Below are 144,179 nucleotides of genomic sequence, written 5' to 3'. Positions count from 1 at the left end.
AGCTCCCTGTGTGTACTCATGTGGCCACTTTATTCTATAATAAAAGTCACTTTATTACAGTAACTCCTCACTTACCATCCTCCTGCTTAACATTGTTTCAAAGTTATGTTGCTGCTCCATTAGGGAACATATTCATTTAAAGTTGTGCAATGCTCCTTTTTAACATCTTTTGGCTGACTTTACAAGGGAGCCTTGCATTAGTTCCTATTCTCTGCCTCCTCCCCATCCCTTCCTCCCTCCTTCCCAGTGCTTCCCCTGCTGCCAAACAGCTGTTTGGTGGTGCTTAGGACTTTCTGGGAGGAAGGGAGGGAGCGAACGGAGAAGCTTGCCCTCCTGCTCCCCTCCCCCCGGCAGGCAGGGCCACCTGGAGTGCAGGGGCTTTAGGAGCTGCAGAACCCTGGGCTAAGGAGGTCCTGGGGCCCTGTCCTGCAGCTCTAATGCCCCTTTCGGAATGTGGCCCTGTGAGCATGGGCTGGAGGACTCAGAAAGAGCAGGGGCAGCCGCGTAGCCGGAGAGAAGCATCGCTTTCCCCTTCAAAACTGGCAGAGAGAAGTGGTGCCCGAAAGGGGCCCTGCATCCCCTAAAGCCCCTGTGTTCTGGGTGGCCCTGCCTGCCGGGGCGGGGGACAGCTTCCCCACTTGCTTGCTCACTGACACCCAGACCCCACTCCCCACCCTGAGTGCCCTCTCACACCCTAACTTCCCCCCAGACTCTGCACCCCTGCCCTGAGCCCCAGGGGTAAGCCAGGGGCACCTCCCCACCACAGTACAGTACTGTACAGTATATAATGCCTTTTGTCTGCCCCAAAAAAATTTCCTTGGAACCTAATGCCCCGCATTTACATTAAAGCTTTTGGGAAAACTGGATTAGTTTAACATTGTTTCACTTAAAGTTGCATATTTCAGGAATATAACTGCAATGTTAAGTGAGAAGTTACAGTTCAGAATTACTACTATATTCACAAAACACACTAATTAATAAATACATTGTGGCTTTTATTCCAGAGTAGAGTGTCCAGATAGGGAGCTATTCTGAAATAGCTAGAGAAGAGCAGTTCATTCTACGATAGTTATTCTGGTCAATTTCCCCATGTAGATAAGCCCACAGAGTAAAAGGTCTCCACAAACTATTTGGCACTGGGCTAGTTGCAGTGAGTTTCTGAGTGAGAGCCAAAACATGTTCTTACAAAGGTACTTTCCAAGTTGATACCATTAAGACAGAAGCAGTTTGGCTAGCAATAGTGGTATACATAACTGCATAACTACTGTCTAGATTGTCGGGCTCAACGGGCAGTGATCAACGGCTCGATATCTAGTTGGCAGCCGGTATCAAGCGGAGTACCCCAGGGATCTGTCCTGTGGCCAGTTTTGTTCAACATCTTTATTAATGATCTAGATGATGGAATGGATTGCACCCTCAGAAAGTTCACAGATGACACTAAGCTGGGTGGAGATTTAGATACACTGGAGGGTAGGGATAGAGTCCAGAGTGACCTTGACAAATTGGAGGATTGGGCCAAAAGAAATCTGATGAGGTTCAACAAGGACAAGTGCAGAGTCCTGCACTTAGGATGAAAGAATCCAATGCACTGCTACAGGCTGGGGATTGACTGACTAAGCAGCAGTTCTGCAGAAAAGGATCTGGAGATTATAGTGGATGAGAAGCTGGATATGAGTCAGCAGTGTGCCCTTGTTGCCAAGAAGGCTAACGGCATATTGGGCTGCATTAATAGGAGTATTGCCAGCAGATTGAGGGAAGTGATTATTCCCCTGTATTCAGCACTGGGGAGGCCACATCTGGAGTACTACATCCAGTTTTGGCCCCCCCACCCACTACAGAAAGGATGTGGACAAATTGGAGAGAGTCCAGCAGAGGGCAACGAAAATGATCAGGGGGCTGGGGCACATGACTTATGAGGAGAGGTTGAGGGAACTGGGCTTGTTTAGTCTGCAGAAGAGAAGAATGAGGGGGGATTTGATAGCAGCTTTCAACTACCCGAAGGGGGTTGCAAAGAGGATGGAGCTTGGCTGTTCTCAGTGGTGGCAGATGACAGACCAAGGAGTAATGGTCTCAAGTTGCAGTGGGTGAGGTCTAGGTTGGATATTAGGAAACACTATTTCACTAGAAGGGTGGTGAAGCACTGGAATGGGTTACCTAGGCAGGTGGTGGAATCTCCATCCTTAGCGGTTTTTAAAGCCTGGCTTGACAAAGCCCTGGGTGGGATGATTTAGTTGGTGTTGATCCTGCTTTGAGCAGGGGGTTGGATTAGATGACCTCCTGAGGTCTCTTCCAACCCTAATCTTCTATGATTCTATGATTTAGCCAGAATCCTGAACTCAGCAAAGCTTACACGTGTATAGCCTGCCATTTTTGCTGTTTTATCCATTTTTGCTCAAGGCAGCAATAGCAGCATTTGGCAAATAAAAATAGCCATAGTAAAAGTATTCTAGATCTGTGCCCTCTCATTCCTTTCTTACCCAAGAATATTCCCTCTCGGAATTATGCTTGACAGCTCAAAAGCTGGAACAGTCTGTACACAGTAGAAAGACCAATATAGTCTTAGTTGTTGGAAAGGCAATTAATTATTCAACATTAAAAGATGTTAGGCGGAATGGGATGAAGGAGATAAAACCTCTGAAAATTCCATTCTTACAATCTTGCTGTAGCAAGTGGTTAGAGAAAGGTAATGCAGAAAGCACGGCAGTGGAGTTAGCTCCCTTTTTCAACTGTGGCCAAAGGAGGTTTCAAATGACTTATGCAGAATAAGGTTTCAAAGTAGCGCATGCCTGGAAGGACATTCTATTCTACCTAGCTAATTCCTAAAATATGATTTGAAGCCAATGGTTGATTAAAGGGAGTCTCACACATGTACAGTGCTTTGCTCAGTGGGTTGACCTAATTGTTCACACAGAAATGCAGACACAACAAGATGGTTAATTAACTGCAGATTTCTTTCAACAGATTTTTCTTTAAAAAACAAAACTGAGAAATCTTTAGACACGTTGTAAATGTAATAGGAGTTCACTGTTTTTGTTTGTTTTTCTTTTTGATGTTTCTTGTTCTTTCTTTGCCCCAGTTAGAATGAGAAGCTGTAGTAAATTTCAGTCCCCTGCACTAGAGATTGAAAGCTAACTGTCATTTAATTTGCAAAGATCTTGTGTTATGAGATACCCTGTGCAAGGGCCTTAGATTGCAATGCCAAGAAGTGGCCCTCAAGGGTTCCATGCTGCCTTTCAGCAACTTTCACATGGCATCTGCTCAATTTACAAGAAAAAGAGATTGGCCAAGGTTTCCAGAATTGAGTAGTGATTTTGAATGCCTCTATTTTTGGGTGCCCTTGCTAAGAAGAAGGCTGAAATATTTAATGCCTATTTTAAGTCAAATCTTCACTAAAAAAGTTAATAGTGGGCAGATACTTAACACAATATTAACAACAAGGGAAGGAATAGAAGCCAGAATAGAGGAAGAACAGCTTAAAGAATATTTAGGGAAGTTAGCCGTATTCAAGTTGGCAAAGCCTGATGAAATTTACCCTCAGATATTTAAGGAACTAGCTGAAGGAATTCTGAAACCCTTAATGATTATCTTTGAGAACTTCTAGAGGGCTGTCAAGGCTGATTCCCCACTCTGGCACTCCAAGTTCAGAAGGTAGGGGTCTGCAAGAATTGTAAAAATTAATACTGGCCACTCCAGGCTGGTATTAATCTCCCAAGGTCACAGCTTCTCTCTGACCTTGGATGGGTAGATGCTGCCACCACCCAAATGCAAAACCCTTGGAATCCAGGAAGGCGCACTTGGGAATTCCTTCCTGTGGGGCATCCTCAAGTCCTTTCCACCCCCCCTTCCGGGGAAGAGCTGAGAAAGAAAACAAAGGAAATTAGCTGTTGCCCCCAGCTAATTAAACAACATATGTACAAACTTCTTAGGATACCAAATAACCAATCTTGTTCTTAAAATAGGTAAATTTTATTAAAAACAAAAAGAAATAAAATACATCTGAACTTAGGCATTTGCTAGATTTAGAAAACCCACTTACAAAAGTTAAATATCAAGAATAACCTTCTTGAGGTCCAGCTTAAAGGTTAAAAGCAAAATAAAAAGCATTTGGTGTTAGCACAGAAGAGTCCACAAGCCAATAAGAAATAAACAGAAATAAACTTAATTGCATCTTTCTAAACATTCCTGATCTGCTTACATATCTGGGTTGTTAAATAAGTAGTTCTAGATATGATCTGTGATTTTCATATCTGGCCTTCAGCTTCCAACGGCATAACTGCTCTCTGTTCCCCTCTTTCCTGGAGAACAACAGCACACAAAGGGAAGCCTTTTCCCTCAATTTTAAAAAGTTCTAGCCTTCCCGCTGGCGCTTTTGGTCAGGTGCCAACTCCCTTCCTTTTACCTGGACCTTTTTAACCCTTTACATGTTAAGCAATTAGAGAACAGCTACCAAAAGGGACTTCATAACTAACTGACTGGCTGGGTGTCCATAAAAGGAATTGTCCCTTACCCCCTTCATCACAAGGACAGATGGAGTCCCAAAGGACTGGAGAAGGGCAAACTTAGTACCTGTCTTTAAAAAGGGAAACAGAGGATTTACTGGAGGATTCTCTGCACCTTGAAGTCTTTAAACCATGATCTGAGGACTTCAACAGCTCAGACATAGTTTAGGGGTTTATTACAGGAGTGGGTGGGTGAGATTCTGTGGTTTGCATTGTGCAGGAGGTCAGACTAGATGATCAGAATGGTCTCTTCTGACCTTAAAGTCTATGACTCTAGGACCTGGGAAATTATAGACCAGTCAGCCTAAATTCAATACCTAGAAAAATACTGGAACAAATTAAACAATCCATTTGTAAGCACCTAGAGGTCAATATAAAAACAGCCAACATGGATATGTCAAGAACAAATCATGCCAAAGCAACTCAGTTTCCTTCTTTGACAGAGTTACTGGCCTAGTGGATGGGGGGAAGCAGTAGATGTGATTTATCTGGATTTTTATTAAGGCTTTTGACATAGTCCGACATGACAGTCTGATAAGTAAACTAGGGAAGTATGGTCTAAATGAAATTACCATAAGGTGAGTGCATAAATGGTTGCAAGACCATATTCAGAGAGTTGTTGTCAATGGTTTACTGTCAAACTCAGAGGATATATCTAGTGGGGCTCTGCAGCAGTCTGTCCTGGGCCTGGTTTTCTTCAACATTTTCATTGATGTCTTGGATAACAGAGTGGAGAGGATGCATATAAAATTTGCAGGTGACACCAAGCTGGAAAGGGTTGCAAGCACTTGGAGGACAGAATTAAAATTCAAAATGATCTTGACAAATTGGAGAACTGATTTGAAATCAACAAAATGACATTAAATAAAGACAAGTGCAAAGTACTTCACTTAGGAAAGCCACATTTTAATACAATATAGAGCAATGCTTCTCAAAGCTGGTCCACCTCTCGTTCGGGGAAGGCCCCTGGTGGTCTGGGCCAGTTTGTTTACCTGCCGCATCAGCAAGTTTGGCCAATTGCAGCTCCCACTGGCCACAGTTCGCCGCTCCAGGCCAGTGGGAGCTGCGGGAAGGGCGGACAGCACATGCCTCAGCCCACACCACCTCCCGCAGTCCCCATTGGCCTCAAGTGGTGAACCGCGGCCAGCGGGTGCCGCGATCAGCCGAACCTGCAGACGCAGCAGGTAAACAAACCGACCTGGACCACCAGGGGCTTTCCCTGAACAATCGGCGGCCCGACTTTGAGAAGCACTGATGTAGAGCACCAAAATTACTCTCACAGCACTGGTTGCTGGAACCCACAAAATAATTTTTATCAACTTCACCACTGTGCAAAAGAGCTGATGTTCAGGCTAGCTTAATGAATGGAGATATTTCAATACTGACTTCAGTAATCTTTCTGTAAACTGGTTTGCAACAGGTGAAGCTAAGTAATCAGTCAATCGTAGTTGAATTTAGAACTATGCACTTGAAGCACATCTTGAACATGTGTTTGTTAGGTTTGGAGTTATGATGAGAGTTTCAAGATTTTGAATAATTTTGTAGCCTGTGAAAATTTCACTGAATACTGGAGATTTTCAAATCAATTACTTCATAGTAGATATATTTATAAAATTCTTTTATTGAATTTGGGTAGCTGGGTTTAGCTGTCCCTATTAGCATTTTCCTGGGACTTTCTCTCTTTCTTGGAAGCTCAGGCCAGTCAACTATCTCCAATGCTGTAGCATTCATCTAATTGGATGGACTGAAGTGAATTAAATGAGTTAGACTGAAGAATTTGGAACAGATTGTCTCGCATGCTTAACACTTTTTTAATGAGTTCAGTACCAAAAAGGAAGTGAAACTTTTCTGTTCAAGCTGCTACATCACTAATTTGAGCTCTCATTTCAGAATCTTTCACTGCGTCTTTCACAGCCTCCCAAGATGCACACAGTTCAAGGTAGTTCTTCAAAATTGAAGCCAGTGCCTCTGCACGGAGAATACATCTTGTTGGACAGAAGACACAGATGCCAGCTTATTTTATGTTCTGAAATATAGCATCTGATCTGGGTGATTTTTCAAATTATTTTTGTGATTTTTGTAAACAGCTTCAAGAATATATTTTAGGATAGTGAGTATAAGAACATAAGAATGGCCATACTGGGTCAGACCAAAGGTCCATCTAGCCCAGTATCCTGTCTACCGACAGTGGCCAATGCCAGGTGCCCCAGAAGGAGTGAACCTAACAGGTAATGATCAAGTGATCTCTCTTCTGACATCCATCTCCACTCTTTGTTCCCTGTCTTTTAACCAGTACTCAGTCCATGAAAGGACCTTCCCTCTTATCCCATGACAACTTAATTTACTTAAGAGCCTTAGGTGAGGGACCTCGTCAAAGGCTTTCTGGAAATCTATGTACACTATGTCCACTGGATCCCCCTTGTCCACATGTTTGTTGATCCCTTCAAAGAATACTAATAGATTAGTAAGACGTGATTTCCCTTTACAGAAACCATGTTGACTTTTGCCCAACAATTTATGTTCTTCTATGTGTCTGACTATTTTATTCTTTAATATTGTATCAACTAATTTGCCCAGTAACTGACATTAGACATATCGGTCTGTAATTGCCAGGATCATCTCTAGAGCCCTTTTTAAATATTGACGTTACATTAGCTATCTTCTAGTCATTGGGTACAGAAGCCAATTTAAAGGACAGGTTACAAATCATGGTTAATAGTTCCAAAACTTCACATTTGAGTTCTTTCAGAACTCTTGGGTGAATACCATCTGGTCCCTGTGACTTGTTACTGTTAAGTTTATCAGTTAATTCCAAAATCTCATCTAGTGACACCTCAATCTGTGACAATTCCTCATATTTGTCACCTACAAAAGCCGGCTCAGGTTTGAGAATCTCCCGAACATCCTCAGCTGTGAAGACTGAAGCAAAGAATCCATTTAGTTTCTCCACAATTACTTTATCTTCTTTAAGTGCTCCTTTTGTATCTCGATCATCCAGGGGCCCCATTGGTTGTTTAGCAATCTTCCTGCTTCTGATGTACTTAAAAATAACATTTTGTTATTACCTTTGGAGTTTTTGGCTAGCCATTCTTCAAACTCCTCTTTGGCTTTTCTTATTACATTTTTACACTTAATTTGGCAGTGTTTATGCTCCTTTCTATTTACCTCACTAGGATTTGACTTCCACTTTTTAAAAGATGCCTTTTTATCTCTCACTGCTTCTTTTACATGGTTGTTAAGCCACAGTGGCTCTTTTATAGTTCTTTTACTGTGTTTTTTAATTTGGGGTGTACATTTAAGTTGGGCCTCTATTATGGTGTCTTTGAAAAGCGTCCATGCAGCTTGCAGGGATTTCATTTTAGTTTTAGTTAGTCCTTTTAATTTCTCAAGTATCAGAGGGGTAGCCGTGTTAGTCTGGATCTGTAAAAGCAGCAAAGAGTCCTATGGCACCTTATAGACTAACAGACGTATTGGAGTATGAGCTTTCGTGAGTGTATACCCACTTCATCTTGCACCCACGAAAGCTCATGCTCCAATATGTCTGATAGTCTATAAGGTGCCACAGGATTCTTTGCTGCTTTTACAGATCCAGACTAACACGGGTACCACTCTGATACTTGACAGCTTAATAAAAGTTTTGAACACATTTGTCATAAAGAAATGTAAAGGTCTAACATTTTTAAACTTGCTTGTGCATGAGATCACTTGGACAGCTGATCAAGTTCACAGAGATGTTTTAAATTTTGTTGAACAAAATCTACCGCAAAATACAAACTTTGTAACCCAATTTGAAACAATTATAAATTTTTCTTGGCTTATGATACATTAGACTAAAGACTAAAAATAACTAAAAAGATTAAATATAACTGTTAGCTTTGTACAATGAATGGCCCTGTTGTGGGAAATAAATTAGCATGTTATACAAGTAAATAGTAGAACTAATCATGTTTAATTTACCCGTGGCCATGTCTAACCCAATGTGGTATTTAAAAAAGTAATGAAAATTCAATAGAAGTCACTGAAGCTGATGAATAAAAGATACTGTGCACACATGGTGATATCTCAGAAACTGATACAATCTGGGAATGATTACATGCCATTTTACGAGTACAGGGTTTTCCTAAGGATACTGAATGCTTTCTACAGAAACATCTGTTACACTTTGAAGTCTTCACACAGTCCTGATGCTGCTCCCACTTGAGTGGAGCTAGACTGGGCCCAAAATAATGTGTCTAATCAGTGGTATGGAGTGGGAGATTCAGGGCAAAGGAGAGGAAGATTGCAGGGGGGAAAATGCATGACCCCAGATTTACCCCACCTGGTACTTCCCATTCCAGTGATAGATGGCTCCTTGACAGTAACTCACCTTCCCTATCTGTTCCAGTGGTACTACAGATGAAGCTAGATATGGTATCAGCTCCTGTACAGAGGAACAGATTCAGACAGCAGCTCATCCAGTCTTCTCTTCCCCTCTGGCACTCAGTTCAGCTACAAGAAAATGTACCCAGTCCTACAGACCCAGCAATGGATCACCTCCGTGAGTAGCATGTAACCTTCTGGGGAGTGGGCTAATGAAGAGGAATGAGAAATAATTTTAAAATATAAGGAAAAAATACATAGTGAGGAAGAAAAAAGCACGCAGAGAGAAAGTGGATACAAAAAAGGAGAGATGCTGGCAACTTGGCCCAAGGCAACATGAGGGAGATATAGGGAAACAGCAGGGGCTATCTACTAAACAAGATGGAGGGTGAAATTTTCCAAAACACTTAGGTGGCCTAGGGCTTGTTTACACTTAACTTAGGCAGTCATGCAAGACTGATAGTAGCTGAATGATCCTGGCTATGTGTCTTGCATCAGCACAGGCCATCTTGCAATTGCAGGGCAGCCTGTACAGGGGGGAACTTTTGCAACACTCTTATTGGCACTGTTTACTGTTCCTTGAGCAAGAACACGCTGCACCTCTGCTAGTGCTTGCTGCTAACAGATACACTTTGGCTGGTTGGGAGAGTGGATGTGTCTTCACTGATTGTATTTCCTTGTGTGCCTGTGGTGTGTGTGCTGGTGTGTTAGTGGGGTGTATTTCTCAGTACATTCTCGACCTCTGTGAAGGCACACTATCTTGCTGCTTACAATAGGTGGAAAAAGAAGAGGATCAGCTCCCAAGCATTATCACCTCAGCCTTGTCTAGTTAAGACTCAGCCCCTTGGCTCTTCTCTGTACCCCCAAACTCACTCAGAAGTTGAGGTCATTGACCATTTTGGCTGGGTCTGATGAAAAGGAGCATACTGAAAACACCACAGCCCATGTTCATCTACTGACCATCCTAATACAAATTGAACAGGAGCCTTTGACATTAGTGACTGCTGGTAGTGAGACATAGTGGTAACAGTTGAACTTGCAGTTTTTCATTTAAATTGATTTTGTTTTTTAGTATGGAACACCCTTACAATGTTTTCTTTTTTTTTAAGCAAAACTAGCTATCTAGTTCTATTTTACTTGTTTATATCTTAACATAGTATCTTTAGTTTGTGACATTTATATTTAATGTTTCATTTTCCTCTTATTTTTCTTATTTGATCAACAATGTTGATTCACGCAATCTTGGATAAACTGGAACTAAAGTAACTAATCAAGATCTGCTTGGATGGCTCTCTGGGCTCAGAGAATTAAGTAATAGGAATTTCCTTTGACACTCATCTCCGAGGACCACTAACGCAATTAATCTATGAAAAGAAAATATGAACTATATATCATAGGACTATGGGCGTGATCCTGGAAAGTGCTCAGTGCATGGGAGAGGAGGGTGCTCATTCCCTTGAAGAGGCACTCTGGCCAAAATTTTCAAATGGTGATTAAAATTAGGCACCAAAGCCTATATTTAGGCACCTAAAAATAAGCGGCCTGTGGTTTGATATTCAAAGGTGCTGAGAATAAGTAGTTTCCATTGGGAGCTGCAGGCGCTCAGCACTTTTGAAAATAAAGCCACTTACATGCATAAATACAGGCTTAGGTGCCTGTTTTTAGGCACTCAAGTTTGAAAATGTTGGCATCATCACCTTGCAAGGTTAGACTCTAACTTGCCATGCAATTCAGCTGGCTCTAATATCCTAAAGAGTAATTGTACAGTTATCTCAGCAAAATGCAGACCTACAGAATCTCCACAATTATGTATGATGTTGAATATGTGACATAGGTGCCAGTTCTGTAAACCCTTATATGTATGCTTAATTTTACTCAAGCAAATATTATTTACTATCAGGCCCAAGTGCTGGCCTATCATCATTTTTATATTTTATTTGTGAAAATGTGTTAGAAAACCCACAAAGGTTATATAATGTTTCTTGATCTTTTTCAGATGTTCTGTCATCAATGGTTTCAGGAAAAAAATGCTTGCAATGAAGGAATTTCAAATATAGAGAAAATATTTTCAAATATATTACATAACTGTGTCTAATTATTATGCATATCCATATGGTTTTTATATGGTTGTGAGAATCCTGCTCACCTAACATTAGTGAGTCTACTCATGCAAGTAGAGAAAATAGGTCTTGTTGTCTTAAACAGGTTCAACTATTTCTACAAATGTGCAATGTATTTTTAAAAATTGAAACAGTTTGGTTTTTTTGGTCTGTCTAAAGAGTCCTGCCCTTTTCATCCTTGTGGAACAGACTTCAGCCTTGATTTGTGGTTCTTTCACCTCAAAAATGCATGAGGCAATGCTGTTGATCAAGCAAAATGCAGCTGCATGTCCATTGACATCTAAGGATGTACTGATGTGGAACCACAAGAGAGAGCACTTTCTTTATCCTATTCTATCTCTCACCTTCCAGTCACAAGAGGGAAATCACTGCTACCTATCAGAGGTGGAAAAACAAGAAGAGAGAAATTGACAGGCGTAAAGCACTCCTGCAAAATTCAGTTGGAAAACTTCCTCTTTTAAGATGGTGAACTAATAAGTTTGATGCCATATTAACACCCTCTCTTAGCTGGAGGAAGCTCAACTGAAACCATCATGGACTCTGGAAGATTCTGTAAGTGTAGTCTTAGGCCAGGTCCAGACTAGAGCTTTAAATCGATTTAAACAGCTTTAAATCGATTTAAAGCTGTAACTGTCCACACTACAGAGTACAGAAAATCGATTTTAAGGGGCCCTAAAATCGATTTCTGTACTCCAGCTCAACGACAGGAGTAACCCTAAAATCGATTTTGTAAAATTGATTTTATGCTAGTGTGGACGGAAACCGAAGTTAATGGCCTCCTGGAGGTATCCCACAGTGCACCAGTGGCCGCTCTGCACAGGTAAAGGAACTCTACTGCTGGCCAGGTACACAGGAAAAGCCCCGGGAACTTTTAAATTTCAGTTCCTGTCTGCCCAGCGTGGAGCTCTCAGCAGCAGAGATAACAATGCAATCTCCTGAGAACAGGAAAAGAGCTCCAGCATGGAACACATAGGAGTTATTGGATCTGATATCTGTATGGGGAGAAGAGTCAGTACTTTCAGAACTGCGGTCCAGTAGACGAAATGAGAAAACCTTTGAAAAGATTTCTAATGCCATGCGGCAGAGAGGACATAGCAGAGACTCGTTGCAGTGCAGAGTTAAAGTGAAGGAGCTCAGACAGGCGTACCAGAAGACCAAAGCAGCAAAGGGCAGGTCAGGATCTGGCCCCAAAACATGCCGCTTCTAGGAGGAGCTTAACGCAATATTAGGGAACTGCGCAACGACAAACCCCCCCTTGTCTGTGGATTCAGAGGTGGGGGTAGTGATCTCTGCCACTGCTGAAGACTTTTTAGAGGACGTCGAAGATGTGGATGAGGAAAAGGAGGAGGACGAGACAGCAGAGAGCACAGAGCATTCAATTCCCCCTAACAGCCAGGATCTTTTCCTAACCCTGACAGAAGTACCCTGGCAGCCCTCTCAAGCCAGTAGCCCAGAAAATGAAGCTGTGGAACCGTCCTCTGGTGAGTGCACTTTTTTTAATTAAAAGCATAGCTGGAAAGCAAGCGTTTTTTACTGAGTGATTTGCCATGAGTGCTTGCATGCAGTAGCTGGAATTAGAGTTACTGGAACAGTCTGTTAACATGTCTGGGGATGGAGCGAAAATCCTCCAGGGACATCTCTATGAAGCACTCCTGGAGGTACCCCAAAAGCCTTTGCAGAAGGTTTCTGGGCAGGGCTGCCTTGTTCCGTCCGCCATGAAACGAAACTTTACCACGCCATGCCTGGATCACGTAAACAGGTATCATTGCATGACACAGCCTAGCAGCAAATGGACCTGGGGACTGCTGGCATTCAAGAAGCATAATTTCTTTTTCTCTGTCTGTTATCCTTAGGAGACTGATATCGTTCATGGTCACCTGTCAGAGATTAATGTAGTTTAGTAAGGGAACAGAGATGACCATCCATTCGTTTATGCTGTATTGCCCCAGTAAATGCAAAACCTTAACATGTAGCCCTGTGGGGGATGGTAGGTAGAATGCTAAACAGTCCTACTGGGCGGTGTCTCCAAGCACTTTGGGCAGCATGAATCATCGCTAGTAATTGCCATGGCAGAGGGGGGAAGGGGTGAGGTCGATGGCATTAAAGCAACCTCCCAGCACAGCAGAGATGCAGATAGTGGGTGGTGGGGCATTCACTATTGCCCTCTGCTGAACTTTTTCCATGGCTTAAGAAAAGAATCCAGTGTTTTTCCTTAAAGCACTTTTCCCCCAAAGCGTGAATGATACCTGGTTATAGCAGGGGGTGCAGGGAATTAAAAGCCATGGAACGGTTCACTACCAAATTACTTACCATTTTCTCCAGACATGGTTTCTGTACTCTCTTGACCTGCGTCTGAGCTGATATCTCAGTCCACAGCCGCAAGCAATAACTATTAAAAGAATCCTAAGGTGACCTTGTAGTCCAGTTACATGTGAAAGGTACAGTGAATAGTGCAGTTCACTGAGAAAGAATGTAACCATTGTTCTGTGAAATGTGTCTCTTATGATTCTTCTATCACTCTTTCCCCCCCTCACCCCCCACACAGCTGCACATTTCTCCAGCCTCCCTTCTCCTGTCCGATGAGGAGGTCAGATAAGAAGGCTAAGGAAAAAGAGGACGCGTGAGGATATGTTCTCCGAAATAATGACAGTAACCCGTACTGAGAGAGCTAATCAGGGCGACTGGAAACATTTGGTCGCAAAGTACAGGGAGGCTGCCAGTCAACGTAAAGACAGGAGGGACCAACGTGAAGACAGGAGGGACGCTAAAAATGATTTGTGGCGGCAGGAAGATCAGCGTTGGTGGGAAGCAACGCTGGAGCTTCTTCGTGATCAGACTGACATCCTCCGCAGTATGCTGGAAGAGCTTTGGGGTCACAGGGTGCCACTGCAGCCCGTGTATAACCTCCCTCAGTACTCACCCTGTCCCACACCTTCCAGAACCAGGCGTGTAAGAACGCGTGGGGGAAGGCTTTCTGCCCCTGCCCACTCCACCCCCCTGGGCAGTCCGACCGGAAGGCTGTCATTAGATTGAAATGCCATTTATGTCATGTTTCTTCTCTCCTGTACTCCTCCCAAACCTCTCCCTTGGTATTTTTTCTTTTTTTTTTAATCTCAGGACATGGTATTCGAAGGCAGTGTGAGGGTGAGTTGTTAATGATAGTAAGCAAGCAGTTCTGGAAGGCTGCAGGGAAGCTAGCTTGCAGCATCAGGAGACAACACATGGGTGGGTGGGTAAGAAAGGGGAAACAAGCACAGCAGTCACACCTTACCATGGACCATGATAAATCCTGTTCTCAGGGCTTCTCTGATGCGCCTTTTTCTTACCTTCCTCCCTCCCTCCCTCCCTTTCCCAGATAACCCAGAGGTATGAAATTTCATTCACAGGCTTGTAAAGTCAAGCATGAGGGTTGGTTGCTGAAAGGGACTGATTTTTAATAAAAAAACACAATTTCTTAAACATATCAGAGTAACTTTATTTATTTTCAATAAGCAAGCAGTTAAGGAAGGTTGCATGGAAGCTCGCTTGCAGCAGCTGGAGTCAAGACATGGGGAGGTGGGTAATAAAAGGGACATAAACATAGCAGTCACACCTGGTGCATGATGCCACTTCAGGGCTCCCTTAACTGCCTTTGTCTTCCCTTCCTCCCTCCCTTACCCTAACCCTTCATTATTCTCCCCCCCAAAAAAACCCTACTTATGTAATTCTATTCCAAGGCTTGTAAATGCAAGAGGGAGGGTGCGTTGCTTACAGGGACTGTCTTTTAATAAAAAATTCAATGTTTTCTACATACAGCAACTTTACTTTCCATAAGCAAGCAGTTCTTGAAGGGTGCAGGGAAGCTATCTTGCATCAGCAGGACTGAATACATGGGGAGGGTGGTAATAAATGGAAAAGAAACTCAGCATTCAAACTGTACCCTGGCCCATGAGGAAGCTACTTTTCAGGGCTTCTCTGATGCGCACAGCATCCTGGTGTGATCTTCTAATCGCCCTGGTGTCTGGCTGCGCATAATCAGCGGCCAGGTGGTTTGCCTCAGCTTCCCACCCCGCTATAAAGGTCTCCCCCTTACTCTCACAGAGATTGTGGAGCACACAGCAAGCAGTAATAACATAGGGGATATTGGTTTGGCTGAGATCTGAGCGAGTAAGTAGCGTTCTCCAGCGCCCCTTAAGACGGCCAAATGCATATTCTACAACCATTCTGCACTTGCTTAGCCTGTAATTAAACAACTCCTGACCCCTGTCCAGGCTGCCTATGTATGGCTTCATCAGCCAGGGCATCAAGGGGTAGGCTGGGTCCCCCAGGATAACTATAGGCATTTCAACATTTCCAACTGTTATTCTCTGGTCCGGGAAGTAAGTCCCTTGTTGCAGCCGTTTAAACAGAGTAGTGCTTCTGAAGACACGAGCGTCATGAACCCTTCCTGGCCATCCCACGTGGATGTTGGTGAAACGTCCCTTGTGATCCACCAGGGCTTGCAGCACCATCGAAAAGTACCCCTTGCGGTTTATGTACTGGGTGCCCTGGTGCTCCGGTGCCAAGATAGGGTTATGGGTTCCATCTATGGCCCCCCCACAGTTAGGGAATCCCATTGCAGAAAAGCCATCCACTATGACCTGCACGTTTCCCAGAGTCACAACTTTTTGTAGCAGCAGCTTAATGATTGCCTTGGCTACTTCCAGCACAGCAGCCCCCACAGTGGATTTGCCCACTCCAAATTGATTACCAACTGACCGGTAGCTGTCTGGCGTTGCAAGCTTCCAGATGGCTATTGCAACTCGCTTCTCCACTGTGAGTACTGGTCTCATCCTGGTATTATGGCGTTTCAGGACAGGGGAAAGCAAGTCACAAAGTTCAAGGAAAGTGCTCTTACGCATGTGAAAGTTCCGCAGCCACTGCGAATCGTCCCACAGTTGCAGGACTATGCGGTCCCACCAGTCAGTGCTTGTTTTCCGTGCCCAAAATCGGCGAGGAACGGGTAGAACCTCCCCCATAACCGTCAGGAGCTCCAAAGCGCAGGGGCCCGCAGTGTCGGAAAACTCGCTCTCCAAGTCCTCATCACTGTTGTCCCCGCACTGAAGCATTCTCTCTTGCATTTCTGTCTCATGGTGCAGCATAGATAGCACGAGAATGCGTGAACTGTTCACAGCATCCGCGATCAAAGAAAAGAGCTGACCAGGATCCATGCTTGATGCAAAATGGCGTTTTCTAAACGCAGCCAGTAAAAAACGCGCGAAGTGACTGTCTGCCGCTTTCAGGAAGGGAGGGGGTGAGGCTGTACCCAGAACCACCCACGACGGGAGTTTTGGCTCCATCATGCACTGGGGCAGTAACCCATAATTCCAATGGGCAGGGACCCCTGCAGGAACTGTGGGATAGGTACCCAGAGTGCAACGCTCCGGGTTAAGATGGACGCCAGGGAACATGGACGCTCAAGATCGATGTAAGTAGCCGTAGTGTGGACGCACAAAATCAATTTTATAAACCCTGCTTTATAAAATCGATTTTAAAACCACCGATTTTAACCTGTAGTGTGGACGTGGGCTTAGAAAGCACAAGTTGTACGTGTCTCTGTGTGGATGGGAGGCAGGAGGGAAGGTAACCTATGAAGATTATTAGGCAGCAAAGCAGCTTGAAAACACTTTTAATCAAAGTCTGGAACTAGTCCCAAGTAGTCATAGGACCAAATTCCAGGTGGACTTTCTACAGAAAAACTATAGAACTATTAAAGAAGATCTGGGCTATGTAACAAAAATAAAATAATCATAACTGATTATTCATGAAAAGAGTGTTGATATTACCAAGATACTTTGTAATAAAATACTATTGCATTATTCTTCAGTAAGCACTAATAACAGTAAATAATTTGCATGTGCTGTCTTTTAATTTTTAAAAACATTTATCATGAGTCCTGATTTAGCTCTTAAAGATAAACCAATTTATCTAATTTTAGTATTTTTTTAAATAGTGAATTTAGTGGTTATTAGTGGTGCTCAGCTGACTGCTCTGGAAACTGATTTCTTCAAGTTGCCCATAAAAGGTGCTCCGCACATCACCAGAATATTATGTCTCTTCTCTGATCTGGGGGTACTACTTGTAGTGGGAAAGGATAAACTTCACAACAACAATTTCTAGCCTCTTGGCTGATGCTCCTGATTTTGGTGTTTTGTGTTACTTGCCTACTAGGAACTGGAATGAGACCATCAACTATTTCCCCATAGGCCACTGGGCAACAATCAAATAGTAATGGCTTTAGGTCATTTCTGACCTGGGCTGAATTTATGCCTGTAACTTAGCAGCAAGCAGCTCCGTGGTGGATTATAGAAACCCTAAGGCCATGGCTACACTGGCGCTTTACAGCGCTGCAACTTTCGCGCTCAGGGGTATGAAAAAAACACACCCCGAATGCTGCAAGATACAGTGCTGTAAAGCCTCAATGTAAACAGTGCCGCAGCGCTGGGAGCGCGGCTCCCAGCGCTGCAAGCTACACCCGTTGAGGATGTGGAGTACGTGCAGCGCTGGGAGAGCTCTCTCCCAGTGCTGGCGCTGCGACCACACTCGAAACTTCAAAGCGCTGCAGCGCTTTGAAGTGCAAGTATAGCCACAAGCCATTCAGTCCTCCAGTTCTTACTGGTTAATATCCGTGTTGTTGAGTGTATAACTTGACTCTGGCCAAAGAAAATACTGTATATTTGAATACATTCATCATTTGTCCTTTCTCTGCAGGCCAAATCCTCATTTCAGACTGATTTACCTTTAGTCCATGTGTCTCAAGTTCCAACTTTTATTGTAATGTAACTGATAGATAGTGCACCTGCATGCAGTATCTTTGGGAAAACATATTGTATTATGGTTATGAATTATTTAGGTATCACTGTAGGCCAGGGGTTATATTGTAGAAAGGAAAAAGGGTTGCTTTTAGCTCCCCCAGGAACTAAAAAGAGTGCAGGATGATTAAGGTGAATCACTCAGGTTGTAAACATCTCCAGAGAAATACCTCCCATGGGGAAGCTCACATATACTAGTTCAAACTGGGTTTTCCAGAGGCCAACAGACAAAGAAAAGGCTTCTGGCATAAAAATCCTGCTTTTAAACTGACTTGGAGTCGGGGGTCTTCTTTCTGATACAGCAAATGGATACGACCTCCTGTTCAAGGAGTGTGGGTGTGGGTGTGTGGATGTACACGCAACCCCTACCGTAGGGTTGAAAATACTTTGACCTACTTGGCCCCCATAAGACTAATGGTTGGCTTCTGGTGTGTTTAATATGAGTTTAAATCTGTTTATGGTTTTTATTATGTTTTCTCTGTAATGCTTTTACCTTGAATAAATGCACTTGCCTCGGAGGAACTTGTAGCTGCTGGCAATGCATTGTTCATAGGATTTGGAGAGAAAGCAAAGCATGGTTGCCAGACTTTCAGCAGACCAGTTTGCTGGGCATATCACAGTGGAAGACAGGGAGCTATGCAGCTTTAAAACCCCTGATTAGAAGAGAGTGGGACTAGGTTCCCTGTCCAGAGACAGATGACAGATGGAGATCTGAGATCTGACTGGGAACTCCTGGAGTGGAGAGTGGGCATGGGTGGATACAGATGCAGTTACCCTGAAATTGTGACAGTAACAATCTAGTATCAGTCTGGGGGAGTGTTGCAGTTGGAAAAAGCAGAATTTGGATTGTTAATGTATTGCTGGATACCTTCAAAATCGGATTACATTTCCCATTATACCTCCTATGTGTCTATGATTTTGTGAATCAACCATAATTTGTTTAGTTGTGGCATCTTGATACAGTGCCATGTGGTCCTATGTTCCATTAAGCCTCCATGTGTGACTTCATGGAATTGTACACCTGTAGAAGCTCAGTTAGTCAAAACACTGCCACTAGTATTCATTTTCCTTTCCCCCTTCCTGTGTGTAAGTGCCTCAGTCTGTATGCGGGAAGTTCAGCACTGTACTCAATGTACTGACTTATTCTGGATCTAGGATGGAGATGATCCAAGATAGCAATAGGAAGTCATGGCACTTGTTTGTGCTCCAGTTAATTTTGATCCAAATAGCAATTCAGAAAAAACAGACAAAAGTTTAGTGCTGTGTATATGCTCAGTAGAAGACATCCTCCTTCCCGACCATGACTGTGCTTTTAATAGTTGTGCATCATCCCCCAGCTTCTATCATAACGATGCTGGTTCTGGTGGGATCCAACTGAGAGTGCCAGTTGAGGACAAATTGCTTAACGCAGGGCAGTTACAGCCCAAGGCTGGGGTTACTTTGCACAACAAGGCAAACCAAACCAGCCAAACAGAAAAGACTTCAGTTTTACCCCACTGGCTAACCACAAGTCACACAAGCAATTTCCTTAGACACTCCACTTTCCCAGTATCACCACCAGTGCCACTCTTTATGGGTGCAAATGGTTATGAAGACCAATACCCCAGTAAAAGAAAAAAAAGGTTCTCTCAATCCCAAAGGACCAAGCACCAGACCCAGGTCAATATAGAAATCAGATCTTACCCACAAATCACGCTGTTGCCAATCCTTTAGAATCTAAAATCGAAAGGTTTATTCATAAAAGAAAAAAGATATAGATGAGAGCTAGAATTGGTTAAATGGAATCAATTACATACAGTAATGGCAAAGTTCTTGGTCCAGGCTTTTAGCAATGATGGAATAAGCTGCAGGTTCAAATCAAGTCTCTGGAGTACATCCACAGCTGGGATGGGTCATCAGTCCTTTGTGTAAAACAGGGGTCGGCAACCTATGGTACATGTGCCAAAGACGGCATGTGAACTGATTTTTAATGGCACACTGCTGCCTGCCGGAGTCTCGGCAGGCAGCAGCGTGCCATTAAAAATCCTGCCCAGCCCGGCCCGGTCTGCTCTTCTCTGCCCTCCACTCCCCCTACCCCCGTGGGGGCAGGGGCTGAAGCATAGGCATGTACACTGGATGTGCCCAGGTCAGGGGCAGCTCCAGGCCCCAGCATGCCAAGCGTGTGCTTGGAGTGGCATGCAGCAGGGGGTGCTCTGCTGGTTACCGGGAGGGTGGCAGGCGGCTCCAGTGGACCTTCCGCAGGCACCTCCACGCCTGCGGGAGGTCCACCGGAGTCGCGGGACCAGCGGACCCTCCGCCGGCACGTCTGCGGGAGGTCCACTGGAGCCGCGGGACCGGCGACCAGCAGAGCGCCCGCCCCCGTGGCGTGCCGCCGTGCTTGGGGTGGTGAAATGGCTAGAGCCGGTCCTGGCCCAGGTACACCCTAATGCAGGCGTGGGAAAATGGTTCCACTCTCCCGGCGCAGCAAGCCATGGGGTCCGCGCTCCTGAGCCGGAGCGCCGGGCCGAGCACAGCAAGCTGCTGGCCCCTCCCCCACCTTCCCTTTTCCCCTGGAGCCATGTCGCCGCGCGTGCAGCGCTCTGAGAGACAGGGCTGCCTGGTCCCACGGGGCAGCATGTCTGGCTCTGCGTGGAGCAGAACATGCTACTAGGAGCCTCATGGTAGGGGGTCTGGTGCTGGGGGGGTTGGATAAGGGGTGGGGGCAGTTGGGACAGGGAGCAGGCTGGGTTGGATGGGGTGGGATCCTGGGTGGAGTAGATAGGGGCAGGGGGTCTCTGGAGGGAGCAGTCAGGGAGCAGGGGGGGTTGGATGGGGCATGGGATTCCCCAGATCTGTCAGGGGGCGGGGGGGGTAGATAGGGGTCAGGGCAGTCAGGGGACAGGGAGCAAGGAGGGTCCTGGGGGGGCAGTTAGGGTGGGCTTTCTGGAGGGCATGGTCTGGAGACAAGAAGCTGGGGGGGGTTGTATGGGTCAGGAGTTCTGGGGGTCCTGTCAGGGGGTGGGGAGCGGTTGGATAGGCATGGGAGTCCCAGGGGTCTGGCTGGGGGCAGGGGTGTGGATAAGGATCGGGACAATCAGGGGACAGGTAGGGGGTAGGGTCCTGGGGGGCAGTCAGGGGACAAGGAGCAAGGAGGCTTAGGTAGGGGGTGGAGTCCTGGGGGGCAGTTGGGGCAGGGGTCTCAGGAGAGGGTAGTCAGGGGACAAGGAGCAGGGGAGTTGGGGGTTCTGATGGGGGCAATCAGGGGGCGGGAAGTAGGAGGGAGTAGATGGTGGCAGGACTAGGACAGGGATCCCTGGGTGCACACCGTAATGAAATGTGCTGTGCACGTCTATGGGCAGAAGCTTGGTCCTGCTGGCTTCCCTGCCTCTTCCTGTGTGCTGGGTTCCTGCCCCTTCTCCGCCTCTCTGTCCCTCCCTCCCTCCTTGCCAGCCGATGAGCTGATGGCCCTTGCGAGGGAGGAGGTCGGGAAGAAGCCGAGTCAGCGTGCTCGCTGCTCCCAGTGGAGGCAGAGAAGAAGTGGGGGAGGGCCTTGGGGAAGGGGGGTGGTGGAATAGGGGCATATCCCCTCCCGCCCCCTGCCCTGCCCCCCCTTCACACACCCTCCAGCCCTCTGCCTGACCCCCCACCCCACACCCAGTCCTCTGCCCTGAGCCCCGCAGCCCCGCACACACCCCAGGCCTGTGCCCTGAGCCTTGTGCCCCCCTCATACACACTCAACCCTCTGCTTGACTCTTTCACTCTGGCACCCACACACATACCCAGCCCCCCCTGCCCTGACACCTGAACCCCCCTCACATGCCCCCAGCCCTCTGCCCTGACTCTTGCACCCCTACACATAACCAGCCCCACCTCCCCATGTACCACCCACATCCTGACTCTTGCAGCCCCTGCTTCCCCACCCCCACCCTGAGCACTGAATGGGAGCTCCTGCATGCCCCTCATTCCCACCTGCACCCCTCGCACCAAATGGGAGCTGCTCAGATAAGTGCCCCATACCCAAACCTCCTGCACCAACCCGGAGCCCCATCCCTCATTCTAGCTCCTGGCCAGACCCTTCACCCCCAGCCCTGTGCTCAGTGCACTCCCACCCTCAGTTCAGTACAGAGAGAGGAAGAGAATGGGCCAAAATCAGGGAGAAGGTAGGTACCCACTGTATGTGGGCAGGGCTGGGACCCCAGACTGGCACTGGGCTGAGCAGGTCCGGCAGCCGGGATCCTGGCTGGCAGGAGCCAGTGGATGGAATCCCTGAGCGGCAGTGGGCTGAGCTGCTCAGCGCACTGCTGGTCTGGGGTCCCGGCCGCTGGCTCCGCACAGCCTGCTGCCGGTCTGGGGTTCTGGCTGCCGGACCTTGCCAGCTGGGGTCCCAGCCGCAGGCCCTGCTCAGCCTGCTGCCAGCCTAGATGAACAGAGCCCCAGACCAGCAATGGGCTGAGTGGGCCGGCAGAGTAAGATCAAGATTTTAATTTAATTTTAAATGAAGCTTAAACATTTTGAAAACCTTGTTTATTTTACAATACAACACTAGTTTAGTTATATAATATAGAGACTTATAGCGAGAGACCTTCTAAAAAACATTAAAATGTATTACTGGCACGCGAAACCTTAAATTAGAGTGAATAAATGAAGACTCGGCACACCACTTCTGAAAGGTTGCCAACCCCTGGTGTAGAGCTTCCATTTGTAGCAAAGTCCTTCCAGAGGTAAGAAGCAGGATTGAAGACAAGATGGAGGAGCTGCAGCATCCTTCTATAGTCTGTTGTCATGTGGCCTCTTCTTTCTTTGTCCCAAAGACAAACTGTCCATCACATGGCATGGAAAAACCTCAGAGTCCTGTCCATAGGCTTGTCCCTGCATACCTTGCTGAGTCACAAGGTGTATCTGCCTTCTCTCAATGGATCAATTGTATGGCTGATAGTCCTTAATGGACCATCAAGCAGGCTAGGCAGAGCTGACACCAACTTGTCTGGGGTGTCACCCAGAAGCATAGCACCAGTTTGAAATACAGACAGTATAGAGCCAATACTTATAACTTTAAATACAAAAATGATACATGCATACAGATAGCATAGTCATAATTAGCAGATCAGAACCTTCCCATAGACATCTTACATGATAACCTTTGAACAATATTTGCTGCAAATATATAACCGTGGTTGCAGGTTATGTCAATAATGTCATAGTGCTCCAGTTTATTTTGATCTAAATATCAATTCAGAAAAAAACAGACAAAAGGTTAGTGCAGTGTATATGCTCAGTAAAAGGCATTCTCCCTCCTGACCAGGACTGTGTTTTTAATAGTTAAGTATCAGAGGGGTAGCCGTGTTAGTCTGGATCTGTAAAAGCAGCAAAGAATCCTGTGGCACCTTATAGACTAACAGACGTTTTGGAGCATGAGCTTTCATGGGTGAATACCCACTTTGTCGGATGCATATAGTGGAGATTTCCAGGGGCAGGTATATATATGCAAGCAAGAAGCAAGCTAGAGATAACGAGGTTAGTTCAATCAGGGAGAATGAGGCCCTGTTCTAGCAGGTGAGGTGTAAAAACCAAGGGAGGAGAAACTGGTTTTGTACCTGGAAAGCCATTCACAGTCTTTGTTTAATCCTGAGCTGATGGTGTCAAATATGCAGATGAACTGAAGCTCAGCAGTTTCTCTTTGAAGTCTGGTCCTGAAGTTTTTTTGCTGCAGGATGGCTACCTTAAGATCTGCTATTGTGTGGCCAGGAAGACTGAAGTGTTTTCCTACAGGTTTTTCTATATTGCCATTCCTAATATCTGATTTGTGTCCATTTATCCTTTTCCTTAGAGACTGTCCAGTTTGGCTGATGTACATAGCAGAGGGGCATTGCTGGCATATGATGGCGTATATTACATTGCTGGACGTGCAGGTGAATGACATGCAGGGGAGTGTATGTGATGGCCAGGGGAGTCCTGTTGGTTTCTTTCTTGGGTTTGTCTTGCAGTAGGAGGCTTCTGGGTACATGTCTGGCTCTGTTGATCTGTTTCCTTATTTCCTCGTGTGGGTATTGTAGTATGCAAGACAAACCCAAGAAAGAAACCAACAGGACTCCACTGGCCGTCACATACAGTCCCCAGCTAAAACCCCTCCAACGCATCATCAGGGATCTACAACCCATCCTGGACAATGATCCCACACTTTCACAGGCCTTGGGTGGCAGGCCAGTCCTCGCCCACAGACAACCTGCCAACCTGAAGCGTATTCTCACCAGTAACTGCACACCGCAGCATAGTAACTCTTGCTTAGGAACCAATCCATGCAACAAACCTCAATGCCAACTCTGCCCACATATCTACACCAGCGACACCATCACAGGACCTAACCAGATCAGCCACACCATCACCGGTTTATTCACCTGCACGTCCACCAATGTAATATACACCATCATATGCCAGCAATGCCCCTCTGCTATGTACATCGGCCAGACTGGTCAGTCTCTATGGAAAAGGATAAATGGACACAAATCAGATATTAGAAATGGCAATATACAAAAACCTGTAGGAGAACACTTCAATCTTCCTGGCCACACAATAGCAGATCTCAAGGTAGCCATACTGCAGCAAAAAAACTTCAGGACTAGACTTCAAAGAGAAATTGCTGAGCTTCAGTTCATCTGCATATTTGACACCATCAGCTCAGGATTAAACAAAGACTGCGAATGGCTTGCCAACTACAAAACCAGTTTCTCCTCCCTTGGTTTTCACACCTCAACTGCTAGAACAGGGCCTCATTCTCCCTGGTTGAACTAACCTCGTTATCTCTAGCTTGCTTCTTGCTTACATATATATATCTGCCCCTGGAAATTTCCACTACATGCATCCGACGAAGTGGGTATTCACTCACGAAAGCTCATGCTCCAAAATGTCTGTTAGTCTATAAGGTGCCACAGGATTCTTTGCTGCTTTTTAATAGTTATGCATCATCCCCCTGGCTTCCATTTAAATTTCATTTAACGTAACAAGGAGAGAAGGATGGTGATTCTTTATCTTAAATATATACAAATATGAAAAGACTAAAGATGGTAAGATTGAATTGCTGTTATTTCCAGAAGGTCCTACTTGTGTCTTTAATCTTAATTAAAAAGATTAAAAGACTTACAGATTCATAACATTTCTATGAAAACCACTGGTTCCCTGTAACACCTTGTGAAAGAAACTCCAGAATCACCACTTCTTTAATTTGTCTCATATAACTGCTCTGTGCACTGGGTTGTTCTGTCCTGGGCCCCTGGGACTGAAATGGAAATTCTAGCTGTAATTCTCTCCCCACCTCCCTCCATTAGGGTGCAGTTGGAGAACAAGAGATTTTAACTGTTTCCAACCCTGATTGAGTCAAATAGTGAGCTACAGCTAAGCAGGAGGGGAATAGTATTGCCATCCCCAAGTGTTAAAAAATCATGTTAGGCTCCCAAAAAGTAATGAGAATGGCTTTAAAATAGTGATATTTTATAAAACATTAATTGTTGGGTTCTTTTTGTTTGCCTTTTGGTGTTTGAACTTTTAGGGCCAAGTTTTCAATTTTTTTGCGCAATCACCTGGACTAGAGATTTACTCATTTTTAATTAAAAGTGAGAAATTCACAGAATCACAGGACTCCAGGGGCTGAGGCTTTAAGAAAAACATCAGCTTTCACAACTCACTAAAGTTGGCAACACTGGAACAGGGGGAGAAGAGGAAATAGAGCATACAGATAGGGGAATGAGACTTAAACCTGGTGCCACTGCTGAGGTCGGGAGCATAAGTGGGGAGAGAGGAAGGAAGAGGTAGCAGAGGGGAGAAGAGAAAAAGTAACCCCTGGGTAGACACATAGGAGGAAGAGAGAAGGAAATAACTTGGTTTGGTGGCAGAGGTCAAAAAGCCTGATGGGGAGCCTCTGTAAATCAAAGAAGTATTTTCAGGATGTCTACCCAAATCAATTCTTAACTACAAACCACTGAATTTTCTCATCGCTGATTTGAATATATATTTTTTGCAATTCAGACAGTGGGGTCTTTCCTGCAGCTGTATGTTTTTGACATGCTGTGTCCTGTGGACAAAACATAATTTACTTTATACCCAGCTCTAAACACTAAAGGAGGAGAATGTGGGGATTTAAAATGTGGTGAGTCTGCAACACTACAGGTATCTGGGAAAATCTTGAGGCTATGCACGTATTTTGTCCTCTAGTGACCTTTTATCCCATGTGAACAAAGGTTGAGTTGCTTACTTACATCACAAGAGCCTATGAAATATACACACGAACACATGGATTGGGTCATCTGTTGACTTGTTAACCCATGTGAACAAAGACTGAATTGTTTGCTTATGTCACAGCCACCTATGAAATATACATATACAGAACCTTACAACGTACATGTTGGGAGGTATTTAGTTTTGATATCAGGAGAGATTAAAATGAGTAAGGAGAGAAGTCTCAGAGTTTTAGCTGTCTTGTATCACAGCTTGCCATGGAGAAAGTAACATCATTGTTCTGCACAATAACCTTAAAAATATTAATATTTGAGTTGTGACATCAGTTTTATATCACTGCTCAAGGGAATACTGGTAATATCATTAATGATAGAAAAATTGTATAAATTGATGGAAATGATTGAAATTTGGCTATTTTTTTCTCAAATACACGCACAACACCTGAAAATTTCATAGACATAGAAATGTAAGGCTGGAAGGGACCTCAAGAAATCAGCAAGTCTGGTCTCCTGCACTGAGGCAGAACTGAGTAAAATTAGACCATCACTAACAGGTATTTGTTCAACCTGTTCTTAAAAACCTCCAATTCCACAACCTCCCTTGGAAGCCTAATCCAGATTTTAACTAACTGATAGTTAGAAACTTCTTCCTGTTGTAAGCAAGCTCTGAATGAACTCTCCCCTGACAGCTAGCTGGGAAGAAGCAAGACTTCAGGAGCAAACTGTATTTACATGAACACACCTAATCTACTTAGATATCCAGCAGATAGAGTGTATGGTGTTGCTCAAAGTGATCAACTTTGGCACTTGTTGGGTTACAAATAATTTCAATACTGAATGCAGGGGTAGTGAAATGCTGTTATCAATGTTGTCTTTATTGTATGAATAAAGGGGAGCAGAACTGTGCTTAACTTGTTCCAAATGAGGGGGTCACCCTCAGCTGAAAGGGCCTCATTAAGTCAGGAGCTCAAATGCAAGACCCCAGTGAAAGTGAGAGGGGTGGGAGCAGATGTTTTAGCCAGGAGATGTGATGTCTCCCTAAGGGTTGTTCCCTAGGTCTGGTTTAATCTATTTCTCCCCACTATTGAAAGATAGAGCTAAATAGGCTTAATTATGAGCTGTTTGTTACATTAAGTACTCAGTGATGTACTCTGTACTTGTGGTGGGGTAGTGTTTCTGCCCAGCCTGCTGAGAGCTAAAAATCACTAAGGGTATGGCATTTCAAAGCACTGCCGCGGCAGCGCTTTGAAGTTTCAAGTGTGGTCGCAGCACCAGCGCTGGGAGAGAGCTCTCCCAGCGCTGCACGTACTCCACATCCTCTATGGGTGTAGCTTGCTGCGCTGGGAGTGCGCTCCCAGCACTGCGGCACTGTTTACGCTGAGGCTTTACAGCGCTGTATCTTGCAGCGCTCAGGGGGGTGTTTTTTTCATACCCGAGTGCTAAAGTTGCAGCGCTGTAAAGTGCCAGTGTAGCCATGGCCTAAGAGACTGAGGTACAGAGGTCACAGCAGAGAGGCAGGTGACAGAAAAAGTGGCAAGGAGGCAGTGAGGAACAGAGGATGGCAGGGCAGCCAGGCAGTGAGGAACAGCAGCTGGCAGGGTGGCCAGCCAGAGTGGATGCTCACATGGCAATACAAGTCAGGTGTCTTCTTCCCTGGGTGGGAGGTGAACTTACACAGATGCATTTCTGAAGCTTGGGTCCTCACTGGCCAAGGACAACCACTCTGAATGAGGTCTTGTGAAGGAGCAGAGAGAGGCACAGTACAGGAACTTTTGGTTGTAGAACTCAAGGACATGAGGCAGAAAACTCTGCCTCACGCACTCAGGGGTGGATGTCCTGCTCGCAGTTTTATGTTTATGTTATTCTGCTGCTCTCACTCCTTCTCTTCCTTAGACTAATGAAATCTCTCATTCTATGATCACTTTCACACAAATTGCCCTCCACCTTCAAATCCACAACCAATTCCTCCCTGTTGGTCAGAATCAAATCTAAAATGGCCATCCTTGACTTTTTGAAAGAAACAGTTGTTCCCAATACCTTCCAATATTGGAAATTTTGCATTTTGCTATATTACTTTTCCAACGGATGGCTGGGTAGTTAAAGTCCCCCATTACTACTAGGTCTTGTGTTTTGAATATTTCTGTTATTTGTTCTAGAAATGCCTCATTCACCTCCTCTTCCTGATTTGGTTGTCTGTGGTAGACCCCCTACCATATCACCCCTATTTTTCCCCTTTTATTTTTACTCAGAGACTTTCAACTGGCCTGCCTCTCATCACTTTTCACCAGTTGATGTCACAGTTAATAATAAATGTGTATTTGCTTTTCATACAATATATCTCAAAAATTGAATTCTGACTGTGGTTTTCCACAGGGCTTTCGGAATGTAGTATCTACTTGGTTGCTTCCCCCATCTCTCTGGGTTTTTTCTTTCCATCTTCCCTGCTACTTGTACACCCTGGGGATGGAACTCCCAGTAGCAGGTTGTAAGCCTGCCTGGGTGGGTAGAAAATGAGAAGCATGTTCATAGGGGTGTAGCACTACAGGCATTTTAAATTTTTGTGCCCAGATGCAGAATACTTTGCAAAATACCTGCTGACTTTCTGCCTGCTGATCCTGGTACTGTTGACTTATTCACATGGAAGCACCTATGCCTACAGGAGATGAAAAGACACCGTAATCATGAACCCAGAATTACTTGCCAGTTCACCTTGTCCTCACTGAAGTGATTGACAAAAGGGAAAGCTGGACTGGTGGAAGAGTGAGAAGCAAAGATGAAGACACCCAGACCTACCTTGCTTGGATGCTGTATACTTTCACATTTTTTTTCCTGAAAAGTTGACAGGTCTATATCTTGTGCTTAAGACTATCAACTCTCTCTGTATATTATTATAAAAATACCACTATACATAGACTTGCATTGAAGGAAAACAAGTAGTTTCCCTCCACGGTGGTAATTTAATATTTTTCTAGTGTTGGGTGTATTTTCAGTTCAGCCATAGGTTTGGAAAGCCAGAAACACCCATCCTCATGTGGCTTTTTGGTGGGTGTAAGTGAGCTGGACAATTCATTCTATATTTATATGTGTAATAGAATTGTGACAGTTTGAACAAGGTTAGTTTTTTAAATATCCTAAACATGTGTCATTGTGGTTGAACTACTGGATCAGGACTGTGGATCTGGGTTCAGTTCTCAGATCTACTACTTCTTTTGTATCCTTGGCAGGTTAGTTAATCTCTCTGTGCCTCAGTTGTAAAACTAGGATAATACTTCCTTTCCTCAGGGGGTTTTGTGAGGACAAATTGTTTGTGATGTGCAAAGATACTAGTCCTGGAGACCATAAGTGCCCAGATAAACTCTATGGAATATACAGGGCTACCTAAGTGTTTTAGTCCACATATTTGCTTATCCAGTAGTCCTGAGGACCTGAGAAATCCATAAAAAGCCTGCGTTTGCCAGGTATGTGAACATGATTAAAGTCTTCTTCAGTGAGAGTTAATAACATCCTATTAATGCTTAGTGAAGTCAGTCAGTTAATAGGCTGTCATTAGCTCACTGAATGAGGCTGCTGACAGACTTTAAAGACCTAGTTTTTGCCATGACCTCTGCTTCCAAATGGATAGAGCCAGACATTATTTTTGTGGCGGCCTCCAATCAAAAGCAGGGCTCCAAGCTGCCATAAGGAAATGATGCATGGCTGCCCACCTGTTCTGTATTTTGAGAGATGCCTTTTATTTGATGCCTAATAGCCCATAACCCATTTCCAATAAGGAACTACCACAAAACATTGAATCAGATAAAATGTGTTTTCAAGCAATAATTATAGAATCATTATGCCAACTATCAGACCCTTTGACATAAATTATTTTGTACTGTGTAAACTTTTGTTCCATGAATAACAATATTGTGGCCTGGTGTCCTTTAACAATAACTTTTGCCTGACATTTTTCATGGAGCAGTCCTTTATTTTCTTAACATACAGGTACCACCCTACTCCTTGTGAGTGACAATCAGACTTCATGCTTCCTTTCCCCCCTGCTCCTGTTGCGAAGCAGAGGTGAATAGGATGCTCTAGTAATATGCTGCTTCTTCCATTTTCAGTGCCTTTTCTGAAGTGCGTTGGAGGTGCGAAGATACCACAGTAAGTTGTTTCCTTATCATTGGTCCCTTTATGGGGCTACCGTGGGCAGATGCAGTGCTCAGTTGTTTCCTTCTCCTTGGCCCCCTGGATGGTTGGCGGTTGGAGTGGGCAAACACCTAGAAGATAATAAGATGATAAATAACCATCAGCATAGATTTGTCAAGAACAAATCGTGTCAAACCAACCAGATAGCTTTCTTTGACTGTCAACAAGCTTTGTTGATGGTGGGGAAGCGGTAGATGTGGTATATCTTGACGTTAGTAAGGCTTTTGATACTGTCTTGCATGACCTTCTCATAAACAAACTAGGGAAATACAACCTAGATGGAGCTACTATAAGGTGGGTGCATAACTGGTTGGAAAATCGTTCCCAGAGAGTAGTTATCAGTGGTTCACATTCGTGCTGGAAGGGAATAATGAGTGGGGTCCCGCAGGGATCGGTTCTGGGTCCAGTTCTGTTCAATGTCTTCATCAATGATTTAGATAATGGCATAGAGAGTACACTTATAAGGTTTGTGGATGATACTAAGCTGGGAGGGGTTGCAAGTGCTTTGGAGGATAGGATTAAAATTCAAAATTATCTGGACAAACTGGAGAAATGATCTGAAGTAAACAGGGTGAAATTCAATAAGGACAAATACAAAGTACTCCACTTAAGAAGGAACAATCAGTTGCACACATACAAGATGGGAAATGACTGCCTAGGAAGGAGTACTGCAGAAAGGGATCTGGGTGTCATAGTGGATCACAAGCTAAATATGAGTCAATAGTTTTCAAGTACATAAAAGGCTGTTACAAGGAGGAGGGAGAAAAATTGTTCTTAAATGGGCTTAAACTGCAGCAAGGGCGGTTTAGGTTGGACATTAGGAAAAACTTCCTAACTGTCAGGCTGGTTAAGCACTGGAATAAATTGCCTAGGGAGGTTGTGGAATCTCCATCATTGGGGATTTTTAAGAGCAGGTTGGACAAACACCTGTCGGGGTGGTCTAGAGAATACTTAGTTCTGTCTTGAGTGCAGGGGACTGGACTAGAGATTTCTCGAGGTCTCTTCCAGTTCTATGATATCCTAGTGAGTTGTTTCCTCCTTTGCCCCCTCACACGGTGAGTGTGTCGATAGCGAGCCTGTCCTCCCCTGCCCCCTTGGGTACCCTGCTGGTCCAGAGGGTGAGCCCGGGAGTCGCTGAGGCACTGTGAGGCCGCAAGTAGATACTGGCTACGGCCCTATTTTCCTCTACCCCACCCCGTCACACTGTGGTCCTCAGTTTCCTCCACACCTCTAAGGTCTGAGACGCAAGAGGACTGAGACCTCCCCCTGCTGCCTGGGGCCCTGGTTCACGTTATTGCAGCCCCTCAGGGAACGGAGCAAGTCCCTCTCAGCTGCTGGTGGGGGGAGGCTGCCCAGCAAGGATTTCCCTAGACATCCCCTTCCTGAATTTCCCCACCACCCACCCCAGTTACATGCAATGTTACCAATTTAGTCATTGGTTGGAAATTTGAATTGAAATTGAAACATTAGTACACACTTTAAAAGCATATGCAGTATATGAGAAAATACTTGTACCTGAAAAAGCATAATGGGTTTGAAAAGTATGAACAAAGACTAGCTTCCTCATACAGCTGTTATTTATGACAATGTCAGCACATCTGTTTTGGCTATATTAGCCTATCTAATAATTTCAAATTATTATTTATGAGCAAGGTCTGAATGAGCTCTCCCCTGGCAGCTAGTGATGATCCAGTGGTGGGTGGAAAGGCTTCAGGACCAGATTGTATTTACATGAACACACCAGCAGATAGAGCTATGCTGCCCAACTGTCATAAACAGATAGTTAAGGAAGGGTTAATGTCTCTTTTACCTGTAAAGGGTTAAGAAGCTCAGTAAACCTGGCTGACACCTGACCAGAGGACCAATAGGGGGACAAGATACTTTCAGATCTTGGTGGAGGGAAGTCTTTTGTTTGTTCTCTTTGTGGTGTTCTTGTTCTTGTGTTGTTCGTTCTTGGGACTAAGAGGGACCAGACGTACATCCAGGCTCTCCAAATCTTTCTGAATCAGTCTCTCATGTTTCAAACGTGTAAGTAATTAGCCAGGCAAGGTGTGTTAGTCTTATGTTTGTTTTCTCAACTTGTAAATGTTTCTTTTTGCTGGAAGGATTTTACCTCTGTTTGCTGTAACTTTGAACCTAAGGCTGGGGGGGGACCCTCTGGTCTATAGGAATCTGATGACCCTGTAAAGTATTTTCCATCTTGATTTTACAGAGATAGCTTTTAATTAAGGAAAGAAAAGGTAAAAATTTTCTTTTTAAGAACCTGATTGATTTTTCCTTGTTTTAAGATCCAAGGGGATTGGATCTGGACTCACCAGGGATTGGTGGGGGGAGAGAAAGGGGATGGTTAATTTCTCCTTGTTTTAAGATCCAAGGTGTTTGGATCTGTGTTCACCAGGGAACTGGTGAAGTCCCTGAAGGCAACCCAGGGAGGGGAAAGTTTTGGGGGGACAGAAAGTGCCCCAAACACTGAAATTCTGGGTGGTGGCAGTGTTACCAGATCTACGTTAGTAATTAGGCTTAGAAGTGTCCATGCAGGTCCCCACATTTGTACCCTAAAGTTCAAAATGGGGAAAAAACCTTGACATGGTGAGCAGCAGTTTGGGATTTTTTAGGAACCAAAAGCCAGTAGGCTTTTTTTTTCTCTCCTTTCTAGCTGCTTGGAAAGCAGCCTGAGGGCAGAGGTGTTAAGTTTTAACAAGGGTCTTTGTTAAGAGGAGGCTTCAAGCTGTGAGCAAGCAGCCAGCAAAAGGGAATTTACAAGCTGAATTGTTTTCTTTCTTTCTACCTCTCGGGTATAGCTAGTTAGAAAATCTCTGATGCTGAGTGCATCCCAAGTTACAGTGAGCTGCAGAGGGGGTGGCCAGCACAAGAAAGCAGGAAAATGAGTACCAAGGAAGCAATTAAACAGGAATAGGCTGGATGCAGAAGAGAAAGCCAAAGAGACTGATCACAGGAGAGCTATGGAGATGAGAGAAAAAGAGATGGAGATGAGAGAAAAAGAGAGAGAGATGAGAGAAAGAGAAGAGAGAGCCAAAGAGGTTGATCACAAGAGAGCTATGGAGATAAAACAAAAAGAGATGGAAGAGAGAGAAAGCATGAACTGGACTTAGCAAAGGCTAAGCCAGATGTACCAGCCGACCCTAACAACCCTTCTCCAGGTACTGTTTCCCATCCCAGAAAATTTCCCACCTACAAGGCAGGTGATGATACTGAGGCCTTCTTAAAAAATTTTGAAAGGGCCTGCATTGGGTACAACATCTCTGCAGACCAGTACATGATAGAACTGAGGCCACAGCTCAGTGGACCCTTAGCAGAGGTGGCGGCTGAAATGCCTAAGGAACACATGAATGATTATGATCTTTTTCAAACCAAGGCCAGAATCAGAATGGGGCTAACACCTGAGCATGCCCATCGGCGGTTCCGAGCCCTAAGGTGGAAACCAGATGTGTCATTTACCCGACATGCCTACCACATTGGAAAGAATTGGGATGCCTGGATATCAGGAGCAAATGCTAAATCTCTAGAAGAGCTGTCCTTCCTAATGCTAATGGATTAGTTCTTAGAGGGTGTTCCTGAGGAAATAGAAAGGTACATCCTAAATGGGAAGCCCAAAACTGTAACCGAGGTGGGGGAGATTGGAGCCAGATGGGTGGAAGTGGGAGAAAAGAAAAAAACTACTAGCAAGGGGAGTGAATATCAGAGGGGGCAAACCGAAAATAAACCCTATCACCGAGGACAACCCAAGACCCCACCTACAACCCAAGGAAAGCCCCAGACACCTTATTGTCCCACCTCACCAGTTTCCAGCAACCCACCTCGGCCCAGTGACCAGTCAGCTGGGCGATGTTTTAAATGTAATGAACTGGGACATATAAAGGCCAACTGCCCCAAGAACCCCAACTGAGTACAGTTCATTACACCACCATCACCCCACAGATCCTCAGGCCCAGATGCCTCTCAAATACCCTTGGAACGAAGGGAAACCTTGAGAGTGGGCGGAAAGAAGGTTATTGCGTGGAGAGACACGGGGGCACAAGTGCCAGCTATCCACCAATCCTTAGTAAACCCCAAATTCATCAGCCCAGAGGCCCAAGTGACAATTCACCCATTCATGTCAAAATCTGTAAACTTGCCTACAGCTGAATTGCCTTTCCAGTACAAGGGCTGGTCAGGAATGTGGACTTTTGCCGTCTATGATAATTATCCCATCCCCATGCTACTGGGGGAAGACTTGGCCAACCATGTGAAGCTGGCCAAGAGAGTGGGAATGGTCACCTGCAGCCGGCCAAGCAAGCTTCCAGATCCATCCCTGTTCCTGAGCTGTCCACCAGGTACTGTGTTACCAGAGACCCAGACAGAAGTGGTGGAACCAGATCCCCTACCAACGACTGCAACAGCCATAGTGCATCCCAGAACTGGAACTGGAAAAGCAACCAGCACCAGAACTGTTGCCAGCACTGACGCCAGTGCTTGCAAACCTATCTACAACTCCAATGCCAGAGGGCACCAGCGGGCCTGAACTGGCAGAAGCAGCAGACAACCCTACCCAAGAGGCTCAGCCAGAGCCTGAAATATCACATAGTGCACCAGCAGAAAGCAGTTCACAATCAACTAAAACTACACAAGAAGCTCAGCCAGAGCCTGAAATATCAAATAGTGCACCAATGGAAAGCAGTTCACAATCAATGAAAACAACCCCATCACCTACATCGCTTCCAGAGGGACCAAGCCCAAGTCCACAGTCTAAGGAGGAACTGATGTCTCCAGCCTCAAGGGAACAGTTCCAGGCTGAGCAGGAAGCAGATGACAGCCTTCAGAAAGTTTGGGCGGCGGCACAGAGCACCCCACCACCTCTCAACTCTTCTAACTGATCCCAGTTTGTTGTAGAACAAGGACTTTTATACAAGGAGACTCTTTCTGGTGGACACCAGGAAGACTGGCGTCCTCAAAGACAGTTGGTAGTTCCAACTAAGTACTGGGTAAAGCTCTTAAGCTTAGCCCATGATCATCCCAGTGGCCATTCTGGGGTGAATAGAACCAAGGACCGGCTGAGGAAGTCTTTCCACTGGGAGGGAATGGGCAAGGACGTTGCTAATTATGTCTGGTCTTGTGAGGTGTGCCAACGAGTGGGTAAGCCCCAAGACCAGGTCAAAGTCCCTCTCCAGCCACTTCCCATAATTGAGGTCCCATTTCAGCAAGTAGCTGTGGATATTCTGAGTCCTTTCCCAAAACAGACCCCCAAGGGAAAGCAGTACATACTGACTTTCATGGATTTTGCTACCCAATGGCCGGAAGCAGTAGCTCTAAGCAACACCAGGGCTAAAACTGTGTGCCAGGCCTAAACAGACATTTTTATCAGGGTAGGTTGGCCATCCGACATCCTTACAGATTCGGGAAATAATTTCCTGGCAGGGACCAAGAAAAACCTGTGGAAAGCTCATGGGGTGAATCACTTGGTTGCCACCCCTTACCACAATTAAACCAATGGCCTGGTAGAGAGGTTTAATGGTACTTTGGGGGCCATGATACGTAAATTCGTAAATGAACACTCCATTGATTGGGACCTAGTGTTGCAGCAGTTGCTTTTTGCCTACAGGGCTGTACCACATCCCAGTTTAGGGTTTTCACCATTCGAACTTGTGTATGGCCACGAGGTTAAGAGGCCGTTACAGTGGGTGAAGCAGCAATGGGAGGGGTTTACGCCTTCTCCAGGAACTAACGTTCTAGACTTTGTAAGCAACCTACAAAGCACCCTCCGACACTCTTTAGCCCTTGCTAAAGAAAACCTAAAGGATGCTCAGGAAGAGCAAAAGGCCTGGTATGATAAACATACCAGACAGTGTTCCTATGGTCTTGAAGGCGCAACAGGCCCATAAGATGGAAGCGTCATGGGAAGGGCCAATCACGGTCCAAGAGCGCCTAGGAGCTGTTAACTATCTCATAGAATTCCCCACCTCCACCCTAAAGCCTAAAGTGTACCATGTTAATTCTCTAAAGACCTTTTATTCCAGAGACTTAAAGGTTTGTCAGTTTACAGCCCAGGGAAGAGATGACACTGAGTGGCCTGAAGGTGTCTACTACAACGGAAAAAGTGATGGTGGCGTGGAAGAGGTGAACCTCTCCACAACACTGGAACGTCGGCAGCGACAGCAGATCAAGGAGCTGTGCACTAGCTTCGCTCCAGTGTTCTCAGCCACCCCAGGACGGACTGAACAGGCATACCACTTCATTGACACAGGTAATGCTCACCCAATTAGGACCCCACCCTACTGGGTGTTTCCTCATGCCCAAGCTGCTATAGAACGGGAGATCCAAAGCATGCTACAGATGGGTATAATCCACCCCTAACAGTGCATGGGCATCTCCAGTGGTTCTGGTACCCAAAACAGATGGGGAAATAAGCTTTTGCATCGACTATCATAAGCTAAATGCTGTAACTCATCCCGACAACTATCCAATGCCACGCACCGATGAGCTATTGGAGAAATTGGGATGTGCCCAGTTCATCTCTACATTAGACTTAACCAAGGGGTACTGGCAAGTACCGCTAGATGAACCCGCCAGAGAAAGGTCAGCCTTCATCACACATGCAGGTGTGTATGAATTTAATGTGCTTCCTTTCGGGCTGCAAAATGCACCCATCACCTTCCAAAGACTTGTAGATGGTCTTCTAGTAGGATTGGGAGAATCTGCAGTTGCCTACCTCGATGATGTGGCCATTTTTTCTGATTCATGGGCAGAACACCTGGAACACTTGGAAAAAGTCTTCGAGCGCATCAGGCAGGCAGGACTAACTGTTAAGGCTAAAAAGTATCAAATAGGCCAAAACAGGGTGACTTACCTTAGACACTAGGTGGGTCAAGGAACGATAACTCTCCTACAGGCCAAGGTGGATGCTATTCAAAAGTGGCCTGTCCCAAAGTCAAAGAAACAGGTCCAATCCTTCTTAGGCTTGGCCGGATATTACAGGCGATTTGTACCACATTACAGCCAAATCGCTGCCCCACTAACAGACCTGACCAGAAAGACACAGCCAAATGCAGTTAAGTGGACTGATGAGTGTCAGAGGGCCTTTACCCAGCTTAAGGCAACACTCATGTCTTACCCTGTGCTAAGGGCCCCAGACTTTAACAAACCATTCCTAGTAACCACAGATGGATGGTGTAGAAGCAGTTTTATTGCAGGAAGGACCAGATCACGAATTTCATCCTGTCGTGTTTCTCAGAAAAAAACTGTATGAGAGGGAAAGCCACTGGTCAATCAGTAAAAAAGAATGCTACGCCATTGTGTATGCCCTGGAAAAGCTACGCCCATATGTTTGGGAATGGCAGTTTCAGCTACAAACCGACCATGCTGCGCTAAAATGGTTTCATACTGCCAAGGAAAACAACAAAAAAAACTGCTTCGATGGAGTTTAGCTCTCCAAGATTTTGATTTTGAAATGCAACACATTTCAGGAGCTTCTAACAAAGTAGCTGATGCAGTCTCCCGTGAAAGTTTCCCCGAATCAACTGGTTAAAAATTGTCCTTGAAATGTAGAAAATCTTGTAGTTTTACATAATTAGTAGTATATGTAAAGGTGCATGTGTTTTATTAATCTATTTATTCTAAAGTTCTAGGAAAAAATCACTGCCAGTGTGGTTCCATACTGTCTGAGATTTGGGGGGCGTGTCATAAACAGATAGTTAAGGGCTAATGTCTCTTTTACCTGTAAAGGGTTAAGAAGCTCAGTGAACCTGGCTTACACCTGACCAGAGGACCAACAGGGGGACAAGATACTTTCAAATCTTGATGGAGGGAAGTCTTTTGTTTGTTCTTTTTGTGTTGTTGTTGTTCGCTCTTGGGATTAAGAGGGACCAGACGTACATCCAGGCTCTCCAAATCTTTCTGAATCAGTCTCTCATGTTTCAAACGTGTAAGTAATTAGCCAGGCAAGGCGTGTTAGTCTTATATTTGTTTTCTCAACTTGTAAATGTTTCTTTTTGCTGGAAGGATTTTACCTGTTTGCTGTAAGTTTGAACCTAAGGCTAGTGGGGGGGACCCTCTGGTCTATAGGAATCTGATGACCCTGTAAAGCATTTTCCATCTTGATTTTACAGAGATAATTTTTACCTTTTCTTTCTTTAATTAAAAGCTTTCTTTTTAAGAACCTGATTGATTTTTCCTTGTTTTAAGATCCAAGGGGATTGGATCTGGACTCACCAGGGATTGGTGGGGGGAGAGGAGGGGGATGGTTAATTTCTCTGTGTTTTAAGATCCAAGGTGTTTGGATCTGTGTTCACTAGGGAACTGGTGAAGTCCCTGAAGGCAACCCAGGGAGGGGAAAGTTTTGGGGGGACAGAAAGTGCCCCAGACACTGAAATTCTGGGTGGTGGCAGTGTTACCAGATCTAAGCTAGTAATTAAGCTTAGAAGTGTCCACGCAGGTCCCCACATTTGTACCCTAAAGTTCAAAGTGGGGGAAAAAACCTTGACACCAACTGATCAATTTTGGCTGGGGTTGGGTTACAAATCACTTAAGTATTAAATGTGGGAGTCATGAAATGTTGTTATCAGTATTGTATGAGTAAAGGGCAGTAGAACTGTACTTAGCCTGACTGAATGAGGGGGTCTCCCTCAGTGCTTAATTTGTGCTAGGGCTTGCCAGGGCAGAGCCCCAGCACCCCTCGGCTTGGCAGTTCATAGTTCTGGGACCTCTGGACTTGTCACATCAATTATAAAAGTAACAAACTTGCTTGAGCCCCAGCACCTCTTTCATTACAAATTAAGCACTGGTCAGTCATCCTCAACTGAACTGCACTTGCTGAGCAGTAGAGTTAGAGACCATATCCTAGTTCAGAGAGAGGGTGGGGCACAGGTGTTTTGCTTGGCGTGTGGGCTCTGCCTAAGAGTCACAGGCATTATTTGACCTGTCCCTCTCTTCTGTTTAGAGAGAGAGCTGATTAGGCTCCATAGAGAGTCTTTTGTTAAGTGACCACTAGAGCTGAAATTACTGATAATCAGGTCTAAGTGCTTAGACCTGCTGTGGGACAGTGTTTCTGTGGAAGAGACAGCCCAGCCTGAACTAGCAGTGAGGTTCCCCCAATGAGAGCTGAAAATCACTGAGAGCTGGATGGAACTGCGAGAGACTGACTTGCAGAGGTCACAGTGGCAGGTGGCAGCAGAAGGTGACAGTGCAGGGACATTGGGGACAGAGCGGAAGAGTGAACGGTAGCATGACAAACAACACTGGCCAGAGCATTGGACTATGTTTTAGTGACTTCACTCCAGAATGCTATATTTGTGACTGGGAAACTTATATAAATATACATTTTTTAGTAGGCCAAGATTTTTAAAATGCATTATTTGCCAAGGTCATTATCTCACATCATCGCTATCTCAAGAGGTCATTATCTTGGGGAGTTTTTGTACTAAACTTTTTTATTATAATTATTTTTTATGTAAGAACAGCCATATTGGGTCAGACCAATGGTCCATCTATCCCAGTATCTTGTCCTCCGACAGTGACTATTCCAGGTGCTTCAGAGAGAATGAACAGAACAGGGAATCATTGAGTGATCCATCCCCTACAGGACTGAAGTCTTGGGGTATGTCTACACTACGAGATTATTCCGATTTTACATAAACCAATTTTGTAAAACAGATTGTATAAAGTCGAGTGCACGCAGCCACACAAAGCACAATAATTTGGCGGTGTGCGTCCATGTATCGAGGCTAGCATCGATTTCTGGAGCGTTGCACTGTGGGTAGCTATCCCATAGTTATCCCATAGTTCCCGCAGTCTCCCCCGCCCATTGGAATTCTGGGTTGAGATCCCAGTACATGATGGTGCAAAAACAGTGTCGCGGGTGATTCTGGGTAAATGTCATAACTCAATCCTTCCTCTGTGAAAGCAACGGCAGACAATCATTTTGCGCCTTTTTCCTCTGGATTGCATGGCAACCATGGAGCCTGTTTTGCCTTTTGTCACTGTCACCGTCACTGTATGTGTACTGGATGCTGCTGACAGAGGCGGTACTGCAGTGCTACACAGCAGCATTCATTTACCTTTGCAAGGTAGCAGAGATGGTTACCATCCCTATTGCACTGTCTGCCATTGTAATTTGGTGATGAGATGACGGTTTTCAATCATTTTGTACCGTTTGCAATTAGGAATTGGTGATGACGGTTATCAATCCTTTTGTACCGTCTGCTGCTGTCATGGGTGCTCCTGGCTGGCCTCGCTGAGGTCGGCCAGGAGCGCATGGACAAAAATGGGAATGACTCCCCGGGTCATTCCCTTCTTTATGTTTTGTCTAAAAATAGAGTCAGTCCTGCCTAGAATATTGGGCAAGTCTACTAGAGAGCCAGAGAGCACAACTGCTCCAGGTCAGAGCCCCAGAGATCCCGCAGAAATGATGAGCTGCATGCCATTCTAGGGAGTGCCTCTGCAACAACCCCACCCGTTGCTTCCCTCCTCCCACACTCCTCGTGGGCTACCGTGGCAGTGTCCCCCCATTTGTGTGATGAAGTAATAAAGAATGCAGGAATAACAAACACTGACTTTTTAGCGAGATAAAGTGAGGGAGAGACAGCGTCCAGCTGCTATGATAGTCCTGGCAGGACATTAAAGAGTGGGGAGGGAGAGGAACGCAGCCTCTCGCTGCTATGATAGTCCAGGGAGTACAGAATCTTTTCTTTAGACATGAAAGGCGGGGTGGTGATGGAGCTCAGGCTTCAGCTGCTATGATGAGGACGGTTACCCAGCATTTTGTACCGTTTGCCAGGAATGACAGGGAGTCATTCCCATTTTACCCAGGTGCCCCCAGCCGACCTCACCTGAGGCCAGCCAGGAGCACTCATGGGATGATGACGAGGACGGCTATCAGTCATTTTGTACTACCACTGAGAAAAGGGAGGGAAGAGGATGCTGCTGTTTAGCACAGCAGCACCCCGTCTACCAGCAGCATCCAGTAGACATACGGTGACATTGAAAAGTGGTGAGAAACTATTTTTTTCCCTTTTCTTTGAGGGAGGAGGGGGAGTAAATTGACAACATATTCCCTGAACTACTGGCAACAATGTTTTCGAACCTTCAGGCATTGGGAGGTCAGCCAAGAATGCAAATTCTTTTCAGAGACTGCAGGAACTGTGGGATAGCTCAAGTCCTCAGTCTCCCTTCCCTCCCTCCATGACCGTCCATTTGATTCTTTGGCTTTCCGTTATGCTTGTCACACATCACTGTGCTGTGGACTCTGTATCATAGCCTGGAGATTTTTTCAAATGCTTTGTCATTTCATCTTCTGTAAAGGAGCTCTGATAGAACAGATTTGTCTCCCCATACAGCGATCAGATCCAGTATCTCCCGTACGGTCCATGCTGGAGCTCTTTTTGGATTTGGGACTGCATCGCCACCCATGCTGATCAGAGCTCCACACTGGGCAAACAGGAAATGAAATTCAAAAGTTCGCGAGGCTTTTCCTGTCTACCTGGCCAGTGCATCCGAGTTCAGATTGCTTTCCAGAGCGGTCACAATGGTGCACTGTGGGATACCGCCCAGAAACCAATACCATCGATTTGCGGCCATGCTAAACCTAATCCGACATGGCAATACTGATTTCAGGGCTACTCCTCTCATCGGGGAGGAGTACAGAAACCGGTTTAAAGAGCCCTTTATATTGATATAAAGGGCCTCGTTGTGTGGACGGGTGCAGGGTTAAATCGGTTTAACACTGCTAAATTTGGTTTAAATGCGTAGTGTAGCCCAGGCCTTGGAAACAAATAGAAGATACACTGGGATTGAAGTTCAAACCTGGGAAAACCTGCTGGGTTTCTCATGAGCGATTCTTCACTCTTGTCTTAAAATTAATGCAATCATTATTACTGGCTTTGGAAAGTATCCATCAAGATAGGGCAGATCTAAGTAATGAGACTTGGGGACTACTTTTTTTATTAAGTTCAGAGAAGACTATCGCCATTCTCTCTCTTGTAAGTCTATTGTTGAAATCACTTGGGTAATTAAACAATGTCATCCAGGCATCTGCTACAACAGATCTTTGTCAAGCAATAGAAGCTACCCTTTGATCAAACAGAGATATCCATTGAACATGTACTAGAAGAAGTAAATATTTCAGTCCAGAAGTAAACTAATGAAGGTCCTTAAGGGAACAGGACAAGAAATGTCTGTTAAGCCAGCTAAAAAAGTACACAGACTTCATTCTTACAAATCTACAGTAGCTATTTCTGGATTCTACTCAACCTCTGCATAGCTTTTACAGATGGGTGGAGTGAAGCACTACCAACCATGGGGCTGCTATGTGATCAGGACAGAATAGAAAATTTTGAACACAGAGCGGAATATCATACGACAAAGAAATGAAGATTTAACTTCAACCTCTTTATCATCACTAGTGGTTCAATCTAATTTTTGTGCTATTTTTCCTGGGATGAAAGAAGTAGAAATTCATCTCTTGCTGCTCCCAGTCACAACAGTTCTTTTTTCTCATTGAATAGAACGTTGTCTTCTGAAAGAAGTTGCCTTCTGCCTGATCATGAGCATATCATGAAGGACTGGAAGTAACCGACACACAAGAAGACACCAAAGAGTTGTGCAAAATTACAAGAAGAAACCAAGATGGATGTAGATGCCATGCTTTATAGCCCACTTGAGTATCCAACTTTAATTTTTGTGAAGATTTTAAAACACGAATTAAATCTAATACAATGGTTGTGAAACATTTTTCAGTTTTTGCTATGATGCCATACAGCCCACCTTCACCTTCATGGTCTCAACCCTCCTCGGTCCTCACCATCCCCCATGTCAATTCCTAGGGAAAACACTGCTACCCTCAGCTGCAGGGGCCAGGCCCGGCTGCAGCTCCAGTGGCTCCGGGGCTGGGTTACGTCAAGTTTCCCACCTGTTGGCTGGGCGCTCACCGGACAAAGGGAAGCCCAGCCGGCAGCTGAGGTGCAAAGTGCAGGGGTCGGCTCGCCGCCGCACTCTCGCTCCCTACGGACGCATGCGCCCCAGGCCCGCCTACAGCGCTGTGCCCTGGGGAGCGGAGGCCGGAGGCGGCGGGTTACCGGCTTGGCCCGCTGCAGGCGCCGCCCTCTCCCCCATGCTTGTGACGCGTGGCGCCGCCTCCCCGCTCCTCCTATAAGTGCCGGGCTGCGGCACCGTCTCTTCTTCTTTCCTGCCTGCTCGGCGTTGTTGTGTGTGTCCCTGCCCGGCTGGCCGCCGCCACCCCGCTCTGTCCGGCTCGCTCCCCTCGCGCTCCCGGCCTGCCAGTCTCTCCGCGCCCGTGCCCCGCCGTCCCAGCGCTGCCCTGAGCTCCCCCCGCCGGCCGCCCCCGCAGCCTATGGCCCTGGAGGGCGCCACTGCCGCCGCCTGTATTTCTGCTGTAGGTTCCCACATCCCTCTTTAAAAATTCCGCCTAAAAAGCGAAGACGATTTACCAAATCTTTCGGGCCGTTGTCGCACGTGAGTACCCGGGCTGGGGGTAGGGCGGAGGGAGACCCCCACCCCCGGGGACACTGGGCGTGGGGGGTGGGAAGGCCGACCTCCTTCCCTCCGGCACTGCGCATTGCCGCGTAGGGGCCGGTGGGACATCCCCACAGGCTGGGACATCCCTTTTCAGCATGGCCTCTGGTGTGTGTGGGTGGAAAGCGAGACCCCAAACGCCGGGGGCTGGGGCGAGCAGAGGCCCCCACGCCTCCAACGTTGGCAGCTGCGAAGCAGACGCCCGGCCAAGCCTGGGACTTGTGGGTGGGGGTGGGACAGGCCCAGCCGGGCTCTGCGGGCTTTTGGTCCCAGATCTCTCGGCTGGTGGAGGACAAGTTCCTAGGGCGTCGCAGGCTCCGGCCCTCCAGAAACAGCGGAGGATATTTGTCCCCTTCCCCGCATGAGGAGGGGGCGGGGGATCCAAGCACCGCTTCTGCCCTCGGGAGGGATCCGCGGACCGCTGGGCATCTCCGCCCCGAGCAGCGGCTGTGGGAGGCGTGAGCTGCAGGTCCGTGGCAGCAGTGACGGGCTGGGGGAACCGTGGGCAGTACCCCCTTCCCAACAGCGGTAGCCAGGAAGAAGGGGATGAGTCAGCTTGGGCCCCCCTCCCCCGGTGCGCATTGCTGCGGGTCTCTGCCGCTGAATGCGGGATGGGAGTGAAGTGCTGTTGCACATTTAGCAAGGGAATGTGCGTGTGTGGAGGGTGCTCAGCAACTGCTGCTTGAACATGGCGGATACCCAGCCGTGTGTGTGTGTGTGTGTGTGTGTGTGTGTGTGTGAGACAGCGAGAGAGAGAGCGGGGATCTAGGGGCTGCTGTATCTGTTGGCGGAGGGGAGGGAGGGAAGAGGAGATTAGTCACAGACCCAAATGTGACTATGTAAGGGGGGGCTCAGCAGCTGCTCTAACATGGCGGATTCCTGTGGAGGGGGTTGGGTGGCTGTGTGTGATGTGTCTCAATCTGAAGTGGGTCAGTTAGCAGTAATAGCAGACTCCTCCTCCAGCTGCTTCTGCGTTCCTCGATGCCCTTTTTTTGGGGATGGGGGAGGAGAGGATAGGGGAGTCTCTTGACCTGGCTACTTAAGAACAGTGAAATTCCCTCAATTTCCCCCAGGAATAGTCCTTGTAGCAGGAGCTGTTTCATCATCACTTCCCCTTGTCAGAGCTGCCCTGATTCAGTAGTGTTGTTTCCCTGCCATGTGGGTTTTCACTGATTCTCTTTCTTTCTAGTAAACTGACACTCGGAATGCCATTTTGAGGGGCATAGGGAAATAGGCTTGTAACTAGATCTTTTGATCAGTAAAGAAGGCCTGACTAGACAGGAGAGGGGAGGGCGAGGGAGCAGAAGAGGGTGTTTGTAGCATGGCAAAGACTCTCCTCTCGCTTCTCAGAGGCCATGTTGTATGTCTGTGTAACTGTGACTATCCATCCGGGTTCTGTTGTGGTGTCACATCTCTTTTCCTATCTCCACCACTTTAGCCATGTTGTGGGTGCTGGTAGTTGGTAACCCCCAATGAAATCGTTATGCTCTGCCTTTGTTAATGGGGTTTGTGACAGGGGCATGTGTGAAGCTCGTGTGGCAGCAGTGGGAGGAGTAGGGGTTGAGGATATTGCACAAGTGGCCTACTCTAGCCCTCTCTTGGGGGTCTTAATGTCCTGGGCACATTGACTTAATGCTGATATGCCAGTGGATAAAGAGTGCTCTTCCCTGCCCTCTCTATCCTGATGAGCAGTCATGCTCAACTTCAGACACAATCTCTCCTTCCCTTGTTGCCTCAAGGACACACACTCTCTCTCTTCCCTCCCCTCCACCAGTCTGTTAGGCTAACAGTAACCAGATAGCTGCTGCCCACCAGTTTTTTTGGAAGTGTCTCCGTTAAGCCCATTTCCGCTGTTTTGGCTGCCTTGGGAGTCCTTTTGGTCTGGTCTGATTGGTTATGTCCTTCTCAGTCACAGTGGTGGCCTGTGGAAAGTGTATGAAGGAGGATTTGAGTCACTGCTCAGCGGCTGTTAGAATGTGTACAAAAGGGGTCTGGCTGTCAGTGTATTCTCAGATTGGTGTCACCTGGGTGTGTTTGTCATGGTCCCATCACCTGCTTCATTGGAAGGGGATGCTAGCGGAGAGAAGAGCCAGATACATGGTTGTGAAGTGGGGGGTGAGCATGCAAAGGGGAGATGATGAGGGAACTGTAGGGCTTTTTATACACACGTAGAGGCAACATGGTGGGGACTGTATTGTTTGCAAGTGTGCACACAGGTGTATGAGGTAATTGGGTTTGGAAGACTTAGCACGCTGCCATTCATATAAAATATACTGTAAGCTTGGTTGACTCTGTAGTCAGAACAAATGTGTAACTGCAGTAAGAGTGAATCCAAATTGTGAGTATCAGAGGAAAGCAAGTCTAAACCTCTTTCAATCCTTTTTGGTTTGTATCTTCTGCTGTGCAACATCCTGCACAATCAAGAAGTGACAGTACACAGGAGCAAAAGTCCTGTTACAGCGATTTCCCACTTGCTGCAATTCAGACCCTGTCTACAGCAGTCTCTAGTGGCTCAGCATAGCTTGTTTGGGTAGCCCTCATGGAATACAGCTGCATTGTGTCAGCAGCTGTGGCAAGTGGCTGTATAACAATTATGAAATGGATTAGCTCTGGCTTTCCTTTCTCTGGGCCCCTACTCAGAGCTCTGAGTTTTTCTTTTACACTGCATGCTTATATGTGAGTGAGCTGACGTGTTGCCCCAATTCTTCTCCCCTCCCCTGAGTTTGAGAGAGTTGCCAGCTCTAGAGAGAATGCACTTGCTTGCTGTTCTTCCCTTGATGAATGTGAAAGACAATAGCATTTCAGCCGGTTTTTGTCGTGAATAATGGTGGTAGAAGGGGAGGAGGGGTTTGTTCCAGTCTGGACTGGTCCAGTCTGGTTCTTTCCTTCCTGTCACCATGCGAACAATGCTGCTGCCGCCGTCGCGGCTGCTTGCGACATTGCATCCCCCCACTCCATGTGTCTCAGACTGCAGAGAGTGCAAGAGTGGACCCCGCCTCCCTGCTCTGCCTCATATACACAGAACAGCAATTCTTCCCAAAGCGCTCCAGCAGGCGCGTTCTTCTGCTCGCCTTCTCTTTCTTTCTCAGCGGGGTGTCAGACAGGCAGCACTGAACTCCAAGCCTGTGGGGAGGAGGGGATTGTGGCTGCTTCTGAGGCTAGGACAGGATTTGATAATAACATAGTAATGTAAGTGTTTCTCCTCGGGGGGGAAGAGGGGGGGAATCTTTCTGTATTAGAGAAACTGAGCTACAATGAGCTGTACCTCCCCCAGCCTACTCTGTAAAATTAAAAGGGGACTGCATACTTTGGCTAGTTTTTGAGTCTCAAATATTTTCCTTAGTGGGCTTAGTGCTGATGTGAATATTCTGTATAATAAATTGCACCATTCTTACCATAGAGGGGGATTAGGAGTGTCACTTTCTTGGGGGAGTGGGGAGGGAATTAGGGACAATACATTATAACTATTTATGTAAATAAATGAGCTAATTTACATAAACCATAAGCTTCACTTTAAAAGTAATTGTAGATTTAGTGCTGGTGAAAGGGGTCAGATGGATAACTCTGGCAACAGAAGCCACTGTGATGTGCAGGGCAGCAAGGAAGGCAAGCTCCCATACGCTGTCCTACTAGCATGCCTCAACACTGATCTTGAAGGGACCTAGGGACAACAGGGATAGATAGGTCTGTTTCCATGACCTATGCACTTCATTCTGCCTGTAAGTGTACCAACTAGTGCTGTGAGTCATAGGATTCTGCATTGTAGGGGTTTGGGCCCTGGATATTTTAGTTCAGTGCCTTTAGTTTTTCCTGTTTGTAAGATGGTATGGAAAACAGATGATTTTATAAGGTAAAATACAGCTATTAGGCTTTCAGTTGCAAAAAAAATCCTCGACTGAAAACTTGTTGTTTTGGTAAAGAACAATTTTTTATTGCCACCTTTTGAGACTTTCAGTTAAAATAGGGAAGAATCAAGTACTTCAGTCTGGACATGAGACCATTCTTTTAATTCATCTGTGCTGCCCAGATAAATTAGGGACATGTGGCAACCCTGTTTGAAAAGTTAGCATGTAGTACTTGACATTTTAACACTGTCCTATTTTGATCTGGAAAACTGAACGTTTTCATTAGTTAAATTCTTTATCTCTTAGAAGAAAATTTTTTCAAAAGTCAGACTTCATTAATGCTGTTTGTTCTATTCTTTATGGATATTTGATACAGTTAAATACTCATGCATGAGAAGTGATATTGTACTTTCTATACATTAGTTGAGATCGCTGACAAGGGGTGTGTGTGTGTGTGGAATTCTGAGTTTAGGACTTAAAATGCTAAAGTAAAATTCCAGTGCATTCCTCTAAAACACAATACAACAAAGTTATCACTAGGGAAAACTGTCAGTTTTATTCTAGCTCCAAGGAAACTGGCTCTCCTGCTCTCTCTCTCCCCCTCCTTGCGGCATGTGGCAAAATTAATTTTGACTGTACTGCAGATCATATTTGCTTGTATTGTGCCCTTTTATGTACTGCAGTAAAGATCATCTTTTCTGCTTGCAACACCTGTTTTTAAGAGACTTGTCATGCTGTAAAAGTGTTCTCAGTTTGAAAGGAGCATACAGATGTTCATATTTTTGAACAGCATCCAAAAATAGTGTAGATATTTAAACATTTTGCTTTTGTGATATTAACACTTGATTTTAAAACAAATATTTCTTACGCCAATAGTTTGAGAGCTAATTTTATTGGCTTATCTTTAATTTAAAGAATTGCAATGGAAAAATTAAAGTTAACTGAACATGGAAAGTAACTGTCAGTTAGTCAGATAGAAGTAAGGAATCCCAATTCACTTTTAACAAGTGTAGTTCAGTTTTAATATTCATAATTGTATTAGTAAATGTTCTGTGGTTTGTATTGTAAAAGTAATGGAATTTTATTAATGAGATTCCACTGCAGCACTGCTGTTTTGCTGGGATGGAAAGATGATTGGAGTGCAAATTATGTAATGTGAACTAGCATAATTTTCCCATGCTTGCTCACTTATCCTGGCCCCCCCACACACACACACGGGGGTTGTGTGTGTGTGTGTGTATATAAATAAATATAAAAGCAACTGCTATGGTTGAAAAGATGAACCTTGGTTGATCTTTTTTCTATGGTTGATGAAGGACCTGTAACAGAGTAGTTTAGATTGCTATCAGTCATTTTTATCAGCCCATAGTTTTGTAGATTTCCTTTTATTAAATATCAGTAGTACTCTGTATTTTATACTGTGGATTACCACACACTTTTTAATCTCAGCATGTTCCAGGTTTCCAGATGACCAGTTTGCTTACATTGGTCATGTCAATTATTTTAAAATGTGACAGCCACTCTTAGGGTATGGCTACATTCACACTTCAAAGCGCTGCCACGGGAGCGCTCCGAAGTGTGAGTGTAGTTGCAGCGCCGGCGCTGGGAGAGAGCGCTCTCTCCCAGCGCCGGCGCTGCGGGAGAGAGCGCTCTCTCGCAGCGCTGCTGTACTCCACCTCCCTGTGGGGATTAGCTTGCAGTGCTGGGAACCACACTTCCAGCGCTGGGGCACTGTTTGCATTGACGCTTTGCAGCGCTTGGGGGTGTGTTTTTTTTACACCCCTGAGCGAGAAAGTTGCTGCGCTGTAAAGCGCCAGTGTAGCCATGGCCTCAGTTTTGTACCTGTGAATAATTCAGTTTGTATAAGCAGGGCTGGTTTAAACTCCACTGTGACCTATTACAGTACTTTTTGAAATGTCTTTTGTAATTGAACTCGGGTATATAAACCCCACATTTTAACACCTAAGGGGCTGTCTACATAGGGACAGCTAAGAAAATTAAAGGTGTGAATTTGTAGTGTATTAGTAAAACTGCATTAAATTCCTGTGCGGATGCCATTACTCAGATGGAGGTGGCCTTAGTTTGGCTTATTTCAATTCACTTCAGAAGTGAATTAAACTAAACAGGATTAAATTCATTTTCAAGGTGAATTGAAATAAACCAAACTAAGGCCACTTTTAATTAAGAATGAATGTGTTCATGCAATAGTTTATTGCAGTATAACTATGCCACTTTCACACCTTTAATTAATTATCTGTGCTGTCCCTCTGTAGACAAGACTTTAGTTTGACTTTTGGATCTGTATTTAATAGATTTGCCCTTTAAAGGCCACTTAAATTGCCAGTTTCTTGATGCACAGTCTCTGGCCTCCCCATAGCTCAAGGCCCCCAACTTTGCCCCCAGAATACATCTCCAACCATTCTGTTATGGAGGTGGGTGCGGAGGAAGTGGGAGCACTCTAGGAGGGCCTAGAAGATATGTACCCGCTTGGGTGTGGGGACTGATTAGAGCTGGGTAGGAATTGGGGAGATGTTTTTCACTCTTTCGGGACTTGTGGTGCATTTAATTCATCTAAGTAGACATGCTGAATGTGGTCTTTGAGAGAGGGACTGCAGGCCCATGAACTATGGGAAGCTCTTCAAAGAGGATCTGTTTTAACAAACACGTAGTTCATCATAGGTGGGCCGGCCATCAGAACAGTGGTGCTCTTTGCACCACTTCTGACTCTGCTAATCCCCTCAAAGATGACTATTAAATACCATGTGTACCACCTTATGACCATTACAGTCCCATACCCCCTTATGTCACTCCATACTAAAGCTTAATTCTCCTGTGTACTTCCCACCTTCTCCCTCACCCACCGATTGTTACATTTTGTCCTTGTATCCACTGCCTGTAGTCCCAGTTTCAATCATCGCACATCGCTTTGACCTCTGGTGCTTCTCAGAGCCCCTTTGGGAGGGGATTGAGGCTCTCCTGAGGAATATGGGAGATGACCATTATTGTAGTGAGACTAGGGTGACGGGATATCCCAATTTTATAGGGATAGTCCTGATATTTGCGCCTTTTTCTTTTATAGGCGCCTACTAACCTCACCCACTGTCCTGATTTTTTCGTACTTGCTATCTGGTCACCCTAAGTGAAACAGTAAGGGGAGGAGGCTCTAGGGAGGCGCATATGTCAAGAACCCATCAGGTGGATAATATCTATTGATAGTTAAATATGCCACTGATGACAATTTGACTTCCTTATGCTTATTTGTGTGTGCACTCAGCTTTGAAAAACAGGTTCTGTAAATGGTTGTTGTAGGTTACTATAACAGGAGACAGCTGTCCATATTAAAAGTGCCATTAAGAACAGAAGTTCCATATTTGAAGGTAAAGTGTTTGCTCCTAAGTTACCAATTTTATCTATGTATTTTTCCTACAGGGCAAACTCTCTGATCAGGTTTATAACTATCCAGAAGGCCTAGGAGAAGTGCTTTATAGAGAGCAGTTCGACTTCAACGCCGAGCCACCTTGGGAACCTAGCTGATGATAGTAGGGTTCCATCTCCTAACTTGTCCATGTAAGTCTTTTTTTTTTTTTTTTTTTTTTTTTTTTTTTTTTTTTTACAGCTACGTAAGCAAGGAAACAACTTAGAGAAATGTGTAGGACACATCTATTCTCTTTTATAGATCCAGATACCTTGATAAATATTTAATTTAGTTTGTTACATTTCTCCACCTATTAAAAACTCTTTTATATGGAATCTTGGGCTGTGAGTCAGGAAAGCACTTAAATTTGTGCTGAAGTCTCTCCCTATTCAGGAAGAGTGCTTAAGCATGTGTTTAAGTCCCACTGAAGTCAGATGCTTAAATGCTTTCCTGAATCACTGCTACATGCAATGGAAACTTTTAAAATAAAATGCTATGTTCATTTCCAGTCTCTGACAATTGTAGTTCCATTGTGCTAAGTTGGAGATCATAGCTATTTAGAATATTGAATCATAATGTTTGGCACAGCACTGTTTTTAACGTTTTATATCTAAATAGTTAAATCTGCTATTGTAAACAGTCGGTATGAATACTGCTCTAGAAGGGTGTGCCTTCCCAAAAGCCTGTCTGCATTATTGGTTAATTACCTTGCTACGTCCACAAATAGTTACAGTTCAATTAGAGTAGAATCTTGAATTCTGTGCTGGACAGACATTATGTACAAATTATAAACAGACTTAAAATTACAGTGGCAGACTGAAAGAAGGCAAAGGCTTTGCTCTCTGTTAATGAATGTCCATACCAGATCTTCCAATTCCATTACACTTTAATCTTAAGTCATCAGAAGTGCATTAGTGACTAAATGTTCAGGTTTTAGTTATTGTAATTTTCTTAAAGTTGAAAAACCTAAATTATTGGAAATCCAGAACTTATGCAAGTCATTTTTAATCAATTTGTTTTTTTAACTTGCAAGATCTTGCTCTGTATTTTTCACTTGTGTAGTCCCCTTTTGTATAATATTGTAAAACAATTGCTTAAGACATCTTTCATAAGTCTTACTGTTTGTATAAGTGTAACTCTAAAAGTTAAGATGGTTTGATATTCTATACATGGTACCTTTTTTTTTTTTCTGGTTTTGCTCAAAGCAATATGCTGTATTGGTTTATTCGTTAATTGCTGTATAACTCTTACATAAAACTTCAGGGTGTGATTTCCAAAAGCACCCAAACAAGTTAAGAACACTCAAGTGCTTTTGAAATCACCCCTCAAAGTTGAATGAGATACCAAAGTAACTGGTATTTATAATACAAATGGAATCCTATATTAGAAAACACTTTGGTGGGACAGGCTGGAGAATGACTTGGCTGTTCATGACTGTAGCTTTGTTTTGTTGGGGTTATTTTTCTTCAAGCTTATAAGAAAATTGTTTTATATGAATCTAAATATGCTTAATTTTATGCTCACCATCTGAGAGAATGCTTCTCTAACTGAAAACTGTCTAGAAATGCTCTTGCTTGCTGTCTTGCAGATAACACCTACGATTATTGTAATGAAAGATGTTTCCTTTCAGGTTTTTTTTCCACTTTGAGTTTGACTGCAGTTTGTACATGGTCAGTTCTCCTTGACAGATGGGCCTTTCACAGAAATAGGGGATAAAGGAAGTACATTTAAAATAAGAAAATATCACTGTAGAATCAGAAGAATTGTCAGAGGGACTTGAGAGATGGTGTAGTATACAATTTTGAAAACTGGCTAAATATCCCTTTAAGTTGATCAGTTACAAAAGCTACTAGCCAAAATGTTTTAATGTTTAAGCTTCCTAATTCTTTTTTTTTTTTTTTTTTTTTACTGGTGAATTAGCAGACATAGCATAGGGAATAGTCAAAATTGGTTTATCATATTGCTTAAGAGGAACAAAATAGGTGTGCCCCTGGATGTATTGTTTATAGCTATGTCTGTTTTGTGGTAGGAGCTGTTACCCTTCAAGTAGTATGATTACATGAGTTTAAGGAGATAAAAGCTTAATTTACTAGTGATGCATCAAGCAACAGCACACAAGTGTTAATCAGCCAATATACACACATCCTGGGTGTGCTGAAGCACAGCAGTCCCTCAAACACAGCCAAGGTGTGCTTAAATTAGCTGGTTAATGGGCACCTTGGGAGTTTTTCACTTATAAAATGGTTTATTGAGGAAAAAGTCAATTAAGCATTTAAGGATAATTATTAATCTGTTTCATACAGACACTCATAAAAATCTGCTTATGTCTGAGGGTGTGTTTTTATGTTCCCATTAAACCTGCTTCCCTCCTCGTTTTTCTTCCTTCTCTTCCAGCTGATGGTGGCAAAGGAGGAACTGCTTGAGCTGTTTTCCTTTGAAACTACTATGATCCCATTCTCTTGCTTAGCTGTGCCTTGGTCTTTCAAGCTGTGCTCCTGCTGAACAACATATCTGGGCTAGCAAATGTGGTTTGAGCTACTTTAGAAAATCTGCTTAGTTTGTTGCCAGATCCAGCTGAATGGAGAGATGAAGGGAATTAAATGGCCTCCCCACTGCCTACTAACTTTTAGCCAGACCCACCTCTGTCAGGTGAAAGAAGCAGTGGTTCAAAGCTGTCTGATTTTACAGCTCTTGCCTTCTCTGATTCCATCAACCGCTTTTAATAATATAGTTTAAAATTAAAGATTATTCAATTTAAATCTTACATTTTTGTATGAATAATTTTTATAAGTGCTTGGCTATTACAGCAATCTTGTTGAAGAAACTTTGTAGTCCTGATGTGAATTCACTGGGAGAAAATTACATGTTTGAAGTCTCTTCTCCCACTCTCACTGCAGCTTTCATCCAAGCCATTTTTATAATCTTTTAAAAATGCAACCTTAGAATTGCGTTTTTAACCCTAGACTAAAGGCTTTCAGTGGATACTACTTAAGTTAAATAACACATGTAATAATAATGCATAATAACGGAGTGCACTTGGTTAAATTTATAATGTCTATCTCATATATGTATATGGTCCCCATTACTGTAGTATCTGAGCACCTCGCAATCTTCAGTACATTTTAGTGTCCAAAGAATTATGGGAGAAACTTGGGCAAAATGTAAACAATTGATTTAACCTAAGCTTTGCATATTTGAAAGTCTTCGGTTCTTCAATAACTGTTCAGAAATCCCTATGCAGATATTGATTTTAAATCCTGATTGTAATTTTGCCCTGTGAGCAGAGCTGAAACCACTTAACGAGTTTATTCCTTTAAGTTCTCGCAGTCAGATTTTTTTGTGTAGTGCATAATGGATATAGTCACTTATGATTTATTAGATAGTAGAGTGTAAGTTTTACTATATATATGGTCCATAAGAACTGATCTGTAGTAAGGCTATTTTTTAGCTTCACTCCTCACATGCCCAGTTGTAGAGCTTCAGTTCAACTGCAAAACCAGAAAATGAACTGAGCTAAATATAAACACATCAGCTCAGTGTTCCCACTGATTAGACTGCTGAAGAAAGGGTAATCGGGGAGTAACTTTGCCAGCAGACGTTGTGAGAAGGGGATGGGGGGGAATCAGACTTTTTTATAACTTTACAGAAACCTGTGGGACCAGTGGTTTCTATTAACCTCTGATTTTTTGATATTGATGACATCCCAGAATGATCTATTCCTATAGACTTTAAGGCCAGAAGTGACCATCATGCTTGTCTAACCTGACCTCCTGCTCATTGCAGGCCACAGAACCTCACCCACCCACTCCAGTAACTCAGCCAGAGGTTATGGGGCAAGATGCAAATTATTGCATCTTGATTTAAAGATTTCAAGTTACAGAGAATCAACCATTTAATCTTCTTCAAACGAAGAAGTGACCTGTACCCCATTCTGGAGCAGAAGTTGAACCCCTACAATCACACATACCCAACTCCCAGGTCTCTGGTAGTCTGACTAGGGATGGGGGGATTCCTTCCTATCCTGAATATGGTGATCATAAGACCCTGAGCATGTGCGAGACCCATTAGCCAGATACCTGGGAAAGAATATTCTTTCCCGTAATTCAGAGCCTTTGCCATCTAGTGTCCCATCTCCAGCGAATGGAGAGATTTGCTACTAGCAATCTTGGATGGGCCAAGTGCCACTGTGGACAACTTCATCTTACCATTCCCTTCATAAACTTAGCAAGCTTAGTACTGAAATAAGTTAGGGTTTTTTGCCCCTGCTGCTCCCCTTGGAAAGCTGTTCTAGAACTACACTCCTCTGCTCATTAGACACCTTTGTCTAATTTCAATCCTAAACTTGTTGATGGCCAGTTCATATCTGTTTGTTCTTGTGCCAACATTGGCCCTTAATTTAAATAGCTCCTCTCCCTTGCTGATGTTTATCCCTCAGATGTATTTATAGAAAGCAATCACATCTCCCCATAGCCTTTGTTTTGTTAAGGAACATAGCTTGTTTAGCCTAAGTCTCCTCTTGGTGAAGTAGGTTCTTCATTCCTGTGGTCATCCTAGTAGCCCTTTTCTGCACCTGTTCCAGTTTGAATTAATCTTTCTTAAACATGGGAGACCAGAATTGCACACAGTATTCCAGATTATGTCTTATCCGTGCCTTGTATAATAACACTTTCCTGTCTCCTCTGGAAATACCGCTCCTGATGTATCCTGGGAGGATATTAGTTTTTTTCACAACTGCATCACATTGGTGGCTCGTAGTCATCCTGTGATTGACCAAATATAACTAGGTCTTTCTCCTTCTTCTCCTCCTATCTCTTTTGACTAATATGTCCTCGGTTTATAGAAAAATTCTTGTTGTTAGTCATAAGGGCATGACCTTTCACTTTGCACTATTAAATATCACCCCATTTCTATTACTCCAGTTTTTAAGATTATCCAAACCATCCTGTAAAATATTTCAGGTTTCCCCTATGTTGGCAATACCTCCCAACTGTCTCATCCGCAAACTTTATTAGCAGACTCCCAATTTTTGTTGTAAGGACATTAATTAAAATGTTATAGGATTGGTCCCAAGACAGTTCCTTGAGGAACTCCACAAGTAACCTCCCTCCAGCTTGACATTTCACCTTTCTGCATGATCCATTGTAGTCTCTCCTTTAACCATTCCTTAGCCACCTTTTGATTCTCGTATTAATCCCCATCCTCTTCAATATAACTAATTTCCCAGATGGAACTGGATCAAATCCTTTACTGAAATCTAGGTAGATAAGATCAACTGCATTTCCTTTGTGTAGGAAATCCTTATTTTAAAGAGAGATCAAATTTGTCTGGCATGGTTTACTTTTTTAAAAAACACATTGTATTTCATCCCAATTACTGTTTTTCTATTTTTAATTACTCTTTCAAAATTTGTTCTAAGACCTCACAGGCCTATTACTTTGACCCCAGCTGTATAAAGTTTCCCAGATCACTTTTTTCCCTTTCTTAAATACAGGCCTTGTATTTGCAGTTCCTGCAGTCAAGGTACAAGTTTATGGATTCATTAAAGATCCTTGCTATTAGGCTTGCAATTTCATGTGCCATTTATTCTAATAGCATTGGATGGAGATTATCTGGCCTGCCCAATTTGGTCCCATTAAACTGTTTGAGTTTGGCTTCCATCTGTGTTAATTTCTACTTCTATATCTTCTTTTCCATTAGCCACCCTGCCACTGTCTCCAAGTGTCTCATTATTCTTATTAAAAACTGAGGCAAAATATTTAAGTGGTAGACCATACCTACATTACCTTTAATCTCCATCCCATCCCTCAGTGCTTAGTGGTACTACCTTTTTCATTGTTTTCTTTATATGGCTAAAATCTTTTATTATTGGTTTTAATTCCTTTTGCAAAGTCCAACTTTGCTTGGCTTTTGGCAGTTCTCACTTTTCTCTACGCTTTGACCTCCAAGAGGTAGCTTTTCTTACTGATCCATCCTTTCTTCCATTCCTTGTAGGCTTTTTGCTTTCTCTCAATCTGGTGCTTGTTCATCCAGTTTGGTCTGCAACCCTGCCTTATGAGTTTTTCCCCTTGCTTGGAATGCAGGCTCCAGATACTATCTTCAGCTTTGACTAAGTAATTCAAAGCCTCTTCCACATTCAAATCCTTGATTTCTTCAGTCCAGTCCACTTCCCTAACTAATTGCCTTCATTTTTTTTAAAAAAGTTTTGAAATCAAGGGCCCTACTTGCAGACCTGTTTATCCTTCCTTTTAATTTAAACTGAATTAACTCGGGAATCACTCAAACCAAGGTTGTCCTCTACAACCGGTGGTTCTATGAGGTTCTTGCTGCTTACTAAATCTAAAATAGCATCACCTTTTCTTAGTTCAGTGACTTTGGGGGAAAAAAATCTGTCTATCACATCCAGGAATATTGGTTAAAAATATTAGAGGTCTCTATCCATATCCAAATCAGATCATGTGATCTGTAGCAAACCAAGTGTTATCCCAGTGGAACCTCTTATCTGTCTTCTCCAAAGTGACTTTGACCTGAACAGATTGTTTTATCTGTTCTATCACTTCTAATTTCTTTATAATCTACCTCATCATCAATATACCATGCTACTCCACCATGTTTACTTTCTTGTCTTTCCTAAACAATGCCTGTGCTTCATACTTGTAATCCAGTCTTGACTATTATTCCACCATGTTTTCATTATCCCTATAATATCCATATAATAACTTCATCAGTAGTTCTAGCGCCTCCATTTTGTTACCCAGGCTTCTGGCATTGGTGTACAGACCTCTTAATTGTTTGTTTGGCTTAACCCATATTTCTAACCTGATTTCAGTAGTCATTTTACTGCCAGTATTGCCTGCCTGACTCTTACTGTCATTGGTACTAGCACTATCTTTATTTTGTTGTCCATTCTTCTACCCTTTGTTGCTCCTTTCTCAATTGCTGCATTTTTACTTGGTTTTCCTCACTCAGTATTTTAATCAGGTGTAGTGATTACACGACCATCTCCAATTGTCTCCTCTGAATTCATAGTTTAAAGCTCTTTAATCAGTTGCCAAGCTCCATCCCAGAAGTCTGTATCCTGCCCTACTCTGCTGGAGTGCATCCCATGCGAACAGTCTTTCTGTCTATGAATGCCTCTCAGTGTTTGAACATCCACAATCCCTCCTTATAGCACCATTGCCTGAGGCACTGTTGATCTTCATAATCTTCTCTCTTTCTGTCTTCCTCTGGCAACATGTAGAATCCCAATGAAGATCACCTGAATCTTTCTTTAAGCATCTTGGCGTAGTCTCCCTTGATGTGTCCCAACAAGAATCTTGCTCTCACATTCCTTCCCATGTGAAGGACAATCAGTAGATTCTTTCCTGCTCCCACAAGGACCCTCTTCAGCCTCAGTCCACATCCCATATCTTAACCTTTGAGGATGAAGTGGAGGTTAAGGATAATCTAGGTATGGCCCAATATCTAAACAAATACTTGCCTCAATCTTTAATGAGGATCTTACGGATAATGGCAGGATGACAAATGGGAATAAGGATATGGAGGTAGAAGCCAAACTTGAACAGCTTAATGGGCCTAAATCGGGAGGCCCAGATAATCTTCATCCAAGAATATTAAAGGAACTGGCACATGAAATTGCAAGCCCATTAGCAAGAATTTTTAATGAATCTGTAAACTCAGGGGTTATACTGTATGACTGGAGAATTAACAAAGTTCCTATTTTTAAGAAAGGGGAAAGAAAAGTGATCCGAGTAACTACAGGCCTGTTAGTTTGACATCTGTAGTATGCAAGGTCTTGGAAAAAATTTTGAAGGAAAAAGTAGTTAAGGACATTGAGGTCAATGGCAATTGGGACAAAATACAACATGGTTTTACAAAAGTTAGATCATGTCAAACCAACCTGATCTCCTTCTTTGAGAAGGGAACAGATTTTTTTAGACCAAGAAAATGTAGTGGATCTAAATTACCTCTGTTTCAGTAAGGCATTTGATACAGTTCCACATGGAGAATTATTAGTTAAATTGGAAAAGATGGGGATCGATATGAAAATTGAAAGGTGGATAAGGATCTGGTTAAAGAGGAGACTGTAATGGGCCATACTGAAAGGTGAACTGTCAGGCTGGAGGGAGGTTACTGGTGGAGTTCCTCAGGGATCGGTTTTGGGACTAATCTTATTTAATCTTATTACTGACCTTGGCACAAAAAGTGGGAGTGTGCTAATAAAGTTTGCAGATGACGCAAAGCTGGGAGGTATTGCCAATACAGAGAATGACACGGATATCGTATAGGAAGATCTGGATGACCTTGTAAACTGGAGTAGTAGTAATAAGATGGAATTTAATAGTAAAAAGTGCAAGGTCATGCATTTAGGGATTAACAAGATTATTTTGTTATAAGCTAGGGACGCATCAGTTGGAAGTAACAGGTGGAGGAGAAGGAACTCGGAGTATTGGCTGATCACAGGATGACTGAGCCGCCAGTGTGATATGGCCCTGAAAAAAACTAATGCAGTCTTGAGATGCATCAGGCGAGGTATTTCCAGTAGAGATAAGGAGGTGTTAGTACCGTTATACAAGGCACTGGTGAGACTGCATGTGGAATTTGTGTGCAGTTCTGGTCTCCCATGTTTAAGAAGGATGAATTTAAAATGGAACAGGTACAGAAAAGGGCTACTAGAATGATCCAAGGAATGGAAAACCTGTCTTCTGAAAGGAGACTCAAAGAGCTTGGCTTGTTTTGCCTAACCAAAAGAAGGCTGAGGGGAGATATGATTGCCCTCAATAAATATATCAGAGGAATAAATACGAGGAAGGGAGAGGAATTATTTAAGCTCAGTACCGATGTGGACAGAAGAACAAATGAATATAAACTGGCCATCAGACTTGAAATTAGACCAAGGTTTCTAACCATCAGAGGAGTGAAGTTCTGGAACAGCCTTCCAAGGGGAGCAGTGGGGGTAAGACGTATCTCGCTTCAATACTAAGCTTGATTATGGAGGGGATGGTTTGATGGGATAGCCTAATTTTGGCAATTAATTGGTCTTTGACTACTAGCAGTAAATATGTCCAATGGCCTGTGAGGGGATGGGATCTTCTCTTCCATCAGATCATTCAGGTACTACCTCATACATGCAAACAAAGCATCTTTCAAGTATTCTCGCTGCAACTTCCACCCATCTTTGAGTCACTATCTCTGCTGCTCCTGTAGCTGTCAGAGCCTTCCCCCTAACCTCCTGTTAAGGGGGGGGAATAACTCACGCCCTTTGTCAAACTCATAACACGAATCTTGTAGCAAGATGACCTGGCAAACTTGAGGGAAGCAGAAAGGCTGTGTTTAAACGTTATTTAAAAGTGAAATAACTTAGGTAGAAATCTCGGCACTTCTTTGTAAGAGGAAATCTTCCCTAGCACCACCAGTCTTCATGTGGGCAAGTGTTTATTTCTGAGTGTCTTTTCTCCCTTTCCCTACTTCTTTCATCCTCAAAAATTACTTTGCTTCTGTTGTACCATAGACACCCAGGAGTGAAAACTCATCCAGGCATGGCTTGTTTAGCACTGTTTATGGATTGCTTTTGTGAGAATAGTAGCATGAAACTGATATAAGCCAGATAATCTGGGGCTGCTGGGGCATTGGGTGTTCTGGCGCATCAGCGCACTCAGTAGCCTCCTCTGTGGCAATGTAAACCACAGGGCAACTAGGAAAATGCAAGAATTCCACTAAGTTTTGTCTACATGGGGATGTTAAATCAGAGTAATGGCACTTTGCCTTAAAGTGCATTGCATCCACAGACGACTGATTTCTGAACCAAATTTGGTGATTAAGCTGCAGTAAGTCATTCTCCTTAAAACAAGTCTAACTTTACCATGAGTGAATTTGCTTAAAGGTTCTTGTGGACTCAGTCCTAACTATTACACTTCTATCTATTCTAACTATTCACACTACTATCCCAGAGTGGATTGCTTCACATATGGATTGAGCTGTCTTTTATTTGTACCTGTGCTTTCCATTGCTTTGTCATCTTGACGGGATGTCACGTCTTTGTTTAAATGCCGTTGGACAGCTAGGACCGTGTACCCCTTTTTGATACAATGTAGTAGTAAATTCACATACCTATTAGAGTACATATACTGCCACTATGCTTCCACGTGGACCCCTTCAGGGATCTTGGATTTGACTGCCTTAGGAGAGCTTCATGTTCAGTTTCTGCTGAAGAAGAGTCACCAGAATGCAGACATGTATAAGATAATGTCAGAGCAAGTGAAGGCAAGGGCCTGCTCCTTGAGCTGATACCAGTGACAGGTCAAAGCAAAGATCAAAGTACTTGAAGACAAGGAATAAGACCCAGATCTTGGATCATGCTCTCAGAGTCTGGCTATACTATGAAGAACTGGACTGCATGTTTTTCAAGTGATACTACCACCATATTGGAGAGTATGGTAGGCAGTTCCACAAATAGCCCCTGACAACAGAGCAAACACCCACTGAAACATGCCAAAACAAAGCAGATTTTTTGGGACTGCATATCTAGCTAATGTCCCCCCCCCCCTTTGTACCAGTTTGGGAGTGGAAGGGTGGTATTGTCTTGGCAATTAGCAGTGCTACATCCATTCAGAGTTTTCCCTGTTGCCATTTTGAATAAGAGCCTTCTATGTCTCTTTTGACTTACCTCCGAGTAACCTCTTCTGACAGAAGACAGCCTGCCTGCGCAATTACTAATCTGTCCCTATCCCACCTGAAAGCACACAGCCTCTCGTACCTATCTTACAGCCCAGCAGCCATCCCAATAACAGCTTTCTATGCGGCAAGAACTTGGAAAACTCGAAGGGCACTTCCACGGGGGAAGAGAAGGAAATGCCATTTCCAAAGTGTGGGGAAAGAGAATAGGTGTGGAATAATAAGTACTTGTGTTTGTCTGTCTGATCGAGATCATCCTACTAGAGTGCCCTGAAGGCAGAGTGGAGGAGGGATCACTTTCAGAGCATTTTCCAAAGATCAAAAATGGAGCATATAGCCCTGAAAAGGGACATGATGTAGAGAAAAACAGCTGCTCAAGTCCCTTTTCTTACAGAGGTCAAATACTGCACCCTACTCTTCCAATGGTCCTGCAAAATAGAGAACACCTTACTGGACCTACCCTTTCACTTACAGGACATTTTGCACACTCTTCTTCCCTAGCGAGTGGAATCACCTACAGGAGTTTGTGAGCACACCTTAGGTTGGCCGTGCCCCAAGTCCATTCGTCTTAAGTTTTTATACTACAGTCTTGCTTAATTGTTTTTGGTTTCATTAAAGAAGCAATGTAGGAGTGATGGCTTTAATTTAGTACATTCATTTTGGTACAGCTTGGCTGAAAAATTTAAGTGAGGCACAGCACAATCCATAAATGGCATAATATTCCTCCCCATCACCTCTTAATAAAATGAAACACACCTTGGTTTGTTTCTTGGTTACAGTATACTCCTTACCCCTAACAACTTCTGGCCTCAAAGTAAGAGTACAGTACATGCCTCACCTTGTTTCCTTGACCACTTGAGGCATGTTCAGCAGCACCCTTTCTGCCTGGTTCGAACGTCTCTCCACATCTTGCTCCCACCCATCCTCCAGGCTCTCCTTTGTTCTTACAGATGTACAAAATATAGCAGGTGCTTATGATGAGGCACTTAATGATAAACATCTAGCCTTTTCATAAGGCACCATCGACGTGTCCTTCCTTCCAAACACACTTCACTGGCATTCTATACCTACTCCTGCTAAAATCAAACAGCTCCTTTTTCTTGTCCAAGAGTACAGTAAAAGACTGAGCCACAGAAGCAGAGGATAAGCTTGATCTCCCAGAATAACAAGAGGAACCATAACTCCATGAATGTCTGTAGTAGTTGTGGAGCAAACATTGGCATTGCCTGTTCCTGCAAGGAGGCCTGAATTTCTAAATATCCTGGCATTATGGACCTTGAGCCACCTACACATGAAAACCATGGAAGAATCATCTGTAATCAATCAGGTCCTGCAGCAGTATGGAGAAATGCCCCTTCCTGTTGATCTTTGTTTTGATGTGGGAGGGGCTAAAAATAAGCAGGTGGATCCCATTGATAGCCCACATGCAATGCAGGAGCCCCATCTGTGCAAAGTCACCAAGCTCCTGTGCCTGGCCAAGATTCATTACATGGCACAGCAGCACCCTCATAGCATTGGAAACTTCTTCAGAACAGCCCCAACAGTTGATCTGCCAACATCAAACTGGTTAACTACTGACCTGTTTGCAATCAGGGAGGGTTAGCTTCCAGAAGGTGATGGCCACATGGCTTCACAGAGAGGGGAGCTCTTAATATTGGTGTTCTGCTGCTCCAGGAGCTCTGGGGCAAACTGTACAGATCTTTAGGAAAGTGGCCTTTCTCACTATGAAGTTCTGCAGCCACTGCTGGTCATTTCAGTTATGCATCAATATCTCATCCCACCAGTAGTCACTGGGAGTTGGCTGAAACAAGAAGCAGCACTCCAACAAATAAAGCAACTATATAAATGCCATGCAGAAGTAACTGCTTGATTGTAATTCTCCTTCTCTCTCAGCTGTATTGCTGCATCATCAAAAGCCCTATGAAACTGCAGAGCTGAATCCATCTGTGTGCACAACTCAAAGTGCATGTGAATCATCCTGTTTGTAATGATGACAGTCATGGCACAGGGATTGATCTGTGCTGCCTGACAAATTGGAAAATGGCACTGGCAAAATTAATGGATGCTGGGAAGGAGTCATCAGTCTGGAACTGAGGTTCAAACAAACAATTCTTGTACTTTTCAGTTGGCACACTGCACTACAAGAAAAATCAGAGCAGAGTGGTGGAATATTGTGCCATGAGATATCTGCCCAGAATACTTACAAGTTAATATGGACAAGTGCAAAGAGACCTGTGTAGATGCAATGATTAACAATACAGATGCCTTAAACCTGCATAACAAAGCAGTGTAGATGTTTCAGTTCAGTAATTAAATTGCTGCACTTTGCATGAATAAACTAGATCATCATGTAGACCTGGCCTATGTGGAGCGTGACTCCATATGTTCCCATGACCTTGTTAATGGGGAAATTTAGTTAACTGAAGTACCAAAATAAGAATCTTTTTGTACGTGGAAGATGCACAGAATGGCGGAGTAGTGGTGGTTTGGAGTATCTTTAAACAAGCATTTTTATATATGTAATATATTTTTCAGTGTTTGGAGTTTCTTGTATAATCATGTAGCCTGGGTTTTTCTCATTAAAACAAGGGTCTAATGGCACTTACTGACACAACAGAATAGCTCCTTGGATATATTCAGTCATATGTGCTGCCTTTAGTTACAATACTTATACTGTTTTTTATGTGTTAGCCCTGCAGAACTGACGCAGCTAGTGATGTAAGATGAATTCTCTTCCTCTGAGTGCATCAGAAGAATTGTTTGCTAAATTTCCAATCTTTTTACCTTTGTAATTCCCCTGAAGACAATGGAGTCGCTGAAAACTTGGTTTTTCTATTAGGAAAATCAAAATGATGGTTCCCTGGCTTTAGGCCTCAAAGGCTTTTGTCTATTCAAATTTCTGTGAGTGAAATTGATAAAACCTTTCCAGGACAGGTGTCAAGGCTGAGCACCCTGACTTGGTCTCTCAAACTCCCCCCTCCCTCCTAGCTATGGCAGAAACCATCATTTTGCCTCTCTGGCCCTGGAGCTAGAGAGGAGGCTTTGTGCCCTGGCTCTCTGGCAGCCCAGCTGTAAGCTCCGGTCAGTTTCATTTGTAAGGAAGCGGAAACATTCCAGTTTGGTTCTCCCAAAATGGATTGACTTTTTTTCTTGAAACATCTTCCTGTGAATTTTTTTGTTTTGACCATTTTGTTTTGGTTCAGGATGATTTCTCTCCCCCCACCCCCTTTCCAGAAGAACAATTTTTGGGTGGGGTGGTGTGGGAGAAGATTTCTATTTTCCAGCTAGTTTTTTAGTGATGTATATCAAAGAAGGAAACCACCTTAACTATATTTTTAGAGCATAGGCTGCATAGCCAGTGCTGTCAGTTTAAAAAATAAACTGTGAACTAAGGCATTTGTTATGGACACTCAGATACACTAAACAAATATTTAGTTTGAATCGCTTTTCAAAGTATAACTGAATTTTAACTTTTTTGGCTTTCAGATATTTGTATTGTAACAGCAATATTTAAGTACTTTAGGATATATAATTTAATTGAAAGTTTTTAATCTAGGGATCCACTGTTACATCCCCAGGCTCTTCATGGTTTAACACGTACATCAAAGGCAGCAATTACATGGCTATGTGGCTGTCTTTCATAGTATTCAGTTGATGGTAGTTGGGTCTGTGTTAAAAGATATTGCCTTACTCTTGATGAGGAGTGACACTTGTGGAGTAAAGCGGGTATTGTTGTCCGCTACCAGCACATTACATTTGTGTGACTTATGGTAGTTCAACATTCCAAGCAAAACTTTCACTTCAGAGTTTGGAATGGTGGCTTCTGCCCAAGTTCAGAGTGAGGTGCAGAAAAAGATGAAAATTAAGTACTAAACCCCTGTTTCCTCCCTCGGTTTGTCATTTTGCCCCCCTCCAGATATCTCGTCGTCTTTGATTCCATGTAATTGAGTTGTGGGGCAGAAGGAGAAGGATTTGAAGAAATCTCTCCACTAAGCATAGTCTGTAATATTAAACATCACCACCACCACCACTACCACCACCTTGATTAAATTTGAAAATCCCCGCCTGTGTTGTCAAAGTATGAAGCAGTTGGCCTAACTCTGCTGTCACTGAAATCAGTGGTTGACTTTAATGGGAGCAGAGTTAGACCAAGGCTGAGAGCTTTAGAAAATGCATATGTACAGTAACTCTTGACAAAATCAGATTTTTTTCTAAAAGCTAATTAAGGGATAAATTCTAAAATGAAGAGCCAGCTTGTGTTGGATAGATGTGTACCTCCAAGGCTACTGAAACCTAACAGCTGAAGCTGTGTTCTCTCTAACAATCCTCTACAGAAGGATCAGTGCAGCAGAGAATCCACTTGCCTGCCTGCTGCATAGGAAGCTGCTGCAGAGCTATGTGTCACATAAGGAGTGAGCAGCTCCTGGAAACTTTCCCCTTTTTCAAACAAATCTATATCTGTTCTACTGCCTGCGGAGTCTCTGCACCTGTGAAGGAGAAGGGCTGGATTTGCTGTATTTAACTTTTCTTTAAATACACTTTTAAAGGTATAATGCTTATTGTATATAATGTTAGTTAACTGCTCATTCCTAAAAGTCCCTTTATTTTTGCCTTCTGCCTTTACAGTAATTAGTGAGTTTTCATTTTCAGAATTCAGTGGTTTTACTTAAGCATAACTCAAAGCAGAGATGATGCACTATAACCTTCAGTAGACCAGATGTTCTTATTTGATAGAAAAAAATACATAATGCATCTTGTAAAACCTGGCCTGTTTTTAGTTTTTTTAAAAACTAGCTCATTTTGTAGTCCTACACAATTTCAATTTAAAAATTAATGTACTAAACTGAGAATGAATGAATAAAAGCCCGCTTACTCCTATTTGTGCTGAATTTCATCAGTTGTCTAAACATGTAGCTTCTTTTTTAAGTAGTGTCCTTGTGGGTGCTCCGCGATAGGTGTATGTGCACCTCTAATTGGAAATTTTAGGTTGCAGTGTCAGTTCAGCCCCCACATGCGCTCTCTCCCCCTCATGGTCTGCCTTGAGGCTCCCTAGCACTGTTCAGATTGAAACCAGCCTCTCTTCTTCCCCCCCGCCCCCCAGTTCCTTCTTGACTGCCTTTGGCCTCAGTGAGCAGTTGTCCCTTTCTTATCTGTGTTAGCATAAGTAGTTTTTTTTTTGTTCTCCTTAATAGTTAGTTTCCTTTTTACCAGTTGATTTAAAAAAAAAAGGCGGGGTGGGGTGGGGTGGGAGAACTTCTGTTTGTTACCCCCAGACAGGGCAGGGAATTTCCCACCCCCCCACATGTAGAAGACACCAAGTTTTTTTTCAGTTTAAAAAAAAAACAACTTTCTTCTGCATTTCTCACTGCTAGAGTATGATAGCTCCCCTCCCCTGCCATCCCCAGCTTCAAGAGGTGCCTCTCCTGCAAGGAGTTGTAACAGTGTGGCTGTGCCTGGGAGAGTTTCATATCCCTCAGAAGTGCTCCCTCTGCCATCAGCTGAAGTTGATGTCTTGCACGAACCAGGGGCTGAAGTTAAAACTCCTTCTTATGGAGAAGGCACTTCACCCTCCAGAGGGCTCTGGTGCTGAAGGCTCCGGAGGTGATCCGGGGTCAACTTCAAAGGGGGTAGAATTGTGGAAAAACAGATTCCCCCATAAAAGCTTGTGGGAAAAGGGGCTCCAAACCACCAAACTGAGTTGGCCAGCCAGAGGGATTCCCTAGTGTGATTGACCACCTTCATACTAGTGACTGCGAAGCACAATACCCAAAAACATCAGGGTGCCTCTGCTATGAGCTCTGCCGGGCTTCTGTCTGAGGCAGTGGTGTACCGCCCTCTAAGGACAAAAAAAATACCAGACTGCCTCTACAAGAGCAGCACCGCGAAAATCTTTAGTCTAGGGCGTGCTCTACATCTTCATAACCATTGGTACTGACAACATACTATAGACACTCCTCCGCAGTACTGAGTGAGCTGGTGGTACCACAAGAGTTCAGGTACCCTAAAAACCTGACAGTTTGGGAGGAACGTCAATCCCTGTTACTTGTTACTAGGTCCCTGGTACTGCACACATCCCAGTGCCTGACCACTGGGCTGTGTACCACCAAAACTATGATCAGCACCACCCTTACCCAGTGACGAGTCTGACAGTGACCAGGAGGATGTAATTTCCCTGGTCTATCACCACAATACAAGGCTGCATCCCAAGGTTCTCCCTAAAATTGTCTCCACTTTCCATATGAATCAACATAGGGGCAGGGGGAATAGCTCAGTGGCTTGAGCATTGGCCTGCTAAACCAGGGTTGTGAGTTCAGTCCTTGAGGGGGGCCACTTATGGATCTGGGGCAAAATCAGTACTTGGTCCTGCTAGTGAAGGCAGGGGCCTGGACTCTGACCTTTCAGGATCCCTTCCAGTTCTATGAGAGAGAGATCTCAACAGATCCATCTCCATTTTTTTTCCTTCCAAAAACACTGTGACAACAGAGAGGTGATTCTGAATATGCTAAATGTTGGAAGAGCACTAGCATTCTACTTTGACAGAACTAAGGACTTCAGGAAGTCCTATAAAGTCTTCCTTTCACTTGCAGAAAGATCCAAAGGCTCCACGATACCGTAACAAGCTAAGATTGGCCATACTGGGTCAGACCAAAGGTCCATCTAGCTCATGATTCCGTCCTCTGACAGTGGCCAATGCCAGATGCCCCAGAGGGAACCAACAGTTAATCATCCATCAGATCCATCCCCTGTTTGCTCATTCCCAGCTTCTGGCAAACAGAAGTTAGGGGAACCATCCCTGCCCATCCTGGCTAACAGCTACTGATGGATCTATCATCCATGAACATATCTAGTTCTTTTTTGAACACTGTTATAGTCTTGGCCTTCACAACATCCTCTGGCAAGGAGTTCCACAGGTTGACTTTTGTATGAAAAAATACTTTTGTTTGTTTTAAACCTACTGCCTATTTAATTTGGTGACCCTAGTTCTTGTGTTATGAGTAAATAACACTTCCTTATTTACTTCTCTACATCAATCATAATTTTATAGACTTAAATCATATCCCCCTTAGTCGTCTCTTTTGCAAGCTGAAAAATCCCAGTTCCATACCCCCAATCATTATTGTTACTGTTTTTGGAACACTTTCCAATTCCAATATCTCTTTTTGAGATGGGGCGACCACATCTGCATGCAGTATTCAAGATGTGGGTGTACCATAGAAATCATAGATCTGGAAGGGACCTTGAGAGGTCATGTAGTCCAGTCCCCTGCACTCAGGGCAGGACTAAGTATTGTCTAGACCATCTTAGATGGGTTTGTCCAACCTGCTCTTAAAAATCCCCAATGACGACTCAGATTCTACCACCTCCATAGGCAATTTATTCCAGTGCTTAACCATTCTGATGGTTAGGAAGTTTTTCCTAATGTCCAACTTAAATCGCCCTTACTGCAGTTTAAGCCCGTTGCTTCTTGTCCTATCCTCAGAGGTTAAGAACAACAATTTTTCTCCCTCTTCTTTGTAACAACCTGTTATGTGCTTGAAAACTGTTATCGTGTCCCCCCTCATCTTCTCTTTTCCAGACTAAACAAACCCAATTTTTTTCAATCTGCCTTCATAGGTCATGTATTCTAAATCTTTAATCATTTTTGTTGCACTTCTCTGGACTTTTGCCAATTTTTCCACATCTTTCCTGAAATGTGTGCCCAGGACTGGACACAATATTGAGGCCTAATGAGTGTGAAGTAGAGGAGAAGAATTACTTCATGTCTTGCTTAAAATACTCCTGTTAATACATCCCAAAAAGATTTTTTTTGGCAACTGTGTTACACTGTTGACTCATATTTAGCTTGTGATCCACTATGACACCCAGATCCCTTTCTGCAGTCCTCTTTTTCCTAGGCAGTCATTTCCCATTTTGTATGTGTGCAACTGATTGTTCCTTCTTAAGTGGAGTACTTTGCATTTGTCCTTATTGAATTTCATCCTGTTTACTTGAGACCATTTCTCCAGTTTGTCCAGATAATTTTGAATTTTAATCCTATCCTCTAAAGCACTTGCAACCCCTCCCAGCTTGGTATTGTCCACAAACTTTATAAGTGTACTTTCTCTGCCATTATCTAAATCATTGATGAAGATATTGAACAGAACCCATCTCTGCGGGACCCCACTCATTATACCCTTCCAGCATGACTGTGAACCACAGATAACTACTCTCTGGGAATGATTTTCCAACCAGTGATACAACCTAGATGGAGCTACTATAAAGGTGGGTGCATTTTCCAAGTTTATTTAAGAGTAGGTCATGTGAGACAGTATCAGAAGCCTTACTAAAGTTAAGATATACCACATCTACCGATTCTCTTCTCTTTTCTCCCCCCCCACCCCAAAGGCTTGTTACCCTGGCAAAGAAAGCTATCAGGTTGGTTTGACACGGTTTGTTCTTGACAAATCCATGCTGTTACTTATCACTTTGTCTTCTAGGTGTTTAAGAAATAAATTTGCAATTATTTGCTCCATTATCTTTCGGGGTATAGAAGCTAAGCTGCCTGGTCTGTAATTCCCTAGCTTGTCCTTATTTCTGTTTTTATAGATGGGCAAATATAAGTCCCTTTTCCAGTCTTCTGGAATGTCTCCCATCTTCCATGACTCTTCAAAGATAATTGCTAAAGGCTCAGATATCTCCTCCATCAGCCCCTTGAGTATTCTAGGATGCATTTCATCAGGCCCTGGTGATCTGAAGACATCTAACTTATCGAAGTAATTTTTAACTTTGTTCTTTCCCTATTTTAGACTCTGATCCTACCTCATTTTCACTGGCATTCACTATTTTAGATGTCCAGTCACCACCAACCTTCTTGGATTTGTATAGAGGCAATATATTTTCGGTCTATTAATCCACTCATTATACTCCATACCCAAACATAGCCACTTTATGAACTTCATACCCTTACATCTGTCTGTATGCTGACCATCAGCCTTTTACCTCCAATCAGGGCTATTGCAGATTATGTATTCCTCATGCCGCCTGATCTTAAACCAAACTTTGCACCCTCAATCTGTAAAACTTCTGTGCTTAAACTCTGTACCGTTCACTTTTTTTATCATCTTAATAAAATTTTTAAATCTATCCTTAGTGATTCCCAATATTCTGGTCACTTTTTTGACTGCCGCTGTACATTGAGTGGATTTTTTCAGAGAACTATCCACAATGACTCCAAGATCTCTCTTGAGTGGTAACAGCTAATTTAAACCCCATCATTTTATGTATATAGTTGGGATTGTGTTTTAATATGTGCATATTGGCTCAAAGACTATCCAAATGGGTTTTGGGGTTGCATTAATCACTGTTATCAGGGGTGCAAACTGTTGCCTCTGTCCAGAATCCTTATGCATGCCACAATTTCTACCTTGGTTGCATTCCTTAAAGATGTCCCTATCTTGGAAATCTGCAGAAGTGTGACTTGAGCCTCTGTTCACACTTTCACAGAACAGTATGCAATTACTGGAGACTTGGCTTTTGATGCCATCTTGGACTCCACAGTACTCTGTAGTAACAGACTCTACTCCAAAGTCTCAGCCCTCCATGGGGGATAATACTGTGAAGTCACCTACAGCGGAACACACATAGAGGGACACATCTTAAGAACAGTCAAACACTATTTTTTCCTTTAAAATTGTAGTATTAAGAAACAACAGCAACAGAGAGCCTATTTTCCATCATTTTAATGTCTATTATAACTTGTCTTCTCTATTGTCCATCAGTCCCTGAATAGATTCCAGAATTACACCAAATTTAATAAAATGAAGATTTGAGCTATAGTCTTCCCACTGTTGTTTTGTTGCAACTGCTGCCTGCAGTCTGAAAATTGGGTTCATGGGCTCCTCCCTAGGATACTGTTGGAGTGTTTAAAATGATAATGTATTGTGCCTAGTAGCTATGTAAATAGTACGCTGGTGTTCTATAGTGGCATCACTGATTCCAAACCAAATGTGCTGAGGTTTAAAAGTAAATTTTTAATTGCCAAACATACAAACTCAGCCTAATCTGATAGACATCTCCACTGTCTTTCTGGTTCACATCACTTGTAGTGAGGTTTCTACTGCTAAGAACTTTGGCATCAACAGAATTATTTACAATCAATCTCACTCTCCTGTAGTTTTGGTTGTGCAGGCCTCTCAAAAGTACAGTTCTCAGATAAGCTATATGTACAATGGCAGGTATGCTAGATAAGAAGGTACAGTTTTATTTAAGGCACTTATCTGATCATATAGTTTTAAAACGAATCAAGGCCCCAGGCTTTGTTTCCATACACCAGATTAAAATGCTAAGTAGAACTGCGTATTATTTGTCCATCTCAAAGATGGCCTGAGATACTAGCAGTATTGTTTTTCATAATCTTACTAAACACGATTAGTTAAATGAGTTTTAAATTTCATTTCTGAGTATCCTTTTTGGGGAAAGGGTGAAGGGGTTAGTACAATCTACTCCTGAGAGAATTCTGTGCCAAAAAATAAAAATTCTACACACAGTATCTTTAAATTCTGTAAATTTTATTTGTCAATAAATAAATGTGATGGCTCCAACATCGCACGGGGGAGCACACGCTCCTGACAGCATGGAGATGGGAGATCACCTTGCAGCCCTGTCCCCTCCTCACTAGGAGGTGGACTTGGTGGTGAGGTTGCATCTACCCCTGACACAGCACAAGGGGCAGGCCTGCCCCAGAAACACCCCAGGGCCATGCCCCTCCATGCCAGGTGCACTAGGGGTAGGCAAAAAGGCTCAGCCCAGCTGGATGCAAGTGTGAGGGGATCCAGGTGTGGGGAAATCGTACAGGTGTCTTGTTGGGGGGGAGGGGGATCTGGATACAGATCTGGGGTGGAGTTTGTCAGAATGGGGGTTTGAGTGTAGGGGCAGTTTGGAAGCAGGGGTGAGGGTCTAGAGGCCGAGTGGGCAGGGGCTTGGGTGCAGGGGGGCTCCAGATGCAGAATGTGAGGCTTGTTGGGGTGGGGGTTTGGGTGCAGGGGGCCCTGGGGGGATATAGATGGGGAGGGTCCTGGATGCATGGGGGTTGGGTGGATGGGGGAGCAGCTCCCTTTACAATGACTCCTCCCCTCCTCAACTGAGAAGTGGGGGTTGAGGTGAGTCTGACCCAGCCCTGACTGCTCCTTGCAGGGGAAGAGCAAGTCTCATCCTCCCCAGCCAAGCCAGGATTAACAGCTGAGCCTGGCACAGGGTAGGAGCCACTGTCTGGAGCGTCCCCAGCTCCACCCCATCCTGCCCCCAGATTTAACTCTCAGCTGGCTGCTCTGGGCATCCAGAACAACACACTCGCGCTGCTGGGGAGTGGCACGTGACAACTTTTGCGGATTCCCTTTGCTTCCCATCAGAGAGTCATTTTTTGTCAGGGAAGCAAAGAAATATGTGGGGACATGAATTCTGCGCATGTGCAGTGGTGCAGAATTCCCCCAGGAATAGTACAATTGTCTTCAAGCCATCTGAAGTCATAGTTATCCTACTAACTGTTAGAAACTCAGCCATGTTTTGTGGTGGTTCAAATTATTTTTAACCCCTTGATAGAAATACAGCTTTTTTGTGCTATACTTAGGACCTCAAATATAGGAAAATGCGGATCTTTGAAACAATGAGGAGTTCTTTGAGTAATTGCTCATGTGTATTCGACAGTGGGTGTGCCTGCTCACCACGTGCACCAGTGCTGGAAGTTTTTCCCTTAGCAGTACCCATGGCAGGGGGAGCACTGCTGTGACCCCTGGAGTGGCACCTCTATATCATGCTATAAGGGGAGCTGCGCACTTTCCCCCACTCTCAGTTCTTTCCTGCCGCCAGTGAAGGGAGTCAGAACTTCATGCTCCAGCCTTGCTGCTGCTTGTCTAATTAGCCTTAGTAGTACAGTTTTTCAATAGTTGGTTAAATAGTTTCTCAAGTTAGTTGTTTGCGCTTGAGGCATGCCCTGTGCCCCAAGCTTCAAGTCGTGCGACTCCTGTCGCAGTTCTATGCCAAGAAGTGATCCCCGCACACACTGTCTCCGCTGCTTGGTGAGATCCACGTAAGTGAGCACTGTAGGATCTGTAGATCTTTCAAACAGCAGACTAAGAAGAAGAGGGACATTAGACTTTGCATGCTCCTAATGGAATCAGTGCTGACACTGGCATGCTGCACAGATTTGGCGCCTGGCACCGCATCTTCAGTGCAGCACGAAGTCCCCTCCACTAGCCGGCATCGCTCCCCTTCAAAGAAGCAAGGGAAGACTCAGCAGCGCCGAGAGAAAGGTGGGGAGAGACTGGACCCAAGGTGGGCAGCCTGCAATCCCCCTTGGGACCTAGGCCTCCAACTTGCTTTGAGCAGAGCAGCTCGGTCCCATCCGTCCGTGCCTACCCTGAGGTGAGGATGCCGTTGACGGCACAGGCCACGTGAGACATTTTAACCCTCTCAGTATCCGGGGCGCCGCCTGAGACAGGCCCCCGATCTCAAGGGAAGCCGCCACTGGGAGCACAACAACCCTCCCCGGCGTGGCACAGTCCCCGTTCGAAGCACCGCTTGCTGCCTTGCTCGACGCAGTCTTCCTGCAGGTCACACCCAGCCCTCTACCCCGCGTAGGCTGACCGGCTTGCCGCCTGCGAGGGAGCCTCGGAACTCCTCTATGACCCGTGACCGGGGACACAGACACTGGGATAACCATGCCAACTGCTCTTCTTCGCGTCAAAGCTACTGAAGCCGATCCCGTCACCGCCAACATAGACACTCCGACTCGAGCTTCTGCTCTACCAGATACCGCGCATGGGTCTCATCTCGTAATTCACCAGCACCAAAGTGTCGTAGCTCTGGCCGCCGGGATGAGTACATGAGTAGTGCCTTGGACGGGTACCAATCTTTGTCCTCAAGGTCCCAGTCACGTGGACGGCCCCAGCGCAGGCACCGTCGCTCCTACGGTACCATGCAATTGTCGGCGACCTCCACATTGGCATCCAGCCGCCCGTCTCCAAATTGTGTGGCTCTGTGAGAGCAAACTGCATCACTCGGCACCCAAGCTGGTCAGTGGCACAGAGCACCATGGCAAGGGCAATGGTGTTAATGGGCACCCTGGCTGCAGATCCCTCCCCAGGCGAGACCTCGCTCGGTGGCCAGAGTTTCTCAGGCTCCTTTGGCCTCCCCTCCACGACAGAGGGAGAAATCAACAGGTCCTGAGCCAATGGTACTATGCCCGGACTCTGACCTGTGATCGACCCACCGGTACCATCCGATGCCCTAGGCTCCATGCTGGTCCCCTCGCTGGCACCGGAGGATACCATAGCGGCACTGCCGCCCATTCCACAAGAGGAGCTCTTAGTGAGCCCTGAAGTCCTCAAGAGGGTGGCATCCAATCTCCAGCTCCAAGCTGAGGAGATGGAGCCGTCTGACTCTCTTTAATGTACTGTCATCCTTTGGCACCAGGCCGTGTGCCCCTACCTCTCCGCCAGGGGGTAGCCAATAGAATCAGTTAACCACCAGGAACGTCACGGTCAGTTCGCACCCACCTCTAAGGACAAAGATGCCAGGAGACTGGATGCGTTTGGCAGGAAGGTTTATTCCTGGGCGAGTTTCCAGCTCAGGGTGGCCAATCACCAAGCCCTTCTAAGTAGATATGACTTCAATCTATGGGGGTCCCTGCCAAAGTTCAAACCTCTCCTCCTGGAGCAGGACAAAAAGGGGTTCAAGGCTCTGGTAGAGGAAGGGGCATCAGCGGCGAAAGCAGCCCTCCAGGCGGCAGCAGACACATCAGCCCGATTGATAGCTTCTGCTGTATCCATGCACAGGGCGTCATGGCTTCTCCTGTCCAGACTGTCTGCAGAGTCCCAGTCCTTGATGTGGGACTTTCCCTTCCACAGGAAAGCATTGTTTGCGGACCAAACTGATGTCCACCTGCATGGGATGAAAGATTCCCGTACAACCCTGCAAACCTTGAGCCTGTACATCCCTCCGGCGAAGGACACACCTAGGCCGCAAACTTCGGCTTCTCCTGCTAGGGGCAGATACGAGCCCCCTCCTAAGAGACCGAGGGAACAGAGACGCAGGTACCAGTGTCAGTCCCGCTCGGCCCCAGGGCCTGGCCTTGCAAAAGGCAGGGAAAGAGGCGGTATTAACTCTTTGCAGGGGGCCACCAGGTTTGTTGCCAGGGAGACACCCCTCCTCCCGCCGGTTAATAAAGTTTGTGTTCTGCAACCGTTTATTTGCCTTCCGAGTGGAGGAGTGGTCCCAGATAACGTCGGACACTATTTCCAAGGGCTACACGTTGCAGTTCACTTCACCCCACTCCCAGTGCTGGGCGAGCCTCGGGGATCCAGAGCATGCCCGTCTCCTAGAGCAAGAGGTGGCACGCCTCCTCTACCTGGGGGTGGTGGAAAGGGTACCGGTAGAATTTCAGAACAAGGGCTTCTATTCCTGGTATTTCCTCAGGCCCATCTTAGACCTCCGGGATCTCAACAGTTTTATGGTCCGCTATGGGCCTCTCTCATCCCCTCCTTGGACCTGGGGATTGGTTTGCGGCCCTGGCTCTCCAGGACGCATATTTCCATATCCATATTTTTGAGGGACACAGGTGTTTCCTCTGATTCCTGGTAGGGGAATTGGCCTTTCCACAGCCCCCAGAGTTTTCCATCAAATGCATGGTGGTGGTAGCAGCCTATCTCCAGAGGAAAGGGGTACAAATTTTCCCTTACCTGGACGATTGGCTTCTCTAGGGCACTTCTTGGTCCTGGGTACAGGCCCAGGTGGGACTTCTGTCCACATGTGCAGATCTTGGCCTAGTGGTAAACAAGGCCCAGTCTACGTTAGTCCCGGTTCCATGCATACAGTTCATAGGGGCTCTACTGGACTCATTAGAGGCCACAGCCTCTCTCTTCCCCGGGACAGGTTTGAGACCCTAAAAGGTCTCATTCCCTCAGTCACGGCCTTCCCAGTGATGACGGTGAGACTGTGCCTTCAGAACCTCGGTCACGTGGCAGTATGCACGTCCGTGGTTTGCCGTGCCAGGCTCAGAATGAGGCCCCTCCAGCTCTAGCTGGCCTCCCAGTATTCCCAGGTTTGGGATGGGCTGGACAAGGTTGTCACGATACCGTCCCAGGTAGTTGCTGCCCTACAATGGTGGTCCCTCCTGCGCAATATGTTGCAAGGGGTCCCCTTCCAAGAAATCTCCCCCTCACTAGATCAGGTGTCAGATGCCTCAGACGTGGGCTGGGGAGCCCACATAGGAACGTTCAAATCCAAGGGAGATGGTCAGCTTCGAAATTATCTGTACACATAAACATCAGGGAGCTCAGGGCAATACAGCGTGGCCTTCTGCGGGCACCTTCATGGGAAGGTGGTCAGAGTCCTCATGGACAATATGGCTGCGATGTATTACATCAACAGACAGGGAGGAATGCATTCCTCGGCCCTATGCCTGGAAGCCCTGAGCCTTTGGGAGTTCTGTATAGCCCACAATATCTCCCTGCAAGCCTTGCACCTACCGATGCCCGCAATGTGCGGGGCCGATCACCTCCGTAGGGTGTTTTCCCACCAGTATGAGTGGTCGCTCCACTGGGAGGTCGCCCTGCGGCTCTTCCAAGAGTGGGGAGTTCCCCGGGTCGACCTCTTTGCAGCTGCCCCCAGTTCTGCTCCAGGGGAGGGACAGGAAGAGGGGGTGATTCGGATGCCTTCCTCTGGTGGTCTGCCCCACTTTGCTATGCTTTCTCACCTTTCCCCGTGATAGGCAAAGTCCTGCAAAAAGTAAAAGCAGACAGGACGCGTGTCATCCTCATAGCCCTGGATTGGGCCCATCAGCACTGGTACGGGACTCTCCTGCAACTCTTAACGGCTCCTCCACGTTGGCTGCTGCTTCGCCCGGATCTCCTCTCCCAGGAGTTGGGGATGCCTCCTCCACCCCAACCTGGCCGCACTTCACCTGATAGCATGGTTGCTCTGTGGTTTGATGAAGAGGGGAGGTGTTCAGAGAATGTCAGACAAGTTCTGCTGGAAAGCATAAAGCCGTCCACGTGATGGATGTACCTGGCCAAATGGTCTAGGTTCTCTAGGTGGGCAGGGGAGTAGGGAACTTCCCCATCGTCTGCATTGCTCCAACTCATTCTCGATTATCTCCTGTCCCTTAAGACCCAAGGGCTAGCTCCCACCTTCGTCAGGGTGCATTTGGCGGCCATATCGGCCTTTCACCTGCCAGTACAGGCCCACTCAATCTTTTCCCACAGTATGACCTCCCGCTTTCTAAAGGGCCTGGATTGTTCATTCCCATATGCTAGGCCCCTCGTGCCACAATGGGATCTAAACCTAATGTTATCCAGTCTCATGGGTCCTCCCTTTGAGTCCTTGGCCACGTGTTCCTGGTCTCACCTGTCATGGAAGATATCATTCCTTGTGGCCGTTACATCAGTCCAATGTGTCTTGGAGCTTAAGACCTTGACCTTGGAACCCCTATATGCAATCTTCCACAACGGTAAGGTCCAGCTTCATCCACATTCCGTTTTTATCCCAAAGGTGGTTTCCACCTTCCATATGGATCAGGACATTTTCCTAGTGGTACTCTGTCCTAAGCCTCATTCCTTCAACGAGGAGTGCCGCCTACACAGCCTAGATGTGCGTAGGGTGTTGGCTTTTTCCTAGACCAAACCAGGTCATTCCAGAAATCCTCGCAGCTGTTCGTTGCGTCGGCTGAACAGATGAGGAGGCAGATGATTTATACCCAGAGCCTTTCGCGCTGGATCAGCTCATGCATACACGTTATGAGCTGGCAAGGCTTCCCCCGCTGCCTATTGTTAAGGCTCATTCTACGAGAGTTCAGGCCTCGTCGGCCACCTATGTAGTTCACATCCCTATCCAGAACATATGCAGAGGTGCCGCGTGGTCCTCTGTCAACACCTTCGCATTATGCGATCGTCTCCCAAGTACGGGATGACGCCGGGTTTGGTAGGATGGTACTGCATCCCAGAAACCTGTAAACTCCTACCTGCCTCCATCAGACATAGCTTGGAGTCACCTAGTGTGGAATACACATGAGCAATCACTGGAAGAAGAAAGGACAGTTACCTGTTCCGCAACTGGCGTTCTTCAAGATGTGTTGCTCAGGTATATTCCACATCCTGCCCTCCTTCCCCTCTGTCAGAGTTGTCTGGCAAGAAGGAACCGAGGATGGGGGGGAGTGCGCAGCTCCCCTTATAGCACGATATAGAGGCATCATTCCAGGGGTCGCAGCGGTGCTCTCCCCCCCTCCCCCATGGGTACTGCTAAGGGAAAAACTTCAGGCACCGGTGCATGTGGCAAGCACGCACACCTACTGTGGAATACATCTGAGCATCACATCTCAAAGAACGCTAGTTATGGAACAGGTAACTGTCCTTTCTTTTCATTTGGTTATTGCAGTTTCTGTACAATTTGTTCTAAGAACTGTTGTTAAAATCTACAAAGCTTTTATTTCAAAGCAAAGTAGCATATCTTTCTAGTAAGCTCTCAACTTTTTCCTAATCAGTGTGACATCTTCAACCAGAGTTTTTGGGCAATATCCACAATGTTTATGTAAAAATGGTAGCTAGACAATTTTTTATAAACTCCAGCCTAGGATCTGGATAGTTAATCTTTAAAATCTCAAAGGGTTCTAACAGAACTTGTTTTAAGCAGGATTAAAAGAGTTCAGCCTATTAAGCAAGTAAGACTGATGGAATGATCCAGTCAGCAATTGGTAATTCTCAGCCATGTGCACATTTTTATGTGAAATTACTTGGCATTATGTCACATACCCCCATATTAATACATTGTGCATGTTTTAGTTATTCAGGGCCCTTCCTGACCCAAATTGTCACTGTTAAATTGAATTGAAGCACCTTGTTCAGAAAAAAACTTTTAACTGCCAATACAGACTTTATTATTAAACAAAAGACAAATTAACTGAAACTTGGCTATGAATATATTTAGAAATATGTATATTTGCATGTTTCTTACATGAGTGATTTATTTTGAAGTCTGTGTTTAATCTCAACATAGCACATGCAACAAGTGAGTTTTAAAACATGCAGTTATAGCTCTTATACAATTTTAGAGTTTCTTAAATAACTGCTTTTCATTGATGTTATCTCCACTCCATTGATATCTTCAGCTCTTCGGAATAAGAGATGTGAAAGACAGTATATAAAGTTAGACCACCACAACGTCAAGTATTTTTTCCATCCTGGATTTAATATATGCATAGAATAAGTATGCATTTTTATTTTATAAATTCAAAACAAAACTGTGAACGGAAAATATAAAAACAGCCTAACAAATCTCAGTGCTAGCATGTTTCCAATAGACTCAAGGCTTTCTTGTGGATAAGGCCTCCACGAATAGGGGCTTGTTTACACTTAAAACGCTGCAGTGGTACTGCTGTAGCACTTCAGTGAGGACGCTACCTATGCCGATGGGAGGGGTTCTTCTGTCAGCGTAGATACTCCACCTCCCTCAGAGGCAGTTGCCAGGATTCTCCCATTGACCTAGCATTTTCCACACCTGTGGTTAGGTTGGTTTAACTGCATTTCTCGGGATTATGGATTTTTCACGCCCATGAGCAACGTAGTTATACCAAGCTAATTTTCTTTTGTAGACCGGGCCTCAGCAAGAAGCATACTGTTGAAAGCCTTGGTATCTGTCTCCAAATATGAGGAATAACACAGAAGGGGTTGCAGCTATTAAGATGATAAAGAACATCCAGTGCTGATCGCACTCTGGACATTGAATTATGCTTCCACACACAAGGTGGATGAGATAATATATTTTATTGGACCACCTTCTGTTGGTGAAAGACATACTTTCAAAAAACACATAGCTCTGTACAGATCAAAAGCTTGTCTTTCTCACCAATGGAAGTTGGCCCAATAAAAAAGATTTCCTCACCTAACTTATCTCTAATATCCTGGGACCAACATGGATATAACAATATTGCAAACAAGTTTCCATCCACCCACCTTTTGGGTTTATGGTTTATCCATGAGTATTTTTAATAATTTGTATAATCCAGAGCAGTACATTTTTAATTCCTGTCATGAAACACAAATAAATGTGTCCAGCCTGAGACCCTTACCAAGAACAGGACTTTCATATGAACTATTTCAGCCATTTGAATAGAGGTAAGGGTAGTGCCTTTCTAGTAGAAAATATGACAGTTGACTCATCTCAAAGTTTAGCATCAGTTTAAGGCAGTTTTATTCTATTTTACTCCGAGACTTAGTAAAATTGTGCATCTTTGTGCAGGACCCACAGTCTCTTGATCCAAGGTAAGTGAAGGGAGCAGAGCAGAAAGCTTCATTTAACAAGGGTCTTATCATTTGCAGCACACCAAAAACGGAAGGTCCTTCTTAAATTAAAATAGAAGCCTTGGGGGATGATGTGTGTTGTTTGTTATCAACTGGTTTATTTTACCATTTTTTTTTCTGTTGTGCAGTTTGTTGCATAATTTAAGGACCCGGATCCAAGGCTTGACGGCCTGTCCCTTGTGTTTCTTGGTTTATGACTGTCGGCTTTGCGGAATACGGCTGAGATGAAAGGATTTCTTGAGGATGCAAACTACTCCGTAGGCCTGCTGGATGAAGGAGCAACTCTTGGAGATGTTATTGACAACTATGTTTATGAACATACACTTGTAAGTATTTGATACCCAAACCCTTCTAGTTTAACTGAATTAATTTTCATGTATAATTTGCTAGTACTTAAATTCTTCAATTCCTAGTCTCAAATTAAGTCTGACTAGCCAAGTGTATTGTAGGCAAGATGGCAATGACACACACAGTTAAGGTTGCCTAACCTTTTTAATTAGAAACCCTTTTCTAATTGCTTATAACTTTGCTGAATTTTCACCATTTGGGCTGAAATTTTCCATGTTTGCTCTCTGCCTCAGGCTGAATTTTGTTGGCAAAGTTTGAGCAAAAACTGGTCAGCCACTTCCAAAAATGAGGTTGTGGAGGAAATCGCTTTGCCAATGTTAAATAAATAAAATTATCCAGCTGTTCCTATGAAGAGCTTTAGCATCTATGGGATTTTGAGCAGCGACCTGAAGTTTGGCCAGTAGATAGTGCTGGGGTTACAGAAGTGTCTTTTACTGCCCCCATGAAAATTTGCCCAGATTTAGCTGATTCATAAGCCTCTGAAAAAAATCATTTGCACATGCTCAGAGATTGTTTGGGTCTTCCTGTTAAAGTTTCTATATTCCATCTGCACTGAGTAGCCCCACTAGTCCCATAGAGCTCTTCTCTGCATATGCTAAGTGCACTGTATATGCTTCCAGTTCCCAGTGAGCCTCCTACATGCTAGGAACAGAGTGGGTGGGGGAACAACAGCAGCTACTCTTTCAGCCTAGAGGAAGGTATGCTGTCCTGGGAGCCAGGAGGAGACCATGAGTTCTAGTCTTGTATCTTTTACGGACTGGTTTTATTAATTCTGTGATTTTTATTGAGCATGTATCACACCCCTATCTTAAGAAGCAGGCAAACAGCATAAAGGGGTAATGGAAGGGTTGCACAAGGCCATCTGTGGCAGAGCTCAGAATAGAACCCCTGTTCTTTATTATGCCATACTTAAGAGTTAACAAGGTTGCACAGGTGACCTGGCATTTTCCTAACTTTTGAGTGTTTGACTTTAGAACCTTAATGTACTTTTAGTATAGACTCTTCTATAGAATTGTAATTATAATCTTGATGCCTCAGATAAATGGGGGGAAAAACCTCAAATCATGTCAAACCAACCTAATATCCTTCTCTGACAGAGTAACAGGGTTTGTGGAGGGGGGAAGCAGTAGATGTCTTATATCTCGACTTTAGTATGACTTTTGATACCGTCTCACATGATTTCTTCATAAGCAAACTAGGGAAATATAACCTAGTGACGAACCTACTACAAGGTGGGTGCACAACTGGTTGGAAAATCGTACTCTGAGAGTAGCTATCAATGGTTCATACTCAAGCTGAAAAGGCATATCAGGTGGGGTGCAGGAGGGATCTGTCCTGGGTTCAGTTCTAGTCAGTATCTTCATAAATTTGCCTAGTGGCACAGAGAGTACACTTACAAAGTTTGCATACAATACCAAGCTGGGAGGGGTTGCAAGCACTTTGGAGGATAGGATTAGAATTCAAAATGATCTTGACAAATTGAAGAAATGGTCTGAAAGAAATAGAATGACATTCAGAAAGGACAAGTGCAAAGTACTACACTTAAGGAATAATCAATTGCACAAATACAAAATGGGAAATGACTGATTAGGAAGCAGTACTGCAGAATAAGATCTGGGGATTATAGTGGATCAAAAACTAAATACAAGTCAACATTGTAATATTGTTACAAAAAAAGTGAACATCACTCTGGGACATAGTAACAGGAGTGTTGTAAGCAAGACATGAGAAGTAATTCTTCCACTCTGCTCAGCACTAAGGTCTCAGTTGGAGAACATTGCTCAGCACTAAATTGCTCAGCAAAGGCCTCCACAGGAAAGATGTGGATAAATTGGAGAAAGTCCAGAGGAGAGCGACACAAATGATTAAAGGTCTAGAAAACCGACCTACAAGGAAAGATTGAAAAAATAGGATTTGTTTAGTCAAGAGAAGACTATTGGGGGAGGGGGGGACATAAAAGTTTTCAAATATGAAAGGTTGTTACAAAGAAGAAGGTGATAAATTGTTCTTCTTATCCACAGAGGGCAGGTCAAGAAGTAATGGACTTAAATTACAAAAAGGCAAATTTTCTAATTGTAAGGGTAGTTAAGCACGGGAACAAATTACCCAGGAAAGTTGTGGAATCTCCATCACTAGATGTTTTTACAGTCAGGATAGACAAAGACCTGCCAGGGATGGTCATGATTAAGGCTACAATTTAGTCATGGGTAATTTTAGTAAGTTATGGACTGGTCACGGGCAATAAACAAAAAATCACAGCCCATGGCCTTTCCATGACTTTTTTACTAAACATACCTGTGATTAAACCTTGGGAGGCATGGGGGAAGGGATCAGGGGTGGGGGAGTGGCTGAGGCTGGGGGGCATGCTGCTGGGGGAGGAGAAGGGAAGGGGAAGCATCCAGGTGATGGCTGAGGTAGGGACCGCAATCCAGTCCCAGTGATCCAGGGGACTGGACTGGATGACCTATCGATGTGCCTTCTAGTCCTACATTTCTGTGATGCTATGGTCCTACCCCTGCTCAGGAAAGTTAAGACTTCTTTTTAAAAAATAAAAAAGTGCTTGTAATGGAAATATTTTGTTACTTTAGATATAGTTCTTGCAAAATCTGTAATACTAGGCATTTAAGGTAGGGCCTTTCATCCAAGGAATTTTAAAGTATTATATAAATAATTTTAACGGTTTCTTTGAAGGAGTATGTATTGCCTTCATTTTAAAATTGGGAAAATTTTGGCACAGAAGTCAAATGAATTGTTTAAGGCCATACATTAAGCCAATGGCAGAATAAAAAATATATAATCTATGATTCCCAGTCATTCTTTGACCTAATAAATATGAGAGGTTTGTACTTCATAGGGTATTTTTGCTTTGACTTCAGATCCACCATTATAGATACGTGATTTTTATTTTTCTACTGTCCTTTGTTTATAGACTGGAAAAAATGCATTTTTTGTTGGTGATCTTGGAAAGCTTCTGAAGAAACACAACCAATGGCAGAATGTGATGGCACCAGTAAAACCATTTTACGCTGTAAAATGCAATTCCTCTCCCGGTGTACTTGAGATTCTGGCAGCTCTTGGAATTGGGTTTGCATGTTCTAGTAAAGTGAGTGTTTGCTCTGTATATCTTGTTTTGCCTGTCAAATTACCCTCTCTCTATCCTGGGGTCTGTTAAATCTATCCTGTATAAAACTTCTGCTCTTGGTGTTAGTTACAATGTGGACACATTCTTTGCCTTAAACTGTAAACCCTTTATTATGACTCAGTATATAGCAATTCCATTTTGTACTCTTGAAGCATCTTATAATACAGTTTAGCTAGCAGAAAATCTTATTTGAGCTATACAGACACTCCTCGACTTACGCAAGCATTCTGTTCTGGAACGCCTTGCGTAACTTGAATTTTGCGTAAGTCAGAAATCTATACCCAACCATTACACACAACAAAAAAAAAACACCAAAAAACCCCCTCCTATTTCTAGTTTACAGAACTTTTTCCATAAGTGCGGATTTGCATTAGGGTTGCGTAACCTGGGGGGCATCTGTATATCCCCACATACATTGAAGATAAATTCACTACTGAAACTCATTTGACATGTGTCTAACACTTTAATACTGTCTTGTTTTTCAGTCTGAAATGACATTGGTACAAGACTTGGGCATTGCTCCTGAAAACATTATATATACAAATCCTTGCAAGCAAGCTTCTCAGATAAAATATGCTGCGAAAACTGGGGTAAACATCATGACTTGTGACAATGAAAGTGAATTAAAGAAAATTGCACGTAACCATCCAAGTGCTAAGTAAGTGTTGCATTGAAAAGAGAGAGAAATCTTAGTTTCTCTTATTGCTGTGGGAATTTAACTTTGGCTGTGGTATGGGTTGTCTGTTTACCTGGAAGGAAGAGAAGCATGTGGGTTTTTTAATGCAGTTTATTTGCATGTATTTTGTCCAACCTTGGCTCTGGTGTAGCAGTGTTTCTCTAAAGATATTTTGTTGCAGGATTTTCTCTTCTGGGTCTCGGCTTCCTAGCATAACAGGTGGAATTCCCCATGCTCAGAAAAACCTGGGGGAACTTTGGCTTTGGGGGCCGAACTTTCATGTCAGTATTCTGGCAGTTTAATTTCAGTACATTGGCGCTTGCCTTGGGGCCTCAGCTCCTCTTCATCTACAAGTAGTCTTGCTTTGCATGGCTTCAGTGTTTTATTTCAGGATGTTATCCATTTACTTGACTCCCAATGGTATCAATTGTCAGCAAATGAGCACATACCTTGAATCTTCTGCCTGCGATTTGGGTGTGCTGTGTAATGGTGTCAGATACATCTGCAGATGTCACCAGTGAATTAAGAATAATGGGTATTGCCTTCAGTCCCTTCTTGAGATATTCCAGCCATGGCTTAGAGTACTTAAAAAGAGAAATCGCTCAATCATAAACCTGAGTCTGCTTCCACTGCTGAGTGCTGGAGTTCTGTTAGTGCCACCCACATTGGCACAGATTCCACTTCCCTCTAGACCCAGTGCGAGAAAGCTTCCTTAAAGCATCTTGTATCATCCCCATTCACAGCTGGGGGCTTGACAATGGTCTGAGCCTCCCAAGTCGCTGGGAGTCAGTACTTGAAGTGAGTAGTCCCATGCTTCATGTTGGTTAACAAGGCATTGCTTCCACATAAATTTCAACAGGAAACACCAAGAAACAAGATGCCCTGACATATCACTACCAAAGTGCCTGACTCCGTTCAGGCTCACATCTTGGAAATGGCTCTGGGGAGATTCTGTGATGGTACTGTTTGGGATCTTGCCAAGTCCCTCCTGGTTATCTCTTAGGCTGTCTCAAAGGCTACAGTACTACCTTCAGTGCTTATCTCCCACCCTGCATTGAGACCTGGTGGCGCTTCCCACAATCAGAGCACCATCTGCACAGAGACTACACCCACACTAAGTTGGTTTGGTTGGTGCATGAAGCATTCACTTTGACATAAGTACCTCATGCAATTGAAGGGTCTTAACAAAAGTAGCGGAGATGACTTCTATGCTACTGTTTATGCTCCCTTAGCTTGTTAGATAGATCACTGTAGTGGGAGCAGGGTGGTGATCAGGATGACATGGCTTCTATCTGGAATCAGATAAGCTGACCAACTAATTGCAAAACCCATCTCCACTGCAGAGCAGCAGCATGTTAGTAAGACCATGGGAGGATCTGGCTTCTTCCAGTTTCTTGAAAAACTGGCGAAGTTGGCTAGTTTGAGTTAGTGCAAGTTCAGGAATCTTCAAAGGCTATAATCAAGGCTTTCACCTCCATCCAGTAGGGTTGTGGTGCCATTGCAGGGCAGGGCAGGGCAGAGAGAGGGGAAACTTATCTGAAATACACTTCTTGACCATCTGACAGGGACAACAGTCTGGGCAGCCTGTTGCTTCTTCACCAGCTGGACCCAAAGAGGGTGCAATGGCACCACAACCCTACTGGATGGAGGTGAAAGCCTTGATTATAGCCTTTGAAGATTCCTGAACTTGCACTAACTCACATGAGCTTGTGGTTGAGATGGCCATGGCTGGAGCAAAGACTGTTCATTGTGATCCTGAGCTTCAGTGCTAAGATTCTTTTGGACAAAGGTTTACTAGTCCACAGTTGGATCCTTTTGCATTATGAAATCTCAGTTCTTCATAGTTAAAGGACAGACTGACTTTTGAAAAAGGCCTCTGCCCTGGTTCAGTCAGTTTCTTATGAGAAAATGCTAGGAGTCTTTAAGGTAATTAAATAATCTTAGTGCAGGAGTTCATGGACCTGGGCTGGCATCTGGTGCAGATAGCCTTTGATGTGGGTGATAGTAGCTAGCATGTGTATGAGAAACCCTTTGTAAACTAGAAGGCCTTGTTAAAGGATCATTCAGTCAGAGTCAGTGGCTTGTGCTGTCTTCCTCGTGGATGTTTCTAGCAGTCTACAAGACTGCTGCATGATACTTGCTCCATGCATTTACAAAGCGGTTGCTTGGATTCATCTTATAGGAAGAAATCCTATTTTGGAGTATAAATCCTGTAGCTCTTAAGTCCAGATTCTCTTACCACATAGTTTTATTTCTTTCTGGATTTCATCTGAGTTGGCTAAACTTTTGAAGTCCTTGTGTTTGTCCTACAGACTGTCCTACAGTCTGAAGTGATAAAAGCTTGGTTTTCCTTTTGGGAGATATCTTATACCTTCTTTATGTACTTCAAAAATAACTTCATATTTTTTGCATTGACTTGCTGCCTGTTCCAGTCATGTGACTCTAGTTACTTGCATTTCTGGAGAGAATCCTGCACAGAAAATTGTAATTCTTCTCTGAAGATTTTCATCCATCTCTGTTGATGTTTGGAGAGGAACCTTTTTGAAGTGTTGGTTTCTCAGATTTTGATGCTTTTACTATTCAGCCTTCTAAGGCATTCTTTTTTTCTAATGGTTTTGTTTTGTGATTGGCTAATTTTTCTTTGCGGAGCCTTCACATTTTGCTAAAATCTGGAATTGACAGAATCCAAAGGCAGTAATTATGCTCAGGGTGTCATGTGACCTTCAGTCGGGAAAGAATGGATCATGCTCCTATCTACTACCATTGCCTTTAAGGGCCAAAAAGCACCAAGATCTTGGACTTCCTACAGCCTCACTTTAGCCTGTTGAGACCCAGCTATGAGAATCCTGCAAGAGATTTTGAGAAGAGCAAAATTACAAGGTAAAATAGTTTTCTCTTTTATCTATCTTTACTGATGCTTTATAATGCAGTCATGAAAATTTGTCAGTTCAGTATGGTATATGTAGTCTTGGTTAACAAATGTTTTCAGGCTAACCTTGGTGCTACTTAAGCCGTAGTGTGCAGAAAGATATATTTTTGGAGTTGTCATATGATGAATTCAAAGGATTTGATTTTGTCAAATAACAAGGCCCAATATATAGGTTTGTCCAAATGTTATTACAGAACATTGTATAACTAAAATTGTTTAATTTTGATCAGAGGAACTTTTTTTAAAATCATAAGTGTTTGTGCTGGTGAAAGAGAACCAGGAAATGAATCTGGCCAGTCTAATTTTATCCAAAATGAGTGAAATGCCAGCAGTAACAAATGGCATAAATGATAAGCAAGGATGCTGAAGGGCAGATGTTGAAGAAATGGAAGTTAGATTTCCGCCCCCCCCAGGCATACCCCTTTAAACTGTTGTTCGTAAATGTTTGCAATTTGAGGGTTCCATTAAATTTTTGGCAGCTGCTAGATTATCACTGTTGGTAGTAGTCAACAGTGTGCTTATCTTTGCTTGGCAAGGAGATGGTGATCTTTCCTTTCAGCTGTAGAACTTGCCAGTTATCCTTGCCTTTTTCATCTCCAGATTGGATTACTGCAGTTCACTCTGCATGGGGTGCTTGGACTTCACCAGCCAACCTTCAGCTAGTGCAAAATGCGGCTTTTTATGTTTGATGGTGTTTCTCACTTGGGATTGAAAATGGAGTCATTGACCCTTTTAGCTGACGTTGAGTGAGTTTGTATTAATATAATCTTGTGTTTGTACACTCTGGTTTTGATAGGCATGTCTTATCAAATTACCACTCCATAGCAATTAAAGCATAACAAGACTGATTAATGATCAACTAATGAGACTCAGCTCACAAAGCCACAAGAAATTAGCCACCCCGTGCTCTGGCCAAAGACTGAGTTAATAGGTCTTCTAGCTATGATATGTGAGAACCATTGGAGGAGGAGAAATGGCACAGCACTCCGACAGTAGCCTCCTTCTCACAGGCAATGAGGAAGTAATGGGGGCGGGAATGGAACACCCCTTGCACCCAGTCCAACTGCGGTGGAGTAGGGAGGTTGGGAGGGGTCTCTACATGTATCAGATTTCTACCAGACAAGGCTGATGTAAGAAGATAAACACAGCAGATTCCAAAGGGAATCCCAGGGCACTCTTCCTCCTGCCAGCCAGGAGGAAAGGGCTGGAGAGAAGTAATCCCATTGTCACTAAAGAGCAGCTTATGAGCAAGCACTCCTTATGAGAAGGTAACCCTTTTTTTTTATTACAGCACCCAACAGAGTCTTAGTTGCTGCATTTCCAAATCCCTTTTCTTTGTTGGCTCCATGTTTTAGCCCCTAATTGCTAGTTTTTTCTCTGTACAGGATTGTTTTTATTAGGTTCACTTGACTCATCCATCGATGGAGTTGGAGTACTGACAACATAATCAACATACTTCTGACAGTCTTCAGGCTTCACATGTGCTGATGATGATGTAAACCAACTGTGCCCCAATCATCTTCCCCTTCTCTTAGGCTCTTACTACATATTGCCACAGAAGACATTAGTGGAGCTGAGGAGATGAACATGAAATTTGGCACCATGCTGAAGAGCTGTAGGCACCTCATGGAATGTGCTAAGGAGCTTGAAGTCCAAATAGTTGGTGTTAAGTGAGTAGCTTTTTCATTTTTTTCTCCTTTTGTATAATATTAAATACTCAAACTTAGATTTAACTCAAATTATTTTTTTATTGTGCCACTTTATTGTCCTTTCCTTATAGGGAACAATATAAAATCCAGTTGCATCATTTGAGAATTTTTGATGACACGCATTCAAAGCAGTATGAAACAGAAAAGTAATGGCATTTGAGCTACATAAAGTGTCACTGATGTTAAGGCAACCCAAAGTGAATATGTGAAATCCCTTCTGCTGTAGTCAGAAAAATTGCTAGACCATTTCATCCACTGACTACCCTACTCTTGCTCTTGTGCTTTCCAGTGATTGGTTTTTATCTGTCTAACTCTGTATAGAAAAATAAACAGTTGAACTGCTAAAAGGCAGGAGTTCAGTGTGGGAAAATCAGTACAGATACTGGGTGAGATAATGCTGGAAGATTTAACTATGAAAAGTTTTTAGTGATGTCCATAGTAATCACTTCAAGTTCAGAGTTCTAGTCATTTTAGTTTTCGACCTGTAGATGGCAGAGCATCTTCTTGAAGTGTTTTTAGTCTTCCTAAACTGAGTGACCTGTGGTACTTAAATCTAGAGTAAGCTAGATACACACAGATGAAAAATTCTCCTATCACACTGATCAAAAATTGATGCACAAATTGTCTGTATGCTTTCAACTGCTGCAAAAACTTGTGGAACACTAATGAACATGTTTGATAGATTAAGGAAACAGTCAAAAGAAGAGGAATATTCCTTTATCAGTCACCGGGGTGTGTTTAAAAAAAATCTTTATTTTTTTTTAACCTAAACAAATTGGATTTTTTAAATTAAATACATTTTTTCTTTTTTAATAAATTAACCTATTTAAAATTGAAGTTGGCAATGTATGTTAATGCCTAAACTTACTATAATCTCTTAAAGGTATTAAAATTTAAATTAAAAAATATTCAGGCAGTATACATTTGCTGCCAAAGTTTTAAAGAAAGTCAAAGCACTGAACTGATGGAAGTTATTGGCTAAGCACCTGGAACCAGAGTGTGTTGAAAAGCTAAACCAGCTTTTGACAGCATTAGCTGCTTCTGCAAGTACAGACAGAATATTTTCTTCATTTCAATGTATTCAGTTCAGTTTAATGACTAATTCATTCAAATTTGAGAAACCAATTGGGAGCTGAAAAAGCAGAGAAGCTGCTTCTGCTCTTCAAATACACAAAAATGAGGTGTCTGAGGATGAGATGAACTACTTCTAAATCCTGAAGGACATGACCAGAAACAACCAGTTTAGTTCACTAACTGAAGCTACTTCCTTTGTTTATAAATCTGTTTTAAATGCAAAATATGTTTTGATAAACTTTATGTATCCAGCACACGTAAGGTATTTAACTAATTTTAAAAAGTTTTGTGCATTTTTAATTGAATTTCAATTTCCATTGAAATGTAGTTTGACAAACATCACAAGTAAAAAATATTAATCTAGTAAATCATCTAGAACTGCATCATTCACCATTTTCTAACATAATAAAATGCAAAAATCTGAATAAATGTGTGTAAGCTATATAATTGCTTTGAAACAACGTTTATAGATAATGTATCATCCTGGTTAGCAAAAAGAAGTACCAAATGTAACTAACCAATGAGAATCACCCTTTCTTTAGAAAAGTAACTAAAATGTACAAATGCAAAACAGGATGAAAGTTTTTTTAAATTGATCTGCTGTGTTTGTCACAATGAAGATTTAGACTCTGATGAGGTATCAGTAGCTTAATCTGTCTAATTTGTGTCACTTAAGTAACAGTCATATTGTGGCTGAGCTTACTTAGCACTAAGGATGAGAAGAGAGTACAAATTCTCAGCACACAGGGTTAAATCAGTTTGTCTAAAACTGTTCTAAGTTAATTTTAGAAATGAAAATCCATGGGACCACATGCTCACAAGGGTCCAAAAAGAGGCAGAAAATATAGTTGACTCTGAGTTTGTGCCTTCGTTGTCTCCTTCCTTCTTTTAGATGTTTGGCCAAACCTGGAAAAGAACGTTTAGTCCATCCTTGTGGCAGTGCAGGATTGGGCTCTAAAATATGTTAAAGTCCTCCATCCATTTTAGTCCAAACTTACATTCTACTCTTTCTCCTTCCCATCATTTGCTTGTGGTGAGCCTTTTCTGCTCAGTATGGGTCATCTGTTTTGCATTTTGTGCCGTTTATTTATAAAACAGCTTATAGTGAGTGAATACATGTTACATATCAAAGAAGTATGCACATGTTAGAGGTTGAATGACTCAAGTGGATTGACAATGGGATACAGAGCCTTTCACCTCTAGGTTGCTGCTTTGGTTCTTACCCAAGCGAGTAGTGATCAGAAGCAACCAATGGCTTTTGTGACCTTTATCTGATGCAGAGTTCGTGTTTTTCACACGCAATGAAGCTTTATATTATAGGGATGTGAAACATAAAAGATGTAAAATGAATTGTAGTTTTCATCTAGTTACCCTCTTAATTGGCACTTTGTTGGCAGCCTGAGCAGAGTGGTCTAGACTGTATAACCATGGAAGCAGAATTACCGTCTCATCTCTTGTGTCAATATGGATATATTTTTATAAAGGAAATGTATACCTTCACAGTTGTATTTGTATTTTTTGTGTTCTGTAGATAAATAAGACATCATTCTTCTGGGCTGTCAGAACAACAAAGTTCATAAGCACTAGGTCACTTTTAAAAGGCCTGTGCTAGTGAGTGGGCACAAGGAACAATTTTTCTGAATAAACCTAGTGTCACAATATTAAATTTCTGTGATGAAAATGTTTATTTTCTTGTGTCTTCTTGTGTCATAGCAAGGTAGTGACCTTAGATTTCAAGACCAGACTTCTGGCTTAAACTGTGCTCTATTCCTTTCATGTCTGTAGTTTTAGATATGATAAAATGACTGGTTTGTGTGATCTATTCTTAGCCTCTCATTTCCTAGCTAATGTTTTCTGTTCACCTGTTTTGAATTACCCCATCTCACCTGTGCCATCAGTCTGTCTAGTCCACAATCTGGTCTACAATGAAAATAATCATAAAGAGGATAATTGGGAATAACTGTTATTCCCAATTGTTATAATATCTGTTGTTTTACTGTGTCCCTCTGGTCATTTGTACAGTTTTATATACATGCATTACAAAAGTTTTAATTCTCCAAAGCCTAAAATTCTGTTTAAAAAAATCAAAACTGATATGGACACTGTGGGTAGGGAGGTCCTAGGACTGTGTTTTTTGCTGTAACTGGTTCTCAGATGCTATCTCATTACTGAGCCTATTTTTCTTTATAAACTCTTTCTGTGGACTTGCCCGTAGGCAACTTTAACTGTTGTATCTTGAAAACACTGACATTCAAATTTCCTTTTTTTTAAGATTAGAATGAAGCCATTGTTATTCTTAAATTGTGCTATACAAATTTGTCTTGTGTGTGCAAATGGGCTAGAAGGAAAGCAAAGATGTTTTGAGGTCTCTTCCTATTGCATAAATTTCTCGTAAACAAATAAAACCTTAATCACCTATGCATGGAATATACGTGCATTTCTACTACTATAAATACATGTGTACTGTCAAAACAATGATTCCTTTGTCAAATTCCCTTGAGTGATCTGCTATACGTCCCTATTGGTCTAGATATATCAATTTTCTTTTAATGCAGGTTGTAGGTTTGTGTATTTATTATATTTCATTTCTTTTAGATTTCACATTTCAAGCTCTTGCAAGGAACCTCAAGTGTACATTCATGCTATATCTGATGCTCGGTGTGTGTTTGACATGGCTGTAAGTAATTATGCTAACATAAAATTTAATAGAGGAGTCATCCTACTATATTCTCGCTAATGGAGATAAGAAAAATTATTTCCTAAAATGTGTATTGTTAGTCTGATAAGGACCCTTCAAATAACGGAATGATTACACACAACTGAATAGTAAATTATAGACCTTACTGAATATTTAATGTGAGACAAATAAAATTTTCCACTAAAACATCCTTTCTTGTATTTTAAAATTTTCATTAAGGGCCAATGGGTGTGGTGTGTGGTTTTTTTTTGTGGGCTTTTTTCTTTTAAAGTCCAAGATCTCAACTTCAGCAGAATATATTTGTAGCTTTCTAAGTTAAGAATACATCTTAAAAGTAAACTAAACTGTTTATCTACCAAGACCAGTGAACAGGTTTTGTTTTCTCTGCATGTGATGAAATCATTACCAACTGAACAATGCACGTGGCTGCGTTCCTTATGTTGCCTTATATAATTATGTCATTGGGTTTTGCGGTGGGGAGGAACAGAACCCTGAATGATTCTCTTGGCAAAAAGGAACTGACTTGTTGACACTGGTAAATTTAATTTGTTTTTGGCTATAAATGTATACTACTTGTGTTAAGGAAACATTCTTGTATTGATAATTTTTCTGTTCGCTTTTAAGTGAGAAAGAAAAGTTTAAGTTCGAGTTCAGAAAAATCCAGGATAATGACCTTACTGTGATTTATTGCAAAATTATTGATGTGATTAATTACACAAGGAAGACAGTTGAAGTTCCCACAGCAGTTTTAACTCTGCCCCCTTGTGCTTATGCGTTACAAGAAGGGCTTTCATCACATTATCACACCATGCAACCATTTATATTATACATACTATTATGTGCATCTAAGGTTATAAACATGTATTTCTTTCCCACTATATTGTAGTAAAGTATTTGCTGAACAGTGTATTGCACTGTCCAGTTTTGTGAGAAAAGACTCTTCTACCGCATACTCAGAGGCCAAATTAAGGTTGCTTTACTTTAGAATTGCTTAATTTATTTATTCTCCTTACTAATTGCAGTAATGTTTAATATAGAATAATACTAGGTATTGTTCACTGGAATACTCTTTACTGTATTTAAGATGTCACAATTTCACATTTAAAGCATGAGCATACAATATTGAATGAGATTAGAGAGCTCTTCAATAAAAACTTTAATTTCTATTGTCTGCATGCTTAAAGGCCTGTCTATACATCCTTTTAGGAAGAATTTGGCTTTAAGATGAACATGTTGGACATTGGTGGGGGCTTCACAGGTTCAGAACTTCAGCTGGAAGAGGTACGCAACTCAGTGGAAGTTAGAACTAGCTTGCCTTTCATTTGTCAGTTTGGAGTTTTTGACATGTCAGTTTCCAACTAATATTGATAGTTAAAACCTGAATTGACCGATTTAAAACTATGGGGATGGATTGGATTATATGCCACAGTTGCACTGTGGAGTCACTAGCAGAGAATTAGTACAGATCCATGAAGTACTGCTAGTCTCTCAATTCTGATTCAACTAATGTTACATAAATTATTCACAAAATTGTCCCTCAGGTGCTAAGGCCTTACAAATGAGAGAAACAGTAACCATTGTAAATTGACAGAAAACCAAAGCCTCAGTTATTTTTATCATTTTTAAAATTTGCATGCTTCTTACCATGAAGATTTTAGCCTTTTCTTCTGGAGGCAGTTCTTTTGACTGTGTTCATAGTGGATGAATACTGATCTGCTACTGCAGCTGGAATTTTCAGTATTTTGGTTTAGAACTGAAGACACAATGCATCAGCTGGACATTTGCTTTAATGAGCCTTAAGATTTTTACTCTTAGAGCAAATCTACACTGAAAAGTTACAGTGGCATAGCTACATTTTTTAGGGATGTTAAAAATCCATGCCCCTGAGAGACACAGTTAAGCCAATCTAAAGCTTAGTGTGGACAGTGCTAGGTCAACAGAAAAATTATTACATTGACCTAGCTCCATCTCTCAAAGGCTGATTACCTACAGCTATGGCAGAACCCCTCCTGTTGCTGTAGTACATGTCTACATTGAAGCATTTTAAGTGTAGACAGAGCCTCATTTGATCTTTGGTTTGGTGTCATGACCTGGTCACTACTGAATAATGGCGGTTTAGACTGATCACTGTATTTTGTGTACTCTTATAGGTAAAACTCCCAAAGCCTGGAGTGCTGAAACAAATAGGTTCAAACAGCTACAATCATTAATAGAACTTTGAAAATTGCCTACTTAGTCCATGTTTGCCTTATCAAGTAGTTGTGGACAAGTCATGCAAGACTATAGCATTAATATTGAAGTTAAAAATCCAATTAATGTTGGGTAAATTCAGTGAATATCATGTCAAGATGCAAAACTGTAGTTGACCAAATTGCTCTGTGTTGTTTGCATTTTTTAAATGCAACCCTGATACACTTCATGGATTCATAAATAATTTTACATCTGTTGAAATTACTTAAATGGTGATTTGGATGACTTGGACTTTACTGGAGATTGAAGAGAATGATACTTAACTCCTTTGTAAAGTGCTTTGAGATCTGCTGATGAAAAGCATTATATAAGAGCTTGCAATTATTATTAGGTGCCTAGGTATGGCATCAGTATCCCAAAAGTAACACCCATTTTATTTTCAGAAATCTTAACTGTGGTGTCTGAGACTTGATTCAGCAAAGGCCCAATATGGGTAGTAAAAATCAGCTTGTGGCCAACTCACCAGCACTGTAAATTGTTGATTGGAAATTTGTGGCAGAGGACTTCTGTGTCTGATTTATCAATCAAGGACCTTTCACAAGTACTATAAATAAACTTCAAAATAAATCAGATGAGCAATATAAACATTACCTGTGACTTCAATTTCCTAGGTTAATCATGTCATCAGTCCATTGTTGGATGTCTACTTTCCTGAAGAATCCGGTGTTAATGTGATTGCAGAGCCTGGATGTTATTATGTTTCATCTGCATTTACTCTAGCAGTTAACATCATTGCAAAGAAAGCTGTTGAATATGATAAAGTTCTTCCCTCTGGAAGTAAGCAACATATTTGTTTTGTACATGTGTGAATCAGTACAAATAAGTCTCCATTTCTGTCAGCATAGCTCAATTTTATGTGTAGATCATGAATTATATGCTTTAATATTTTTAATATTCAATAAATGGCTCATAATTGAGTCTGTCTATTTTTTAAGGTTCTGTCCTTAGGCTTGGCAGAATTAAGTTTTGATTTTTTTTAAATAATTTTGACTGATTATACTGATGTTTGTTTTGAAGCATTTTTTTTCATTTATATATATTTTAAATTTTCACATTTGCGGGATATTACGTGGTGTGGTAAGACAATACTTTTGTTATAGTAGATGTTGAGTTTCAAAAAGTCCAAATTTTTTATAACTTAAAACAAATTATCAACATCCTATGTCAAAATATATAAAATGAATATCGTTAATCTAACTCTAAAATTCACAAGCAGCGCTTTTCTTTCTTTGCCTAGCTGTATATTTTGTTATCATTGGTGGAAATGTTTTTTCATCAGCTGGTGTGTGTGCAGTGAAAGACATTTACTGATAAAAATCTAATCCTTCCAAACCTGGATAATTTGCACCTCTGTTCATTCTCTGCTTTCTGGGTTGGTTTGGCATTGCTTGTTTCCTCACTAGTAAATAGATGCGACTCATCTATGATCTTCAGGCAACCTATCAGTATATAATTAAAGCCGATTTAGGGGAAGATGGAAGAACATGCAATGGAGCTACTATTGTCCCTCTTCTACTAAAATGGAATTTTTGGATGTTTTCAATAATGACTAGAAGATTAAGTATGCAAAATGTGTCCTTAAGCATAGCCTTTAGGGGTAGGCTTGAATTGATACTGTAGTCTCATAATTACACTCCTTCCCCAACGTTCTTATCCCAATGCACGTTTTACATAATCGGAGGGGGAGGGGCGGGAATTAGTTTACAGAGGATTGCAAATTGAATGTTTGTTATAAAAATATATCACCATTTTTCTTCCAGTGGAGCAAACCAGGAGTGATGATGAGCCAATCTTTATGTACTACATGAACGATGGTGTTTATGGTTCTTTTGCTAGTAAATTGTCTGAGAAATTTAATACCATCCCTGAGGTTCACAAGGTGAGTCTATATCATATTCTTACAGAATTTACAAAGGATTATTCTTTTGCAGGGAAATTCTGCAGATCCATTACAATGGATCTTACTCCTGTTTGCAGCTTCTTTGGGGCACTACTACCCCAATCAGACAGGCGCAAGTGGCCACAACCCTGAAGACCCAGGCACTTCTAGCCAGTTTGAACTGCCTCCAGCAGCTGCCGGAGGGCTTTACCAGATGACCTGCTCAAAGCAACAACACCACAACCAAAAAAAAGGATTCTAAACATTACTGGGCTTTTAGTTTGCCTTGGAAAAGGGGTGTGTGTGAGGGGAGGAGTTGTGCTCTGCAGCAGGCTTGCTGAAACACCTTTTCTCTCCTGCCCTGTTTTGATACCAGGGTTGCTGGCTGCAGAAGTTTCCATTGCAGCCTGTCTGGACATGCCACTCTGGTGGAACAGCTTCAAGGCAATTAGAGGAATAGAGAAGTTGCAGGAAAAGGGCACAAAAATGTCTAGGCTAACTTGGACCCCACTTAGCATGGTCAGCTATGCTGAAATCACCATGTTTTGCCACTCAACCATGCGCTACCTGCCTGCCTAATCGTACCCTGCTTATTGCAGGTCAGCCATGCCCCATACTGGCAGTCCTGGAGGGCTGAGGTAGAGATCAGCCCAGACATGGAGGAACAAGCAGCAGTAAAGGGCCTCTTACTTGTTTCTAATTTACTTCATCCTCTTTAATAAGGTGGGAGTCATCCCTTATGTAAGCCTGCCTTGCCCATCCTAGGATTCAGTTAAACAACATTGGTGTTAACTGTTGTATAGCACTAGGGGATTTAGTAAGACAAAAGGGCTGTGCCATGTGATTGTTTTCCCTCCTCCTTCCACATGCAGGGATTTAAGGAGTTTCTGTAACATTCAAGGGCTCATCTCAAAGTGTTATTTCTGTAGCACAGCAGGTGCAGTTCTTTCCCCTGATTCCCTCTTTGTTTGATATTCTATTACCATAGGTAAGGCTAGGATTACGTCACAGAGATCATGGAATCTGTGACTTTCAGAGACCTCTGGGACACTTTCTGCTTCAGCCAGGGGCTAGAGCTGGCAAGGGCCCCCACAGCTCTTAGCTGCTGTGGGGTGGGGACCCCCGCTTCTCTGAGCACCTTGAGGGCCATGGACCTGTGCTGGGTGCTGGACCTACCCCTCCCTATTTTGTCAGTTATTTTTAGTAAAAGTGGGACAAGTCATGAGCTTCTGTGAATTTTTGTTGATTGCCTGTGAGCTGTCTGACTTTTACTAAAAATAACTGTGACAAAATCTTAACCATAGGCTGCTGAGGCCACTCTTCTTTTGTCCTAACGAGCAGGGAGTAGGCAATACGCAGCAGCTGGACCCCCAAGAGTTAATTTCTCTTGCTTTTTCTTCCCTATAAATCTGAGAAGAACATAAAAGGCATACTATGGACTCTGGCCACAGGTGTCACTCCTCCACAGAGGAAATTTCTAAGGCTTGATTCCTCCTAGTAAAAAGGAGGAGAAAAAGGCACAGGGACTTCCTTCTACTTGTAGGTCACCACAATACAGGAAGAACTCAGTTTTGTTTTGTTTTTTTTTTCTTTTGAGGAGTAATCAGAAGCCATTCCCAGCAGTATTTGGTGGGGACTCTGTATGCCTCCAGCTAAGCCCCTACAAAAGGAAACATGGGGAGTGAGAGGGAACGGGAATTAGTTAATCCACAAGCAAATTTTTGATAATTTGTACTCCCAATGTTGATAACAGTCCTCATGTTAAAGAAATTGATAGTGTTTATATAAAAGACTAATTTAAAAACCAAAACAATCCCCAACCCTTTTGTGCCTGCACTAGACTAGAACCAGGCATACGTGGCCAGACTACCTATCGCCCATTGTGTCATTAAGAAAAGAGGGTTACTCACCTTTGTAACTGTTGTTCTTCTTCGAGATGTGTTGCTCATATCCATTCCAGTTAGGTGTGCGCACGCCGCACGCACGTTCGTCAGAAGATTTTTACCCTAGCAACACTCGGTCGGCTGGGCACACCCCAGAGTGGCGCCACCATGGCGCCGGATATATACCCCTGCCGACCCAACCGCCCCTCAGTTCCTTCTTGCCGGCTACTCTGACATTGGGGAAGGAGGGTGGGTTTGGAATGGATATGAGCAACACATCTCGAAGAATAACAGTTACAAAGGTGAGTAACCGTCTTTTCTTCTTCGAGTGCTTGCTCATATCCATTCCAGTTAGGTGATTCCCAAGCCTTACTTAGGCGGTGGGGTCGGAGTGAGATGTGGCAGAATGCAAAACTGCTGAGCCAAAGGCTGCATCATCTCTTGACTGTTGAACCACAGCATAATGCGAAGCAAAGGTGTAGACCAAGGACCAGGGAGCTGCATGACATATCTCCTGGATAGGTACATGAGCCAGGAAGGCAGCAGATGAAGCCTGAGCTCTGGTAGAATGCGCGATGATGTGGCTTGGGGAAATATGAGCCAAATCATAACAAGTGCGGATGCACGCCGTCACCCAAGATGAGATCCTCTGAGAGGAAACAGGTAGGCCTTTCATTCGGTCTGCTACCGCGACAGAGAGTTGGGGCGTTTTACGAAATGGTTTTGTCCGCTCAATATAAAATGTGAGCGCTCTACGGATGTCCAGGGAGTGCAATTGTTGCTCCCGTCGCGTTGAGTGTGGCTTCGGGAAGAAGACCGGAAGAAAGATGATGATGTCCTGGTTAACAGGAAAGGCTGAAACCACCTTAGGGAGGAATGCTGGGTGTGGTCGCAACTGCACCTTGTCCTTGTGGAACAGAGTGTACGGAGGATCCACCATAAGAGCCCTAAGCTCGGAGACTCGTCTGGCTGATGTAATGGCTACGAGGAAAGCTGTCTTCCAAGACAGGTATAGTAGCGAGCAGGTTGCTAATGGCTCGAATGGGGGAGTCATAAGTCTGGTTAAAACCAGGTTGAGGTCCCAGGTCAGGGCTGGGCGGCGTATTTGAGGGTATAAGCTCTCCAAGCCCTTGAGGAACCTCGAAACCATAGGGTGTGAGAACACGGAATAACCACCTTCGCCTGGGTGGAAGGTAGAGATGGCTGCCAAGTGTACCCTCAGTGATGATACTGCTAGACCCTGCTGTTTGAGAGACCAGAGGTAGTCCAAAATAGAGGGGATCGATACCTCAGTGGGAGTAAGATATTAAGCGTTTTGCACCAGCAGGAGAAACGCTTCCACTTGGCCAGGTACGCTGACCGGGTGGAAGGCTTCCTGCTACCCAGGAGAACTTGTCGTACTGTTTCAGAGCAACGTAACTCTGACTGGTTTAGCCATGCAGCAGCCACGCCGTGAGGTGAAGAACCTGCAGGTCCGGGTGGCAAAGCCTGCCATGGTCCTGAGTTATGAGGTCTGGGTGGAGTGGCAGGGTAATTGGGTTGGCTGTCGACAAGTCGAGCAACGTGGTGTACCAGTGCTGCCTGGGCCACGCTGGAGCAATCATGATGATGCATGCTCTGTCCCTGTGGAGTTTCAGCAGGACCAGCGGGAAGGCATAAAGGAGCTGGCTCTTCCACGGCATCAGGAAAGCGTCAGAGATCGATCCCGGGGAGAGACCTTGGAAGGAGCAGAACATCTGGCATTTCCTGTTCTCGTGGGAAGCGAACAGGTCTATGTCGGGAAATCCCCATTTCTGGAAAACGGAATGCATAACGTCCGGGCGGATCAATCACTCGTGAGACAGGAAAGACCTGCTGAGTCAATCCACCAGAGTGTTCCGAACGCCTGGGAGAAAAGGATGCTACCAGATCTATTGAGTGGGCTATGCAAAAGTCCCAGAGTTGGATGGCCTCCTGACAAAGCGAGGAGAACCGTGTCCCTCCCTGTTTGTTTATGTAGTACATGGCCGTTGTGTTGTCTGTAAACACAGACACAACAGCCTCACAACTGTTGCTGGAACGCCTGGCATGCCAGGCGGATTGCTCTCAGTTCTCGGACATTTATGTGTAATGCCAGCTCCTGAGAAGACCAAAGGCCTAGACTATGAAGGTGACCAAGGTGAGCACCCCAGCTGAGAGATGACGCGTCCGTCGTCAGGGACACTGAGGGTTGGGGCGGATGGAACGGCATCCCTGCACACACCAGGGAGGGAGTTAGCCACCATTCTAGGGAGCCTAGAGTGCTCGGGGAAATGGTGACTATCATGTCTATTGGGTCCCTGCCCGGGTGGTATTCCGAGTTGAGCCGAATTTGGAGAGGATGGAGGCAGAGCCTGGCGTGTTTGGTTACAAATGTGTGGGCAGCCATGTGACCCAGGAGATCAAGACAAGTGCAAGCCAAGGTCGTCGGGAAATTCTGTAGGCCTTGGATGATTGTTGCCATTGCCTGAAACCGCTGCTGTGATAAGCAGGCTCTGGCTAGATTGGAGTCCAGGATAGCGCCTATGAAGTCTAACCTCTGCGTGGGAACCAGAGTGGATTTTTCTATATTTATCATCAGGCCTAGACGTGTGAATAGGTCCTTGACGATGCCCACATGCTGAGTGACTTGTGTCTCAGAGGCCCCTCGGATGAGCCAATTGTCCAGATACAGAAAAACGTGTATCCGACGTCGGCAGAGGTAGGGGGCAACTACGGCCATACACTTTGTAAATACCCTTGGGGCTGCAGAAAGGCCGAACGGCAGGACCGTAAACTGGAAGTGCTGACGGTTGGCTACAAAGCGGAGGTATCTCCTGTGCAGAGGAAAGATGGTGATGTGAAAGTACGCATCGTTCATATCAAGGGTGGCATACCAGTCTCCAGGATCCAAGGATGGGATAATGGTCCCCAGGGATCCCATGCGGAACTTCAACTTTATCATAAATTGGTTGAGTCCTCGCAGGTCTAGGATAGGTCTGAGACCTCCCTTCGACTTGGGGATTAGGAAATAATGGGAGTAAAACCCCTTGCCCCTTTTGTCCATCGGTACCTCCTCTATAGCTCCTATGGCAAGGAGCGTCTGCACCTCTTGTAAGAGGAATTGCTCGTGAGAGGGGTCCCTGAAGAGGGAGAGGATGGGAGGGCGGGGTTGAAATAAATTGGAGGTGGTACCCATACTCCATCGTGCATAGGACTCAGCGATCTGAAGTTAACTGGGACCATCTGGGAGGAAGTAGAAGAGTTGGAGAAGGGAGGAGAGGGATCCTGGCCTGTAACTGGTACGCTGCTCTCGGGCACACCTTCAAAAGTTTGTCTTTGGTCCCAGTGGTGGTTTCAAGGGACCTTGATTTTGGCCCCTTGGGGGTCCTGACGGTCGTCTGCGACCACCTCGGCCGTGCCGCCTGCCAAAGTCCTGTCTTTGTCTAGGCACAGATTATGGGCAGTGAGGTTGGGGACAGAAAGGCCTGCGTTGGGTCACCAGCATATGCATGCCGAGAGAGTGCATTATGACCCTGTTGTCCTTCAGGTTTTGCAGCCTGGGGTCAGTCTTCTCCGAGAAGAGGTCTTTACCATCAAGTGGCAAGTCCTGAATGGTATACTGCAGCTCCGGTGGGAAGTTTGAAACCTGAAGCCATGCGATGCACCTCATGGCAACACCCGAGGCCAGAGTCCTGGCTGCTGAGTCTGCTGCATCCAACGAGGCCTGGAGGGAAGTTCTGGCCACCTTTTTTCCCTTCCTCCAAGAGGGCAGCGAACTCTTGGCGGGAGTCTTGAGGGAGAAGCTCCATGAACTTACCCACCGCCACCCAGGTGCTATAATTATAGCGACTAAGCAAGGCCTGTGGACTTGCCACCCAGAGCTGTAGGGCCCCTGCTGAGTACACCTTGCGGCCGAGTAAGTCCATTCGCCTAGCCTCCTTTGATTTCAGGGTGGTGCCTGCTGGCCATGGCGTTCCCTCTCATTAACGGACTGGACGACTAGTGAGCAGGGAGGAGGATGGACATACAAGTACTCGTACCCTTTAGAGGGCACCATATATTTACGTTCGACTCCCCTGGCTGCAGGAGGGATAGAGGCTGGGGACTGCCATATAGTATCGGCATTCGCCTGGATGGTCCGAATAAACAGTAGGGCCACTCTAGTGGGGGCATCCGCTGACAGAATGTCCACTACTGGGTCCTCTACCTCCGGGACCTCCTCCACCTGGAGGTTTATACTGAGTGCTACCCTCCTTAGGAGGTCCTGATGGGCTCTCAGGTCGATTGGAGGAGGGCCCAAGGAGGATGTTCCTGCCAGCGCCTCATTTGAAGAAGAGGAAGAGGAGATGCCAGCAACGAGCAGGTCCTGTGTGGCCTGTTGCTCTTGGGCAACCTCCTGCTCCAGTGGAACCTGGGAGTCTGGTGGGTGAACTGAGGCTTCCTCGGCAGCAGTCGGAGGGGGATGGCTAACTGTCGCCTCTGGCACTTGGTGCTCTGAGACAGAGCAGGACGGAACTACTGGTACGCCTTGGGCCTGGTGGTATGCCCAAGGTGTCCAGAAAGACCACTGATGGGGTCCTTGGTCTCTTGGAAGAGTCTGGTGGGCACATCAGAATTGCGGTCCTGAGCATAAGAGCTGTCCGCGTGGGAAGACACTGATGCATGTCTGGATGGCCATGAAGGTGCTGAAAAGCCGTGGGCAGAGTCTCTGTCTCTAGCGGACTTTGCTCTACTCGGCACTGGGGACCGGTACCGGGAGGCATACCGGTCCCTGGAACGAGATTGGGACCTGCGACTGGAGCGGTGCTGGGAGGTCGAGAGCGGCTACGGGAGTCACTGTGCCTGGAGCGGTGCCAGGAGCTGGAACGGTGCCGAGAGTAGCGGACCGGCAAACAGGATACCGACCGGTGCCGCGAGTGCGACCGGTACCGAGGAGGAGAACGGTACCGGGACTGCAAACGGCATCAGGAGTGGGAGCGCCGACGGGACCTGGAACGTCTGCGGGACTGTGATCATGAATGGTGCCACTCTGCTGTGCCGACAGAGGATGGCCTTAAGACAGGTTTGCTGATACTGTATTACCCGCACTGGCGTGCCAGGGGTTGAGGCAGCATCGACTCTGTCATGGCAATCAGATCCCTCGCCATAGAGAATGTCTCCGGCATGGATGGAATAGTAAGCTCAACCATGGCTCGCGCTGGGGAGCTGACAGGCACCGACTTGATGGCCCTCATGGGACCGGAATCGACAGTGCTGACGTTGTCAGTGCCGTGGCAGGTGTCAGTGCCGGGCAATCCGACTTAGACGAGCTCTCTGGCTGCGGTGCAGGTGGCACGGAAGCAGCAGGAGCCTTAAGCTTTCTCGACCTTGGGGAGAGGGAGCGGTGCTGAGTTGACTTCGGTGCCGGCGACAGCCGGTGCAGAGAGGCCTTAGCAGTACCGGCGTGGTCTGGTGTCGAGGAGGTGCTTCTGCCCGCCGATTGACCAGCGCTCGGTGCCGAAGGCGGAGGGGCAAGAGCCGCCTCCATGAGGAGCTGCTTTAGCCGAAAGTCCCGCTCCTTTTCTGTTCTCGGCTTAAAAGCCTTGCAAATGCGATGCTTATCTGTCAGGTGAGATTTCCCGGGGCACTTAAGGCAGGAGTCATGTGGATCTCCTGTCAGCATCGGTTTATGACAGGCCGAGCACGGTTTGAAACCCGGTGAACCGGGCATGGGCCCTGGCACCGGGTGCGGGGAAGGGGCTAATCCCCGAACCCCTCTTAACTATACACTAACTATGAACAATAAAAATTAACTATAACTATATAACTTTGAACTATATACACAACAAAATTACTAGAGAACTACGAGTAGCTAGGGAGGTGGAGGTCAGTAAAAATGCACTCCACTGTTCCAATGACCGACACGGCCGGTAAGAAGGAATTGAGGGGCGGTTGGGTCGGCAGGGGTATATATCCGGTGCCATGGCAGCGCCACTTCAGGGGGCGCCCAGCGGACCCACCAAATGTTGCTAGGGTAAAAATCTTCCGACAAACGTGCACGCAGCGCGCGTATGCACACCTAACTGGAATGGATATGAGCAAGCACTCGAAGAAGAACAGAAGATTCTTCAGAACAGCAGCCTGGTTGAGAGATTTCCTTAACCCCCTCACATCAAAACAGCCTGAGATTTACAGTAAGCACAATGAGCTAAACTTAGTCACACCACCACCTCTGCCTGATGCTATGGAAGTCCAATCAGGAACTGGTTACTGCTGAGTAGCACAGGGAGCAGACGCTTTTTTGTGACTATAAACAGAGCTGCCCTGGAAACCTGCTTACATGATGAGTACGTTTTAAAATTTTATGTAAGGAGCCCTGATAACTCAACAGGAGACATAGACTCTTAGCTGGATCAAAGAGTGCCAAGATCCAAAGAAGACTTACAGGAGGGATGCCCAGCTAGCTGATTGATACACAAAGTGGCACAAGAGACAGGTGATACAGCAAGAAAACACTGTCTTTTTCAAGCAAACATGACTACGAGGTGATTATATGATGTAGTTTCCCAAATAGAGGGCATACAGAAAGAAATCTGAAGTGGTGGATCAGTGTTACATCAGAAGAATTAATCTTAGGCAGAGAGATCCAGTCTAGTTTACCAGTCCCCCCCCCCCCTTTTTTTTTTTTAAGCTGACAAATCACCAGAATATAAAGACTGCAGTATATTGTCTGCTTCAGAATGGGGTATTTGGTCTCCCCAAGAACAAGGCGGCTTAGACTGCTACTCCATCTGCTTCCAGGACCAAGTTCCAAAGAGAGGGGAAGTTCTTGAATGGATTTTCTCCAAAGTCACAGTTCAGGATGGAGATTCTAAGTTCTACCACTGAACCAACTTATTAATTGATCTGAAGAACACCTTTCTATACATTATTATGCAACCCTCCTGGAGGAGATGTTAGCATCATATGCAACACACTACATTACCCATTATTCTTTGGCCTACCTGCCTTTCTGAGGCTGTCCTCCAAAGTGCTAGTTAACATTGTTTCTCCTCAAGCAGAAAAAGGTTTTTGTATACAAGTGCTCAGATGACCTGTTCATCAGAGCACTGTTCCTGGAAAATGCCCACACAAAAAAAGTCACCATACAGTCCAAATCCTTTCCTGGAACATGGTTTGTCAATATCACAAACATCTAAATGATGGCGCTATTGCTTCTGTGAGTAGTTTTAACTGTCAACCTCCACTCCAAGCCGGTGGTCAGAAGGCACAGTGTCCTTGTTCTCCAGTCACATCTATCAGGGCTCTGATGCCTTAGATAAGAACAGAGGTCTCTAGGAACAACAGACTGTTGTGAGACTCCACATGGTTTTTTTCCATAAATCTGAGTATGTTAGGACTGTCTCTTTTGTGCCATTGCTGGGGTACTTGGAAGAGAGGGTATTTACAATGAGGGGATTGGTGGAGAAAATCTATACCAGCTTTAAGAGCAGGAAACCTCATTCAAGGAACAAACGTCATCCAAAGTTACTGTATTGGAAGTCTGCTCTTGCATTATCAAGTAGATCACAATAATTAGGCCTTAAGAGCTGTCCTGATCACCCAAAGTTTAGTGGTGATCCCTTACAACACTTCAGCAATAGCTTTAAACAAGGACAAAGGTACCAGATCCTCAACCTGGATGAGCATCTAATCTTTGCTGGTCCTGGCTGTATATTTTGAAAAGAGGGGGAAAAAAAAATCTTCTGTATATTCAAGCACTACCTTTATTTAGAATAAATATAGCAGCTAGTTAAAGTAAAGGAAAACTCCAGGAGAATGGAGGCTACAGCCTAAGGTCTTTGAGTGAATAGTCAGCTCTGAGTCACTGGTGTGTTAATGGACATATATCTGCAGCCAGAACCCAGCAAAGACCAATCTCCTTTCTGATGAATAAATTAATAGGCTGCAGACATGATCATGCACCTTTCTTCCAGGGCCAAAAGCCTGACTTTCTCTTTCTGATCACAACATTCTCCAGGATCTCCAGGACAAGCAAACAAGGCAGAAGTGAGCCATGGTGGCCCCCACACTGTCAAGGGAAATCCTGGGTCTCCTGTATAATTCAAGTGGCAATCACCACTCAGCTATGTCTCCTCTACAAAAAGAATCTGCTCCCAAGTACAAAATTCTGTACCCAAGCCCAGAACATCAAATCTTAACTACATTAAAATAGGATATTCAGATGTGTTAACACTTCTTCTTTAGCCCTGAAAAAGTATTTTTACAAACAGGGCATCTTCAAGGGCCTGGTCTGTTTGTCGTGTTACGTTATTGGCCTGCATGGAACAGGTGAAGCATGTCCCCCCACCAACAATAACTAGTGCTCATTTATTCAGAGCCACTTATCTCCCGGTCTTCTCATTGTTCCTGTTTTCCTTTCATGGAAATGCACTGCTTTTAGATGCCCTGTTGTAATGGCTCTGTGGCCTTTCCCTGGGAAAAAGAATAGGAAGACTTACCTTTTCTCCAAAGTTTCCTTTCTTCCAGTAGTAAAAGTCCACCGATCCAACCCACCACAAGGATTGTGGTCTGAGGAAGGCTTAAACTATCACACTTGCCTCCATGTTCTTTGGGGACACAGTATATGTTTCCTTGGGGTGGAATTTGAAGTTGGGGGCATAATATATTTGGGGTGGAATTTCAAGTTGCTCAGCAGCAGAAAATGTTTATGAATTCTTGTCTGTTAACCTGTGAATTAAAGTCTTTTAAAGGACTTTACACTATAAAACATCTTTGGAAGTATCTTGAACTGACTTGGCCTTTAAGGGTATGGCCACTTCCAGACTGCTTGATTGACAAGTCTTTTCTGCCTCAAGAAGCTGCAAGCAGGCGTGAGACCTATTGTAATAGATCTGTGGACTTTTCCCCTAGAAGAAAAGAATTTCAGATATAAATGTTCTTATATTAATTTTCTAATGTGTCTGTAAAACTTTTTTTTCCTTAAACTAAAGCCTGACTTGACTGGATTGTTTTTGTAGAAATACAAGGAAGATGAGCCTCTGTTTGCCAGCAGCCTTTGGGGTCCATCCTGTGATGAGCTTGATCAAATTGTGGAAAACTGTCTTCTTCCCGAGTTGAGTGTTGGAGACTGGCTGATCTTTGATAATATGGGTTCTGGTACCTTGGGTCAACAGTCTGCCTTTAATGATTTTCAGAGGCCACCAGTTTACTACATGATGTCTTTCAATGACTGGTAAGATGATGTTCTCAATATTTGCAGTGGTAGTTGTACTCCGCTTTTTTTCCTCCTGAAAATATTTAAACATACTACTACACTTGGATGCATGGTATTGATAAGGAAGATTTAAAAAATCAACTTAATTCATTTTTTTTTAAAATGCTACCTCACTGTTTCACCTTTCAAACTGGACTACATTAACATGAACTAGGTATTCTCACCAGCAGCGTCCATGCAGGGCAGTGAGAGCACAATGGTTTGGAGTGCTCTACAGTTCACAGCCCTATAGTCTATCCTGTGGTGCGATGTAGACAAGTCTTTCATTTAAGACAATAGTAGAATGCATACAGTTGTAGGTATTGCTTTGCTGACTGGTGAGTCTCTGTGCAGCTGTCCAATGTGTTAAAAGGAAGTGTTGTCATAAGCACAGCCTGTATCACATATATTCGCCAGTAAATTCCTCAATGCGAGTATTACTAAGGTGGAAAAGGTGAACTTAATCTTAAATCTGCCAAATAATTTTGTTGTTAGACTGAATACTGAACTTAATGCTGGTTTCCAATGTTAAGCCACCATGAGAACTTTAAAACTCTCAGGTCTATGCTTCCTGAACACACCTCTGTTATACTTTCTGCTGTAGGTATGAGATGCAAGATGCTGGAATTACTTCAGACACATTGATGAAGAACTTCTTCTTTGTGCCTTCTTGCATTCAGCTGAGCCCAGAAGACAGCTTTTCCACTGCAGCTTAAACAGGCAGTAACGCTTCATGTAGACTTGCAGTTGCAAGCCTGTAGTTTGTCTGGTCAACATTCCACTCTGGAATTAAAATGGAACAATCTTGAATTCAACTCATTCTCTTCAAAACTTGAAAATTAGTAATAGCCAATTGGGACCAGGCAAAACCAGCTACAACTACAATTCACTGGGGGTGGGAGGGTTAGTTAATAATGTCTAGATTTAAACTTGCCAGTTCGTTCAGCCCCTGAGCGTTTAAATAAAATATGCAACAAAATGGATGACTTAGTCGAGATGGAAACCCATCACTTGGGTTCTCAGTTAAACAGTTTACATACAAGTACACAGTTTTTATACTAAGGATTCTTGTTAGAAAGTCTTGTAAAGATATTGTCTTTCACCCAGATATATCAAATGTCAGTGGGAGACTAGTGTGACTTCATTAGAGATGTTCAGTGTATTTAGTGTGTAAATTTGTGCTTTGAACTGTAGTTCAATAAATGTAAAATTGCATCATAGTATTTGTTGTATTTGACCCTTGACGTAACCCGTGTATGACTGCAATAAAACTTCGTGTAGATTTTTTTTTCAGGTTCTCTTTATGAGAGGGACTAGATAGCAGTGAAATGGATATGTAGATGATTGTTTTGAAAGGATTTTTTTTCTTCCAGCCTATTTCAGGTTTAGGTTGGCAGAACATTAAATAATGAATAGTTAATTTAAGTAAATTAAGTTTGGTGAACTAGTGTGAAGGGAAGTTCAGATAAGTTCCTGGAAAGCTGAAATGCAGTTTGATGGTGCTTCAACATAGAAATGTTAAACTAAATTATATTAACACCAAAAATATCAAACCTTCAAGACAACAGTAGTGAATAGCAGTACCTAGGAGAGGTAGCTGTAGCTAGAATGCATTTAAAACCCATGTAGAAATATGAATTACAGCTATACTGAATGTTAAATAGAAATGTCAGGTCCCTTTTTTTGAACCAGCTTTATAGAAAAACTTCTAGTCCTGTACAGCATTAAGTCTTTGTAATAGAAGGGCTACATGTCTTCAGAAACCTGGATGATCTTTTGCACTGTACTTTGTGTATTTAAGTAACAGCAAAGCACACCAACTATATATGCCCACTAATCTTAATAACTGAAGCTGTTCAGTGGAATTACTTGTTCTGTTGTTAAAGCATCTTGATTTTTTTCTCCAGTCCACCCCTTTTACATTTTAAAATATTTTTCTTGCTAATCTGAAAAACTTAGGAGTCAGGATTGTGAAATACTCATGGCTGTTAAATCCTGGATCCCTGAATCAAAAGGATTAATTAGAAAATGGAGATTTTTTTTTTTTTTTTAGCTCCTTACCTGGGGTGTGAAATTTCACCTGACTTATACAAATGCATTTAACATAAGTGACAACTGGCAGGAAATCCAAGTTTGCAGTTCAGAAAGGCTAAGAATACATAATATTTTATACCTTTTAAACGTGGAAAAGTTTATCATGGAATGATCCTTTCAACTTGGACTTCCAGCACCAAGGGCTTGCCTACACCCAGTTTCATATCTGTAACTACATTCACAGTAGGGAATTGTACCATGCTGTTTCTCAATTGATAGAGTAGTGTAGGCCAGCCCTAAGGGAAGCACTAAGATACCTAAATACTTCTGAGGATTTAGGCCTAAGTACCACTTAAATCAGTGGCTGTTAGGTACTTAAATACCTTTGCACCTCTGGGCTTAACTGTCTTGTGATTTTTGAGTTAACGAATTGTTCCTGTCTTTTGAAGGGATAGATTGAAGATGGCCATGTTATAAGAATTATTTATGGGGGTTAATACATTAGAAGTTAATTTCTTATGGAAAATCTAGCCATCAGACCAAATTTCTCTAGGTTTGAAAGAGTCTATGTACTCTAGTCCTCCAATGGCAGGTTTGGCTGAAACCCTAAACAACCCAACTGATTTGTATTTATCTGAGATCATGTTGCAAGATTCGCTGTGGAGCCTTAAGGAGAATTGTTTTATGTTAAACTTGCAGCTCAGTTGCAAATTCCTTTGTAAATGATAGGGTGGTCAGTTCAGACATATCTATTGTATATGAAGACAGTTTGCCATAAAAAATTTAAGTTTGAACCCAGTATGTATTTCAATTTGATGCTAAAAATTGTTACCATCATTTGTTTACAATACTGTAATCTCAATTCAAACATTAATATAAACCTGAATGATTTCTATATAAGTGAACTGTAATGTAGCTTTGTCATGCTGAATACACATCTGCAACTTCTTGCTCAGTGGCTCAGAAAACTACTCTTGTGGACCTTGGTATGAATACAGTGGGGATTTTAAACTTAATTTCCATGATAATATTCAAGCGCTGTTTCCAGTACACTGGAATAATCATGTATGTCCCAAACAGGCTCAGTGTTACACCATACCTATGTTCACAAAACTATTAATACTACTTCTGGAGTAGTATTTGACAATTTTTATGTATGTTTTGGCATTTCCCAAGCATTCATCACCACCCTATAATTAGGCATCACAACTTGAGGCAATGGTCCCTTTCTATTTGGTATAGCCAAGCTACTCAAACTCTGTCAATTATTTTTCAGTAGGGAAAGGCACTTTGGCCGCTTGAATAGAGCGGAAGCAGCTGCAGTCACATAAATGTGATACAGTAAATCCATTGCTGCTACCCAGTCAATTTATATATAAAATTTACCTTGAGTTAAGGGTTATAACCTAGCTAAGATGAGTCCTCTATCAGAGGTGGATAAATTCAATTCCCCATCTCATTACTTTTACATAAAGCACTCCCCTACCGTATTGGGAACACCAAAGAGATTTAATACTCTTAATGGGCTGTACATGAGACTTGATCCAGGCTTGAGAGAACAGGGAAAGTTACTGAAAAACCATTTTATTGTATATTTAGGAAAACAAACTCTGGATTTAACAACTGTCCCTACTTCCCTCAGAAGATACCTGCCAAATAAATCTTTAGAATTTGATAGACTAGCACATGCTAGCCTAAAACAATCTTGCAGCTTGGTTTGCTGTTGACTCCCTGTAATTAGGCACAGGCACTACAGACAAATGCCTAGGCATCAACTCCGAGAGTCATGTGATGAGGTCACAATCTCAGCTTTCATAAAAAAAAAAAAATTAAATGTAAACTGAGCATAGTCAGATGTCTGCGTGGGTTTGTAGAGTCTGAAACAGCAGTCCTGAGACATGAGGTGCCTTAGCTATAAAGCCCAAGATCCACTGCTGCTTTAGCAGGCTCTACCACCAGCATTGTGTGGCAGGAGGTAAGTGAAAGAGGCTCCCCCACATCAGTTCTTAATATAAATAGTAGTAAGGTCCTAGTACTTAATCTGAGAAGATACTGTCATCCCTGTAAGGGAGATGGGACCCAGAATTGGTAGACTCTGACTTTTGTTGCTCATGGAGTAGATCAGGGTACCTGTTGCCACCTCTCTGGGAAGGAAGGAAGGCCCACAGCCACTTCAGGTGCAGGACAGGGTAGGGGGCAAGCTGTGGCATGCCAATGGCACTTGATAGTCTTAATCCATTCCTCCCTGTGGTGAACAACCAAGGCTTTTAAATATTTAGCCCTCCAGTTCACACAAAGAATAGCCTAAACGCTTTACTTCAGATCAGTAGTTTTCAAACTTTTGTACTCGTGACCCCTTTCGCATAGCAAGCCTCTGAGTGCGACCTCCCTTATAAAAACACTTTAACGTCATTAGAAATGCTGGATGCAAAGCAGTGTTTGGGGTGGAGATGGACAGCTCAAGATCCCTCCCTCCACCCCGCCATGTAATAACCTTGCAACCCCCTGAGGGGTCCCAAACCCCAGTTTGAGAACTCCTGCTTTAGATCATCTCCTCTCCTACCTGAAGCCAACTAGAATCTGCAGCGTGAGAGTTTTCATGATAAAATGCAAATAGCCATAAACCCATTTTTTATTAAAACCCTTCTTAAGAAGATGTGGGAGCTACAGATGGTGGTCATGCAGTCATATCATTTACTACTGCAATATTATAGAGTCATAGATTTTAAGGTCAGAAGGGACCATTATGATAGTTGGTCTGACCTGCACAATGCAGGCCACAGAATCTCACCCACCCACTCCTGTAATAAACCCCTAACCTATGTCTGAGCTATTGAAGTCCTCAAATCGTGGTTTAAAGACATCAAGGTGCAGAGAATCCTCCAGCAAGTGACCCATGCCCCATGCTGCAGAGGAAGGCAAAAAAAACCCCAGGGCCTCTGCCAATCTGCCCTGGAGGAAAATTCCTTCCTGACCCCAAATATGGCAATCAGTTAAACCCTGAGCATGTGGGCAAGACTCACCAGCCAGCACCCAGGAAAGAATTCTCTGTAGTAACTCAGATCCCATCCCATCACAGGCCATTGGGCATATTTACCGCTAATAGTCAAAGATCAATTAATTGCCAAAATTAGGCTATCCCGTTATACCATCCCCTCCATAAACTTATCAAGCTTAGATAAGTCTTTTGCTCCCACTGCTCCCCTTGGAAGGCTGTTCCAGAACTTCACGCCTCTGATGGTTAGAAACCTTCATCTAATTTCAAGTCTAAACTGCCTGATGGCCAGTTTATATCCATTTGTTCTTGTGTCCACACTGTTACTGAGCTTAAATAATTCTTCTCCCTCCCTGGTATTTATCCCTCTGATATATTTAGAGAGAGCAATCATATCTCCCCTCAGCCTTCTTTTGGTTAGGTGAAACAAGCCAAGCTCTTTGAGTCTCCTTTCAGAAGACAGGTTTTCCATTCCTTGGATCATTCTAGTAGCCCTTCTCTGTACCTGTTCCAGTTTTAATTCATCCTTCTTAAATATAGGAGACCAGAACTGCACACAGTATTCCAGATGAGGTCTCACCAGTGCCTTATATAATAATACTAACACCTTCTTATCTCTACTGGAAATACTTCGCCTGATGCACCCCAAGACCGCAGTAGCTTTTTTCAGGGCCATATCACATTGGTGGCTCACAGTCATCCTGTGATCAATCGATACCCTGAGGTCCTTCTCCTCCTCTGTTATTTCCAACTGATGCATCCCCAGCTTATAACAAAAATTCTTGTTATTAATCCCTAAATGCAGGACCTTTCACTTTTCACTATTAAATTTCATCCTATTACTATTACCCCAGTTTACAAGGTCATCCAGATCTTCCTGTATGATATCATGGTCCTTCCCTGTGTTAGCAATACCTCCCAGCTTTGTGTCATCTGCAAACTTTATTTGCACACTCCCACTTTTTGTGCCAAGGTCAGTAATAAGATTAAATAAGATTAGTCCCAAAACCGATCCCTGAGGAATTCCACTAGTAACCTCTCTCCAGCCTGACAGTTCACTCTTTCAGTACAACCCGGTGTAGTCTCCCCTTTAACCAGTTCCTTATCCACCTTTCAGTTTTCATATTGATCCCCATCTTTTCCAATTTAGCTAATAATTCCCCATGTAGAACCGTATCAAATGCCTTACTGAAATAGAGGTAAATTAGATCCACTGCATTTTCTTAGTCTAAAAAAATCTTATCTTCTCAAAGAAGAAGATCAGGTTGGTTTGGCACGATCTATCTTTTGTAAAACCATGTTGTATTTTTTCCCCAATTGCCATTGACCTCAATGTCCTTAAACTACTTTTTCCTTCAAATTGTTTTTCCAAGACCTTGCATACTACAGATGTCAAACTAACAGGCCTGGATTACCCGGATCAGTTTTTTTCCTTTCTTAAAAATAGGAACTGTGTTAGCAGTTCTCCAGTCATATGGTACAACTCCTGAGTTTACAGATTCATTAAAAATTCTTGCCAATGGGCTTGCAATTTCATGTGCCAGTTCCTTTAATATTCTTGGATGAAAATTATCTGGGCTCCCTGATTTAGTCCCATGAAGCTGTTCGAGTTTGGCTTCTACCTCAGATGTGGTAATATCTACCTCCATATCATCATTCCCATTTGTCATCCTGCCATTATCCCTAAGCTCCTCATTAAAGACTGAGGCAAAGTAGTTGTTTAGATATTGGGCCATGCCTAGATTATCCTTAACCTCCACTCCATCCTCAGTGTTTAGCGGTCCCACTTTTCTGTTTTCTTCTTATTTATATGGCTATAGAACCTTTTCCTATTGGTTTTAATTCCCTTTGCAAGGTCCAACTCTACATGGCTTTTGGCCTTTCTCACTTTATCCCTACATGTTGTGACCTCAATCAAGTAGCTTTCTTTGCTGATCCCTTCCATCTTCCCCTCCTTGTAGGCTGTTTTTTCTTAACCACCTCTCTGAGGTGCTTGCTCAGCCAGCTTGGTCTACAACTCCTGCCTATGAATTTTTTCTCCTTTCTTGGGATGCAAGCTTCTGATAGTTTCTGCAACTTTGACAAATTTCCTTATTTTTTTAAAAAGTTAGCCCCTTTGAAATAAAAAACGCTAGTCACAGATCTATTTTTGTTTGTCCTTCCATTTAGTTTGAACTGAATTAGCTCATGATCGCTCGAACCAAGGTTGTCCCCTACAACCATTTTTTCTATGGAGGTCCTCACTACTCACCAAAACCAAATCTAAAATGGCATCCCCTCTTGTTGGGTCAGCAAGTACTTGGTGAAGGAATCCATCAGCTATTGCATCTAGGAAAATCTGAGCCCTATTATTACTACTAGCACTTGTCCTCTAGTCTATATCTGGAAAGTTAAAGTCTCCCATGATCTCACAATTCCCATTAGTATTTACTTCATTAAGAACATTAAAGAGGTCTCTATCTATATCCAAATCAGATCCTAGCGGTCTATAGTACACCCCAAGCACTATCCCAAGGGAGGCTTTAGTAGCTTTCTTCCCCAGTGTGATTTTTGCCCAGACAGACTCTGTCTTATCATTCCATCCCTTCTTATTTCTTTACAGTCTATCTTATCATTGATATACAATGCTACTCCACCATCTTTGCCTTTATTTCTACCTTTCCTAAATAGCACATACCCTTCAATACCTGTACTCCAGTCATGACTACTATTCCACCATGTTTCTATTATCTCTGTAATATCTGGTTTCACTTCCTGCACCAGTAACTCTAGTTCCTCCATTCTGTTACCTAGACTCCTCGCATTGGTATACAAACATCTTAATTTTTGCTGTTTGGCTTCGCTCACATTCTTTACCCGATTAGGCCCAGACATTCTACTGCCAGTATCACCTATTAGGCTAGTATCTACACTACTCTTCCTCCTTATGTGTTGCCTCCCCCTGCCCCCAGTCTCCTGGAGAGAAGTGACATGGATCGGCTTTTTATTTTTAAGTAAGTTTTTAAGACCTCATGGTTGCAGAGAAAAGCATGAAAACGTGAACTGGAATGCATGCTGCAGGCTCAGAACCAGAAGGCAAGTAAACCCCCCTATTTTTTAAATTATGATTAAAAAAATTAATCTGACTCATGATCTTTGAATGGTTGAGATTGGCAATACTGCTACCCCATAAGCAAATTGGTGTTTGGATCATAGTACAGCTACCCCATAGCCTCTTTGTATAATACAATAGTATTGGGCCCTCCAGTGGAAAAAATGGCTGGCATGACAAAATTACCTGTGGGCAAAAGGGCCTATCTATTCTGAAGAGGAGGAGGGCTTGACTTTGTTGCAAAATTAGCTCCTGTGGAAGTGGTCACAGGCTGAGTAGAATATAGAACCCAATATTAAACAATATTGTAACCTTCAAGCTAAACAAAGCCACTTTTTCACATTACATTTTAATCTCCTTGGCACTGTATAGTCTAATCTGAGTTAGATGTTTTAATAGGATTACCCAGCCAATTGCTGTAGAACAAAGCCAATTGTGCTTGACAATAAGAGCTAGCTGACAGAAGGGAAACTTGCTGTAAGACAGTAACAGCACTAACATGAATTTCTGTTACTGCAGCCATTCCAAAGTCTGGAAATGGACACTTTTTTTTTTTAATTCAACTCCACATTACTGAATGGCTGAGTAGGTCCTATTTTCCTAACCTTGAGATTTAGAAAGAGAAGACATTTCCTAACATATAAAAGTTGTACAGAAGTCATATTTGGAAGATTAATTCACAATGTTGTATTAAAAATACACTAGCCAAAGATTGATCTCAATCCTTTGCTAGCTTTCATTGTCTCTGAAAAATGTGACATTTTAAAGATCGGTAAGCATATTCATATGAGTTTACTGTATATCCTCCACCTACCGAGGGCACCTGCCCTCAAGCTGTTTGTAGCCAATCGCCTCCCAACAAGGCCCTCAATTCTACCGAGGGCACAAATAGCTGTGATGCAGAAAACACCCATCGAAGTCTGAAAATGTAATTGTAAACAGGGAATCACCATGAAGCCAGTGTGGTTCTAGCAGGATCCCACATAGATCAGTTCTTGGCCCTATGCTGTTTAACATTTCATTCAGTGGCCTGGAAGAAAACAAAATCATCACTAAGAAAGTTTGCAGATTACACAAAAATTGGGGGAAGGGGTAAATAATGAAGAGGACTGGTCACTAATACGGAGTGATCTGGATCACTTAGTTACATTAAAATACATACTGTTTGCTTGCACTCAGTTTACTAAGAATAAAAACGTATACCTCTAGGAACAAAGAATGTAAGATACTTGCAAGATGGGGGAATCTATCCTAGGAAACAGTGACTTTGAAAAAGATTTAGGCATCGGGGTTGATCGTCAGGTGAAAATGAGCTCACAGTGCAACCCGGAGGCCCAAAGGGCTAATGCGATCCTTGGATGCATAAACTGAAATCTTGAGTAGGAGTAGAGAGGATAGTTTACCTTTGAATTTGACACTAGTGCAATCGCTGCTAAAAGACTGAGTCCAGTCCTGGCGTCCATAACTCAAGAAGAATGAGGGCAGGGAAGATTGACAGAGTCAGAGAAGAGCCATGAGAATGATTAAAGGATTAGAAAGCTTGCTTTATAATGACAGACTCAAGGAGCTCAAACTGCTTAACATTAAAAAAAGATGAAGAGGTGACTTGATCACCTCTACAGGTACATATGAGAGGAACAAATTTAATAAGATCTTCAATCTAGCAAGGAGCTAGACAAATTAAGACTGGAAATAAGGCATACATTTTTAACAGAGAGGGTAATTAATTGGAACTATATCACATTTTATGGTGGATTCTCAGTCACAGGCCATTTTTTAAATCCAGATTATGTGTTTTTCTAAAAGATATGATCTACAAATTATTTTGGGGAACTTCTATGGCCTATGTTACACAGGAGGTCAGATCACAATGGTGCCTTCTTCCTTGGAACCTATGAATCGGTGTCTGGCCAGAAGATAAAGCTCCATCCTACTGGACTCATACACAGATAACTGTGGCCATGTCTGTGTGACCTCCAGGCTTTGTTATTGAAACTCATGCCTAGGAAAGAAGCCATAAACCCTGAAAAGGGTCTAAATGGTACAAACCATAGCAGCCTGTCTGCTCATCAGATGTCTCCTAGAACTCCCCTCCAGTGTTCTACCTCCTCTAATAAGAGAGTCCAGTTCAGCATCTCTATCCTGATATTTAAGTGCTTCGTGTGAATTGATCTAGTTACCTGAGCCACTACCTTTCTCTCCAGCACAGTGATCTCCTGTGACACCTTGGTTTCACTGGATCAAAACTTATGACCAATAACTGAGAGGTTTGTCAACGTGGGAGACAAAACCTCCACAAGAGGTAGACAGAAACTATGGAACTCGCTCCTGCAACAGGTAAGAATGACCAGTTATCAGCATTCTCAGAACTAAATGCAAAGCTCGTCCATTAGACTTGGCTTTCCTTCACAAAAGTCTTTGCACCCACACAAGACCTAACCAAGCAGTTTCTCTTACAGGTTGAAAAAGGAAGAGAGATTGTTACGTTTACTTTTAAGTAGCTGACAGGCACTCAGTACTATAGTGATGGGGACAAGATACTTAGATACTTAAATCAGTCTCTGATTATTTGTAATACAATCCTGCATTGGCAGGGGATAGACTTACCTAACAGGTCTTCTCTCTGCATTCAGTTCTGCACATACCTGTTTAAGATGGCAGTACATGTGAAATACCTGTTTTGACCTTTCAGGAAAGGATGACAGAAATCAGTCACCCAAACCCAGATATGAGAAAACCGGAGGCTCCATCAGAATAACGTTCTACATTAACACTTCTGAGATTTGAAAATGTATGTGTAATGGGTGAAAATGGACTGTATTGTTTCCTACACAGCTCAAACAGTTATGTTTATGGACTTGTTCAATCCAATCTTACAGGCTTGGTAAGACAGCACATGGGCTAATCAAATACTTCTTTAGTGAAACAGACAAACCAGGAAGGGTTGTCTGTTGGTGCTACCTCTTCACTTTTTACCAGCTTACTCCCCTCTTCCAGCATTAGCCGCCTCTTAGTGTCCCACTATCACTCTCCACTAGGGGTCACAGCGTTACTTGTATTACTCCATCTGACCAACTTACTGCCTATTCCCTCAGAGCCAGCCAGTAAATCGCTTTAAATATTCCATTAGAATGCATCTTCTGTCTCTGGCTTATGAGCGTAAAGCATTGGGTAACACTTGATGTGATGAACATTCTGGAAAACAACAATATTGTGTTTATCACAATGACTAATGTGAACACTCCAATCCCTGACTTCCACAGCAAGAGTTAACTTCTCAGTTCCCCCCACCCAAACACATTCATTACAGAAGTGGGTCTTGCCTTCTAAAGTGACTATTATGCCTTTCACTTCTAGGGGCAGGACTTTCCTTGAAAAGCTCAGACCTGAGGACATTTCTGGGATTGGCAGTGACACAATAAGTAGTGAAAGTGACAATCAGGTCAGGTATATGAAAGGGCGATGTGTTTTATTCTTAACCACACATGTTGCATGAGCTCTGTCTCTAGTCTGGCACCAGCACTCCCTTCTCCTCCACTTGGATGAGATCTACTGCTTTGACAGTAGCTATTCCTTTTCCTAGAGTATTATCAGTGCACTAACACATGGTGATACCAGCAGTACTGACAGTTGCAGCGTGAAATACTTGGTTTGTTGCAGTACAAAGAACTGGCACAGAATTCAGGGACCAGCCCACCTGCATGTCACAAACAGACTCTCTCTTTTTGCCAAAAGAGACCTTATTCCCCAAACAGGATTGCTGAAGCCTAGTTGGTTTATTCAAATGCAAATGTCCGTGTAGCACTGCCTGAATTACTGGCTCTAACATTATGTAGGCAGACAGATGGGATGTTAAAAAAAACAAGCAAACAAAAATCTTTGGTTTAAGTAACATATTGACAAATATGTCTTCTGTTTTACTTGTAGTTAAAGTGTTATTAAATGATTATTAATAAACAACACCTAATACTTACATGATAAATTCCCATTTGTAGATCTTAAAGTTCTTTACAACACTGGGTACCCACTGTCATCCTCATGTGAGTTACGGGGAAATTCTTTAGTTCATTAACTTGCCCCAGATAACAGCGTGTCAATGGCAGAGCTGGAAACAGAAGCCAGTGCCTCAGGCCCAGTGCTCATGTCATTTGATCATATTACCCCTTTATTCTTCTCAGCAGATTGAAATAAAAAGCTAACTCTTCCCTACACACAGTTACAAGAGATCAGAACATAATTTCTATACATCTGGTCAAAGCTACAGTCAAACAAAATGGATGTAGTCGTGTCAAGTTCGTTGCTAAAACCTTAGAGAAAAAATTCTCCCTTCCCCTCCCTGCTCTTTATTTTAAGCCCCTCCCTCCATCACAGTTGCTTTGTTAGGGCCTAAACCCAAGAATGCAGATTATCAGCACAAGTCCCCTTTAAGTCACTGGGAGATGCAAGTGCTCAGCACCTGTCATGATCAGGCCATTCTATTAAGGTAGAAATTCATTTTCTGAATCAGAGACACTTTCCTTGAGACTTGCTTTTGCTACAAAACCAAAAATGTTAACCCCTTATTTTTGGTCCTTTTCTTTTCCAATTGAGGACATGGTCTCTAGAGTGTTTGTCTCCGAGCCACAAGCCTCTTCAGGCCCATTATTCAGATGTCTCTGAAATGGTGTCAGTGCCAGTGTTCGGACGATACATTGTGAGTCATGTCTTCCTAAAGATCTATACCAGAGACAAAGCTTTACTGGCTTCCAAAGATGTTCAGAAACCATGCACTGGTCTCCATTGTTGATTTTCTACAGTTTTCCAGTAAATTTGGACCAGTCTAGCTGACCATCAACATGCTGCATCAGTGCATGATCTCTCCTGCCAGTCCTGAAAGAAGAGCTTCGTTTGGAAGGCATGGTCCAGGATGGATTGAAAGTGCAGCTGAATGATTTTTTGTCTCATCCCATTCTCCCCATACTACGTTTCTGTCTAGACCTCACCTTTTTGTCCAGCTCCTTATTCCTATTTTTCGCCTCCGCCTTTGTCTTATCCCATTATCTGGGGTCAGGTCATCGTTCTTCTGCCATCTTCACCTGCCCGAGCTGGCACTTAAGTCCACTTGCTTATCAGCTTCTTTGATACAATCCATCCATTGCTTCCTCAGCTTTCCTCATGGTCTCTTTCTTACCACCCTCTCCTGCCATGCTGTCTTCACTCAGTCCTCTTCATTCATTCTTTGTACATATCCAAACCAGCAAAGTTGCGCTTCTGAGATTTGTCAGCCACATCACAGATTTTGACTTCCATCGTAGAATCATAGAACTGGAAGGGACCTTGAGAAGTCATCTAGTCAGGTCCCCTGCACTCAAGGTAGGACTATATTATCTAGAGCATTCCTGACAGGTGTTTGTCTAACCTGCTCTGAAAAATCTCCAATGATAGAGATTCCACAATGTCCCTAGGCAATTTATTCCAGTGCTTAACCACCCTGACAGTTAGGAAGTTTTTCCTAATGTCCAACCTAAATTGCGGCAAGGGAGGTTTAAGTCCATTGCTTCTTGTCCTACCCTCACAGGTGAAGAAAAACAATTTTTCTTCCTCTTCCTTGTAACCACCTTTTACATACTTGAAAAAGGTTATCATACATGTCAGTGGTCCCCAACGTGGTGCCTGTGAGCACCATGGTGCCTGCCAGGGCATTTATGTGTGCCCGCCTACTGCCTAGCAGGGGAGAGAAGCCACAGCCCCGCACCTGCCGGGGACCGAGAACTCTGGGGCCTGCAGGCTGCGGGTGCTGGTATTCTCTGTCCCTGGCAGGCGCAGGGCCGTGGCTTCTCTCCGGTTTCTCCGACAGGTGTGGGGCCTGCCTAGTGCCCAGCAGGGGAGAGAAACCACGGCCCCATGCCTGCTGGGGACAGAGAACTCTGGGGCTGCAGGCGCCGGTGTTCTCGGTCCCTGGCAGGCGCGGGGCCACAGGCTTCATTCTATGTTAAAGTAAGAATAATAAACATATTTGGACCAGCAGTTTAAAAAAGTAAAACGTTTGTTGAAGTAAATAAGATGAAAACTGTTTGATATTTATTTTGTAAAAACTCCTTAATTTTTCTTACAGGTAGATAAAAAAAGAGCAAACTCACATGGTAAGGTGAAAGAGTAATTGCCAAATAATTCAATTAATACCTTTTATATGTAAAATTACCCCTTTTTATCTTATGGATTCATATATTGTGTAATATTAAATATGATGTTTTTCTTATTATTTAATGTACAAATACAAAATAAGCTTGAAAAATTGTTGGTGCCCACCACACTCTTCTGAAAACATGAATGTGCTACTGGCCACAAAAAGGTTGAGGACCACTGATACATGTTATCATGGCCCCTCCCAGTCTTCCTTTTCCACAGTAAGCAAATCAATTTTTTTTCCCCAATCTTCCTTCATAGGTCATGTTTTCTAGACCTTTAATCATTTGTCGCTCTTCTTTGGACTCCCTCCAATTTGTCCACATCCTTCCTGAAATGTGGTGCCCAGAACTGGACACAATACTCCAGTTGAGGCCTAATCAGCACAGAGTAGAGCGGAAGAATTACTTTGTGTCTTGCTTACAATACTCCTGCTAATACATCCCAGAAGAATGTTTGCTTTTTTTGCAACAGTGTTACACTGACTCATATTTAGCTTGTGGTCCACTATGACCCCCCAAATCCCTTTCCGCAGTACTCTTCCCTAGGCAGTCATTTCCCATTTGGTATGTGTGCAACTGATTATTCCTTCCTAAATGGAGTACTTTGCATTTGTCCTTATTGAATTTCATCTTATTTACTTCAGATCATTTCTCCAGTTTGTCCAGATCATTTTGAATTTTAATTCTATCCTCCAAAGCACTTGCAACTGCACCCAGCTTGGTATCATCCATAAACTTAATCAGTGTGCTCTCTCTGCCATTATCTAAGTCATTGATGAAGATATTAAACAGAACTGGACCCAGAACTGATCCCTGCAGGATCCCACTCATTATGCCTTTCCAGCATGACTGTGAACCACTGATGATTACTCTCTGGGAACAGTTTTTCAATCAGTTTTGCACCCACCTTTATAGTAGCTCCATCTAGGTTGCATTTCCCTAGTTTGTTTATGAGAAGGTCATGCGAGACAGTATCAAAAGCTTTACTGAAGTCAAGCTATACCACCTCTACTGCTTCCCCTCCTCCCCCCCCCATATCTACAAGGCTTGTTAACCGGTCAAAAAAAGCTATCAGGTTGGTTTGACATGGTTTGTTCTTGACAAATCCATGCCGACTGTTACTTATCACCTTATTGTCTTCTAGATGTTTTCAAACTGATTGCTTAATTATTTGCTCCACTATCTTTCCAGGTACTGAAGTTAAGCTGACTGGTCTGTAATTCCCTGGGTTGTCCTTATTTCCCTTTTTATAGATGGGCAAATACAGGGCCATTTCCGTCTTCTGGAATATCTCCCATGACTTTTCAAAAAGATAATTGCTCATGGCTCAGATATCTCCTCAGTCAGCTCCTGGAGTATTGTAGAATGCATTTCATCAGGCCCTGGTGACTTGAAGACATCTAATTTGTCCAAGTAATTTTTAACTTGTTCTTTCTCTATTTTACCCTCTTTTGACCCTACCTCATTTTCACTGGCATGGAAGGGATAGCTCAGTGGGTTGAGCTTTGGCCTGCTAAACCCAGGGTTGTGAGTTCAGTCTTTAAAGGGGGCCATTTAGGGAACTGGGGTAAAAATCTGTCTGGGGAGTGGTCCTGCTTTGAGCAGGGGGTTGGACTAGATGACCTTCTGAGGTCCCTTCCAACCCTGATATTCTATGTTAGGCATCCAATAACCAGCAACCTTCTTGGTGAAAACTGAAACAAAGAAGTCATTAAGCACCTCTGCCATTTCCACATTTTCTGTTGTTATTTTTCTCCTCTCATTGAGTAATGGGCCTACCCTGTCCTTGGTCTTCCTCTTGCTTCTAATATATTTGTAGAATGTTTACTTGTTACCCTTTATGTTTCTAGCTAGTTTGGAAAGGACAAAACGAGACCAATTTTGTCCCTACATACTTGTGTTATTTGTTTATATTCATCCTTTGTAATTTGACCGAGTTTCTACTTTTTGCAAGACTCTTCTTTGATTTTTAGATCACTGAAGATCTCCTGGTTAAGCCCGGGTGATCTCTTATGTGATATAGCATGGCCAGAGGGCAGCAGGAGACAGTTACAAGGGAGCCTTATTCCCTATAAAGGGAAGAAAGTTTGCTATAGATTAATTAAAGCACTGAAGCCAGTCACCTGATAAACCCCCCCTGCTTCAATCAGACAAGTGGAGATGCTGGAGTAGAGAGCAGTTTAGAGGGAAGCAGAGGAAAGTTTGGAGAAGTGCTGCGGTGGGCTAAGAAGACCAAGACCCTAGGTAAAGGGACACCTGGCTTGTGCAGAGGGAGGGCAGGAAGACCCCACAAGGTGAAGGGCAGGAGAGGGAAGGAGCCCAGGGGAAGGAACTGCTAGTTCGAATGGTTTACCGCTATCCCTAGGACCCCTGGGCTGGGATCTGTAGTAGAGGGTGGGCCCGGGTCCCTCCCTCACCATTCCCCTCCTCTAGGGCACTAGTGGGGCAGTTAATATCCCAGTTCAGGGGCAAGAAACAGCACCCTGAAAACCACCTCCTCCCCCCAGAAGAGAAAGTGCGAGACCCATCATAGTAGTGCCGGCAATTTGCCACACTTGCCATACTTCCTATCTTTCCTACGCAGTGGGATAGTTTGCTCTTGTGCCCTTGATAATGTCTCTGAAAAATTGCCAACTGACTTCTATTGTTTTTCCCCTGAGACTTGTTTTCCCCATGGGATCTTGCCTACCAACTCCCTGAGTTTGCTAAAATCTCCCTTCTTGAAATCCAGTGTCTTTATTTTGCTGTTCTCCTTCCTACCATTCCTTAGAATCATGAACTCTTAACATTTCATGATCACTTTCACCCAAGCTGCCTTCCACTTTCAAATTCTCAACCAGTTCCTTCCTATTTGTCAAAAATCAGCTTCTCCCCTAGTAGCTGTCACCACCTTCTGAAACAAAAAAATTGTCTCTAATACATGCCAAGAATGTGTTGGATAATCTGTGCCTGATAATCTGTGCCCTGCTGTGTTCCCCAACAGATGTCTGGGTAGTTGAAGTCCCCCATCACCACCAAGGCCTGTGTTTTAGATGATTTTGTTAATAGTTTAAAAAAAAAAAAAAGCAGCCTCATCCACCTCTTCTTCCTGGTTAGGTGGTCTGTAGTAGACCCCTACCATAACATCACTCTTGTTTTTTACCTCCTTTATCCTTGCCCAGAAACTTTCAACAAGTCTGTCTCCTATTTCCATCTCAACCTCAGTCCAAGTGTATACACTTTTAATATACAAAGTAACATCTCCTCCCTTTTTTCCCTGCCTGTCCTTCCTGAGCAAGCTGTACCCTTCTATACCAATATTCCAGTCATGCATATTATCCCACCAGGTCTCTGTGATGCCAACTGTGTCACAGTTGTGTTTATTTACTAGCATTTTGAGTTCTTCCTGCTTATTCCCCATACTTCTTGCATTAATATACAGACATCTAAGATACTGATTTGATCCGTTCCCATCCCCGTCTGTTCTGTTTTGTCTCTCCTTAATCCCTGCTATAACAGCCCATGCTCCCATCCTAATTCCAAACCTTCTCCCAGGTCTCCACGTTCTTGACTTACCTGTGGGCTTTGGTCACCTGTCTCCTTTTAACCTAGTTTAAAGCCCTCCTCTCTAGGCAAGCCAGTCTGTATCCAAATATGCTCTTCCCCTTCCTTGATAGGGGACCCCATCTCTGTTTAGTAGTCCTTCCTGGTACAGCATCCTGTGGTCAAGGAAGCCAAAGCCCTCCTGATGACACCATATTCGCAGCCAGGCATTCATCTCTAGGATGCACCTGTCTCTGCCTGGGCCCCTACCCTTGACCAGAAGGATCGAAGAGACCACGTGCACTCCCCACTACCTCACCCTTACTCCCACCAGAGCCCTGTAGCCACTTCTGATCTGTGCAGAGTCATACTTCGCAGTATTATCAGTACCCACGTGGATGAGTAGCATGGGGTAGTAGTCAAAGGGCTGGATGATCCTTGACAATCCCTCCATAACGTCTCGGTTACGGGCCCCTGGCAGGCAGCATACCTCCTGGGATGTCATGTCAGGGTGACAGATGCATGCCTCCATCCCCTTCAGAAAAGAGAGTCACCAACCACCACTACCTACGTTTCCTCCTGGGAGTGGTGGCTGCGGTCCTCCCAGCCTTGGGGGTACATGGTTTCTCCTCCTCCACCTTTAGGGGGGGGGGGGGAGGGGGAATTCCTCATCATTCATTGCCAGGGCAGCATATCGGTTTTCCATCACCATGGTGGGTGGGCTGGGAGTAGAGGTGGAGCACTGCTGCCAGAAGTAACTAACTGCCAGTGCCCTCCCTGTGACAGAGCTATATCCTCCTCCCTCAGTGGTGTGAGAGTAATCCTCTGTAGCTGGATAACTTCCTCAGCCTTGGATGTCTCCATGTGACTACACTTGAGGAAAATCCTTGTGGGCATGGATGCTACTCAGCCTAGTCAGCTCCTCCTTTAATCGCTCCCACCTGCTTCCTGAGAGATTCCACCAGCAGGCACCTTTCACACTGAATAGTCCCCCAGTCTGGCTTTCTGAGAGAGGGAAATGCAGGCCAGAGTCTCCTAAGGCTTTCATTTCAAAATCTTGTCCTGTCAGAACTCTTATTGCGTGAAGACTTTTAATCGCAAACCCCTGTAGGCACTCAACCTGCAGTCTCTTCACTGCCCATGCTTCAGAACTATTGCTCTGTACAGTGGGCCTTCAGTCTCAGTGGCATACACAACTCCTGAGAAGTTATCCCACACTCTTCCAGCTCTCCCCGTCTGAACAGTATTTCATGTTCAAACTTGCCATCTTCCGTGACTTGGCCATCCAGGTACTTGAATGGAATAAGAATAAACCAGATGGATCAGTTCATATTTTATTTCATAATTGTTTATATCAGAGGCAGGGGTATAATTATAGGGAATACATCCTTCCATAACTTGACAAACCATTACTTGAAGAGCATCCTGGATGTAATTCTCCGTGAGACCACACACTGTTACTCAGCCCTGAAAAAACAGCCTCCTGTCAAGCACAGCACTGAGCTGAGTTGACTTAGCAAAGCAGGCATGCACTGAGCCAGTGGCAAAAGCAGCTACAGCAGAAGAGAGGCTGAGGTCAGTGAACTCTCAGGAGCAGGATTCAGGGGCTGGGGAAAGAGATCGCAGAATAGTGGCTGAGGGAAAGCTTGTGGATAGCATTCATGGAGAACGTTGTAAGGATTTTGATACACTTTCTTTGTTTTCCCCCCCAACTGCTACTTCCAGGAACCCGTCTGTTCTTGCACCTCCCTCCCTGTATTGTTACCTCTCCAAACTGTTATTAGGTCTGATCCTCTTTTCCCTCTATATATCCTGTTACTGGGTGCTCTAATCTGTTTACTCCGTTGCAGCTGCCATCTATGTCAACGACTCAGAAATCTCTCTCTGCACCCTGACCTTCCTCTGCAGTCCGGCTGCCTATAATGCTGGATGTTCAGCCTCCAGTTCAGCTTCAATATGGTGAAGACTGATCTTCTCAGCTCTCTTCTCCCTCCCTCCCTCCCTTCACCATCTTTCTCTTCATCCAGATTGCAACCTTGAGGCTAGAGCCACAAAGGGATTTAGATGCCTACATTCAAAATTTAGATCCTCAAAACCTGCTCAGCTGTCACCTACCCCTCTCCATGCCTAAATTTCTGCCAGTAGAAGGGAGAGAGAGAGAGAGAGAGAGGCTGAGACCGACTCTATAGCCCAGTAGTTAGGGCTCATGTACAATGAGGGCAAGTCAGGGTCAAGACCTTGCTCCACATTCACTGGACTATGGGGAAAATTCATCACTACCACCAGCTTTTGTGAGAAAGGTGCCTCAGTCAAGGAGGGGGTTCATGTCTCTGAATCCCAACCAGATATAGGCGCCTAAATCCCTTTCAAAAGCAGGGCTTAGGCCCGACTCCTCTCCTCAGCATGTCCTATGGCTAGCTTAGGTAGCCCTCCACTCAGTGTGCTGGCTTTTGTGGATCCCATTCTCATACACCTCTCCCCCTGCAATCCAGGGTATAGGGAGCCTGGGCACCTGACTCCAGGCTGTGAGTTATGCTAGGCAGCAGGGCATCTAAACATTAGGCCTTGCTGCACTGAACCTAAGTCCCCTTTGTAGATCTAGCCTTTGGTGTCATGTTTCACACATCCAGGATGTCACCAAATCCTGACATTTCTTCCTCCACAACATACAGTCATTCCAACCCTTCCTTTCTGCCCCCACAGCTAAGAGGCATCTCCATGCCTTGGTTATCTCCCGCCTTGATGCAGTCTTGAGGATTTCCCCACAATTTTCCTTCTGCTTTACAACTCATATCATGGCCACCATCACTCCAGCTGGAGCTAGCTAGCCCAGACAGGACCCTTCCCCCCACCCCCACTTCCAAGCCTGATGAGTAACATTTAGTTGGCTAATGAACTGGCTGCTGACTGGCAGGGTTTCCCCTGTCTCCCTGAACAGCTCATCTCTGTAGCATTCCCATACACTGCTGATAGACCTTGATTTTTTTGTTTAAAAGCTCACATCTGACAATAACACAGCCCCAGCTGGGAAAGAGGTGTGGAGACTGAGGAGCTATAGGAGTGACAGTAAAAAGAAACAGATATCAAAGAAAGTGAGCACAAGGATTAGGAGCTAATATGTCACCTTTTCCAATTTGCCTTGAACCTGATGTTCATAAACCCTCTAAATCACTCTCTCATTTTTCCATAGTAACTGTCAGCAGCAGGAGACAGTGCCAAAATAAGCTGTCAGCTCAGGGTAAATTGTTCTGCAACAGATTCCAAGGTAATACGCAAGGCCCTGTCTATTCACAGATGTTCTATTGTTTTAATGATATTGGCAGAAGCCCTAGGGTAGATACAGTTACTCTGTATAACAGCTTATACCAGCATAGCTATTCCTGTAGGGGAAGGGGAATGTGTGATACTGGTATAAAGGTGCCTTTTACCAGTATAACTATGCCCGTACTAGAAGCTATACTAGTATAACTATGTCAGTTAAAAACAAAACAAAACAAAACAAAAAAACAACTAAAACCCCAAAATAAATCATACCCTCTCAGAAATAGTTATACCTGTACAAAAACTGGGTATAGCTGTGACAAAGTGGGAGTTTTCTATAATATGATTCCTAGGCATGCCTCGGTTTCTCTATTTTCCTTTCCCCTTCCCTGATCTGTTCCGCCAACAACCCTGTTCCCCAGCTCCAGCCAGCAGCAGGGCACAGCTGCAGCTTCTATCTTAGCCCCCTCGCCTGCAGCTGACTCAAATCAAGAAAATATTATTTTGTGCAAAATGCATAAGCTTATGGAGACAGTGATTAAAGGAAAAGAAGTTTGGTTAGCGTTCTGTTTGCATGAGGTAGACATGGACATTGCATGCCAGTAAAGTTACAAAGACCAGTTCCCAGCTGAGATACAAAAGCTCCATAACATGTTACATACAGTACAAAAGCTTTACTGTAGGGACAGCAAAGATCTTAATGGCTTTTCACAGGCTCTCACAGAGAAAAACTGGGAACAGTGAATGCTTCAATCATTGCAAAACTATTTTTCTCTGAACTTTCTCCATGGCTGCAGGGCAGATAAAGCAAAATCAAAGATAAGAAATTTCTCAGGTTTTGGCTGGATATTTTGAAGAATAGCTGCAGGGTATAGCTCACAACCCTTTTCCATGCCTGCAGCACTTCTGGGAGGGACCATCTTGGTGAATAACTTCAGTGTACCTCACTGGTCTATCCTTTGCCTTTTTGAAGAAGGCCATTCTCTGCCTCTTGCTCTCCTGCCTCAGTGTAATGTCACACAGAATCAAGGCAGCCTATAGGGGACGTAGAGGGGATTACTATCCAGCTCGCTCCTGGAAGTTTCCCTTCTGACAGCATACAGGCACCTCTGAGCTACACCAAAACTGCAAAGCCAGACTGGGAACATACTTCCCAACCACCCCCAGACTCAGAACATAATTCCCAACCCAGCCTATGTCCCCACCTCCAATGCACAACAGCAAAAACAAATCCCAAAGCACACATCTCTCACCAGCTCCCCCAAGGATGGGAAGACTCTCAGAGAGGTAAAGGCAGAAATGTACGCTAAAAATGCTATCACAGCTTCCCTAGAATATGAACAATAATCACTTTTGAATTTTTTCCGCTCTTCTAAATACTCCCTCAGCCACAGAACTGGCCAGACCCTCAAGGACAGGGCCTTTATCAATGGCTGAGCTGCTGGCTAACCCAAGGGGGAGAAAACAAAACTCATGATAACTTCATGGACATCACTGCAAAGTCCAAAACAACTGCCCCTTCCCGCTCCCCCCCCCCCAAAAAAAAAAAAAAAGTGGTGGAGGTAGTTGTTGAGAATGGAAAGGGAAACAGACAGGGAACTCTTCAGAGATTCCAGGAGTGGCCAATGACATTGTGGGATTCAAAGCATTGCAGTTGCCAGAGACAGTATTGCCGTGGCCAAAGACTGCACCAAAGACAACAGGGAGATGCAGAGGCAGCTCCTGAATACGACACAAAGCCAAAATGCTGTGCTACAACATATATTGCTGTTAGGGCAGCATGCACTGCACTGTTGTAAACCAGGACCCAGTCATGTTCTGCAGCCCACGGACAACACAGGATAGTGGGAGCGCTGGTAACTCCTCCCTGCTATACCCCACAGGAGAGCTCTCAGAGGCCATTCCCCTCATAGACCCAAGCTCAGGGCTCTGATAACAGTTGTACCTGCCGGCCCAGCTAGAGACCTCTACTGCCCTGGTAACTTCAGGCCTCACCATTCAACACCATAAGACCCATGAATAAGAAATGGCAGAGGCAAAATGTAAAGCTTGCCTGTGACTTCAAGCCATGCAGTGTACTGTTGCACTTTAAATGTTTTGACTATTGTTTTAATTAGAGGTTTCTTTGTAGTTAGACAAACAGATTTTTCAATTATGAAACAATGCATTAAAAAACACACTGTTTCATTATGGTTTCATTTATAGGTTTCTGTTTTGCTTATTACGTAATAGTTTGAATTTCTCAGTGTTTTTATAATAAAAAGAAAAGTTCATAAGGGATCAAGGCAGATAACACAAATTCATTATGTTTTATATAACTCATACCATTTTACAAGAGTACTAGGCAAAGAAATGAGGTAAAATAAGGACCGCCACAACATTGCACCGCTAGTGCCCATAAACACCACGAAACTGCTCACAATCCACCCAGCCCTCCCTGCGGGTTAACAGCTGGATGTACAACCGCACAGTTTCAGGCTTGTGACTCAAAGTAGGAACAACAGGCATCTTTGACAAAATTGTCCTGTCTGTTTCCATTTTCTACTGGACACTTTGCGGGCTGCTCAAACCGCTGAGCAAGTGTCTGCACCTCAGTCTCCCACTCATCGCTAACACTCCCCCCGTTTTTCTCACAAACATTGTGCAAAGCACAACATGCTGCTATGATCTGTGGCACTTTTTTCCTGCTGCTTCCAACCTATTCCACAAACAGCACCACATTCCTTACAAACAACCAAATGCATGTTCCGCGGTCATTCTGCAACTACTGAGACAGTAGTTGAACAAGTGTCTATGAATGGCTTCATTAGCCAGGGAACCAAGAGGACAAGCCATGTCTCCCAGGATAATGAGCAGTGTCCACACCACGAAGGTCCATAGTATTTCTGGTGGCAAGCAGTCCTTTCACCACTAAGGTATACAGAGCGGAGTTCTGAAAGATCACAGCATCATGGATCTTTCCAGACCAGCAAGCATGTGACCTTAGATCTGCCCATGGTGTTCTGCAAGCCCTTGGAGCACCATTGAGAAATGACCCTTTCAGTTTATAAATTCTGATCCCTTAAAGGGGAGGGAGGTTTGTGGGCAAATAAGTGCATGGGTCCCATCAATTATCCCAGTACAATGTTGGAAGCCCATGTGTACAGAGCCATTAATCACTTCCTGAACATTACCAAACCTTTAACCCAATCCAGCAGTACCTTTTCCATGGCAGCACATGCCTATATGACAATGGCCCCTCCCCATGCTGAATTGGTTAGCTATGAAACAGTAGCATTTCGAGGGGGACTGGTTCCCAGATGGCAAGGACAACTCAACTGATCACAGGTATGGGACAGCTCATATTGGTTCACTGCTGCTGCAGCTCTGGCGTTAGTTCAGCATATAACTCCAAAAAGGCTGCCTTTCCCATCCTGAAATTCTCCCTACACTGCTATTTGTTCCATGTCTGCAGAATGTCCAATCCACACTGGTTTCCCCAAGCCCAGAAACTGCCCTGCACAGCATGAACCTGCTCCAGGAACCATTCCTCTGCTGTCAGTTGCTTAGCGTCCTCCTCTTCTGCCCCTGAATCTCCTACTACTGAGGAGCTGCTGATGCCACATCACTTACTCAATGGGTGAAATCCAAAGTCAAATTTATCCAGCATTGAGAGCTCTAATACAGCCCAAACTGCTTCTGCACATTCAAAGTTGCCAGCACAGCAGTGCAGAGCATTGCTGGGTCTGTGTGGGCTGACAGCAATTCAGAAATGGTGCTAGACTGCCCAAAACGGAAGGACAGAGTGGAGACAGAGGAAACATAGGTGTTTTGGGGTTTGTTTTTTTTTCCAAAAAGTAAACATATCTGGCTTCTGCTTTGCATCCTACAATGCACAGTGAGAAATCTCAGAATGCACACTGCTCAGCAGCAAAGCAAAGGGCAATGCTATACCTCCAAGAATGCCATGCCCTTAGTACGCAGCAAGCCCCCCTCATGTGTAGGCAGTGAAACACACAGAGAACACACCATCCTGTGCACATGCTATTAGGGGAGCCTGCATATTGTGCATTACCTGACATGCCCCACTTATAGTCAAGCCCCACATGTCTGCGATTCAACAGATACACTGAGCTATATGGGCACATGGCTGCAACTTTGATCGATCTCCACACAACCAGTCAAAACAATTCAGGGCCCAATTATTGCATTTTGTCACTGGCCTCTGCAGGGGGCAGAGCATCAGGAAGCGTTCAAGCAGAGGTGAAAGTTAAGCCGGTCCAGTCAGGTACGGTGTACCGGCAAGAGCCAGTACATTGTGCTGGACTGCACTGGCTTCCACGGCAGGGACTGAAAGGGCTCTGGGCTGCCCGTGGCTGCGGGCAGCCCAGAGCCCTTTCAATCCCAGTCACGGCTCTGGCAGCCGAATTGGGGCCAGGATTTAAAGGGCTCAGGGCACCCCTCAGTGGCAGGAGCTCTGGGCCCTTTACATTCCTGCCCCAGCCCCGCAAAACTCAGGGTTCCCCCCGGCAGCCAGAGGCCCAGGCCCTTTAATTTGCCCCTGAGCCCTGGGGGGCTCCAAGCCACCTCTTCAGCTGGAAGCCCCTGGCTAATTTAAAGGCCCTGGCTCTCCCAGCCACAGCTGGTGCTCCAGGGCCTTTAAATCTTGAGAGGCCACACCTCTTCTGGATGAGGCCACGCCCTCCTCAGGACTCCAGCAGTACCGGTAAATCCTGTAAGTTACTTTCACCACTGCGTTCCAGGGGCACAATGCTTCCCTGAGCACCTCAACACACGGGGAGCAAGTGGAACTCACTGGTTGGTATGTGTTCCATGTCCCCCTCTGTGCCTGATCCATGGAGGAGATGAGTCTTACAGCCCCAGCTATACACACTGGCTCTTCAGCTCAGCTCAAGCTGTAGAAACTCATGCTGTCCACTGTGAAGGTCTCAGTTTAGCTGCTACTATGAGCCAAAATGGTAGCTGTCTCTAGGCCCAACAATGCTCTACCTCTTCTGTTCACTCTCAGCTACTCCTGCCTTCCTCCCATGCAAGGCCAGGGTAAATTCCCCTACAGCATTGGGACTTCTTCAAAGGAAAGCCCTTTGGAGAAGTGAACAGTTTTGGGGTTAGCAATTTAAGATGTTAAAATTCACCTGAAATCCTTGCCAAATAATTCCAGCTTACTTGCCAAGTGTGTCAGCATGCAATTAAATCTTGCATAATGTCCTCAGCAGAAGTTACTCACCTTGCAATAACTGAAGTTCTTCGAGATGTGTGTCCATGTGAGTGCTCCACTGTAGGTGACGGTGCGTCCCGGCGCCACTGATCAGAGATTTTCGGTAGCAGTGCCTGGTCAGGACGCACACACTCAGTTGGTATCTCCCATCTCGTTGGAATCTTCCTGAGTGCGGAACCTTCAGTTCCTTCTCTATCATGGAGAAATCATACTAGTACTCCAAAGTAGAGGGGAGGAGGGCAGGGAGTGGGGGACCCACAGGGACACACATCTTGAAGAACTTCAGTTACTGCAAGGTGAGTAACTTTCTCTTCTTCTTCGAGTGCTGTCCCTGTGGGTGCTCCACTGTAGGTGAATGTGAAGCAGTACCCACTATGGTTGGTGGGATTTTGGAGTTGTGTGAGGAACAAAGGTAGACAGTACCATATGGCCGACTATGGTGTCTGCTGTGGTATCCCATGTGATAGCATAACGTTTGGCAAATGTGTGGTCAAATGTCCACATGGCCACCTTACATAGGTCTGTAACAGGTATGCTGTGGAAGAAGGCAATGGATGTTGACATTGTTCTAGTAAAATGAGTCCTAACACCCTCTGGTGGTTGAACATTCTGGGTCTGATAGCAAGATCTGATGCAGACGGAGATCCATTTGGAGAGTCTTTGCTTAGAGATAGCGTCACCCCTTGATCTCTTGGTAGCAGAAACAAAAGCCTAGGGAATTCATGAAATGGTTTGGTTCTGAGAAGATAGAATGCACGAGCCCATTGGACATCGAGAGAATGTGATGCAGCTTCCTGTGGAGTCATGCGAAGGTTAGGATGGAATACAGATAAGTGTATTGACTGGTTAAGGTGGAAGGTAGACCCCATGTTGGGGAAGAATTTGGGGTGGGTTTGTATGGTAAGCTTGTGTTGAGAGAAAATGGTGTAGGGAGGGTAGGCCATCAGGGCACTTATTTCACCAGCCCTTCTTGTTGATGTTATGACAACCAAGAAAGCCACTTTCCTGGACATGTGGAGCAGGGATGAGGTGGCATGGGGCTCAAAAAGGGATTTCATAAGAGCGCGGAGAACTAGGTTGAGACTTCAGGAGGCTACCAGTGAATGAATCTCAGGGTAGAGATTTTGCAGGCCCATGAGGAAGCATTTCATGGTGGGGCTGTAAAAGTGAATAGCTGTCCAGAGTGTCATGGAAGGTGGTAAGGGCTGCGAGGTTTACTCTGATAAAACTGAGTAAAAAGCCATCCTGTTTTAGTTCAAAAAGATAGTCTAAGATGTCAGGGAGGGTTGCAATCTAGGGTATTAGACATCTGTGGGAGCACCAGATGGAGAAGCATTTCCACTTTCACAGTAAGTCTTAGGAGTGGGGTCCCTTCTACTGTGCAGGAGAACATGTTGGACCTATTCTGAGCAGGCTAATTTGTGGGACTGAAACTATGGAAGAACAACACCGTCAGATGGAGTTTCCAGAGCTGCAGATGAAGAAGCCGACCGCAGTTCTGGGAAAGGAGATGTGGTCTGTTGGGGAAGAGTACTGGGAGGACAGATGGACATGCGTAGCAGGTAAGAATACCATGTCTGCTTGGGCCAAGCTGAGGCAATATGTATGACCTGGGCCTTGTCCTCCGTGATGTTGCATAGAACCCTGTGTATGAGTGGAATCAGTGAAAAAAGGGGAGAGTCAGGCTTAGGGGCCACAGAGATATCCTGCTGATGCAGGAATTGTTGCTGCTCCCTAGGCTGGTGTGCTGCAGAGCGTGAAGTCTGAGCAGAAACCCAGAGTGATTTTAGTTTCACTTTGGCAGGAGTCGAGAGCCCCGCAGGAGGTCTGAATCTGCTCAGGGGTAGCTGGCAGGCTCGGTGCTGGGGTGGAATGCGTTGTCGGCACCAAGTCCATTGTCGGTGCCGGAGGAACCGGTGCCAGTGCCGAGGAGAGCTTTCTGCTGCGGGAAGTCAGGTCCCTGCTTTAGAGCCCCATGAGAGTTGCTTGTAAAGTGCAGGGGCAGTTAGAGTTGCCTGCTCTCGGTACTGACAGCACCAAGGGTAAAGACCCTGCAGGAGATTCTTTCCCCTCTTGAGTGTCTCTGAGAGGAGACATTAGGGCTTCCTGCCTCTTCACGTGAGAGGGTGAAGCCGGGCTCCCCGTCGATTCTGACCTGGCAAGGGAGCTGGTTTACTGCCCTGCTCCACAGGCAGCTGCAGAGCTTCTTGCCTCTGCTCCAGAGAGGGTGAAGCCATGCTCCCGGTCATTTGGACCTGGCCGGGGAGCGTGAGGGAGCGGGTTTGCCATTACCTGTCTCCAGAGGCGGCTGCAGGGATTTCTCCATGAGAAGCAGTTTCAGCCACAGGTTCCTGTCAGGACGAGCCCTGGTTTTGAGGCTTGTGCCGTGGACACACTTGGCAGGGACGTGTGTCTTGCCAAGGCACTTCACACAGCGTAAGTGTCCATCGGACATTGGCATAAATTCCTGACAGGAAGCACATTTCTTGAATCCTGAAGCCCCCAGCATTATTGCACTAATAATGTCAGGGGAGAGTGTCTCGGTGGGAGACAAACTTGAGGGGAATTTTTTTTTAAACTAAGTAACTATTCTAAAGGAAGGGAAACAACTGGGATGTTACTAACTAACTATTTCTATTCTTTGTAATTGTTTCCTTCAAAAACCAGGGAAGAGAATCAGCACTGCTCTGAGTCCCGTCTTCGGCCGAGGACGGTTGAGAAGGAACTGAGGAGGGTGCAGGACACATGCGCTCAGGAAGATTCCAGCAAGACGGGAGATACCAACTGAATACATGCGTCCCAACCAGGCACTGCTACCGAAAATCTCCACTCAACGGTGCCGGGACGCACCATCACCTACAGTGGAGCATCCACAGGGACAGCACTCGAAGAAGAACATCTGGTACTTACAAGACAGTTGTGGAAGAATGCAAACATACAGGATTGAAAAGCCCAAATCTTGATTCCTCAGCTACAGCCAGGCAGCACCCAGGGCAGCTCAGAAACGGGGAGAAGGTGACCTTTCTGCTCTCTTGATTCCAAACTGGCTGTGTTCCAGGCCATTTTCCCCCAGCATACCTGAGTCCACAGGGCCAACACAAAGCCAGGGCTCAGGAGGACACAAGAAAGCTCCAGTCATGCCCTTTATGCCAACAGCAGAGAGCTAGGGGATGAGATAGCAGCTTCTGTCTCACATTAAATGCCACTGGATGATCCCCCTGCACAGGTGATCCTCCCATGGTCAGTTTTACCAACTTTAGGAACAGAACCTGAAAGCAATGTGATGCAAAGTGGCCATGCAGCACCCTAGGATCTGGCCCAAGTTGCCTCCAGCCCCGGGCTTCAAACTCCTTGAAGCCCTTAGCAGAATTAATCTAACCAGCATGCAAGGGCACACACTGGTAGAGGATGACTCCCAGCTGTTTGAGTCACTTTCATGAAGTATTTTGTTTTTACACGGAAACTTCACTTTACATCTCCTTGCTTTCTCATGACAGAGGTATTCAAGACCACCAATATTCTTCTAAGACATTTCCCCATAAAGTCACTGGTTCACCTGTAGAATCTCATATAGGATGCTCATCCTTCCAATGTTAACACAAGATGCAGAATTATCAATTTTATTTTATTTTTTGAACAAAATAATTGCAGACCCCAGGCTCGAGAGTATGATTTGAGATTAAGCCCACATGCAAAGGGTAAAATTGAGGGTATGTGCCGCTCTGTGTTAAGAAGCTCATTTTATAATGAGCTAAGATGAAAATGGCTAAAGCCTCTGATAGAAAGCAACAGAGCTTTGTCTCAAGATCTAGCACAGCAGTTCTCAAACTGTGGGTCATGACCCCCTTTGAATGGGGTCACCAGGGCTAGCTTAGATTTGCTGGGGCCCAGGGTTGAAGCCCAAACCCCACTGCCCAGGGCCAAAGTCAAAGTCCAAGGGCTACAGCCCTGGGTGGCAGGGCTCAGGTTGCAGGCCCCCTAACTAGGGTCTGAAGCCCTTGAGCTTGAGCTTGCCCTCCCTGCCCAGAGCGGTAGGGCATAGGCTTTGGCCCCCTTGGGGTTGGGTGGGCTCAAGCTTTGGTCTACCCTCTTGGGGTCCTCCACGTAGGAGCCAGAGGTGGGGCATACCACTGCTTCTGGGAGCTGCTTGAGGTAAACATTGCCTGGAGCCTCCTCCCCTCACCACCTCCCGTGCCCAAACTCCTTGCCCCAGCCCTGATCCCCCTCATGCCCTCCGAACCTCTTGGTCCCATCCTTCTGCACCCCAGAGCCCTCACTCCCCTGCTCATACCCCTGCCCCAGCCTGGAACCCCCTCCCACACCCTGAACTAATTTGTAGCCCCACTCCAGAGTCCACACCCCCAGCCGGAGTCCTCATCCCCACACCCGCACCCCAACCTCCAATTTTGTGAGCATTCATGACCCACCATACAATTTCCATCCCAGATGTGGACCTCGGGCCAAAAAGTTTGCCCACCCCTGGTCTAGTCTGCCCTCATGTATAACACAGGCCTTGGAACTTCCCCAAAATAATTCCCACAGCATCTCTCAAAAAAAAAAAAAATCCAATCTTGATTGAAAAATTGTCAGTGGTGGAGAAGCCACCAGAACCCTTAGTAAATTGTTCCATTGATTAATTACCCTCACTGTTAAACATTTACACTTTGGGCTGGTCTACACTGGTGGGGGGGGAGGCGGGGGAGAAAAATCGATCTAAGATACGCAACTTCAGCTATGCTATTTGTGTAGCTGAAGTCGAAGTATCTTAGTTCAACTTACCTGGCCGTCCTCACGGCGGCAAGTCTACCACTGCGGCTCTCCTGTTGACTCCGCTTACTCCTGCCGACATGGAGAATGGGTGTCGATTCAGGGATCGATTTATCATGTCTAGACGAGATGCAATAAATTGATCCCTGATAAATCGATTAGCACCCGCCGATCCAGCAGGTAGTGTAGATGTGGCCTTTATTTCCGGTCTGAATTTGTCAAGCTTCAGCTTCCAGCCATTCAATTATGTTATGCCTTTCTCTGCCAGACTGAGGAATCCATCATCAAAATTTTTTTTCCACGTGCAAGTACTAATATACATGTGATCAAGTTGCCCCTTAACCTTTTTATTAAGTTAAATAGATTGAGCTCCCTGATTATCACTATAAATGCATGCTTTCTAATCCTTTAATCAATCTCATTGCTCCTCTCTGAACCCTCTCCCAATGTTCAACATCCCTCTTGAATTGTGGAACCAGAACTGGACACAGTATTCCAGGAGTGGTTTCACCATTTAGCTGTATTAAAAAAAAAACACAACAACAAACTACACATTTGCTTGCACCCATCTTACCAAGAGATCCAGATTACTCTGTATTACTGACTTGTCCTCTTTATTATTTACAACTCCCTGAATTTTGAGGTTATCTGTAAACTTTATGTTTTCTTCCAAGTCATTAATAAAGATGTTAACTAGCATAGGGCCAAGAACCAATCCCAGCGGGACCCCACTGGAAACACATGCACTTAATCTAATGATGAGGATTCTCTCTTTATAGTTGCTAATTGATAGGTCTCAAAATGTAAATTTTTAGTCCATTTAACATGTGATGTGGCACGTTAATTTTATATCATTCTAGTTTTTCCCTCCCAAATCAAAATGTCATGTGGTACAAAGGCCTAAGTATATCATATCAACCAAGCATGAAATCTCATGAAAGAAAAAAAAAGAAAGAAAAGTTAATTTGACAGGATCTATTTTCCATAAACTCATGTTGATTGGCATTAGTTTTATTGTCCTCCTTTAACTACTGAGTCCCATAGCAGCCACTCCATTGTCTTGCCTGGGGTTCATATTAGATTGACAGGCCTATAATTATCTGGGTCATCCCAGTTACCCTTTTTAAATACTGGCACAACATGTGCTTTCTTCCAGTCTTCTGGAATTTCCTCAGTTTCCTAGATTTATTGAATAGCAATATTAATGTCCAGTAAGCTGATCAGCCAGCTCTTTTAAGACTCTTGTATGCAAGTTATCCAGATCTGCTGATTTTAAGAGTCTAACTTCAGTAGCAACTGTTTAACCACCTCCTCCTCAGATGCTAGTGAAATGGACAGATTGATATGACACCATTGACTATAATGGCTTACTTCTGATAAAGGTAGAAATGTTCAGTAAATATTTCTGTTCTGTATTAGAGGGGAAAAAACAAATGGATCTAGCCATATCATATAACAGAGTAAGGGAGATCAGAATCAGGCCCCTTACTTTAAAAAAAGTGTTCACACTAGGCCTTGCACTGGGTATGCTAAGGTCCAAGCTAATTTCTACCTTGAAAAAATGGAGTTTAAAATGGAAACACTGGCCAAACATAGTTACAACATAGTAGCAATAGCACCAGCAGAGAGCCCATTCCTGCAAAGTGCTGAGCACCTTCAATTCCCGTTCAACTGGTTGTATGCTCAGCAATCTACTTCACCATGGTGACTTCCACTTAGGCCAGAATTAAGAAGTAACGGGATAAACCATTAGGAAAAAATCCACTTTTGCATCCATTTTCCCAGAGCTGGATGGGTCCATCTCTGTGATTGTTTGTTCACTCACACCAAGACTGGTTGAACCATTATCCTGGGTCCTCCTCTCAGCATGTCTGGAGATAGACCTCATAGTTACAGATATTCCACCTTTCAAACAGTCCTTTCTGAGACACAAGAAACTACCAAAAACAAACACACTCATCAAATAATACTGCCGTAAACAAGGTCTTCACTATGCTGCAATAATAAAACTGGCGATGCAACATGATAGCGTCCCGGGATGGATAATAAGTGCTAGTGTAGTAAACAGGACTCCCAGGCCCTTTCACCTACATAACTCTGTCTACATAGTTCTGCCTTGTGTTGTATTTGGCAGTGCTATATGGTGTTCTCATTTAGGCAAGAAGCCTGACATGTATCTTTACAGCAGAGGAATCAACAGGGGGGAAAAGGGTTTTCTGGATGCTTAATCTGTAGTTTATAATGTGTGTGGTAGTGTTGTAGCGATGTTAGTCCCAGGAGATGAGAGAGAGAGAGAAGGGGGGTGAGGTAATATCTTTTATTGGACCAATTTCTGTTGGAGAGAGAGACAAGCTTTCGAGCTCACCAACAGAAATTGGTCCAACAACAGATATTACCTCTTGTCAGTTTAGAATGGTGCATTACTATGATTTGCTTGCTGACAATGGACTTGCTGCTGTATAATATGCGGAACTCAGACAGACTCTGCTTCAAAGACCTTACCCACCAACGCAGACAGGAAAGAGCAGGGCTAGATGGAGGAACAGTTGTGGGTGGAAGGGGGCGTTATAATCTGTTTTAAAGCATTTTCATTCACTTCTTGTGGCAGTGCAGAAGATGGGAGTGTTTAGAGCAGTGGTTTTCATTTTTCAGGCAACCCAGCTGAAGAAAATCGTTAATGCCTGTGACCAAACAGAGCTGGGGATGAGGGATTTGAGGAGTGAGAGAGGCTCAGGGCTGGGGCAGAGGTTTGAGATGTGGGGGTGAGGGCTGCAGGGCGGGACAAGGAATGAGGGGTTCAGAGTTTGGAGGGCAGCTCAGGGCAGGGGGTGCAGGCTCTAGGCTGGGGATGAGAGGATTGGAATGCAGGAGGGGGTCAGGGCTCTGGGCTGGGGTTGGGAATTAGGGGTTTGGGTTGCAACAGAGGGCTCAGGGCTGGGGCATGCGTTTACCTCCGGCGGCTCCCAGTCAACAGTGCAGCTGGGGTTCAGAGGCATGCTTCTCGCCTGTCCTGGAACCACAATCACCCTGTGCCCCAGAAGTGGCCAGCAGCTGGTCCGGTTCCCAGGTGGAGGCACACAAGCAGCTCTCGCCCGCAGGCTCTGCCCCCACCAGCTCCCATTGTCTGGGAGTGTGGAGCTGGTGCTTGCGGCAGGGGCAGCACATGGAGCCCTGTGGCAGCCCCCCCCACCTAGGAGCCGGATCTGCTGCTGGCTGCTCCTGGGGCACAGCGCTGTGTTGGAACAGGTAGGAACTAGCTTGCCTTATCTGGGCAGCACCACCGACGGGACTTTTAACGGCCCAGTTGGCGGTGCTGACCAAAGCCGCTGTGACCCAGTACCTTACATTCTGCAATTCAATACTGGGGTCATGACCCACAGTTTGAAAACCACTGGTTTAGAGGGGATACTAATGAGGAGAGGTTTTTTTCCTGGTGAACTAGGCTAACCAGAGCATTGTGGCTCAGGTTAAGCAGTTTTGAAAAACAAACAAACAAAACAAAACAAAACAAAAAACACAACACACACACCACCCTATCTGGATACTCAATTTAAATGAATGGGAACTGAGCATCCAAATCTTCAAACAGCTTTGAAAAAACTCTACCTTCCTTGTGCAGGGGTGATATAGAAAAAGGCACAGAGGCAGCTGTGAGAGAAATGGACTAACTGTTTTATGTGTCACACATAAAAACAAATATTTACTGAAATGAATTCTGAGTACAGGTTTTTAAATGAATTCTGAGTGGTCACAGTACCAGGAAGAGCATTAAACCACAGAGCCTCTCACAGGTTGTAATCCAGAGGTAGGCAACCTAAGGCACAGGTGCCGAAGGTGGCACGCGAGCTGATTTTCAGTGGCACTCTCACTGCCTGGGTCCTGGCCACCGATCCGGGGGGCTCTGCATTTTAATTTACTTTCAAATGAAGCTTCTTAAACATTTTAAAAACCTTGTTTACTTTACATACAACAATAGTTTAGTTATACATTATAGACTTAGAGAAAGAGACCTTCTAAAAATGTTAAAATGTATTATTGGTACACAAAACCTTACATTTGAGTGAATAAATGAAGACTCGCCGTCCCGCTTCTGAAAGGTTGCCAACCCCTGTTGTAATCCATATCAATTGTTCATTTAACATGGGTAAAGTTGGCTAAAGGATTTCTAAACTCTCAAGCAGTCCAGAACGTAGAGCCCAGAGAACCAGTAAGGGGCATTATGCCAGAATTACCAAATATTGCACTGACCATAATAAAATTGCACATTGAGTTTGCAATGGCCAGAGTTAGTGTGGAAAAAAAAAAAAAAAGACAGGAAGTT

The 144,179-nt window shown here is 44.1% G+C and overlaps 1 protein-coding gene and 1 long non-coding RNA gene across 4 annotated transcripts; one reads left to right on the top strand and one right to left on the bottom strand.

Moving 5' to 3' along the window:
- Positions 1 to 43,508: 43,508 nt before the first annotated feature.
- AZIN1 (antizyme inhibitor 1) lies at positions 43,509 to 111,786 on the top strand. 3 transcript variants are annotated; one of them, XM_030553628.1, is made up of 12 exons: positions 43,512 to 43,661; positions 50,996 to 51,133; positions 81,109 to 81,306; positions 84,258 to 84,431; positions 84,956 to 85,128; positions 89,611 to 89,745; positions 93,454 to 93,535; positions 94,763 to 94,837; positions 96,418 to 96,583; positions 97,567 to 97,685; positions 108,568 to 108,782; positions 109,408 to 111,737. In XM_030553628.1, the coding sequence occupies exons 3-12, from the start codon at positions 81,205 to 81,207 to the stop codon at positions 109,517 to 109,519; spliced, it is 1,353 nt and encodes a 450-aa protein (XP_030409488.1). In that variant the 5' UTR covers positions 43,512 to 43,661; positions 50,996 to 51,133; positions 81,109 to 81,204; the 3' UTR covers positions 109,520 to 111,737. The 3 variants fall into 3 exon arrangements, with proteins under 3 accessions (XP_030409489.1, XP_030409488.1, XP_030409491.1); XM_030553629.1 differs by lacking the exon at positions 94,763 to 94,837 and having other exon boundaries at positions 43,509 to 43,661; XM_030553631.1 differs by lacking the exons at positions 43,512 to 43,661; positions 50,996 to 51,133; positions 81,109 to 81,306; positions 84,258 to 84,431 and adding an exon at positions 88,676 to 88,821 and having other exon boundaries at positions 85,044 to 85,128; positions 109,408 to 111,786.
- Positions 64,095 to 66,929, bottom strand: LOC115647028. Its single transcript, XR_003999194.1, has 2 exons — positions 66,709 to 66,929; positions 64,095 to 65,905 (listed from the first exon to the last, which is right to left on the bottom strand). It is a non-coding gene; the product is annotated as an uncharacterized LOC115647028 (long non-coding RNA).
- Positions 111,787 to 144,179: the final 32,393 nt, after the last annotated feature.

This window comes from Gopherus evgoodei, chromosome 2 (genome assembly GCF_007399415.2).
Source record: "Gopherus evgoodei ecotype Sinaloan lineage chromosome 2, rGopEvg1_v1.p, whole genome shotgun sequence".
Classification (NCBI taxonomy): Eukaryota; Metazoa; Chordata; order Testudines; family Testudinidae; genus Gopherus; species Gopherus evgoodei.
The sequence above is the reverse complement of the archived record's forward strand: the minus strand, read 5'-3'. Positions and strand labels throughout refer to the sequence as shown.

Coding starts and splice junctions, on each gene's coding strand:
- AZIN1 (XM_030553628.1), top strand. CDS start 81,205: ATGAAAGGATTTCTTGAGGATGCAAACTACTCCGTAGGCCTGCTGGAT. Junction 81,307..84,257: donor ATGTTTATGAACATACACTT/GTAAGTATTTGA, acceptor CTTTGTTTATAG/ACTGGAAAAAATGCATTTTT. Junction 89,746..93,453: donor GTCCAAATAGTTGGTGTTAA/GTGAGTAGCTTT, acceptor CATTTCTTTTAG/ATTTCACATTTCAAGCTCTT.